Consider the following 144,179-nt stretch of genomic DNA (forward strand, 5'->3'; position numbering starts at 1 on the left):
GCAACAGAATACAAAGAAACTATAAGGGGCTAAAAATACCTGCACGCATGCGCAGTTTACGCAAATTATGAACAAGAGGATACAAAAAGGCCAAAACCCAGCTGCCACTTCTGAGGGGCGGGGAGGAAAAGCAGGGTCCTGCGCATGACCCCTGCACACGCCACCACCAAGGGGGTGGGCAGACCACCTGAGCCACCGCTCCGGCCCAACCCCCCCTCACCCCATTTAAGGGACCAGCTCGCCCCACCTCAGGGAGTGAGCAAGGGTACATGTTGCTTGTTTTGGCTCCCTTCTGCTGCAGCACGAGTCCCAGTAAAGACTCTCCTGAATTCCTCCTCTGGCCTCTCATCAATTTCTATTGATTAAGGAGTTCAAGGACCCTAGTTGGTAACAAAGTGATGGTCCGTTGAGACTGGCTCAGACTCTCTAGTCCTTGAAAGTACATGCCCTCCAGAGAGAGACCTGGGGAGACTTCTATTTCCTTAAAGAACAGCAAATCATTTTAATTAAAAGTACTTAAAATTTTCAGAGACAACTCAATCAATGGCTTTCTGATATCAACAGCAACGAGTTTAGATAACAAACAAGGACCTACTGTATATACAGGGAACTATACTCCGTATTTTGTAGTAACCTATAAGGGGAAAGAATCTGAAAAAGAATATACCTATCTATCTATCCATCTATCTATCATCTATCTATCTGTATAACTGAATCATTGTGCTGTACACCTGAAGCTAACATGACATTGTAAATCAACTATACTTCAATGTTAAAAAGTGGTTAAATGGTAAAAAAAAAAAAGCAATGAGCTAAGTTTATGCAGCAGAAACAAAACAAGATCATTTGTCTAACTTGAATAATTCAGTCATTTGCATGTTTCACAGATGAGCTTTTATTAAAATTGTACATAGATCTCATAGTTAATTTTTTTTAAAAAAGAACTTCCTTTTTTTCCCAGTATCAAAATAGTTATTTTTAAATACCTTGAAAAACTTTAATACAATTATTTTGTTATATATTAAATACTCTCCTAAAATCTCAATCATTTCTCTCCCACCTCATTATCCTAGAATCCTGCTGTAGTGTCACTATCACTTTTTTTTTTTTGGCATCCTTAATGCTTTATCCCAGAGAAGCATCAAGAGGAAAAGAAGATTTTTCCTGTTAAGTCCACTATTTCCCAAAAAAAAAAAAAAAAGTTTAAATAGGAGAAACCAATGACAATATTTGATTTGATACTGAAGATTCTTATTAACGAGGCTTCATCACAGAGTTATGCTCTATGTTTTGCCCACATCCAATCACTCCTTAGTAAAAGTACTCAGGCCCTGAAATTTAAACAAAACAGCAGTTCTTGCCTCGAAATGGTTCTGCTGACCCACCAGCGCCCTCTTGTGGTATGGTGGCATAAAAGCAGCCAACAAGGTATTTTTGGAATTAGGTGTTGGAAATCTAGATGCGGAGACCAAAAAATGTTTATTCTCAGGGGTCACAAGACAACTGTCTTCCCCAAATCCCACTCTCAACACAGGCTGCCTACAGGTGCTCAGTGCAGAGTCACGAGGATGCCAGCTCCACACGTCACTGGAACACACACCATCAGAAGCTGGACTCGGGCAACGTTTTCTTCCGACCTAAGGAGAGCGTGTGGTACTTCACCTTTGGCAAGGTGCCGAAAGACGTCTGCTCCCCGGGGACACTTCTCTGTGACGTGCCAAGGGCAGTGGCCCTCGGGGGCCTGCCGGCCTTGCGAGGGAGGCGCAGAGAGCTGGGCGCTGACCGGACGTCCCTCTCCAGGGGGCTGGCGGGGCCCCTGGCCAGGCTCTCTCGGGTCCTGAGGGACGGAGACGAGCCTTGGGCCTGCTCAGCCACAGCTGGGCTCTGCCTGCCACTCACCGCCTCTGCCCTGTCACTCTTCCTGCTCTCCCTCTTCCAAAACACAGACCTCAGGAAGGTGAGGGTTCCCTGTGGGCATCTGTCTGCCTCGGGGTCCCTTCTCTCCACATCAGCCCTCATCTTGCCAGAGGTATTTGGGCAACTGTCTGTGCTGTTTCTAGACAACGTTGCAGCGCCGGGAGCCTCCTTGGGAGAGGGTGTTTGGCCACGGCTCTCCGCCAGGCCACTTCCCTTACAGCTTGTGGTCCTCTGGCCCTCCGGCCGGGCTCGCTTCCCGCCCTCCACTGAGGACATCACTGTGACGGGCAGGTCAGACTGTTTGGGCAGCGTGATATCCTGACTTGCGTTTTCCTTGAGCTCCCTTGCTGCGTTCGGGCCATCTGAGTTGCCGGGGTGGCCCGAGGGGCAGGGCGCTTCGGCCAGCACTCTGTCGCCGGCTCGCCCGCTATCTTCACCCTTAGCAGAGAGGGTGGCGTCTGCCTTCTCATCCCCACCAGCAGTGCCCGTCAGCAGCGGCACGATGGACTGGCTCGTGGACCGAGGTCTCCGTCTGGACTCCAAGTACTCTACCAGCTCGATGGATGCGCCCAGGGGTCTCTCCCTGGGGCCAAAAGACCACCGGAGGGGCATGGTCTTGAAGGTCCCCTGCTTGGCTCGGGAAGGGGTGGGCACCTTCATGCTGATGCTGCGGCCTCGGACACCCCGTGCCAAAGGCCTGGACTCCAAGCCTCCTGAAAGAGACACCAAGAGCATCAGTGCCCGAGTATCCCTCCGGCTGCAGTAAGAGTAGCTGCAAGGCCAGCCCGTCTAACAGGCACTGACCGTGCACGTCTGATGGATCAGGCACCGTCCTGGGTGCTGGGGACACAGCAGCGAACAAGACGTTATGGTTCCTGCCCTCGGGAGCACCACTGTTTTCACCCACAGTTCCACGGAATCCATTTATATATCCGAAGCCACAGGGCAAGCCAGTGCCAACGAAGGTAGCTGCATGCCAGGCAGTGCAGACTCCCGAGAAAACTCAGTCTCTGAGGCAGCTAGCCTAAGATTCAACATCATTTTCATTCATCTTTATATATGGCCATGAAACAGAACGCTCAGCCAAAGTCCCTGCTTTTTCAGGTCAGATTAGGTGCTTGCACTTTTTCCAATGCACAAGTCTCAGATATTCTACCTTGGGCTAAAAATGAGAAAAAGAAAAGACGAGAAAAAGAAAAGTCTTGTGTGTTTCATTCTATCAGAACTGCCAGCTATACCTCCATTGTGTGTTTTGCAACATCTGTATATAGTTAGAAAGATGTTTTTGATATATATTGCGAAATAGAGTCTAGAAAAACACAGAGTAATCCAACTTGCAAAAATATATACACACGTATATGTGTAGATGTGTGTGTATGTGCATGATGCGTGCATGTGAAAACATACAAAGAAGTATGGAGAAATAAATACTCCACACTTAAATAAATAAAATGAGAAGGTGAAGAGGGAACCATGGGGGTGCTGTGTATTTCTGATTTTCTTCTCAATTCTTTCCTAAATCTCAACATTTCTAAAGGGAACAGACATATACCCAGGTTGTGTATTTTTTTTTAAGACACAGTCAATCAGTTACCCCAAAAAATTCTATTTACAATAGCATCAAAAAGAATAAAATACTTAGGCATCAACTTAACCAAGGAGGTGACTTGTACACTGAAAACTAGAAAACATTGCCAAAAGAAATGAAAGACGACGTAAATAAATGGAAGCACGTCCTGTGTTCGTGGATTGGAAGATTTAATATTGTTAAAATGCCAATGTTACCCAAAGCGATCTATGGATTCGATGCAATCCCTATGAAAACTGCCGTAAGGTTTTGAACAGAAATAGAAAAACCCATCCTAAAATTCATATGGAATCTCAAGGGACCCCGAATAGCCAGTCACCAAAAAGACACATACTATATGATTCCACGCTATGAAGTATTCTGAGTAGCTAAAATCGGAGAGACAGAAAGTATAAAGGTGGTTGGGGAAGGAGGGAATAGGGAGTTGGTGTTTAACAGGTATAATAGAGTTTCAGATTTACAGATGAAAAGAGTTATAGGGATGGTGGTGGTCATAGGCCACACGACAACGTGAATGTACTTCAGACCACTGAACTGTACACTTAAAGATGGTTAAGATGGCAAACAAAGTCTGTGATGTGTTTTTGGTTTTTTTTTTTTCCCCTGGCTTGTGGGATCTTAGTTCCCCGACCAGGCATTGAACCCGGGAACCTCGGCAATGAAAGAGCAGAGTACTAATCACTGGACTGCCAGGGAATTCTCTGTTATGTGTATTTTAACACAATTAAAAAGAAAAGAAAAAGTTAAAAAGTCACTGGCCACCGTACCATTAAGACACTTGATTTATGAGATGCCTGCCACCACAGAGAAAGAAATCTTCAGCTGAAGCCCACGTGGCACAAGGACAGTCAGCCTGGGTCAAGGGCACCAGCCTCTCCACTCTCATCACGGAGCACAAGTCAGCTTCCAAAATGAGCCAGGACCACAACCACCAAAGCCGGCCTCTGAGCTGTATGGAGAGGGACCGGGGTCCTCGGAGGCACAGGCGGGGGGCTCAGGAGGTCAAAGGAGCAGGTACGAGGGGTCCCCAAGGCGCCGGCAGGGAAAGCGCACAGACGTCAGCCAGTAGAGGTGCCAAGAAGGCGAGGGCGCAGAAAGCCCGTCAACTCCACGAGGCGTCTGACAGCATCTCTGAGGTGCCGCGGATCTTGCCTTTCAGGTTTTTCACGGGTAATCTTTGGTATTTTTCTTTTTCTTTAAAGTACTTCTTCAGATTAGCCATCAATAGACACAGTCTCACCCCAAATACTTTGTAATTCCAGTCCCGATTGCTCCATCATTAAATGCCCACACCTCGGAAGGAAAACAAAACAAAACAAAACAAAACTGTTCTGGGGGCTGAGACATGTGGGAAGGTTTTGTTCCTGGTCCACAGCCCTGGGAAGGGCAGAAAGAGGAGCTTTGTATTAGGAGTCACAAAGCAGTGACTTTCAGCCTTTCAAAACGGGAGGACAGGGGTTTCCCTGGTGGCACAGTGGTTGAGAATCTGCCTGCCAATGCAGGGGACACGGGTTCGAGCCCTGGTCTGGGAAGATCCCACATGCCGCGGAGCAACTAGGCCCGTGAGCCACAACTACTGAGCCTGCGCGTCTGGAGCCTGTGCTCCGCAACAAGAGAGGCCGCGACAGTGAGAGGCCCGCGCACCACGATGAAGAGTGGCCCCCACTTGCCTCAACTAGAGAAAGCCCTCGCACAGAAACGAAGACCCAACACAGCCAAAAATAAATAAATAAATAAATAAATAAATAAACCCAAAGTTTAAAAAAAAAAAAAGAAAGGATATCTAGGGAAAGCACCCATATAGTCATTTAAAAAAAAAACAAAAAAAACAAAAAAAAACGGGAGGACCAGCCTGCAGCCCTGGCAGGTGGCAGATGACTTGGCCATGGCCTTAACCCACTCTCCATCCTTCTTCCCGGGGTGGAGGGGCCCAGGGACCCAGCACCGGGCAGCAGCTCATGTCACGGGAAACACAGGTGCCCAGCAGCGCTCGGCTCCTCTTTCTCAAGATGCAGTGAGAAAGCACCTTGGTCATCATGATTTTATTTCATTCTGTTTGTTGGATCTGAGAGGGAGTGAGAGCTCTGGCTAAGAGGAGAAGTGAATGGGAAAGCACCCAAGCAGTTGCAGCACTTACTGTTCACCGAGTATCTTGCTTCTGGGGGAGGGGGAGGGGGAGGGGGAGGGGGGAGGGTGGGGGATGGTAAGCCCCACTGCCCTTCCCCTGGGGAGCCAGACCTCCAGGGATGCTGGGAGCTAGAGGCAGAGGTGGTGTTCAGAGACCCCTGAGCTATGCTTCCTTTCCCACCATGGAATCCGTGGCCTTGCTCACCCCCAGTCTGGCTTGAGAACCAGGAAGGGCCTAGAATCTGAAGCCACATTGAGGACAGGAATGGTTAAGTGCTTCCTGAGGTTGTATAAGCCCCAGGGCATACATGGGAGCTTCCCAGGTCCCCCAGAGCCCTGCTCACACAGATGGCTCCGGGGCAGCCTGGGGGCACAGACCCCACCACACAGGGGCCCTGGAGCCGGTGGATGCTTCGCTGAGAAATGCCACATCTGCTCCCCTGTGACTTTTTCTCCTGGGCTAATGAAATCGGGCACCAACCCGGCCTCACTACGTGTGCTGTGAGAGGGGGTGGGGGCTCTTCTCGCCATCCTCAGCCCATCTGCAACAGGACAAGACTTTTCCTCATCCCGTCAAGGGTGTCCCCGACTTATGCACTCAATAAATATTTAATGAGAGCCTACTGGGTGCCGAGGACTGTTTGCAGTGCTGGGGATACAGATGTAGATAAAGTACAATGTGCCTATTCCTTATTGGGCTTGACAAAAAAGCAAAACTACATCCCATGGGATGTAGAGATAAGAGCTAGGATGAAGAAGAAGGCAGGGTAAGGGGGAAATAGAGGGTCCTCAGTGAAGAGAGACCTGAGAGAAGGGAGGAAGCCGCGTGGAGATCTGGGGATAACAGGTTCCACGCAGAGGGAGCAGCAAGTGCAAAGGCCCTGAGGCACAGGCAAGCTCGGCGGGTCAGGTCCAGGGCTGTAACCACGGGAGAAAAGGGCCCTAACTAGGGGCCTTCATCTTCTAAGCCCCAACCTGTATTTGGAGACACCTCTGTCTCTGGTTGCACAATGCAACCTGGGGCAAGCCTGACCCCTAAACTTTTCTCGGGTCCCCCAGAAAGTAAGGAGAAGCTGCACAGATCAGCTGAGGCTTGTCCACTTCTGTGACTGAGCTGGCAAGACAAGGCTGGCGAGGGGAAAGGTTGCCTCAGGAGCCAAGGCCACGGCCCCGTCCATCATTCCAAGAACCACGGCCACTCAGGAGAGGATGGAAGGAAGCCCCGATAGGCAGAAACAGAAAAATAAAAACACACCTAAGGGGGTCTGGCAGTCAGAGAATAAGAGTAAACAGAACCATCAGAACAGGCCCTTTTGAGCCATTAAAGAAAAACTAACAAAATAAAACGGTCAAGGAGATTCAAGTGTAGAACAACAGGAGACTGAAGAATGTGACTTTCAGGTTTTAAAATTCAGTAAATGAACTGAAGGCATGCAGGGTCACTGTTAAGACTCAAATTAGTGGCCTGAAATGATCTTGAAATTTATGACATTTGGTAAATTTCACAAATTTTATAATTGTGAAAGCAATGTTTCATGCCATAGAGCAAAATGACAAAGCGATAGAATTCACAGGGAAAAGCTAGGAGACTTGGAGAACAGATCTAGGAGACCCAAGAGGCAAATAATAGGAATCTGAAAAGTAGGCAAGACAATAATCAAACAAAAACAGCATTTCCCTAAAGAAAAGTCTGCATCTGTAGAAGGAGAGGCCTCCACAAGTCCCAGGCAGGGTTGATGAAAAAACACAGACCCAGGCATATTCTGGTAGAATTTCTAAACTCCAAGGTCAAAGACAGAATTTTAAAAGCTTCCAGCCAGAAAGAACAAGTGACTCTCATGTGAAAAAGAAGAACTTCTCACCTGCAACCCCGGGGCCTCGTAGACCGTGGGAAAACATCCACAGATGCCTGAGAGAAAAGGATTGCAACCCAAGAGCCCTTCACCAGTCAAGCTGCCATTCACTCCCCAGGAAAAGAAAATATTTCTGGCTCTGCAGAGGAGGAGCATGTTATGCATACCTGAAAAGAATTCTGACCAAACACTAGAAATCAGCACCGAGACCTGAAGACAGAAGGTGAAGAAAAGAAGACAGACAGCGGTGTCCAGTGCAATCATGTACCATCCACCCTCACAGGGGACAGATGGTCTTAGGCTGTGTCACATGAAGTTAAGCTGGTGTGTTTGGGACAGGAAAGGGACAGCAAGAGTAATTCTGATTACAGTCTGGAACAGAGTAGGAAACCATCTCAGCAAAATCTAAGAACTGGGGACTGATGAGGGGGTGCTGTTGAAACAGACCAGGGGGAACCTGGGAAAGCATCTCAAAGCTCTCATTTGGGGGGAATGACACGGAAGCATTAAAAGGTCTCATCAGGGGAAAGAGAGAAGGCAGTGATGAAACAGAATGACTTGCAGGAAATAGCAGGCTTCTCGTATCCATATAATAATAGGAAAATGCCTTTGATTTTAAATAGAGGGAAGCATAAGGTAAGAATTAACAAGATGGAAAAGAACAGCACTTCCCAGTGAACAAGGGGAAAAAAGGGAACACGCAGCAACATGATCAAATCAGTAAAAATAAGAAAAAAGAATCAGTGATAGAAATTTCTTTTTTAATGAAATGAATGTATACACACCACTATATATAAAATAGATAACCAACAAGGCCCTACTGTATAGCACAGGGAACTATATCAATATTTTGTAATAACCTATAAGGGAAAAGAATCTAAAGAAGAATAAATATATAAAGGACTTCCCTGGTGGCGTAGCGGTTAAGAATCCGCCTGCCAATGCAGGGGACACAGGTTCGAGCCCTGGTCCAGGAAGATCCCATATGCTGCGGAGCGACTAAGCCCGTGCATCACAACTACTGAGCCTGGGCTCTAGAGCCCACGAGCCACAACTACTGAGCCCATGTGCCACAACTACTGAAGCCCCTGTGCCTAGAGCTCATGCTCCGCAACAAGAGAAGCCACCGCAATGAGAAGCCCGCGCACCGCAACGAACAGTAGCCCCCGCTCACTGCAACTAGAGAAAACCCACCTGCAGCAACAAAGACCCAACGCAACGAAATAAATAAATAAATTTATTTTTAAAAAGAAGAATATATATATAACTGAATCACTGTGCTGTGTATACCTGAAACTAACATGATACCGTAAATCAACTATACTTCAATAAAAAATATCTCTATGAGAAAATGTACAAAAAAATATAAAATGACATGAAATCAAGTTTGGTAGTTGATTTTAAGTATGAATGGACTGAACTTTCCCTTTGTAGGACAGGCTTTGAATTTTTTACATTTAAAAAACAAAACAAAACAAAACACAGCAACATACTGTTTCTCAGAAACCACTTAAAACTAACTCAAAAAGAGAGGTTTATAAAGTAAAAGAGAAGGGCAAAATGATACCAGACAAATGCAAGCAAGAAAAAAGAAAGAAGGGGTGGAATTATTCATCTCAAACAAAGTAGAATTTATGATTAAAAGCATTAAGCAGGATAAAGAGAAACAGTATAATGCGAAAAGACCCAATTTATAAAGAAGATCTAACAGTCATCAGCTTACAGACACCTATTAACAAAACGGCTAACAATATAAAGCAAATATTATTAACGTTCTGGGAGTACCTGATTTCAAACACAGCTATACAGGAAGGTCTCCATATACCTCCTTCGTAACCAGGCGGCCCTAAATAAAGTCAATTTAAAGACATGGGGGGCACTTCCCTGGTGGCACAGTACTTAGGAGTCTGCCTGCCAGTGCAGGGGACACGGGTTCGAGCCCTGGTCCAGGAGGGATCCCACATGCCGCGGAGTGGCTGAGCCCGTGGGCCACAGCTACTGAACCTGCACTCTGGGGCCCTCGAGCCACAGCTACTGGGCCCACGTGCCGCAACTACTGAAGCCCACGTGCCTGGAGCCCACGCTCTGCAACGAGAGAGGCCACCGCAATGAGAGGTCCGCCGCAACAAAGAGTAGCCCCCACTTGACAAAACTAGAGAAAAGCCCGCGTGCAGCAACGAAGACCCAACGTAGCCAAATATAAATAAATAAATATTTAAAAAAAAAAGATTAAAAAAAAAAAAGACATGGGGAATACAGGTGGCCAAGAGGCACATGAAAAGATGCTCGACATCACTAATAATCAGAGAAATGCAAATCAAAACTACAATGAGGTATCACCTCACGTTGGTCAGAACGGCCATCGTTAAAAAGTTAATAAACGCTGGAGAGGGTGTGGAGAAAAGGGAACCCTCCTTCACTGTTGGCGGGAATGTAAATTGGTGCAGCCACTATGGAGAACAGTATGGAGGTTCCTTTAAAAACTAAAAACAGAACTACCATATGATCCAGCAATTCCACTCCTGGGCATATACCCTGAGAAAAAGCTAATTTGAAAAGATACATGCACCCTTATGTTCACAGCAGCACTATTTACAATAGTCAAGACATGGAAACAACCTAAATGTCCATCAACAGATGAATGGATAAAGAAGACGTGGTACATATATACAATGGAATACTACTCAGTCATAAAAAAGAATGAAATAATGCCATTTGCAGCAACATGGATGAACCTAGAGATTATCATATTAAGTGAAGTAAGTCAGACAAAGACAACTATCATATGATATCACTTACATGTAGAATCTAAAATATGACACAAATGAACTTATTTACAAAACAGAAACAGACTCACAGACATAGAATACAAACTTATGGCTACCAAAGGGAAAGGGGTGGGGATAAATTAGGAGTGTGGGATTAGCAGATACAAACTACTATATATAAAATAAACAACAAGGTCCTACTTTATAGCACAGGGAACTATATTCAGTATCTTATTCTATATTCAATAATGGAAAAGAATATAAAAAAGAACATATATATATGTATATGTAAAACTGAATCACTTTGCTGTACACCAGAAACTAACACAACATTATAAATCAACTATACTTCAATTAAAAAAAAAAGACATAGGGAAATTGAATACAACAATCAACTCACCTAATTTAATAAAGCTCACATTCCTCAAAAGACAATGTACATGGGCTTCCCTGGTGGCGCAGTGGTTGAGAGTCTGCCTGCTAATGCAGGGGACACGGGTTCGAGCCCTGGTCTGGGAGGATCCCACATGCCGCGGAGCGGCTGGGCCCGTGAGCCACGATTGCTGAGCCTGCGCGTCTGGAGCCTGTGCCCCGCAGCGGGAGGGGCCGCGATAGTGAAAGGCCCGCGCACCGCGATGAAGAGCGGTCCCCGCACCGCGATGAAGAGTGGCCCCCACTTGCCGTAACCAGAGAGAAAGCCCTCGCACGAACCGAAGACCCAACACAGCCAAAAATAAATAAATAAATAAATAAAGTAGCTATAAAAAAAAAAAAAAGATGATTCATTAAAAAAAAAAAAAAAAAAAGACAATGTACATTATTTTGTGTATACACAGAACACTGACAAAATAATCATCATGTACTTACTTGATCACAAAAAGGGAATCATTTTTGAAAACCACATTTTTGGATCACAATCCATAAAATTAGACATAAAGACTAAAAGGGTGACCAAAAACTCTTAAATACTTGACACCCAGATAACCTTCAGATCAAAGAGGAAATCAAAACTGAAATAACATACTATTTGGAAAGCACTGAAAAAGAAAAACAGAACCTTTGAGGCTCAGTAAAGCCATAGAGGAAATTTACCATCAGGAGCACCGACACTGAAATGCTTCAGTCCCAGGGCCCCTCCTCTGCAGAGGACTTTAGCAATTTTTTCACACGGTCATGTTTTTATAACAGTTGCAAAAGTAAGGTATTTCTTCGTCCTTGTTCTTATAGAGCCTCTCCCAATACCCATCCCCAATTATTTACGTTGCATACCCCACAAAACTTGGACCTGTTCATTTTCGTTTTAAGATGCCTTCGTTATTATGAGGTCCCATAACCAGAGCTACCAGACGGATGAAGTGGCCAAGCTGTCAGTGTTTCTCTACCGGCGACTGCTGGCATTTGGGAAGGGCAGGTCTGCACCGCATGGTACCAACCCTGGGCACTGCAAGACATTTAGCATCCCTGCCCCCTGGGGACTAAACGCCAGCCGTGCCCTCTACTCATTTTGACAGTAAAAAAAACCGTCTCCCACATACTCGTGGGGAGAGGAGTTAGTACCAATCATTGCTGAAAGCCTATGTGCTTGATTTTGATCTTGCCCCGGGCTTAGTATTAACAGTAAAATAAAGCTGGATTTTCAACCATCTCAGAGCCATCTCAAACAGGTTTCAAATCTATCACCATTATATTCAGACTCCAAGAGGGAATGCTCCCTTTGGAAGGGAGGCTCTGGCAGTGTCCGAAAGGAATAGCCTTAAATTTGGAATTTACATCTAAGAGCCACAGAGCCAGGACTCTGGCAGCCAGAGGGAGCGGGTCTATTTGCAGCCCCGTTACTTCCCAGGCGAGCTTGTGACTGGTTACGTCCGAGGCTCAGCTTTCTCCTTGGTCAAAGGGCTATCATTTCACCTCTCCCAGAGTTCTGAATGAGTAGATGAGATAAGTAACATGCCTGCAAGGGTCTGGAGGACAGTTATTCTGCAATATTACTTCTCCTCCCATCCCAGCCCTCTCTGGCTTTCTGGGGAGTTTTCTGGAGCTATGCCTGACGCCTGTCTGAGTACCCTGTTGAAAAGTTGGCCATCTTTTCAAGTTGCCTCCTTAAGGGGTGTGAAACACATTTCTTCTTGGGAGAACTGAGAAACGGCCCAAGGTCCTACGCTTCTGGACAGAACTGGGATGAATTTATGAGCTTGTCAGTGGCTCATGCTGATGGGGGATGGACAAGCTGGGGAAGGAATGCCTTTTTTTTGTTCACCAGACACTACCCTAAATGTGCAGTCATAAAAATGTGAAGGGAAAAGAAACGCCCAGACAGGGTGAGTCAGAATATAATGCATGAAATAGTATGCCAACACAGAGCGGATTCTAAGGAAATCAGACCACTGTGATTTGCAGGGGGTGGTGGTGCAATCAGCATTCTGTCTAATAGTGAGATATTGGGAGCCAAAATGCTGAACATGGAGGAATAATTCACCAAAATTGGATACATAAAGCGTAATAACCAGAGGGTTGGTGTCCATGACAATCTAAAACCACCTGCCGCTTTAAAATTCTATCATCAGGGGACTTCCCAGGTGGCACAGTGGTTAAGAATCCGCCTGCCAACGCAGGGGACATGGGTTCGAGCCCTGGTCCGGGAAGATTCCACATGCCGTGGAGCAACTAAGCCCATGCGCCACAACTACTAAGCCTGCGCTCTAGAGGCCCGCATGCCACAACTACTGAAGCCCACGCATCTAGAGCCCGTGCTCCGCAACAAGACTAGCCACTGTAGTGAGAAGCCCACGCACCACAACGAAGAGTAGCCCCCGCCTGCCGCAAATAGAGAAAGCCCGCGTGCAGCAACGAAGACCCAACACAGCCAAAAATAAATAAATAAATTTATTTAAAAAACCTCTATCATCATATTTATTCCCTCCCAAATATGTAACAAGAGCCTGGGACACACCAGAAACTGTGTTAGCTACTTTGATAGAACAGTAACTTAAAAGTATAAAGAAATAAGTAGCTGACGAATAAACACACAAACACCCCAGCAATTTCACTCCCAGGTAAATAGCCAACAGAAATGCAGACATATGTACAACATAAAGGCATGAACAAAAATGGTCATAGCCGTACTACTAGTAATAGCCCCAAACGGAAACAACCCCAATATCCAACCACAATGGACTAAATGAGCAAAATGTAATCTATTCCTACAATGTGGGAGGTTTTGATGAGGGAAGTAGAGCATCCCATCAGGGTGCAGAAGGACACCAGCAGACGTTTCCCAAAGACAATCCATCACGTGTCTTCACCACAAAACTTGTGTGGATTTTTGGAGAATCCACAAATAACTCAAGAATCCAGAAATCTGTAACAACTCAAAGTGCTTCCCCTGACGATCAAGCCAAACTTCTCCAGGTCAGCCTCTGAGATCAAATCCAGCCCATCCGTGAACCCCTCGGAAATAAGGTGGCTCTCCCCACCCTACCCATCATGATTTCTTTTCCAGATGCCTGCTTTTGCTTTTTTATTGACAAAGGTCAACAGTCAACAGACAACAATCTCTCTTTCTCTCTCTCATATGTACAATTAAACTTGCGTGCAGAGAACCTGTAACAGAGAACAAACATGATTCCATGTTGGATCTATTTCTTTAGCTGCAACCCTTGTGCTCTGTTGCCTATCTCAGTCATGCTGGCTCTGCACCTTTTGTAAAAAGAATGTTGCCAAGAGCCTGAAATATACGTGATAGCCCATTTTCAAGGCTCTGACCTTTAAAGGTATAACACTTTCCCATTCATGTAGAGATAAAAAGTTGCAGAACAGAAAATAACAATTCTCTTGTTGGAGGTTTATAGGAACATTGTGACCAGACCTACCTGGGCAGCTGCAAGAACAAAGGATTCCTGCCCCAAGAAGTTTGCAAGGACCAGCCAAACACCCTCCCCTTTTAGTATAAGGAAAGCTTGAATTCTACCTTGGGTAGATGGTTCTTTGGGGCACAAACCCACCATCTTCTCAGCCTGCTGGCTTTCCAAATAAAGTTGTTATTCCTTGCGCCAACACTATGTCTCTTGATTTATTGGCCTGTCATGCGGTGAGCAGTACAAGCTTGGACTCGGTAACAAACTTTATGTGTCTGAGTTGTTTTGGGTTGGTTTGTGTTTTTTTGTTTTTTGTTTCTGACAAATGGAATAAAATGAAAAAAGCATTGATACCTACCACAAATATACATCTCACAAATATAATGTTGAACAAAAGAAGTCAAAGAAAAAAGAATGTGTGACTCTATTTATATAAAGTTTCCAAAGAGGCAAAACTAATCAATGTGTTAGAAGTCAGAATAATACTTCCTGCTGGAAAGGAGGGGAACAGTAAAGATTGAGGATATGAGGGCGGGGTGTGGGGAGATAGAGATGACCTAGAACTTTCTACTGATTAATCTCAGTGATAGTTACGTGGGTATGATAATTCATCAGATGTACACTTGTGATCAGTACTTTACTGTATATACGTGGTACTTCAATTAAAAAATTTTTATTTAAAAAACTAAATCAGGAGCTAATAGGAAACATGGAAACTAAAAGTAATTAGAATGTGCTGCCACTTTCTGATGGAAGGAACACAGGCTAAAGATACAAAGACAGACAGACACACACGTGTTTTTATGAAAACGTTTGTTTCCGTAGTTATTGCCTCTCCCTCCTGCATGATCATCACGTTTTCCCTCTAGTTGGGATCATCTGAATGCTAACATGCTCTATTATTTCTTATTTGGCAAAGAAAACCCCAAAGTGCTGTCAGCCCACATTCCTCTGCAGCTACTGCCTCTTTAATCACAGTCTTTGATGGAACCCACATCCACTGTCAATTCTTTAACCCAGTGTCTTTTCCACCTGTTCCTGACAGCTTCCATTCTTTCCAAACCATGATAGATGCTCTTGGCAAGTCACTGGTGACCTTCCAGCCCGATGGTCACTCACCCATCTTCATCCTACTCAGCCTCTCAACAGTATGTGACACAGTTGGCTTCTTCCTCCTTGAAAGATTCCCCTTTTTTTGCATCTGTGACCCATGTTTGCCCAGTTTTCTTCCTATTTCACAGGCCACTCCTTCTCTGTTTCTTTGCTGTTCTCTCTGCCTTTGCTCAACCTCTAGATGCAGGAGAGCTCCAGGGTTGGTCTTAGGTCTTTACTTGTTTCTATCTGTATAATTTCCCTACGAGAGCTCAGCCAGCCCCGTGGCTTTAAAGTCCATCCGTGTGCTGATGTCCCTCAAATATTTTTCTCCACTCCTTAGTTATCATTTTGATTTGGATGTCTTACCGGAGTCTCAAAATGACCATGTCAAACATTTGATTTCCCTCTAAAATTGACCCTGCATCCTAGCCAATCAAGCCCTTCCCATCTCATGAACTGTACTGCTACTGGTCACCTAGTTATGTAGACACCAAGCAAAGAGTCCTCCTTGGTTCCTCTCTCCCTCACACCCCAAACCAGCAAATCCTGTTAGCTCTATCTTCAAATATACCCCGAATCTGGGCTTCCCTGGTGGCGCAGTGGTTGAGAGTCTGCCTGCCAATGCAGGGGACACGGATTCCAGCCCTGGTCTGGGAAGATCCCACATGCCACGGAGCAACTAAGCCCGTGAGCCACAACTACTGAGCCTGCGCGTCTGGAGCCTGTGCTCCGCAACAGGAGAGGCCGCGACAGTGAGAGGCCCGCACACCGCGATGAAGAGTGGCCCCCGCTCGCCGCAGCTGGAGAAAGCCCTCGCACAGAAACGGAGACCCAACACAGCCAAAAAATAAATAAATAAATAAATAAAATTTATTAAAAAAAAAAAAAAATCAAGGACAAATATACCCCGAATCTGACCACCTCGTACCTAACACACTAATCCAAGCCACCACCAGCTCTCGCCTGGAAAACCACAGCCAGACCTCCCAGCTGGCCTTCTGGCTTCTTACCCTTCCTGTGACGCATTCACACAGCAGCCAAAGTAGGCTTTGTAAAAGTATCAGATTGATTACTTGCTGCTCAAATTTCCCAGTAGCTCCCACCCACCCCCGCAATTGGAATACAATGCAAACTTGGTACCATGTGCCAAAGGCACGCTCCCAACTACCTCCTATCACTCTCCTCCTCATTCACTGTGCTCTGGCCACAGCTCTGGTCTCTCCTGCACCCCCCTACCCCCCATCCCACGCTCACTCCCACCTCACAGCCCTCACCCTGATAGTGCGGAGCACATGCCCAGACTTTACATGACTCACTCGCACTCAGGCCTCTGCTCCAAACTCACCTCCTCGGAAAGGCCTTCCCCACCCGCCCTGCCTAACGGGCCCTCTGCATCCTTTCTCCCCCACCCATGGCCTAGATACCGTCTTCCTTTGATGATTTACCTCTTCGCCCTTATCCCTGCTTCACATCCCGTCATGAAATTCATTCACTCGTTGATGTGTTGTCGGCCCCCTTTAGATGGTCAGCTCCAGGGAGCGGAGAAAGAAGGTACCTGCAGCCAGGGGTAGTGGGCAGGGGGCGGGCCAGGTCCTGAGAGCCCCGATTTGGGAAATAAATAAACCTCTCGTACCGAGGGACTCTATACACTCCGAGCCCTGAAGTGCCAGCACCTTCATAAAGTTGAGGAGTGACCGTCGTTACAGAAAATGAAAGTAAGATCAGCAAGTTTAACCAACGTGATCGAACGTACCCTTTTCTTGGCTGGGGAGGCTCTTGGTGCAGAAGGCAGGCCCAGGCAGCTGGGGCCGGGCAGGGCCGGGGGTGGAGCTCCAGGACAGCAGGCTGCCCCTCGTGCTACCATCACTGCTCCCGAGCCGGAGGAGCCAGTGATCGGACAGGGAGGAGCTGGTGGAACCTGCAGACGGAGCACAGAGAGGGCAGGCTGGACCCAACTCCATCCTTCGGGGCCCCCCGGGCGCCTCTCACAGCCAGAGTCCCATCCCCGAGCCCGGAGCTACAGAACCAGAGTAGAATTGCAGAAACGAGAGCGAATCGCTGGAGGAGAACCTGTAACTGACGAACCATGAGACCGAGCTGACACATTTAGGGAGAGGCACTCGGGCACAGAAAGGACAGAATGTTGATGAGAACTGAAAGCCTTTTCATGAAATTACTGGTTGCCAAGTCCAGTTTTCTAAATATGGCGTGTTTTTCACTCTCGCCATGTCTACCTTCTGCGAAAAGAAGGCAGACTTTGCATTACGGTGGGTTTAGACCTGCTGGGGCATCTTGGTTTTACTTGGCCATCTTCCAACAATCTGGGCGCAGGAAATCTGAGTCATTTTTTAAAAAAATGTTTTCGCTCCAAAGTAAGGATGGCTAGTTCGCAGAGTGAAATCTGTCACACAAAAAGGTCCGTTTTGACCCTTCTTTTCCATCTCCAGACTGCCAAGCAAGTTTGAGGTTGTCTAATAAACGTATCTCTGGGGTGTGGTAAAGTAGCTATTTCCTATTAAGGTCCCTCATCCCTTATAACTGCGCTTCCCTTTCTACCAGGACTAATGCAGGGTTATACTGCACAAGCTTAATGAAGATGTGGCTCAATATGGGTGAGAGCGGAAATATGGAATCCCATGCTCCCAAGAGCCACCTGCCACAGATACAAAATATTATTCCTTTTCCCATTCTTGGATTTCAGTATGTCCCTCCCACGTCCTTGCAAATGGGACACTAGTCTGTAGGGCTCTACATGGCTCTGTAGCAGCAAATCTTCCTCTTTCAGATCCCTGCCGACCTCTCCGGGTCCTCGATGTTTGATACAGCATGCTGCCCGTTCCCAGTCCTCCCCTCTCCTGTAAGGAGCAGCAAAACCTACCTCTCATGGAGCTGCTGGCTGACCAGGGAGGGATGCTGTTTGTCTTCTGATAAAACAGGATGTAAGCCCCTCGCGTATTGACCTCATCTTCTAGAAGCGGTTCCACCGTGCTGTCGTCGTAACTGTACCACTGGCCGTCCAGAGAGTTCCGGCAGTAGGCTGCGAAGGTCCAAACCCCAAGTCCCCATTATTGGAGCCCCCTCAAAGCAGGAAGACATTTCCCACGGGCATGGCTGAAAAACGGACGTTTGTAATAGAATGAGAAACGTTGGACCATTTTTAGCCAGAAATGGATCTGGCAGAGTCAGCAAGGATAACCAGTTACACACCCAGATGCTCACTGATCAACTGATCTGTTACCACACAAGCTGAATCCTTACGTTGTAGAGCTTGTTCAGGCAAAATCTCCAATAAGAGGGAGTCCCGATTTATAGTATTTATGGGAGTACCCAGGCAATAAGGCCAATGTTCACCCCCGTTCTTTTGAGGACCTTCAAAATGCATGTCTCTGATTCAGTACGCAAGGAAAATAGGCAGTTGGGATTACGGTACACTTCTTTCCTACCTAAGAACGGCAGTCAAACATTTAAGAAGATGTTCATAAATAAGATTCTCACCACCTTCTAAACAAGTACGAGAAGTAGTCCTCTCCTTTCCCTCCACACCTCAGTAAATGGCTCCATAACCTACTAATTCGGAAGTCAGCCAACTTTTTTCTGTAATGGGCCAAATAGACAATGTTTCAGGCTCTGCAGGTCCCCGATGGCCACATATGGTCTCTGCCATGTATTCTCGTTGTTTTGGTTGGGTTTTTTTAAACCACTTTTTAAAATGTAAAAACCATTTTGGAATCATGGGCTGTACAAATGCGGGTGCCAGACTGGATGTGGCCCACAAGCCACACTTTGCTGGCTCCTGCACCAGCCCAGGGCAGGCACGAAGTTCGTCTCTGCTCCTTCTTTTCTCTCCTACCCCACGCTGAGTCCAAAAGCCAGTCTCACTGATCCCCTTTCCAAAATATGTCTTGAATACCCTGTCATCACCCAAGTCCCAGCCAACACCATCTCTCACTTGAGCCCCAGAAACTTCCTCCTAACTGGAATTCCCATGTCCACTCTTGCTCCGCCCAATTCTCTGCTTGAGCTAAGACCTCAGTTTGTGAACTAGATTATGTCTTTATTCCTCTGCCTAAAACCTTTTAATGGCTTCCCATCACCCTCTGAAAAAAGTGCAAACTCTTGTCCGTGGCCCACAGGACCTTCGGACCCAGCCCCATCTTATGTCACTTTCCCCTTCAGCCACAACAGGCTTTCATCAATTCTTAAACACACGAACTCCGCCTCAGAGCCTTCACACAGGCTAGTAGCTCTGCCCCTGTTTTCCTCCTCTTATTCACACAGCTAGTTCCACCTCATCCTTCAGATCTTGACCTAAAGGTAACATCCTCAGGGAGGTCTTATCTGTATCTCAGACACATCAACCAATCACCTTTTCATGATACCAAGTAGGGAAAGTACTAAAGGGACAAGCACCTTTTTATTGTCTGTCTGAAACTAGTCCCATGAGGGCGGGACTCCTATCTGTCTTGTTCATCACTGAGACCCCAGCACCTAGCCCAGGGTTTGGCATAGAATGGGGACTTCATAAATATTTGTTCAATGAATGAATGAGTGATGATCCTTAATTTTTATACAGTCTGGTGTTTTCCAAATTTCAGGTTCATTAGTACACTAGGAATAGAGCATTTTTCAAAAAAATGAAATATTTTCAAGCATTTTTTCAAAAATGAAATACTTTATATTATTCTAGAAGAGACCAAGGTACACGATTATGAACAACCGAACGAGCTGCCAAGCTCTTTGTTTCTGTCCTTCCAGCCTTCATTCTCTCCAAGTTCCTCCGAGGGATTAACAATTAAAGGTACCCCGTAGAAATAAAAAATACCGAATCTGATAAGTAGGAGTCCCTGCGTTGAATCACAGACGAGGATAAATGGCACTTTCTGGGCTCCAACAGCTACCCTCTGCTTTCCGACACGGTCAAAAACTCGGGCTGTAACTAACTTTCTATTCCAACCCCCCACGGAGCTCCGCTCGACGCTTGGACCAGACGCCACCACCCCACCCCCGGCAGGTGCCCGGTGTGCAGCGGGTCAGGGCTCAGCTGGTGCCGAGTGCCCGAGCGAGCTCGGCAATCCCAGGGGTGCCCCTTCCCTGGGCATCTGGAGGCCCGGGCCGCAGCCACGGGCCGCGAGGCAGGCTCACCTGTGTAATGCCCACCTTGCAAACTGCCGTGGTGGTTGCAGACCGCGTACAGGTCGTACAGGAAGTCTGGTGGGTAGCTGGTGGGCAGGCAGGCCGGCTGCTTCCAGGAAGGAGGCCAGGGGCCCGGGGCGGCCTTGGGGCCCGTGCTTCTCTGGGCCACATGGGGAGCCATGTCGAGGCCGGCGAGCGGGAACTTCACCAGCGTGGAGAGCTTGTTTCTCCTCTCGCCCACCTGGCAGAACCGTTTGAGGTGGATGATAAGGATGTCGGGCAGGGTCCACAGGCTCAGCTTCACCACGCCCTGCTGCAGGGCCCGGCAGTGGGGACACCGCCACGCATCGTCCTGGGCCAGCTGGAAGGGAAGCCACCGGGACCGTAAGCCACACCCCTCCCGAGGTCGTGACCCACCCACTGACAGGCCCCGGATGCGGGGCCGGAAGGGGCGTGGACCCCCAGGGCGGGACCTGCTCCTCCTTGGTGTAGAACTGGAAACACTCGTCCAGGGTGCAGCTCTGCTGCTGGTGGGCTTGCTGCTGCCGCCACACGCTGTCCGCGTCCTGGACCCGCTCCTCCTGGATGCTCCCGAACAGGCTGCGGGGAGCAGACAGAGGCACGCGGGGTCTCACCCCTGAGGGGGCCCTACTCCCAGCTAACGGGGTGCAAAGCATCTGCCCGGGAGGCAAAGGCCCCCTTCCCAGGGCTCCCAGGGCACCCACTCGCTTTTACTGGACTTCTCAGTCCCCTCACGGACCCAGAGAGGGACCGAGCCCCTGGCTTACTCATTTTTGTTTCATGTCGTGGTGCAGGGCCTGGCACCTAGTAGGAGATTAATAAACACTCGCCGGGCTGAACAGTGTCCTTTCCCGAAGTCGGGCAGATGCACTCGGTGTTAGAGAAGCAGCCACGCTGAGTGATTAAGAGCATGGACTTGAGGCGACAGTCTGGGTTCAAAGCCCGGCTCTGCCAGGCAGGGGCTGTGTGACACTGAGCAACCGTTTAACCTCTCTGTGCCTCAGTTTCCACATCTAACGTTGTGGATTCGGGTCGGACCTACCGCACAGGAACTGATGCATGAACTAAACTGCACGGATGTGAAGTGCTCGGAGCAGTGGCTGGCACGGGGTGAGTGGGTAAGTGTCACCTCACCATTTCCAACTGTGACTGTTACCACCACTCACACCACCCACAGCCATCGTTATTACTACTCCTGGCGCTGTTGTTTATATACAGACAATTGCCATGGGGGCTCCTCTGAGGAATGGGCCACACGGCATCCGGGGGGCATCGTACACCCCACTGTCGCATCAGGGGAACTGGCGCAGTAAGGTCCGTGTGCACGGACAGGCCCGTCTCCTCTGCCAGAGCTGGGCTCTGCTGGACTCACTGCTCTTTGGTGCCACTGTCCCACTCCACGGCCAGTTTGATGTGCGGGGGGCCTCCCGGCCTCCTGAGGTGCAGAGCCCTGATGAGAGAACAGGGAGCCCATCAAAGGCATGCAGCCGGCTTCCCACTCTCTCCTCCACCCCCAGGACTGATGTTCCCAACAGAAATGTCCAAAGCTGCATGGAAACCGAGGTCAGGGTCTGGGGAGGTACTGTCTGCAGAAGACTTGGGTCCTCAATCTACCCCTGAAGCCTCTGTCCTTGCTCCCCTAGGAGCTGGCGAGCTCCGAGGATTTGGTGGCTGCAAGGCCACGACCCAGCCCTCCCACTGCAGCCCCAGCCATCTTCTCAGTGTCGAGGGGGCCGTTCTGTTTGAACGTCCTCAGCAAATACCCAGTTCTGACGGTGCCTCAAAGGAGCTGCTAGGTTTTCCTCCACTGCACAGTGAAAAGGAGCACCTGCCAGACCGTCTCCACAACCTAAAAGGTCTTCCCCTTCCAGACCCTCCCATGCCCAGAAAATCTCAGCGTGAATCAGCCCATCGCTCTTTCCAGCTGCTTGGGCTCAGCCCATTTCAGAAGAGGTTGTCTGGCCTTAATGCGGAAGAGACAGGACAAGGAGGGAGTGGAAGATGTGAAATCAACAAGACACGTATGGGGACTTCCCTGGCGGCCCAGTGGTTAGGGCTCCATGCTTCCACTGCATGGGGCATGGGTCCGATCCCTGGTCAGGGAACTAAGATCCTGCAAGCCACGCGGCGTGGCCAAAAACAAAAAACAAAAAACAACCAAGACGCATATATACAAGTGACAGACAGGAGGGTCTGCACCTAAAAGAAGGTTTTGAATGTATTGCAAGAAAAAAGTGGAGATGTCACATGCATCCCTAACTGTCACCAAGATGATTCAAAAACAGGTTTTGAGCTCACAGAAGGTACACGGTCCTTAACCAGCCGCGTGAATGTGCGTAAATTCACTAATCTTTGGGAACCTCAGTGTCTCCCCATCTCTGAAGTGGCCGTCGGTCCTGCTCTAGACATGAGGGTTGAAAGCACAGAATGTGTATAAGGACCTAACCCAGGCGCTGGTGCTGAAGACCAAGGGCAGCTAAGATTGTCGTCAGTCTTAATGATACACAGCCTTGAAGGAGTCTAGTCAGGTGGGAACGAATGCATTCTCTTACCACGTCTGGAGCGCCCCCTTACCTGTCAACTGCCCAGTGATGGAGGGGCTGGCTGTCCTTGGGGGACAAGTAGCTGCAGGCCAGGGACAGCCCCACAACCCGGATGGAGAACAGTGACCCCAGGTTCTGCCAGGCCGAGAACAGAAAGCAGGTCATCACACATGTTGGTGCGAATCAGACGGTTAAGTGCAGAGAAGTTACTCAGAAAATGTAACATTTTGCTTAGAGTGTATTTTGAATATGCCCTTAATAATTATTCCAAATCCAGAGATATAAAGGCTTCAGTTTTTTTTAGAAGATACACCCTATACCTTTTAACATAGTGATCTAATACCGTGTAACACGTTAAATTCTCCAAAACAATGAACACGGTGATTTGAAATAACACAGGTTTAATTGGGGCAAATGTTGGCACAGTTAATGGGGAATTAAACCAATTCTGTTCATTAATTATTAACAGCTAATTTACTTTATTAAGATGATTATTATCGTCACCAGATTACCAAAATGAGGCAATTATCTAAAAGCAAGTTAGTGTACATTTTATGTCTCAAATGCTAAATAAGTATTTATACATGTCGAAATAAGCTGCATAAAAGAAATACCACCTATGTTGTTATTCTAAGATGGACATTTCTTTTCATATTTCAACTTTTCTGAAACTGAACTGAGCCTTAAACAGCCTTATTCACAATAGTCAACAGGTAGAAGCAACCCAAGTATCCATCAACAGATGGATGGATAAACAAAATGTGGTATATACGCACAATGGAATATTACTCAACCTTCAAAAGGAAGAAAATTCAGATGCATGCTACAACATGGATGGACCTTGAAAATATTTTGCTTAGTGAAATAAGCCAGACACAGGAGGGCAAATATTGTATGATTCTGTTTATATGAGGTCCCTAGAGTAGCCAAATTCATAGAGACAGAAAGTAGAACGGAGGTTCTCACGGGCTAGGGGCTGGGGCAACAGGGAGTTGTTATTTAATGGGTATAATTTTTGTGGGTATGGTGAAAAATCTGGGGAGTATAGTGGTGATGGTTATGCAGCATGATGAATATAATTAATGTACATTTGTGAACGGTTACAATACACATTACATACATTTTACCACAATATCTAAAAAAAATAAAATCAATGGTCTCTTCAAGCAATGGAAATACAGTTCTTAAAATTGTCACTGAGGACCTTGGCCACAACTAGAAAAAAATGAAATGTTCTTACAAACTCTGGCAAAGAGAAGTGGCAGAAATCTCTACTTAAAAAACACTGATGAAATGTAGGTTGAATTCAGGCAGGAGAAGAGAGGGAAAACATTATAATTCAAAGAAACAGGAACAGGGCAAAGACAGTGTGACCCAAAACATACTCAGGGAGCTGGGAGCCGACTCCTGGACTGTGGCAGCTGACGGGGAGAGGGGCAATAAGTGTGACATTTGGGGAGTGTGGACGCCTCACTGGACTATACCTATACTCTAGCTGACCTGCCGCTTCAACAAACACAAAACTGATGGCTGGAAGCAAGCTGACTTCAGGGGCTTGGATTCAGGGCTGGCCATGCGAGGGTGTACTTCCCAAGGAGAAGTTAGTTAAATCTGGGGGGGAAAGCTCTTTTGCCTAGCACCCCTAATGGAGTCTTGCTGTTTGGATGGCAACATAATAAGGCACCTATACTGCATGGAAGCAGCTCGCCCTGCCTGCCCACAAAGAAAATTCACAAAGGAACCAGAAAAATTCCTACGCAATGATCAATCTCTTTTTTTCATAATTCATGCAAATTAATCCCGTCCAGCAAATCGGTCATTTTTGTAAGAGACATTTTCCTGTCCTTTATTCTTGGCTAGGGAAATTCACTTTGGAACCTTCAATATATGTTCACTACTTTTAATCTCTTTGGTTCAATGTTGAGAAGGCTGACAGGATTCTTTCCAAATTATTACCAATTCTTTTCAAATTCTTTTCAAATGCTTCAAAATATAAAAGCCTTGGGAATTCCCTGGCGGTCAGGTGGTTAGGACTTGGCGCTTTCACCGCTGGGGCCAGGGTTCGATCCCTGGTCGGGGAACTAAGATGCCGCAAGCCAGGCAGAGCAGCCAAAACAACAACAAAAACCAAAATATAAAAGCCTATGGGTTAGATGGGTGAGCTAGCCTGGGAGCCTCACAACCACTTAGAACACATTATTCTTACATAAAACCATGGGCATCCACACATTTGTCAATGTATCTGTGGACAAGCGTCCATAGCTGAGTTGGAGGTTGCCTGTATTAGAATTTTGCAGGCCCCACCGACTGCTTCATCGGTCTCTAAAATTGAAATGACTGGAGAGATGCAGAGGCAAAAGCACATGGGAGACCAGGGGGAGAATAAGAACAGCTGAGTTCAACGTCTGCATGAAAGCCGTTTCATCCACTCTCAACAGCCAGGAGCACAGGGTTTGGGGAAAGCTAAAGCTATTACTAGATACTCTGACCTACTTGGGGAGAAGTTTGAGTTTCTAATTTGGGCACCATGGCAGATCTGCTGGGCAGTTCATGAAGCAAAAATCCTTTGGAGATAAAGATTTGGTACAAATGTAGAAAAGGTCTTAAACAAACTGGTATTTGGTGTAAATCCCGAATCAAATGTACAGTTTTCCCAAAGCAGGAAGGCACATGAATTACGAAGAACTATGCAGAAATCCCTCTGAAATGTTTGGTACATCCCCCAAATGAAAAGTTCTCACTTAGAGAGTAGTTGGGGGAAAACAAAATTCTGAGGCTACTGATGTGTCCCTAAACATGTCAAAGTCTTCTATGCCAAGCAGCCATCAGAACAGGTTCTGATACTATCAGGGCTGAAAGGAATGGTTTTAGAATGTGTTGTTTTTATTTGGAAACTACCAGTCTGAGAATAAATAAATGAGCAAGGCAAAAAGGTGTTTCCCCTTGAGTTTTTAACCTGTTTTTCGAAAACTGGACAAAATTGTTTTAATACCTAGGTCTTCATATTTGGACATAAACATCGATTTTAATTTTCCACAGAAGTTATACCTCAAGTCCCTTGAAATTTTTGATCCAAATGTATAAGTTACAGTTTATTACAATAAGCTCCCCTCCAGGAAGAACTATGGAAAGCCATAAATATACAAAACTGAGATGAATGATGTAAATCCCACTCTTTCTTCCAAAGATGTTTTGAAAGATTTAACGAGCAAAAGCTCCGTCCATGAAAGGTATTTTGTAATGCCACAAAGAGAGAAACAGCACGGTCCATAAAATGGTTATTTTCTTGCATATAAATCAAAGTTGTTTGATACGACAGTGTGAACACTGTCATTGACAGCAAATGCTTTTCTCTCCTGAGCTACCACTAGATTCCTACACCCCTCTCTCCACACCCCACCCCCCGACAACACACATACACACACACACACACACTGACCTGTACGGGAGCCTCGCTCTTCATGAGATAGCGGACCTTGCTGAGAATGCACTGACGGAGCTGGACCCATGAGATGGCTCTGTCTTCCCTCATCAGGAAAGGTGGCCCAAACCTGGAAATCCAAGGAAATGAGGTTATTTCGGCAAAAGAAAAACCAATACCCAACAGTCAAGAGCATTGGCTCTACTCACTGGCTTCTCTCAACTGGATAAGAGTTGAGCACAAAACACAATACAAAATTGCCCATCTGAGACCCCGTTATGAATGGAGACATGGCAGTGTAAAGAGGTGGCTGGGAAACCCTCTTCCCCAGAGAAAGAGCAGACTAAGAGAACACAGGACCCAGAAGAAAGCCAGGCAGAGATAAGCCCAGTGGACACATCGATGGCTTTGTGTATCAGGAATATTCTCGCAACTGGGAATGCTTTCCATATCCCGATCCCATGAGCACGCAGCAGTGAGCTTGTGGTGTCCAGACTGCCGGCTGTCAATTCCAGCTCTGCCCTGGGTGCCTCTGGACAAACCACTGAACTCTGACTGCTCTCTGGCCCCACCTGCAAGGCTGTGTGAAGATCCAATGGGGTAAGAATGTGCTACTGTTGAATTAACTTTGCTAAAATACAGCATAAATACGAGCTGGTGCACCTGGATGGGCAAGGGCACTGGGCATCAACTGTTGAATAGACAGATGGGTTTATTTACCTTATCCTCTATTACTAGGCATTTGGGTTGTTTCCAATTGTTTATTTAAGCAATGCTTGCTCATGGCAGGAACTATACACGTTCTTTTGCCTACGCCTTTGGGTGCACATGACTAATTGTTTCTTTGGGATAAAGTTCCAGAAGTGGAAATAAGACCAAAGCTATTTATTTCCAACCTGCTCTCTAGAAAAGCCACACCAATTTACCCGTGAAGCACGTGCCCCACTCTCTTGACACTTGCCCAGAATGAGTATTATCAATTTTTTAAAGTTCTTTAATAGTCTGAAAGGTTAAGTATAGCATCTTGCTATTGCCATCAGAATTTCTTCTACTACTAATGAAGCTGAATATTTTAACCTATGCCTGTATCTCTTCTGTGAATTAATGTTCATCTCTGTGGCTCATTTTACTAAAAGAATATTATTTCTCTCCCTAATCTGAGAGCTAGGTTTTATGTGACGGATATGCATCTTTCAGCTGTCACATGATGTAAATATTTTTCTTCGTTTGTGCTTTGCCTTTCAAATTTGCTTTTAGCTTAGCATTTTAAATGTATTTGAAACATTAGACTTTTCCTTGATAGCCTCCTGTCTTAGGTGTTAAAATAGCCCCCAACTCAAAGATATAAATATTCCCCTACATTACCTTCAAGTTATTTTATGGTTTCCTTTTCTGTAATTACCTCTCCAATCAATTTATACATGTGAATTTATGGCGGGAGTAAAAAAATTGATTATTTAAAATAAAAAGAAAGCAAAATATCAGTTAGCCCAGGCTTAGTATTAAATAATTCATTCACTCCTTACTAATATGAAATACACCATTTTTATCATGTAACAAATACTGTAGTACACTTGACCTGTTCTGTGTCATTGATTTAAGTGTATATTCTTCTGCCTATATCACAATATTTTTTTTTTTTTAAAGGATTTTCTTATTTATTTATTTATTTATTTATTTATTTATTTATTTATTTATTTTTGGCTGTGTTGGGTCTTCGGTTCGTGCGAGGGCTTTCTCCAGTTGCGGCAAGCGGGGGCCACTCTTCATCGCGGTGCGGGGACCGCTCTTCATCGCGGTGCGCGGGCCTTTCTCTATCGCGGCCCCTCCCGTCGCGGGGCACAGGCTCCAGACGCGCAGGCTCAGCAATTGTGGCTCACGGGCCCAGCTGCTCCGTGGCATGTGGGATCTTCCCAGACCAGGGCTCGAACCCGTGTCCCCTGCATTAGCAGGCAGATTCTCAACCACTGCGCCACCAGGGAAGCCCCACAATATTCTAATAATTAAAACTTTATTCTGTTTTACTAGAACAATCCCTCTTCCTTCTTTCTCCTGCCCCTAATATTTTCTGGCTACTCTTACGAGTTTGTTCTTCCAGATAAATTTTACAAACATTTTATCCATCTAAAATTTTTTCTTTGGAGTAATATCTTTTAAACATTTTATTTGCATTCTATAAGAAAACTATCTGGTTTTGTATATTTGTTATGCAACCAGTCACTTTCCTGAACTCTTTCATTAGTTCTAATTACTTTCAAGTTCTTGGTTTTCTGGATAGAAAATAATATTATTTGCAAATAGTGGTCATTTTACCTCCTCTTTCCAATAGCCAGTTTCTTTTTCCCTTGTCTTACTGCACTGCCCAGGCCTTACAACACAGTATAAAATAATGGTGAGAGCAAAAATCATTGTTCCTAAAACCAATAGGGAAACCTCCGATACTCAATTGTTAAGGACAATGTTAGCCATCTGCTTAAGGCAGTTATTTCTGATCCTCTTGATCAGGAAGTACGTTACTCCCTACTCCTTGCTGATCAACTTTGAGAATGGATATTTAATTTTTTTCAAATCAGAATTATTCTAGCGCAAATTCCAACTACATGTCGACACAACCCAGACATCATGTAAAAGAAGGATGAAGTTAAACATACCTGCTGGCCTGCTGCCCTGAGCCCACCAAATTACAGAAGAGGATTAGCACCGTGGTCTCACTGTGGACGGGCAGGGATAATCGCTGACCCTCGCGGACTGCCAAGTGTGGGGAGACGGGTAGACCAGATGGACGAGCTGAAGGGCGAGAATTACATTTGCATTCTTAGAGGAGCTGCTGCGCTGGGTCAGAACCCTGGCTTCTAGCCCCTCTTCTCTTTGATCATCTATTAACCACCCTTGGGAGACACTGGAGGGCTTCAGGGGAAGTGATATTAAGGTTCATGGCACTTGTTCCATCAGGCACCTGGCATAGATAATATACATGGTAGTGAATTTGCTGTTGTGGTCAGCCAATTTTAAAGTATAAGCAGGGATTTTAATTAATACTTTTCAAAGCCAATCTGAAAAATACACCAAAATGATTTTGGTTGCTTGTATGCTTTGATCAGAGAGCTGTAGAGTATCTGCTCTCTTAGAACGCCAAAATTAAGGAGTACAGAGAGAAGGTAAGAATCTTTATTGTTGAGGAAGTAGAGGAATTGGACCATCCTCAATTTCCAATCAGCTCTGAAATTTTACTTTTAAGGCACAGATGTGTCCTGTGATTGAATTTGAAATGAGGGCTATTTCACTGAGTTATCACATAATCAGGGCCTGTCAATGTCCTGTTCCAGGCCCAGAGTCTCTCTGTTGACTCAGAGCAACTGCAGACACTTGGTTCCCACAGCCTGCCTGCCACCTAGGCTGGCCGAGGATATGGTCCAGGGCATAGGATTCATCTGGGGTATGAGTGTAACACTGGCACAAGGTCCTCTAAATATGAGCCTTACTGACTGGCTAATTGGACCAAAACGGATACTGACCTACAATGAAAGCCTGTCAGAAACTGACCATCTTTGCCTATCCGAAGTTTAGGAAAAGTTAACATAGGGAAGTGGGACTGTTAACAAAAAGTCATTTAATAATCTCTTTGGCCATCTACTGCTCCAGTTTGTAACAGTTTTACTTCAAGCACTGACCTTGAACCATAGGAGTCCTGAAGACAAAGATTACCCCAGCACCTGTTCTGAACAGTGGTTCTCAAAATGTGGTACCAGGACCAGCAGCATCGGCATCACCTGGGAACTTGCTAGACATGTAATTTCTCAGGCCCCACCCCTGGCCTACAGAGTCAAAAACACTGTGGGTAGGGCTCAGAAATCTGTTTAAACAAGACCTCCAGGTGACTCTGATACTAAGGTTTCAAGAACCCCTGTCTTAGTTGATTAATTTTTATAATCAACCATCTGTACAACAAATATCAAAGAAAATAAGCCTGATATTTCCAAGTACTAAAATTAAGTGTCTTATGCCTTAGCACCCAATGAGTATCCTCTCAAACCTATAACTCATAATATCCAAATAAAATTATGCAAAGCACTCTTGTACCTGAGAGCATCTCCTGGCCAGGTGATGGAGGGGCTTGGAAGGCATACACATTATCTCCCTCTGCAATAGTATTCAAGTCCTCTTCATCAAAGAAAGACCGCTGGAGTCCACTGGGATGAAGTTCAACCAAGATCACCTGGAATGAGGAGGATCATTTTCCCTCTTGTTTCTCAAAGGGAACTTAACAAAGAAGCAGTCTAAAAGTGACTGATAGTCTGAAACCTCTCTTTTACCTTTTCCTTCTTCCTAAATGGTTACTTATTTTTAGTAATAAAACACAGTAGGTGTAAGAATTAGATTGACCACAGACATCTCAACTGCAACAATAGAATATCAAAGTGCTAAAGGAAGAGTAGGGAGAAGAAAACTGAAAATCTAAAGTTTTATACCCAGCTAAACTATCGTGCAAGAATAAGCCTTGGGCTTCCCTGGTGGCGCAGTGGTTGAGAATCTGCCTGCCAATGCAGGGGACACGGGTTCGAGCCCTGGTCTGGGTAGATCCCACATGCCGTGGAGCAACTAGGCCCGTGAGCCACAACTACTGAGCCTGCGCGTCTGGAGCCTGTGCTCCGCAACAAGAGAGGCCGCGATAGTGAGCGGTCTGCGCACCGCGATGAAGAGTGGCCCCCGCTTGCCGCAACTAGAGAAAGCCCTCGCACAGAAATGAAGATCCAACACAGCCAAAAATAAATAAAAGAATAAAATAAATTAAAAAAAAAATAAGCCTAAAATGAAGCCACTTCAGATAAGCAAAGTGAGAGTGCTTATCACTAACAGAACTCCACTCAAAGAACTCTTAAATAGTATTGCCAACTTTTTTCATGCTATATCGTATGTGGAAAATATTTTCATGGAACACTGAGGTGAGCAGGAGAAGCTAGTTTTGTAGTGGATGAGAGGAGTGACTGCCTTGAGGGTCCTGTCTTCCCAAGACTCAACTCTGTCCCCTCAAGGGCTGAAGGAGCCAACAAGTCAGCACACATAACCCATTCAAGGCACACTGGCTGAGAAATTCTCTTGTAAAAGATACAAAAGATACATGTCAGGGTTAAAACAAAGAAACTGACCTCAGAAGGAAAACTTGAATTGCAAGAAGAAATGATGAAGCAAAGAAATGGTAAACATTGGTAAGTGTAAATACATATTGACTATATAAACCTCTAATGATAACAACTATTACTACTACTGTAACCTGTGAGAAAAGGGAGGAGGGATTCAAACACTGGATAACAACATCCATCTACAATAATATCTAAATCAAAAAGGTTTAAGGGAAATTAAAGCATAAATTGTGTTGTTTGGGAAGATTAACATAAGACTTTGTTAATTATGCATGTTGATATTTTAATGATAACCAGTGAGAGTATAGAAATATAATGTATATGTCCCAAACCAGAAGAGATGAAATAAAGAAAAATTGCTTCATCCAAAAGAAGCAGTAAAGGAGAGAAAAAAGAAACAAAGGAAAAGCAGGGTAAATAGAAAGCATAAAATAAGATGATATAAATAAATCCAAACTTGTCCGTGATCACTGATGGAATAAACTTGCCAGTTAAAACAAAATATCACAATAGATTTTTAGTTCCAATCAAAATGCCCACCTGTGGACTTTGGAATCCCAAGTGACTCCTGTCTCCCTGAACAAACACATCATGCCTTTTATTTATTTATTTATTTATTTATAAGTTTTTTTTTTTTTAATTTATTTTTGGCTGTGTTGGGTCTTCATTGCTGTGCGCGGGCTTTCTCTAGTTGCGGCGAGCGGGGGCTACTCTTTGCTGTGGTGTGCGGGCTTTTCATTGTGGTGGCTTCTCTTATTGCGGAGCATGGGCTCTAGACACATGGGCTTCAGTAGTTGTGGCACGCAGGCTCAGCAGTTGTGGCTCGGGGGTTTTGGAGCACAGTCTCAGTAGCTGTGGCACCCAGGCTTAGCTGCTCCATGGCATGTGGGATCTTCCTGGACCAGGGCTCAAACCCATGTCCCGTGCATTGGCAGGCAGACTCTTAACCACTGCACCACCAGGGAAGTCCCCATCATGCCTTTTAAATTCCTGACAGTCCTTTTACTCTCTTAAAGTTTCAAACTCTACCTCTCTTAGACTTCCCCCCATTTTGATCTTTTATTACTGCTGTTTTTTCCTCCAAGACTCTCTCTCACCCACTGTCCTACTGTCTCCCTCACTATAGATTCCCATATAGCACTTTGGGTTTACAAAGCAAGATACACACATTTTTTTCCCCAGTTGAGATCCTCATTAAAATGGTGAGAGAGGTCAGAGGGATTGACTGGGTGGGGGCAGGAAGGAGTCCACTGGGGTTATGGAAAGCCTCAATAATCATGGTGGTTACACGTATGTGCACGCATGTAAAAATTCAACAAGTTATAACCCTAAGACATGGACACTTTCTTGTACCTATGTTATTCCTTAACAAAAAGGGTAAAAATACTCTTTAATTAGAAAACAATCCCACGAGGTCACCAGGGAAGTGTAAAATTTCCATTTTACAGTTAAAGAAACAGAGGACCAATTACTTCATCCAAGGTCAGAAAACTAGAAGGGACTGAATCACAATTAGAACCCCACTTCGAGCCCTCTTCATCATACTGCATTGCTTTTCACCACCATCACTTCTACCCTGTCCTTTCATGGGAGTCCCTGTTAGGAGTCTGCCCTCCAAAGTCAAGTGAATCCAAACTCTTTACCAAGACGTTCAAAAAAAAAAAAAAAAATTGGAGCACGTCCATCCCACTCTACTCCAAACTGCCTCTCTCATGTACACACCACAAGTTCCTTCAGTAGTTCCTTATATTTCATTTATTGTCCCTTCAGTCTCCTGGCTTATATGCTCGGGAGTGAAAGTATAGAATAGTGGTTGTGAAATCAAACCATCTGCGTTTGATTTCAAATCCTGGCGCAGCCACTTACCAGCTGTGTGACCTTGGGCAAGTCACTCAACTTCTCAGTGCCTGCTGCTAACATGAGGATAATTGTAATGTCTACCTCACAGGATGGTGGTGAGGAGTAAATGAGCTATAAAGTTCATAGAACGGTACTCAGCACTTCGTAAGCTCTACTGAGAGTCAGCTATTGTTGAAATGATGATGATCGTAATCATCGTCACTTTCTTGGAAGACAAAGGTGGTATCCTTTTCCGGTGGTTCTGTGAAAATGCAGGGAGAGGTCAAGGCCCCGTCAGCACAGACACCAGGGACTGTTAATCAAACAGAAACTCATGAGTCACTCAGGAGTCACCGGGAGCCAGAAATTAACCTAAACACCCTAGGCAGCCGGCCCAGGTAGCGTTCATCATCCCATCACCAGGCCCCATCACACCTCATCCACAGGGATGCCACCTTCCTCTGCAACCATCTTCCTCAGGGCTCCCACCGTACTGAGGATTGGCACGGCCAGGCCAACCCGCAGGAACCGCTGGCTCTTAGAGGGGAAGACCAAGGTGACGCTCAGGAATCTGGAAAATAGGAAGGAGGCCACATCCTTAAAGGACTGACATGGCTTGTTGCCACCATCACTGATAATGGATCAAGTTCAGCGCTTAGGCAAATCTCTGCTTCCTGGTCGGGTCATTGCCCTTTAGGTATGCTGTCACCAGGTGGCAGTGGAGAGGCAAATCTCCAAGGGTCTCAGCTGAGTGTACTTTTCCAGCAAGTTAAAAATAAAAGATATTTGATTAAGAATCACAATACAGACCTTCCTCAACTTATGATGGGATTACAAACCGATAAACCCATTCATTGTAAATTGAAACTATCTTAAATCGAAAATACATTTGATAAAACTAAACTACCGAACATCACAGCTTAGCCCCGCCTACCTTGAACGTGCTCAGAACACTTACATTCGCCTACAGTTGGGCCAAATCATCTAACACAAAGCTTCCGTGCTAATAAAGCGTTGAATCGCTCATGTAATTTATTGAATACTATTTGGAAAGTGAAAAACAGGGATTTTAAGTGTATCGGTTGTTTACCCTCGTGATCACCAGGCTGGACCGGGAGCTGTGGTGATCCCCTGCCCAGCCTCACAAGAGAGGACCGTGCCTCATACTGCTTATCTGGGAAAAGATCAAAATTCAAAACGTGAAGCACCATTTCTACTGAATGCGCATCACTTTCGTACCATTGTAAAGTCAAAATACTGTATACCAAACCATCGTAAGTCTGGGACCATCTGTACAGATCTATATAGTCTCAAGGTTCTGTTTGTGAAATAGATCATCTTAAGCAAAAAGAAACTTCGAAGTCTGAGAAGTAGAGCAGTCAAGCTTCTTCTTCCAGGACAACTCAGCACTGTTGATGAGGCTCTCCTTTCCTCCTGAAGTTCTCCCTTGGTAATGGGATACAGCCCTTCTGCCCCCCAACCTCTCTGGACTCTCTCTGGTTCTACTTCCTACTACCCCCAGCAGCACACCAGGGCTCAACCCCTCCAGCTCCTGTTTCCCCTGCTCTATACTACAGTAATTATCGAATTCATACAACTAATTAGCAGAACTGGGACTTGAACCCAGGCAGTCTGGCCCCAGAGTCAGTGGTCCTAACCACTGTGCAATGCTGCATCAGGCCAGGTATCACAGCTCATATCTATCGGTAGCCATCATCTGATGATAGGATAAGCCAGTGTTATATTTGTGGCATAGACAATCAGCAGCACAGGAATTCAGAGCAGAAAGGGGGATTAAGTTGCCAGGAAAGGCTTTACAAAGCCGTCATGTCTTCACTGCATCCTAAAGATAGAGGATGTCAACAGACAGAGGGCAAGAGAAATGGTTTTTACAAAGATGAGGAACCCAGGGAAGAAATGCCGCCTTCCGTGACAGTGAAGGCGCCCCATATAGTTCGCTAAAATTCCATGAGACTGACACTGGCCATTGCCTTAACAGTCACTGCTAAGCCCTGGACTTCTGGGACGCTTGCGCTACGTGCTTCTTACTTTTGCAGTGACCACACCTCCTACCTAACCCTGCCTCCTCTTTTCTTTTTTTTCCTCATAGCTCCCAACAACCCTTTTCCTTTTTCTTTGCTCCTGAAATAAACCTTTTCCTACACCCTCACTAAGAGGAAAAAGGATTTGGAAATAAAGCAGGGGAAAGCAGAGGGTGACAGATTTTCTCCAGTTCGCCCCTGTCTGATTGAGTGGTACCAACTGGCCGGTGCCGGCTTCTGAATGGGCCAAAGATATAAGCCTGGCAACAGGGCTGATAAACAAAAGCATGTTTATAATTCCTTCTTCGGCTAAAGAAGGGACTCTGTAACCTTTCACGTTAATTGTCCCATTCAGTCGTTGAATGTCCCCAAGCTGCCAGGCTTGGCAGAGAAGCAAAAGAGAAAATGCAGCTGCAAGCCCAAAAGATTCCCAAGGATGGAAGTCAAGTTCACGGGCATGATGCTCACGTACCTCGTCTGTCGCAATGGGATAGGCAGTGACACACACAGGAAAGGATCGAAGGTGTTGCTCTGTTTCAGGCAGTGGGGACAGGTCAAGGAAGATCTGTGAGGGTGCAGGATACACATTAAAGTTTAATCACACTGAACAGTTTGGCAGTTCCTCAAAAAGTTAATTAGAGAGCCACCATTGCAATTCCACTCCGAGATCTATACCAGAAAGAATTGAAAACAGCTATTCAAATCCTTGTACACAGAGGTTCATGGCAGCATTATTCACAATAGTCAAAGGGTGGATACCACTCAAGTGTCCATCAATGGGTAAAACGGGTAAACAAAATGTGTTATAGACACATAATGATTATTATTCAGCCACGAGGTCCTGACACTTGTTACATGAATGAACCTCGAAAACATCATGTGAGTAAAAGAAGCCAGGCACCAAAGGCCACATATTTATGATTCCAATTATATGAAATATCCAGAATGGGTAAAGCCATAGGGACAGAAAGCAGATTGGCGGTTGCCAGGTGCTAAGAAGAGGGAGGCCTGGGGAGTGACTGCTTCACGGGTACCAGGTTTTCTTTTGGGGGTGATGAAAATGGTTCGGAACGAGAAAAAAGTGGTGGTTGCACACCATGGTGGGTGTACATTCCGCTGAATTGCACACTTAACATGGTTAATTTTATGTTATGTGACTCATCTCAATTTCTTAGAAAGGATAAAGTTTAGTCACACGTATGAGTGCGCTGAGTATGGGAAGGGATGCTGTAACTCCTCCAAATAGAAAGATACTGTGCCAGCTTTCAAGCTCAGAGGTCTCAGCCTCACTGGGCCCCAGAATCACATAGGATGCTGTTTTCAGATGCAGATGCCCAGGCCCCACTCCTCGAGATTCTGTTTCAAGGGAAGCAGGGAGAGGGAGGCACAGTCATCAGAATTTTAAAAGCTCCCCAGGTGACTCTAGTGTTCAGCCAGGCGGAGAACCACTGATGCAATCCACCTGCCTTACTGTACGGCTAAAGGAAACAAAGCTCAGAAAACAGCAGCTAGTAGTAACAGCTAACGGTGAAAGAATTTACTAAAAACTGGGCATTGTGCATGGATTAACCCTTGCCCTAGCCATAGTAACCAGGATGATCCCCATTTTACAGAAGAAAAAACTGAAACACAGAGAGGTTAAGTCACTTGCCCAAGGACACACAGCTCTTTTTTTTTTGATGATTTAACTTTTTTTTTTTAAAGAAAGTACTTGAACTGCGTTTTTTTGTTTTTTTAATTTACTTTTATTTATTTATTTATTTATTTATGGTTGTGTTGGGTCTTCGTTTCTGTGCGAGGGCTTTCTCTAGTTGTGGCAAGTGGGGGCCACTCTTCATTGCGGTGCGCGGGCCTCTCACTATCGCGACCTCTCTTGTTGCGGAGCACAGGCTCCAGACGCGCAGGCTCAGTAATTGTGGCTCACGGGCCCAGTTGCTCCGCGGCATGTGGGATCTTCCCAGACCAGGGCTCGAACCCGTGTCCCCTGCATTAGCAGGCAGATTCTCAACCACTGCGCCACCAGGGAAGCCCCACATAGCTCTTAAGTGGCAGAACTGGCTCAGGTTCCAGAGCCCATGACCATCATCATTTCTTCAGAGTCGTTAGTACAAGTAGATCCACATAGTTTATTTATATTCTTTAAGCTCTTTGAAATTTAACACTCCCATATTTAGCATGTATCTCTGAGAGGGAAAGTCAAGTTTTATATTCCACCCGGGTGCTCTTATTTTATTTCCTTCATCATATAATGCTCCACATTCTTCCAAGATATAAGGGGGTTCTGGATGCTACATTCCTTCTCCTAAAATCTACGTGAATTTCCTTGGGAATAGGGGAAAATACTCCGCCGCAGGCCCTGCTCTCAGCACTGGACAGCCCTAGGGTAAGTCAGCAAGGAAACCGGAGCTGGGATCAGAATCAGGTTTCCTGAATCTCAACAGAAAGCACCAGTCCCGCTGGATTGGTTTTCCATTGAGCAGACAAAATAGAAAAAGCCAGGGCCCAGCAAGAACCCCTGAGGTTTTCAGGGTGTTGTCCCAGGCGACCCTAAGTGCTCTGCTCATAGCAAGAAGGCTTTCCTGGATACACGTTAATAGAATGCCAACCATGATTTTAGAAAACAGACCGGAGTACAGACCGGAGTATTTAATGTTCAATCACTCTCTGGTAAATTTCCCTCTGGGAAAACCATAGCAATATTTTGGTAAAGAGAATGCATCAGACATCAAGCTCCAACTAGCAGGGGGACCCGCCATTTGTGGGGGCCCCTCTGCCACCCCAGCTTCTCTCCCTCCCTTCTCCTCCCCTCACCCATCACGTACCGTGACGTAACACAGGCCTGAAACATGTATCTTTGTCCTTGGGAAATTTCCAAATCCCTGTTTCATATTTAAGCGAACAAATGAGAAGGAATATTTTTCTTTGACTTATTCATTTTTTCTTTAAAGCTACTAAAACTAAGCGAGGCTGCATTTTTCTTGCAGATACATCATAGTCAACTGATTCAGGGATATGGCCTTTAGATTAAGCCATGAATCTCTGGCAGGGAGCAAGAGATGTGTAGTTTGGCGAAATCACAGAACGGCCTAATTTTGTATTTAAAGAATGGGGAAAATATATTGTTTTCATAATAAACCACAGAGAGTACATGAAATGCACCTGTTCCTCAAAGGATGAGAAATGAGGATAGTGAGTGCGACCAACAGATCAGGGGGAAGGGCAGTGTCACTTTCACAGAAAACTCCAGATGTTTCCAGGCTCCAACTACACCTCAGATGTGGCCTGGGGGTCCTTTCGTCCTTGCCATCTCCCCCAGAGTTTCACGGTCCTGTCCTACTATCTCCCAGGTACTCACAGAGGAAAGAGACAGAAAATCAGCCCAATGCCCTCCAGTGTTCACTTGCCCATCTCCCTAAGCTATTCATCCTCCTTGTCAAATTGCTTCTGTTCCAAAGCCAGCCTCTCACCTGCTGCTGAAACTCAGCACTGCTCCTTGCTCTCCACTGGTTACAAATGCCCCGAAATGGCACTGCTCCTTTCACATTCTGGCCTCTCACTGCTGCTGAATATACGTCTGACACCTCCAACCTGGCCAGCTTCACCTGCTCGCTGGCTGGCGAGACCGATGTCCAAGCCGGCAAGGTAATTATGATGACGCACAAGCAAAATGTCACCTCTCCGGGCTTCCCTGGTGGTGCAGTGGTTGAGAATCCGCCTGCCAATGCAGGGGACACGGGTTCGAGCCCTGGTCTGGGAAGATCCCACATGCCGCGGAGCAACTGGGCCCGTGAGCCACAACTACTGAGCCTGCGCGTCTGGAGCCTGTGCTCCGCAACAAGAGAGGCCGCGATAGTGAGAGGCCCGCGCACCGCGATGAAGAATGGCCCCCGCTTGCCACAACTAGAGAAAGCCCTCGCACAGAAACGAAGACCCAACACAGCCAAAAATAAATAAATAAATATATTAAAAAAAAAAAAAAAAGTCACCTCTCCAAGATCTGTTCTGAGGAAGCCTTCCAAAACATACTCTGCCTAAAAGGGAATGCTGCCAGTAACGGGGACCAGATTAGGCTTTCTGTAAATAAAAGCTATGAATGCTGTGAAGAGATGAACACACACACACACACACACACACACACACACAAACACACAATCCCACCTCTAGCCCAAACTCCAACGTTGCAACAATCCTTGGCTATTAAACTTGCAGATGTTTTCAGGCTGTGGTAATAATCATATAGAATAACGAATTATTTGTCCTCTAGTTTATAACCTCCAGCACCCCAGTACTATTCTTCCTTCTCTCTTCCAGCCAAAGGCAAAAACTCAGCCCCCTAAAAAGGAGGACAAGGGAGATGGAGGGAGAATGTCAGTGAACAGGGATCTCTGAATTAACCCATAATAACATTTCCAGCTTTCAATTTCATAAAGGCCGATGCCAGGGCGGCCCTCCATCCCAGGCAACCTTCCCGCCAGGAAAAGAGGCTGAAGAGGGTCCAGAACAGCAAGTACCACCCTCAGGGGCCCCAGTGTGGAGCTGGTGCCCACCGACAGCTACAGAAAATCACTTTTCAGACCTCAAAATTCCTAGCCTAGATGGACGTCTCTAACTATATTTTTTCTTAACTCTGGACCAGCAGGCAGAAAGCAGCTATTTTTAGCTGTCACCAGCCTTTTTTTCCAGCATGAATATCTTGCTTCTTACTCATCATTCTATAGTAATCGACAAAGGGTCCTTGCGGTCCTCAGTCTCGGATCAGCTCAAATGTCACTTCTTCATGAATCCTCCCCTGACTCACCTTACGCCTTATGATACTGTGATTTATAATAAGAAATATATATTTGGTCTCCAACAGTTGTTCCAGGCACAGAGCTCCTACAGCTTTTGGAATTTCCTAAGTGATAAGAGCAAGAATGAAGGTAAAAGGAGCATCTTTTGCTATTCATAACAAACCCCACCCCACCACACCTGAGTTTATGTTAATGAGGTGATATCTGGAAAGCCCCCAGAGAAAACCACAGGAGGGGGGCTGGTTGCCAGAGGGACCAAGCATGGGATTAGAGGGCTAGGACTTTGGGCTCCACCCCTACCTCCTGGGAAAAAAAGAAGGGGGTCAGAGGTTGAGTTAACCACGTATGGCCAATAATGGGATCAATCATGCCTACATAATGTTGCTTCCATAAAAACCCCAGCAGAAGGGGCTGGGAGAGCTTCCAGGTTGGTGACCGTGGGGAGGTGCTCGGAGGGTGGTGCACCCAGGGAGGGGTGCGGAGCCTCGCCCCTCCCCCAGCACCTTGCTCTATGAATCTCCCATCTGGCTGTTCCTGAGTTATAGCCTTTTCAAATCAACTGGTAATCTGGTAAGTAAACGGTTTTCCTGAGTTCTGTGAGCCACTCTAGCAAATCACTGAACCTGAGGAGGGGGCCGGGGAAACCTCCAATATACAGCCAGTCGGTCAGCAGCACAGGTGACGACCCGGGACTTGCAATTGGTGTCCGGTGGGGAGGCAGTCCGGTGGGACTGAGCCCTTACCCTGCGGGGTCCGTGCCCGCTCTAAGTAGGTAGTGCCAGAATTGAGTTAAATTGTAGGACACTCAGTTGGCATCCAGAGAGAATCGCAGAATTGCTTGGTGTGGGAAAAACACCCACACATCTGGGGTCAGAAGGATTGTGAGTGTGGAAGTAGTCAAGAGTAACGCAAAGGGAAACAAGAGTTTTTTTCCTCTTTCGCATCCATAACATGCACTTCAAAGCTCCCTCCATTTTTCCTTCAAAGCACGTGCCAGTTATATAACTATGTAAAAACCCAGGAGTTGGGGCTTTCCTGGTGGCGCAGTGGTTGAGAACCTGCCTGCCAATGCAGGGGACACGGGTTCGAGTCCTGGTCTGGGAGGATCCCACATGCCGCGGAGCAACTAGGCCCGTGAGCCACAGCTACTGAGCCTGCGCGTCTGGAGCCTGTGCTCCGCAACAAGAGAGGCCGCGATAGTGAGAGGCCCGCGCACCGCGCACCGCGCACCGCGATGAAGAGTGACCCCTGCTTGCCGCAACTGGAGAAAGCCCTCGCACAGAAACGGAGACCCAACACAGCCAAAAATAAATAAATAAATAAATTAAAAAAAAAAAAAAAGACAGTGATCACATCCAAATTATATTATGGACGATCAATGAATATAACATAAATCCTAAATTAGCACAGTTTCTGGGCAATTTTAAGTCATCTTCTCCTTTCTAAATACAAAGAATACAAATCTCCCAAAAGTATGGAAGTAAATGGCTGTAAGTGAATTCTAGAAGGCTGAATAATCGTTACTTTGTTTGAAGTAAATAAGAGAGAAAAAACCAACAGGAGGCTTATGAAAAAGACAACAGGGCAAAGGAAAGAGAAGAGCATCCAGAAGACTCAGAGAAAAGCCCACCTTTGAAAGTGATTTAATGCAACACCCAAAAGAAAAATACAAAAAAATGTTTTGGTATCCATAATGGAGAACAGGAAGGCAAAGCTTTTGTGCGTGAAGTAACAGCAGAACCTCACAGGGAAAGAACAAGGTCAGATGGAAGAGCCACCCAGGAGGAAGAATTACAAAGAAGGAGAAACAGGACTCGTGCTTCAGAGATTTATCAAAGGTCAAATCCTGGTTCTGCCATTTACTATGTGTCCTCACAAAATGCCCGACCCCAGATTGTACCTCATCTCCTTGGGCTCTTGTAAGTTAAATCACAAAATATCTGGGCAAACATATATGTAACCAGTGGCTTCCCTTCAATCTTCATCACTGTGCCCATTCCCACCTCGAAGCGGGTGTCACTCTTATGGAATATGTTCCCACCCTTTCAACCCTATTCATCCTGCAGGGCCCGTGGAAAGGCATACCTCCTCCGAGAAGCTCCAGGGGTTAGTGCTTTCACTACAACATTGTCATTCTTGAAAATATTCTGCCTTATGTGAATCTCTGAACTGTCATATATAAAAGCCCAAAGAGAACATATACTTTCTGAAGTCAGAGTCTATATAATTATATATCTTTTATATCCTCCATTATGCTGGGAAATCTTGAACTCGAAATAATGTGTGAAACTCGGCTCTCTGGCAATAAAGAACAAACCAGAAAGATCTCATCCACTTCTCAATGATGGCCTGCTGGGGAGATCCCGGCCTCCACATTCATACTCTGGAGAACCAGGCTTGCATCACCCCTCCTTCAAGGGGGGGATGGAAGGCCCAGGAGACAGCAAGAAAGAAAAGAAATACTGAGGGGGTTTCCCTGGTGGCGCAGTGGTTAAGAATCTGCCTGCCAATGCAGGGGGCACGGGTTCGAGCCCTGGTCCGGGAAGATCCCACATGCCGCGGAGCAACTAAGCCCGTGCGTCACAACTACTGAGCCTGCGTGCCACAACTACTGAAGCCCACGCACCTAGGGCCTGTGCTCTGCAACAAGAGAAGCCACTGCAATGAAAAGCCCGCGCACCGCAACGAAGAGTTGCCCCTGCTCGCCACAACTAGAGAAAGCCCGTGTGCAGCAACGAAGACCCAACGCAGCCAAAAATAAAATAAAAAACACAAAAAAATGAAATACTGAGGGTCAGAGACAATAGAAGTTAGTGGTTAATTGGGATTTATAATGGGAGAGAGAAGGGTGTTTATGGTTTCTGTTGTTTTGTAATCTCGGGGTAAACCTGGCAAAGGGAGGTTAGTTACCAGCATAGGAGTTTGCTGAGCCCTTAAGGACAGATTCTAAACACACCCCATTCTTACCTGTACTGTGCTTGAAAGTGGCTTTGCACAAAGCTTTGGCCTAGAGGAAGCTGAGCTGGTGGCGACAGGAGGTTCTCGGAGGTCTTGCCGGCTTCAGGCTGAAGCTGCAAAGAAATGAGGAGAGGAAGCAAGATCAGATGTGCCTCTCATCACTCCGCTGCGTTCAGACCCGCGAAGCTACACCTCCTCCTGCGTCCTCAGCACCATTCTGTGGACCTAGACCTGCAGAGCCAGGACCTTCCATGTTGACTTACCGTAATCCGCCTCTCCTTCAATCCCTGGACCTCCGCAATTCCAAGAGAGACAGAGACAGAGAGAGAGGAGACAGAGACAGTGGGAGAGAGAGTGTGTGTGTGCGTGTGTGCGTGTGTGTGCTGAAAGAGCATGAACCTTGGCGAACACTCACACATGCTCACCCAGCCCCAACCATTACCTCTGGATTGACTACCCCCTTCTTTACCTCCATCCTTCTAGGCCCCCTGTGTCTAGAGGCCTCCTGTACATTTCACTTGGGTGAGCCGCCATCACTTCAAACACATCCACACCAAATCTGCCCATCTCCCACCTGCTAAGCTGTGTCTGTCCACATTTTCCAGGGAGCCGGTCTTCACCGAGCATTGTCTTTCTCAGACCAGGTTTGCACCTTAGAATAATGAATGCATGAGGCTCCTCCCTCCACAATCTGTCCTATCGTATCCTTCTCTACATCCCCTTCCGTATAAGTGTCCTGTTGCTGCTGTAACAAACGACCACAAACTAGTGGCTTGAAACAACAGAAATGTGTCCCCTCACAGGTCTCGAGACTGGACATCCAAAATCAGCATCACGGAGCCTAAACCAAGGTGTCAGCAAGGCCGCACTCCCTCTGGAGGTTCTGGGGGAAAATACGTTTCTTGCCTCTTCCACCTTCTGGTAGCTGTGGGAATTCCATGGCTTATGGCCACATCACTCCCGTCTTTAAGCCCGGCATCCTCAAAGAGCCAGGAGGAAGGACCACAGGGGAAGTGTTTGGGGAGAAATGTACTGATGTCTGAAATTTAATTTAAAATGCATCCAAGGGCTTCCCTGGTGGCGCAGTGGTTGAGAATCTGCCTGCCAATGCAGGGGACACGGGTTCGAGCCCCCGTCTGGGAAGATCCCACATGCCACGGAGCAACTGGGCCCGTGAGCCACAATTACTGAGCCTGCGCGTCTGGAGCCTGTGCTCCGCAACAAGAGAGGCCGCGATGGTGAGAGGCCCGCGCACCGCGATGAAGAGTGGTCCCCACTTGCCGCAACTAGAGAAAGCCCTCGCACAGAAACGAAGACTCAACGCAGTCATAAATAAATAAATAAATAAATAAATAAATAAAAGAACGTGAATTTCTAAAAAAAAAAAAAAAAAAGCATCCAAAAAAAAGAGATGAGAAAAAGATGGAGTGATGAGTGGACAGACGGATGGATAGGTAGATAAATACATGATGAAGCAATTTTAGTAAAATGTAAATGATAGAATCTAGGTGGTGAGTAGGAGATATTCGCTGTATAAGGAATTCAACTTTTCCATGTTTGAAATTTTTCATAATAAAATTTTGGTACAAATAAGAGTGACAAATACTAAGAACAATCAGTCCCACTATTTCATTAAGCCAAATTTGACCAGAATACAGGATGTACAAAGGGGAGTAGAAAACAGAGCTAGAGAGGGAGACTGGTACCATGTTGGATGGGGCCTTAAATGTCCTAAAGAAGATTCCTGGTTCAGTAAACAGCATAGTACCAGGGTTAAGGGTTAGACTCTGGAGTCAGACTGCTGGGGTTCAAATCCCTGCACGGGCACTTAGCTGAGAGAGTTTCTCAACCACTGATGCAGCTAAATCAATTACTTAAGCTCTTTGTTCCATGGTTTCCCAATTTAATAAAGGGGTAATGAACGATAGTAATGAACGATAGTACCAACGTGCTAGAGATATTTTGAGATAAAAGAGTTAATATATATAAAACACTTAGAATAGTGCCTGGCACACAGCAAGCGCTGTACAAGTGTTTGCTGTTGTTACATGATGGGGAGTATCTAATGGGTTTTGAACCTAAGCAGTGGCTACAGGTACAGAGACACGCTATAACCTGACAGGCATGCGCACGATGAAGGAGGGGGCGTCTGGAGTTAGGACACAAATTATGAGGCTCAAGAGTCCGGGTGCCAACAGGGTGAACTAGAGTAGGAGCCATGAAAATAAAAAGGAGGGAGGAACTCAATCAAGACACCCTGTGTGCACAGCTCATAACTGAGCACCTGATGGGAAAGGACACGGAGACAGAGGGAGGGATACACAGGGCCAGCTCCAAGCTTCCAGTCTGATGCCTGGAGAGCCATTTTGCATTAACAGAAGAGGGAAAGGCAAAAGGAGAAGTGTGTCAGGGGAGGAGGGGCAGGCAAGCCAAGTTCGAGGCAGAGACACTTACAGCAGGTAAATGAAGGGCTCGGAGGAGAGAGAGAACTTGGATACAGAGCGGACTCTGGCACCTGGGCCTGCTCAGGATTGACCCTTCTTTGGGAGTAGGCTCAGTCCATGGGGAGGTGGGGAAGGCTCTTTCCTCGGGGGTCCTGTCCTCCCTTACCAAGAGACAGGCAGGCACATGACCCAAGCTAGACGGATGAAATGTTCCTGCCCTGCGTGTCAATCATGGGCAGAGTGACCCAAAGGCTGCAAACAGCAACTCTAGCAGAAGTGTCCAGGCTGGAGGATTGAGCTGCTCCTGCCACTGAGACACCCTCACCCCGGAGCTGTCTGGTTCTTGATGGTTCCAAGCCTGGTCTTCAGCCTTCCTTTCGATTCTGCACACTCCCCCTTGGCCTTCCAACTAATCCCCTTCTTATTTGAGTCATCTGTTTGGCTGCTGTTCCTCGGAGCTGCTTCTGCATCCAGATGATAAGGCAGCACGCGTTGAGAGAGGCTGTGGATGGGACCATCCAAGGATGGGTATGGAAAGTGAAAATCCCAAACAAGCCTGGGGTAAGAGGCAGCAGAGGGTCACTCACAAAGCATGGTCTATCAGGTGAGACCCAGCTGGCACTACCCTGCTAACCAAGTGACCCTAAAACCCTCCCTGAGCCTCATTCCACATCTAAACGGAATAGGAGTATTACATCCACCTCATGGAGCCGTCATTTAAACCAAAAAAGATGTGGGTATCCGGCCTGGCACATAGTAGGTGCTTAATAAATGTTAGCTTCCTGGTCCTCTCCCCAGCCTCATCCCTTTCTTAATTCTGCAAGAGTGGCGTTTTCTATAAGATAAACTACCCAAAAGGTTGCTAGTGTCACAGTGTCTACAGGATAGTAAAAAGATGCCCTATTCACCAGACAAAAACATTTATCTTTGCATTAACAGAGAAGAAAGGGGTCCTTATGTTTTCTATTCTAGTTTCAAATAAATCGAACTACATGGCTTTCATATGTTTTGAAACAGAAATAACCCTAGAAACAAAAATTGTTCAGAGTTACACAGGGGACAGTCCCTTTCCTTCTTGGAAACAGAAAATGAAGTTTGTGCCAAATAGTCCAATAGCTCTGCTCTTTTACCTTCAAGCGTTCACAGCCAGGCCTCCGCAGGCAGCCCGATTTTCTAAGAGTGAATTTCAGGAGAGGTTTTGACCCCAGACAGAGAAAAAGACCTTTTCTGGTTTCAATCAGATCAAATGAAGAGTGGGGCAAGCTCCTCTCTCTGACCAACAACCACGCCTGGTCTTGCTGGGTTGTGGTGCCCTCCTGACACCCTTAGCCATTAAAGGAACAGAAAGCAGCCAGAGTGGCTGAGAACGATGAGCAAGGGGCAGAGGGGCCTGAAACCAGGTGGAGTGATTGGTGGGCCAGTCAGGTAGGGCCCCGTCAGCCGTGTAGGAGTCCGGATTCTGTTGTAAGTGCAACAGGAAGCCACCAGGGGAATTTAAGCAGGAGAGTGACGTGATCTTACTTCCTTTCTGAAAAGATCCCTCTGGCTGTAGCGTGGAGAACATATACATATAGTAGCGGGGCACACTGGAACTTGGAAGACCAGTTAGGGCTGCTTTTATGTGGGTTTTGAAGTTGTTATGGATTATTGGCTTAAATAAACTCAAAGGCATCTTAAAGAAAGGTTTGGGGGTGGTGAACTGTGGTTGGGAGCAAAGGCTCCAGAGCAGAGGTTCTCAATGGGGAAACGCTTTTCCCTCCCCCCACCAGGGGACATTTGGCCATGTCTAGAGACATTTTTGGTTATCAATCACAGTTAGGGGTACCACCGGCATCTGGTAGGTAGAGGGGCACTACAAATGCTACAACGCACAGGACAACCCTCCTCCCAGCAAAGAATTACCCAGCCCCAGTGTCAAACGTGCTGAGGCTAAGAAGCCCTGTTCTAGAGTTGAATTTTCTAGATTTGGATCCTGGCTCTCCCACTGACTTGCTGTGTGACTTAGGGCAAGTTACTTAACCTCTCTGTGCTCTTCCTCATCCTTAAGTCCAAAGCCTTTTCCTGCCACAAAGGCACAAAAGAGAAAGACTGAAAGGTAATTGGGAAGGCTGTTTATCCCTCCTACTTTCCAGGAGCACTGCCTGGCACAGCCAGGGAGTGGAAAATGGGACAAAAAGTTTTTTTTTTTTTTTTTTTTTGGCCGTGCCACATGGCTTACGGGATCTCAGTTCCCTGACCAGGGACTGAACCCAGGCCATGGCAGTGAAAGCCCGGAATGCTAACCACTAGGTCACCAGGAAACTCCCAAGAAGCCTTTTCTAGATGCAGCCAGAAGGAAGAGGCACCCGGGTCTCCTCCCTCCCTCTGGTGGGAAACAGAAAGCACAAGAGACTCAGGATAAGGAAAGGGATCCAGCACACTGGCTTTGAAATAGACAGACTGAGGTTTGATTCTCTTTCCACAGGTAGAAGTTGAATGACCTTGGACAACTTAACCTAAATTTCCATTAACTGTAATATATGAATTAACCTTATTATGAGTTACTTATTATTATCCTTATTATGAGTTATCAAATATTAAAGCATGATAACTACTTAATTTATTCAACCATTCAGGGGTTTATTGAGTGTCTCCTGTGCGTCAGCAAAATAAGTCATGAAAAGCATCATATGAAATGCCTGGCACGTAACACACTTCAATAAACAGTATCTCTCTCTTTTTAATACATCATTCTGATTTCAAAATGTGTTCATGCTAAGATTATGGAATACAGTGTAGTGACACGTTTGTCATCTCAGCATGCCTTTCCAACGTGCCCCAGCTCTACAGAAACCTTCCTTACCCATGTGATTTGGGTGGAGTTCACCCCACAGGCATGGGACCCATGTGCCCAATCAGAATATTCCATCCTGCTGGCCACCTGCCCAGGAATGGACATGTGAGCCACGCTAAGACAACTGGACTCTTGCCTGGGCTTTTTCTGGAATCCCAAGTGAAAAAGGCTCTATGAGCATTGCAGGGGCCCCTCCTGCCACTAGATGGGCAGAGTCAGTCTGAGAATGAAGAGAAAGACAAGAGATAAGGAGACCTTGGATCCAGCCCTACCTGAAGCTGGATCAACCCTTGGACTCACAAGTTCTAAAAGCCAATAAACGCCCTCTCCTTAAGTTGGACCAAGTTGCAACTAAAAGGGTCTGAATTAGATAAACAGAAAATCATTGTACATATAAGAAAAATCAACCACAATCCCACAACCCAGAGAAACCACCATAACCTTTAAATGTCTGGTCCTCCCAGGTTCTGTTTGGTGAAGTTTTTGCTTTGTTTCGTTTGCGTGTTTTGGGGGTGAATGGAGTGGTTCTTTTTATTTTTCTATCTTTTTGGCATGCGGGATCTTAGTTCCCCAACCAGGGACCGAACCTGTGCCCCTTGCAGTGGAAGGTGAAGTCTTAACCATTGGACTACTAGGGAAGTCCTGGGATGGTTCTTTTTAAGATAAGAAAACAGGCTTTCAAGCCAGACCTCCCTTGGATTTGAATCCTGACTCTACCTCTTCTTAAGCTGTGCTGCTTCAGGAAGGTTACACAGCCTCTCTGATTCTTGGTTTACCCATATATAAGATGGGGATAATAGCTCTAACAACACCCCGCAAATGATAGTAGCTACTCATACTGTGTATAACACTCCAAGATGTGCTCTGAGGAGTACAGAATACTGTACAATCATCTTCCCTGTTCCATGCACCTGGCAACCTGCTGTCTCAGACATGAGTACTCTTTCTGCAGCTCTGTCAAGCTCTTAGCTTCTACATTATATTGTTGTTTAAAAGAGGTCTATTCTTTATTCAAGACATATATGGTTATGCCCTCCTTTTCTTAAAGTTGCCGCTTGTCATTTTTTTTTTTTTTAATAAATTTATTTATTTATTTATTTTTGGCTGTGTTGGGTCTTCGTTTCTGTGCGAGGGCTTTCTCTAGTTGCGGCAAGCGGGGGCCACTCTTCATCGTGGTGCGCGGGCCTCTCACTATCGCGGCCTCTCTTGTTGCGGAGCACAGGCTCCAGACGCGCAGGCTCAGTAGTCGTGGCTCACGGGCCTAGTTGCTCCGCGGCATGTGGGATCTTCCCAGACCAGGGCTCGAACCCGTGTCCCCTGCATTGGCAGGCAGATTCTCAACCACTGCGCCACCAGGGAAGCCCCCGCTTGTCATTTTTAAAAGGGAAAGAAACACAGACAACAGCTGGCTGTGTGGACAAGTTGAGAAAAAAAAATGACTCAGCTTCTTGAGCCATTTTATTTCTAAATAAACATTGTATGTATTTAAGGAGTGCAACATGATGATTTGATACACATCTACATGGTGAAATGATTACTTTAGTCAAACCAATCAACATATCCATCTCCTCATGTAGTTACCTTTTTTGTGTGTGGTGAGAGGACCTGAAATCTACTCTCTTAGCAAATCTCCAGCACTCAGTATGGTATTATTAACTACAGTCATCATGCTGCACATTACGTATCTCGATTCATTCATCCTACAAACTGTGACTGCCGTTCAATCTCCCGCCCCATTTATTTATTTATTTATTCTCTTTTATTTTTTAAATTTATTTTATTGAATATAGTTGATTTACAATGTTGTGTTAATTTCTGCTGCACAGCAAAGTGATTCAGTTATACATATATGTCCATTCTTTTTCATATTCTTTTCCATTACGATTTTTCTCAGGATATTGAATATAGTTCCCTGTGCTATACAGTAGGACCTTGTTGTTTATCCATCCTGTATAAACTAGTTTGCATCTGCTAATCCCAAACTCCCAATACTTCCCTCCCCCAATCCCCTACCCCTTGGCAACCACAAGTCTGTTCTCTATGTCTGGGAGTCTGTTTCTGTTTCGTAGATAGGTCCATTTGTGTCACATTTTGCCATTCAATCTTTATTACTCTAGAATAATGGTCTCTGAGTAGATAATGTAAGGATGGGAAGGTAACGGGTGAAAGATTGAAACACTTCCAAAGGACTTTTTAATTGATTTACGAGGGGGATGGGAATAAAATGTCTAGAATTAAAACAAACAAACAAACAAACAAAAAACAAGTAAAGCAGTTCTTGTAGCTGCATCTGGATCAGTTTTGAGACACATCAAAAGTAATATGCGACTGATTAATTACCAAAGCTTGTGAAACATTTTTTAAATTATAGCAGATTATTCATGGATATTGTTATAATAATTTTGCTCACTCATAGAATAATAACTTCACTCGTTTTTACTTTCTTAAGAGAGAGATAAAAGGATAGGATTAGAGCAGAACCCATCACTGATCTTTATTTAGCAAAGCCCATAGAGAACACAGCTGATTTATCAATTAGCGGTGGCTACTACAAATGATTGTAGGGCTTTCTTACACCCAAAGGTTTGAGGTTTCATCCAAATCTGGGACTGCTGAGTGCACACATGTGAAGATCATCCATCCTGCGTCTTGAGAAAAAAGATTGGGAATCGCTGGCTCTGTAGGATAAGTAACTGAGAAAGCAAGGGTGGAGTTAAAATGGAAGCATCTAAAAATAATAAGCAACGGCACTCATGGCCTCAGATGACCATACTAAGGCATGGGATATCGATAAAAAGGAGATTTTTTTTTTCAAACTTTAAACCAAACAGAAACCCTATTCACCATATCACTGGGATTAAAGAGGATGAGGAACAGCAATGGGACGAAACGTCTGGTCTAAAACAAACGGGGCAAAGAGGCAGGAGCAGGGAAGGGCACCGTGTGAACAGCAGGCAGAATACACAAAAATCTACGGATCTGAATTTCAAGATTTAGTTTTGAAGAGCTGAGTAAATGTGCAAGGCGAAAAAAGAAAATCAAACACAACGTGTTGTTTCGAGGGCGACTGACCTTGTCGGACCCCAGCCCCGGGGCTGCGCCCTCCAAGTCCTCGTGCACACGATCCAGCAACCAGAGCAGGAACTCCAGGGCGTCGTGCTGGGAATTGCCTTGGAACTGAGAGCCGTACTTGGAGACCGCATTCTGAAAGGAACGGAAGAATGTTTACATTAGCCAAGACATGGAAGCAAACTAAGTGCCCATCAACAGACAATTAGGGGCTTCCCTGGTGGCGCAGTGGTTAAGAATCCGCCTGCCAATGCAAGGGACACGGGTTCGATCCCTGGTCAGGGAAGATCCCACATGCGGCAGAGCAACTGGGCCCGTGCACCACAACTGCTGAGCCTGAGCTCTAGAGCCCGCAAGCCACAACTACTGAAGCCCGCGCACCTAGAGCCCGTGCTCCGCAGCAAGAGAAGCCACTGCAGTGAGAAGCCCGTGCTTTGAGGGGCAATTTGGCCCTTCAAACATCCAAATAAGGGCCTGGAAGCACCAAGCCTACCCATGGTCGCACTTCAGCCTTGACCAGGATGACAAGTCAGAAACAACGTGGGGCGAGAAATGTTCTTTCCTGCTAAAGCCTGTCATTTGGGGAGCAGTGTCCCCAAATGCTGTGAGGGTTCTCTGTATAGGAGGAGGCATCGTTTTTTCCAGAAAGACTACCATTGTGTATCCTGTCCTTTGAAAACCGACATGCTTGTCTGTTGAATATATGTGTATATATATATATATTTTTTTTTTTAATTAAAGTATAGTTGATTTACAATATTGTGTTAGTCTCAGGTGTACAGCGTAGTGATTCAGTAATTTTGCAGATTCTATTCCATTATAGGTTGTTACAATATAATGGGTATAATCCCCCGTGCTATACAGTAAATCATTGTTGCTTAACTATTTTATGTATAGTAGTTTGTATCTGTTAATCCCATACCCCTAATTTGTCCCTTTCCCCTTTGGTAACCACAAGTTTGTTTTCTATGTCTGTGAGTCTGTTTCCGTTTTGTTTTGTTTCTTTTTTATTTTATTTTAATTTTTATTGAAGTATAGTTGATTTACAATGTTGTTAGTTTCTGCTGTACGGCTAAGTAAATCAGTTATACATATATATATCTCCACTCTTTTTTAGAGTCTTTTGAGTAGAGTTCCGTGTGCTATATGTTTCTGTTTGAATATAGATTCATTTGTATTATTTTTTAGATTCCACATGTAAGTGACATCATATAGTATTTGTCTTTGACTTACTTCACTAAGCATAATATTCTCCAGGTCCATCCATGTTGCTGCAAATGGCAGTATTTCATTCTTTTTTATGGCTGAGAAATGTTCCATTGTATGTTTATACCACATCTTCTTAATCCAATTGTTTTTTTTTAATGATTAAGATTTTTTTTTTTAATTTTATTTATTTATTTATTTATTTAATTTATGGCTGTGTTGGGTCTTCGTTTCTGTGTGAGGGCTTTCTCTAGTTGTGGCAAGTGGGGGCCACTCCTCATTGCGGTGCACAGGCCTCTCACTGTCGCGGCCTCTCCCGTTGTGGAGCACAGGCTCCAAACGCGCAGGCTCAGTAATTGTGGCTCACGGGCCTAGCCGCTCTGCGGCATGTGGGATCCTCCCAGACCAGGGCTCGTAAGATTTTTTTTTTTAAGATTTAATTTTATTTATTTTTGGCTGTGTTGGGTCTTTGTTGCTGCGCGCCGGCTTTCTCTAGTTGCGGTGTGCGGGCTTCTCATTGCGGTGGCGTCTCTTGTTGCAGAGCACAGGCTCTAGGTGTGCGGGCTTCAGTAGTTGCGGCACACGGGCTCAGCAGTTGTGGTTTGCAGGCTCTAGAGCGCAGGCTCAGTAGTTGTGGCTCACGGGCTTAGTTGCTCCACAGCATGTGGGATCTTCCCTGACCAGGGCTCGAACCCGTGTCCCCTGCATTGGCAGGCGGATTCTTAACCACTGCGCCACCAGGGAAGCCCCCAATTGTCTGTTAGTTTGCTTAGTTTGCTTCCATGTCTTGGCTAATGTAAATAGTGCTGCCATGAACATTGGGGTGCATGTATCTTTTCGAACTAGTGTTTTCATTTTTTTCTAGAAGTATACCCAGGAGTGGAATTGCTGGATCACGTGGTAGAATGTTTTGATAGAGGTGACCATGTCTCCTTCCTGAAGCTCTGGTCCTTGGATTGCTGGGGGGCATGCTCGCCTGGCCCCCCACCCACGCCCTCATTTCCATGCTGTCTCTCTCTGTTCACCCCAAAGGTGGACAGCTTCTTGTCCTTCTCTGTCCACGGTGGTTTCCTTCATTCCCACGGCGTCAACTCCCCTCTTTGAGAATGACCACATGGCCCAGTGAAGTGGGCTTCCTTAAATACCACGCATGTGGTTCCTTCACTGCCTCTTCCTAAAATGAATGAAACTTGAGAAGTACAGACATCTCCTTCTGTGGTTAGATCACAAAATGTTTGGGCCAGTCCTTAATCCTTTTAATAAATATTTATTTGTTGAGTGCCTACTAGGGGCCAGGCACTAGTCTAGGGCCTGGGGCTACAACACCTAACGGAGGACATGATTCCCCGCCCTGTGGCACTCACATTTCTGTGCCCTTCACGCTGTCCTGTTAGACGAGGTGACAGCTTTGTCATTTTCTGGGTAAATGCATGTTCCAGCTTTCAAAAAGTTTATTTCAAAGGATAATATATGCACCTACTTAAAAAAAATAATTCAAAATATAAAAAGAACAGTAACGAAAAGTCTTCCCAGGCCTGGGTGCCCCTCCCCTCCCCAGAGGGAGGACACTTTGAACATTTTCTTACTTAGCATCCTTCCAGGGTCTTTTTTGTGCAAGCACGAGCATCTGAGTGTAAGCAAACCCCCTTTTCTGTGTGAGTGCACAGGGCAGGCCTTGTCCCCTGTAGGTCTGTCCTCTGCTCATGCCCACCCAAGGCAGCTGTGTGAGCAAAGCTGTGAACCCAGCGGATCTCACCAAGGCCAATCTAATCAAAGGCCCTGGGCTTTTTTTCTTTTCCTTTTTTTTTCATCTTTCCTTGGGACTTAAAGGAAACTTTAGGATGAGCCGAAGCGAAATTCAAGATTTAATTAACTGAAATGCTGGTTCTGAGTCTTTATTTGAAACACACTAGCTTGGGCGCAATGAAGGATCTAGGCTTCTCTGCACTTTGACCCCCAAGCAGGGCTGCCCAATGAGCCAATAAAATGAACCTTGAATAAGCAGTAAATAATGGTGATGTCTGTGGTATAAGTATGTCCCAGGCAATATTGGGAATATATTTCTACTAACAAGTTATTGTTCATCTGAAATTCAAATGCAGCTGGGCATCATGTATTTTACCTGGCAACCCTACCTCCCAGCCTTCCTCAAACCTACATCCTTAGTACCAACATTCCCTTCCAGGGGATCAGCCAGCCCCTCCAGCTCGAAATCTCTAAACTCAGCTCTTTCTCTTAATGTCAGGGTCCTCTTGCAGGTTCCATCTCACACCCGCATCAGTCAAGCATTCTGAGTCTGCCTTCCCAACTGTTTCCATCCCACCCCTTCACCAGAGTCCCATTCCCACTGTTGAGTCCTAACTCCTGTTGATCTAGACCGCAATGCCTACCTCCAGCGGAGCCCGGCCCCCAGCACCTCCCCCTGACCGCCCACTGCCTGCAGGACAGGACAGACCCTTCTTCCCACAGCCCAGCTGGTAACGTTGTGTCCCCACCCAAACCCTTCCCGACTCGATGACTCACCACCTAATAATCCAGATTCCTCCAGTCTGGCCCCATCCATCACTCACCACTCGGTCTCATGTTTCAAAGCTCCAGGTAAATGAGCCACTTGGGTGCCCCAAACATACTTTCCCACTTCTATGGGCTACACCTTTACTTATTCTTTCTTCCATGTGAGATCCATTCCTCTCCTGCTAATCAGGCTAATCCTGTAAGACTGACACTCTTGTCCTCTTAGTCTGGCCATAAAGCCACACAACCTTTCCAGAAAGAATTTGACAACTTCAAGAAGACAGACAAGATAAGGCCTTAATAATGTTCCTCTTTATAAGCATAGTGATTCCACTTTAAGGGGTTTAGCCTAAGGAAATGAGAGATCCAAGCAAAGATATCTCAAAGTTATCTGGGGAGAACTTACTGCACACTTATATCAGATGGCCTTAAAAATTACGCTTGAGGAAATACTAATGAGAAAAGAAGATAAATAATCTTGTTGTTTAAAAAAAAAAACAGCAAAAATATATATTTGAGATTTTTAAAATATATTTATAGGTAGAAAGGTAAAAGACCAGAAAATATATGGCAAAATATTAACAAATGGTTATAGAAAGATGGGACCATAGGTAATTTTCTTTTTCATTTTAATTTGTACATTGCAAATAGTTTTTACAGTGAACACTATTCTTTATTGGTCTTTTCCCAATTATAACAGTATCTGGCAGGTATTTTACAGAATTTTTTAAGATAACTTTACTTATTGATTCTACAGAAAACATTCCCATAGAAAGTCTACTGAAATGTAACTAGAACTGCATTAAAGCTAAATCCTTGGGATTTAACTTGGGAGAGATGAATGGCAATATTTGGTATTTCTACCCTGCAATATGGCATAGCTCTATCCGTGTGTGGGTGGGTGTGTGTGTGTGTGTGTGTGTGTGTGTGTGTGTGTGTGTATTTCTTCCTCTCACCACTGATAATTTATAACATATTTGTTTTAAGAAGTATTCCTACTTATTTCATACATTGGGTTGTTTTTAGGTATGAAATCTCATTTTTTTATGTTTCTAAATGGGTCTTGCTTTTGACTGTCTATGTTGTACCTGAACCCATTAGCGACAGCAATTATTCTAAAATACGGATTTCTAGAACGATTTAGTAATTTTCCTTCTGTTCAATTTTTTTTTTCCATTTCCACTTCATGTCTTACTGGTTTTGTCCAGAACTTCCAAAACATACAAGTGATGAAGGTATCCTTGTTTTTAAAAAGCAATGCCTCCGCCGTATCATTTGAGGCATACTGTATGTCTAAAATTGTTAGTCTAAAATTGATCCTCAAGCACGTGAGCTATGATAAATTCCAGATGGCTGAAATCCTTAATATAGCCATAGAAAAACTAGAAGTACATAACATAGAATGTTTATCAAAAGGTATGATATAAATACATCTAAAACTTTCCGTAGGGAGAAGGAGAGAGTTGGGAGAAAATATCTGCAGCAAATATGACTAGAGTTAAGGAACTTACAGAAACAAGAAAAAAGAACATTAAGACCGAGGCAGAATGGATAGACAAACCACATGAAAAGACAATTCCAAGAGCAGTCTTACAACTATTAAAAAAGCACAGGGCTTCCCTGGTGGCGCAGTGGTTGAGAATCTGCCTGCCAATGCAGGGGACACGGGTTCGAGCCCTGGTCTGGGAAGATCCCACATGCCGCGGAGCAACTGGGCCCGTGAGCCACAACTACTGAGCCTGAGCGTCTGGAGCCTCTGCTACGCAACAAGAGAAGGCCGCGATAGTGACAGGCCCGCGCACCGCGATGAAGAGTGGCCCCCACTCGCCGCAACTGGAGAAAGCCCTCGCACAGAAATGAAGACCCAACACAGCCAAAAATAAACATAATAAATAAATAATAAATAAAAAATTAAAAAAAAAAAAAAAGCACAGAAAAATCCAACACGTCACTCCTAATCAAAAAAAAACAAATGTAAAAACAAGATGCTATTTCTTTTTGTTCAATAAATTAATAAGAGAGAATAACCAATACTTAGGAAAATATGCATTGCTGGTGTATCTACAACTTGATATAATTATTTGGAAAGAAATTTGTCAATGTGGGTACTAAAAATAATCAAGCCCAACAAAATTGATCTAAAAACTAAAAAACAATAAATACTTAAAATTGAGATGGTGATTATACAGGTACATACATGTCAAAACTCATCAGATTCTACACTTAAAATTTTTACTCAGCCCTGAGAAAAGAAATTCTGCCATTTGCAACAATGTGGATGGACCATGAGGACATTATGCTGAGTGAAATAAGTCAGACAGAGAAAGACAGACAGTGTATAATACCTCTTACATGTGGAATCTAAAAAAAATTGAAACTGGAAAAGCAGAAAATAAAACAGTGGTTATCAGGGGCTGAGGGTGGAGGGACGGGACCGATGGTATGTAAGGGTACATAGTTGTAACTAGTAGATAAATAAGTCCTGGAGACTAATACATGGTACAGGCAGACCTCAGAGTTATTGTAGGTTCAGTTCCAGACCACCATAATAAAGCAAATATCTCAATAAAGCGAGTCACGTGAATTTTTTGGTTTCCCAGGGCATATAAAATTATATTCACACTCTTCTGTAGTCTCTTAATACTACACTATTACAATGTACAATAGCACTGTGTCTAAAAACACAACCTACAGACCTTAATTAAAAAACAATTTATTATAAAATAAAATTCAAAAAAAAAGGCAAAAATGAATAAGTAAATAAACAAATAAAACAATTTATTGCTAAAAAAAAATGCTAACCATCATCTGAGCCTTCAGCGAGTCTAATCTGTTGCTGGTGGAGGGTCTGGCCTCGATGTTGGTGGCTGTTGACTGGTCAGGGTAACTGCGGCAATTTCTGAAAATAAGACCACGATGACATTTGCTGCATGGATTGACTTCTCCTTTCACTTGAACACTTACGAGGCCATTGTGGGGTTATTAATTGGCCTAATTTCAATATTGTGTGTCTCAGGGAAGAGGGAGGCCCAAGGAGAGGAGGGAGAGAGGTGGGGGAACAGCCGGTTGGTGGAGCAGTCAGAACACACACATTTATTAAGTTCACCATCTTATATGGGCGTAGTTCACGGCAGCCCAAAACAATTACAATAGTAACATCAAAGATCACTGATCACAGATCGCCATAACAAATATAATAACAATGAAAAAGTTGTAGATACTGTGAGAATTACCAAAATGTGACAGAGACACAAAGTGAGCAAATGCTCTTGGAAAAAGGGCGCTGATAGACTTGACCGATGCAGGGTTGTCACAAACCTTCAATATGTAAAGCACGCAATATCTGCAAAGTACAGTGAAATGAAGTGTACCTGTACAGTGATTATAGACAACAAAACTGTACTGTAAACAATAAACTTGCTAAGACACTAGATCTTAATTGTTCCCAGCACTAAAACATGACGAGAAAGGGGTGTTAACCAATGCTACTATTGGCAATCATACTGCAATACAAATGTATCAAACCAATGTATTATATACCCTACACAGTGTTATATCTCACATATAACTCAATTTTTTAAAATGGGTGCCTTTCACTGTACATAATTTATACCTCATAAAAGTTGAGTTAAAAAGCAACAAACATAAAAAGAACAAAACAGTCATCTTTGCTTTGACCATGTCGTTTCACTTCAAGGAATTAAGCTTATGGAAATGATCAGAGCTGAGGACAATGATTTAAATACAAGAATTTTCAACATAGCATGACAGCTGGAAAATTGTACAGTACATAAACATCTCCCTAGGGATTGGTTCGTTTAATGAAATATTACACAATCATTAAAAATTAAGTTTTATAAAAGATTTTAATGACCAGGAGAAAGTCTTACGATAATACTTAACTGAAAACAGCAAGATACAAAACTAGAATTTCCAATTGTTTGCACATGATTTGAAGCACATCAACACACTAATGATGGTTATCTCTAGAGGGTGGAGTTCCAGATCTTTTTTTTTTTTTTTTTTACATTTTGGCATTTTCCAATTTTTTATAGTTATATACATTTAATTACATCATTAGAAATCAAAGTATTATGAATAATACCATGGACAGGATTTTTAAAATGTATTTATTCATTTGCTCTTAAAACAAAGAGCGGTCCTACTACCACTGGGACACTGGGTGACTCAGGGCGCAGGGAGGGGGAACGCCACAGACCCATGCCTTTTGCGTGGCTGGGCTGCGGTAACTCACTCCAGCCTGCTGGCTGCTTCTCAGCTTCCTGCCTTCCTCCATGTGAAGCTAATAATCCCTCTTAAAGGCCAAACTCCTTTACACAACCCTCTGTGGCTTCTCCCAAACCCATTCTCCGGCCCCTCCCCCCAGCCACATAGGCTTTCATTAATTCCTTTTATCAGGCACTTATCCTGCCCAGCCCCACCCACCTCAGTGACTGGCAGTTTCAGTCTCAGGAACTATAATGCACTTTCCCGCCCTCTCATGTCCTTAGTTGGCCCTTCATCCTTCAAAATTCAACTCAGTGGTTCCCTCTCCTGGGAAGCCTTCCTAGCCCACCTCCTCACACCACCTTCCCCCAAACAATCACATCCTCCTGCCAGAATTGCCATAGAGCATCTTTATTTTTTATTTTTTTAACATCTTTATTGGAGTATAATTGCTTTACAGTGCTGTGTTAGTTTCTGCTGTATAACAAAGTGAATCAGCTATATGCATACATACATCCCCATATCCCCTCCCCCTTGCGTCTCCCTCCCACCCTCCTTATCCCACCCCTCTAGATGGTCACAAAGCACCGAGCTGATCTCCCTGTGCTATGTGGCTGCTTCCCACTAGCGTCTATATTACATTTGGTGGTGTATATATGTCCATGCTACTCTCTTACTTGCTCTCTTACTTCGTCCCAGCTTACCCTTCCCCCTCCCCGTGTCCTCAAGTCCATTCTCTACGTGTGTCTTTATTCCTGCCCCTAGGTTCATCAGAACCATTTTTTTTTTTAGATTCCATATATATGTGTTAGCGTACGGTATTTGTTTTTCTCTTTCTTACTTCACTCTGTATGACAGACTCTAGGTCCATCCACCTCACTACAAATAACTCAATTTCGTTTCTTTTTATGGCTGAGTAATATTCCATTGTATATATGTGCCACGTCGTCTTTATCCGTTCATCTGTCGATGGACACTTAGGTTGCTTCCATGTCCTGGCTATTGTAAACAGAGCATCTTTATTTTGTAGCACTTGTCAGCAGTTCTCATCGTGGGCCCGTGGTATTACTTCACTCACATCCATCTCTCTCACTGGACCGTAAGCTCCAGGAGAGGAGCCCCAGGGTCAGGTTTTGCACTCATCACCCCACATGTGTTCCATGCTCCCTCTATAGTATCTAGACACTCAATATTTGTTGAATGAATAAATGTTTCCTCATCTGTAAAATAAGAGGAGCCCACCTAGACTTCAATCCCCAAGGTTTAAAAGCACAGATTCTGGAATCCTTCCCCACTCTCTCCAAGGCTGCCTACCAGGAAAGTTCCAGGAACCCCTGGCTTATAACACCCTTACTAACATATTAACAGTTTGATTATCCTTCAGCTCCCCGAGGCTCACAGGGAGCTTCTTGGCTCTAGGGATTTGAGAGCAGGCGAGAGAGACAGGAAACGCTGGTGAGTCATAGAGGGTGATTACTAATTTGGAAGACTTTTCAAGCTACTCCCGTCTCTCCCATTGCTGCAGTTAACTGGATGAGAATGCAAGGAGCAATAGAAAAGGTACACAGGATTACCTCTCTCCCTCCAGGTCTCTGCAGGTGAGGAGTTATAATTAGCTCATTTTACCCTCACAACAACCCTATAAGAAGATAGGTACCACTAGAGTCCCATTTTACAGATAAGGAAAGCTGAGGCACAGTTGAGATTTTAGTAACTTGCTCAAGGTAACCAAGACCTTGCTCTGAACCACTAAAGGATACTGCCTCTCACATTTAAAAAGCAAATGATGCCAAAAGGAGATATTACTGACACCCATTTGACCCACTGACGCCTGCAGAACAGTGCTTCACTAGTGGAAGCAGGAGAGAGGACGGTGGGGGTTGGCATCCTCGTGGGTCACATAGCAAGGATTGCTTTCTCAGGCTGAAACTCAAGAGCAGTGATGCTTGTGGAATGAACACTGACAAGTTCCCTCTCCCCCAAGAACAACGATCCCTAGTCTTTGGGGAGCTTCAGCTCTCTGCCCAGAACTGTGGTTTTTTAGCAGGAAGCCAGCCATGCGCATCAATTATCAGCACTCTTTAATCCAACTGGGACCCCAGACAAATGCCCCGCTTTAATCCTGGGTGAAGTGATACACATAACTTCCAAAGCCTCATGACCCTGCAGCATACCCAGTAAGTAGACCGTGACCCCAGGAACAAAGGATACAAACCCACGCTAACGCATCCTAGGGGATTTCATTCACACTAAGCAAAAGGATGCCACCTCCAGTATAGCACACCCACTGCCTCTCCCAGGCCCTCAGCGCAGTACCTGGCACACAGGTTCTCAGATTTCGATGGGCTTAGAATAAAAGCCAAACTCCTTACCGTTGCCTCCAAAAACTTTCATGATCTGGCCGACCTCATCTCCTCCGCACTCTACTCTACTGGGCAAGTGCCACCCGAGTTTTCCTTCATGCCTCCAGTTCTCAGCTCCTTCAGGCCTCTGGTCTTTGCACCTGCTGCTCCCTCCCCCTGTGGGGATTATTCCTAGATCTTGGCCTGGCTTCGTCCTTCTCATCATTCACCTCCTTCCTCCTAGACCTTGGCCTTCGAAGTCCGACTCCCCGCACCGCACTAGAAACTAGAGTGAAAACTATCCCTGGCGTTAGAACAGTCCTCCGATACTTCAACTAGTGTTTGCTGAGCGCAGAAATGCTGAATACGCTCAAATCTACCAGCTCCCTGCACTCACCCGCCTCAAGCGCTGACACATTAATCAACTCAAAACAAAGGCGATGGGCTTCACTGGTGGCGCAGTGGTTAAGAATCCGCCTGCCAATGCAGGGGACGCGGGCCCGAGCCCTGGTCCGGGAAGATCCCACATGCCGAGAAGCAGCTAAGCCCTGCACCACAACTACTGAGCCTGCGCTCTAGAGCCCGCGTGCCACAACTGCTGAAGCCCGCACGCCTAGAGCCCGTGCTCCGCAACAAGAAAAGCCACCACCGCAATGAGAAGCCCGCGCACCGCAACGAAGACCCAACGCAGACAAAAATAAATAAAAATGTAAAAATAAATTTAATTTTTCTTAAAAAAGCGATAATCCGAGGCTTAACTGGCAAATGCCATCTAGAGAAGTCCCCAAGAAACCCCTTTCCTGATGGAGCACCCAACGGTCCAGAAGGGAAACCCGAAAGGCAGGAACGTGGCTGCCGCCGAGCGGTCAAGGCTGGAGGCAGCCCAGCGCTGCCTACCTTGAACTCGGCGGAAAGTTGGGGCGTGTATTCGCGCGTCCAGAGCGCGCGCACCAGCGCCGCCAGCTGCTCGGTGACCTCGGCGCGGCCCGGCGCCGCCCGGTAGCGCCCCAGCGCCAGGAACTCGGCCAGCAGGTCGGTGTTGCTGAGACACTGCACCACGGCGTTCATGAAACAGGTGTTGCCGTGGTTCTTCAAGCCCTGAGCTCCCGGGGTCCGCGCCCCGTCGCCGGCGGCGAGCTGGGGCTGGGGTCGGGGCGGGCGCTCCTCCTCGGGGCTTCCGGGCGCAGCTGGATCCGGGCCCGCGGGGCCAGCAAAGCCTCCCTCCCCGTCGCCATAGCCGTGTCCCGGCTGGGGCTGGGGCCGGGGCGGCGAGTCCCCGGGGCGGGAGCGGCTGCCCAGCGCCAGCAGGAAGCGGCCAAACAGGCGGCGCAGGGAGCGGCGGCGGCGAGGCCGGGGCGCGGGCGGCCCCTCTCCGGTCGCGGCCCCCGCGCCCGGGTCCATGGCTCCCGCCGGCGCCCCTCCCGGAGCGGAGCCCCCAGCCTCCGGGCGCCGGACGGACGAGCAGCCAACAGGCCCTTCCAGGCTCGGAAAGGCGCCCGGGCGCCGGCTACCTGCGGGCCAGGTGTGCCGGGACCGGGCGGAGGCGGAGCCAAGGGCGGGGCCGCCCCGCCCCACGCGGGAATCAGGCCGCAGGGCCCGCCCCGGGCAGCGCCCAGCCGCCCCCACCCCCGCCTGCTCCCGCCCCGGCCGTTCGGACCAGGAATAAAAGCACTGGAGCACAGAGTTCTGGTTCCTTCCCCCTGCCTTACCTCTCTTAAACCTACCGACCTGAATTTAACCTCTGCTCCTAGTCCCCTCCCAGCCTTCAAGCTGTGAAAATAATAGAGGAATGATAAATGGGAACGCCCTAGTAAATTGCAAAGCCCTGGATATTGCTAAATTTCTTGTAATTACGTCCAGGCGAAGGTGAAGAGGAGGGAAAGGAAGACTCCCCAAAGGGCAGCCTCCGGCGTAGCGAGAGACGCGCACTGGGAGCGGCGAAGGGGTGGAGAGCACCTTGGTGCCGCTGGTTCCGCCGCAGGCTCAGGTGTGTGCGGACAGGTGGCGCCACCTCCTTCCAGACCGTCTGCCCCGCAGGGGAGGCACAGCCTTTGCGGGACCCGCCATCCTGGGACCCGAACTGGGAACCGCGTGTAGAAACACCCGGGATGGTTGTGGTTTGCTTGTTTAAATTACAGACTAGTTTAGAGAGTTTATCAAAACTTGCAAGCGAGACTTGACCGTCCTCGGTCTATTTGGTGGAGAAACGGGCTCAGAGAGGTTAACGCAATGGACTGAGGCCACACGACCCGTAAGCAGAGAAGCCGGAACTCGAGCAGGGTCTGTGGACTGCCAACCCCGCAGCTTAGCTCTTTCCAGCCTCAGTATTTGCTCACCAGGAAGTTTTCCGGCTCCCGGGCGCGCCCCCTAGGAGGTCTCACGTTCACTCCGTACCGCAAAATCCCAGCTGAATTGTTTCCCAGTGAGAATTGACTTGGCATTGCCTTGCCCTTGATTCCCTGGAGACTTCGCTCACTTTATCCTGTAACTGTCACGTTTATAATTAATCCGGCAAAGTCTCGCAAAGTGAATTTCTCATCAATTTCTAGCTCAACAAGAGATTAGCAGGATGCATTATTACATGAATGCCCTGAAATGTTACTTATTATTTGATGAATAAGTGGTCATCATTTATTAAATATCCACCTTGATATGTCAAATAGGGCAGCAGCAGGTTACCTGATGCAGGGGGAAAAAAAAGCATTAAGTAAAGGATAAAGAATATGTGCAGAACAAAAGACTGTCCTGTGAATTAGAGACTTGAAGTGTTTCTGGGAAATACCGTTATTTACCCTCCCTGGAAAAGGACACCGTCCCTGGTTGGAAGGTCAGTACACAAGGTCCATTCCATCGCCCTTCTAATGGTAAGCAGAGGAGAAAGATTTTACGGTTAACTCCAGAAAAGCAACTATGAGATTTCACCTTTGATAATTACCCCCCAAGATCCCCGACACACATTTTCTTTGAGAAAGCACCATAATTCATATTGAAGTTTCTACTCTGTGTCATGAACTCTGCCGATGCTTTAATACATTATTTCACTTAATTCTCACAATCACTTTTTGAGCAGGTATTCTTTACAAAAAGGTAACGGTATACTTTACAAAACGGAGTATCAGAGTTCAAACAAAACAAAAACCCTACCCAAGATCTGGATCCAAACCCACGTCTTGCCCCAGGCAGCTTGACGAATGAAATGCTGATTAAGAAGGTAAATTCACATTCCTTATTTTTAGAGACTCACAGCAATGGTTATCTGTGGACAAATTATGAGGAAGGGCTGTGGGTTTTGCAGAGTCATAGAAGGGAGATTATGACAGGAAACCAACAACTGGGAACTTACTCATAAGAAAAAAACTTTACAGTCTGGACGAATTATTCTTCAACACATCTCAGTTTTAATATACAATTCGAGAATGTTAAATGCATTCTATAAAGGAAAGGAGAAACTTGTAGATAAAATATTTTGACCAAAGCACGGAAACACAGATGTGAGAAAGCAAGTCTAGTCGTGGAGTTATCTAAGCTCAGCCTCCAACAGGACGGTATTCAATGCTGTGAATCCAGGAGGTCTCCAATGCTTCATGAGGGAAATGGGTACTTCCATCTCAAAATGGCCCCATCGGCACTCACGCTAACGATGTACTGATTTCCTGGACTTATCCGGATGCGGGTGATGTTGCCACTGTGTCCCACCCCAACATGAGTCACTTCACCCTCATTGTAATCCCAAACTTTGACAAGATGGTCATTTCCACCTGAAAATGACAAACAGTTATATGGCATTGCTGCAACAGAACAGAGAGAAACAGTCCTGATTTTACATTACTGGATCGTTTTCAATACATTCCCCATGTGCTGATTTAAAGGAAGAAAAACCTATCTTTATAAACACTCTTTTCCTTGATTATAAAAATCTAGATCTGTTGTAGTTAATTTGGGGGGAAAAAATGTAAACAGGTGACATCACCCTTGATCCCACCATCCAGAGAGAACCACTAGTAACATCTTGGTTTAGTTCCTTCTGGTCTTTTCTCTGTAAGTTACACAGATATACATCTGAATATGTGATTGGGATCATACCGTGTCTAATTTTATATGATGCTTTACGTAAATGTGTTTGTGAAACTTTTATTGATTTGGAACATTAACTGGTTACTGTCTGGAAGAATCAAAGAGGCTGCAAGAAATGAGACTGATGCTGTTTCAACGGGCACATTGTGTGGCGAATGCCTCCTGGAAATGCTGACTGAAAAGCCTGGCATTGAAGACTTAGTAGGAAATAGCAGAGCAAGGCAGACCGGACAGCCCAGCCCATGTAAAGGCCCATTTCTTTCTTTCTTTTTTTTTTTAATTTTTATTTATTTATTTATTTATTTTTGGCTGTGTTGGGTCTTCGTTTCTGTGCGAGGGCTTTCTCTAGTTGCGGCGAGCGGGGGCCACTCTTCATCGCGGTGCGCGGGCCTCTCACTGTCGCGGCCTCTCTTGTTGCGGAGCACAGGCTCCTGACGCGCAGGCTCAGTAGTTTTGGCTCACGGGCCTAGTTGCTCCGCGGCATGTGGGATCTTCCCAGACCAGGGCTCGAACCCGTGTCCCCTGCATTGGCAGGCAGATTCTCAACCACTGCGCCACCAGGGAAGCCCTCTTTCTTTTTTTTAAATTAATTAATTTGTTTAAATTGAAGTATAATTGGTTTACAATGTTGTGTAAAGGCCCGTTTCTTTCATCGGCTGCCCACCACAAAAAAAAAGCACGCAGTGGAAGCTTAGGTTTTATTTGTGCCCCTAAGGCTCGTGAGCAAATGTTTCCTCTCGTTGAAATGTGACTTCTGGATTTTTCTTTCCCAGCCACACCGGCTGCAGTGTTCAGGCCTGAATCTAACCACGTTGCCCTTTAGACCCTTTTGTGGTCACTTCCAGTTGCCTCCCGCCTGGGAGTTCCACATTCCCATTTAAATAAGCTGGGCTTGGCTTTCTTCTCTTATCCTAGGACTGACCTGTGACAAAGTGCACTCCTTCCACGGTGATATCCATGCCATTTATGGCCCCGGACAAGGAGCCATCCAACTCTCTGATTACTGACCCATCAAACACTTCCCAGTAAGCAATCTGGAATTCAAGAACGAAGCATGAGGCAGGGTTCAGCTCAGTGAAATCATCCACACGCATGCTAACAAAAGAAGGTTCTACTTTATATAGCAGATAGCAAAAATACACCCTGGGATGATATACCAGCTGAAATTATAAATAGGCTAAAGCAGGGGGTGGAGAAATCATTTTCATATTTTTAGTAGTGGCTTTTAAATTTGCATTCAATTTAAAGAGGTGTTGATATGCTGGTAAACTGGATTGAGGCAGAGAGTACTTTTGGTCAGATGGAGCAGATTGAGCCTGAAGGAAGCTGTAAAGGAGAGAAGAAAGCGGCCACTGCATCCACTTTCCCAATTCTGCTCTTAAGAGGAGGAAAGTGAAGCTTTCTTTAGACCTGGCGGGAGGGGAAAGCATTTCCTTCCTCCAGCTTGGGGAATGAGCAGTCCTGGAAAGTTCTGGAGACTGGGCCTTACAAAGTGAGCTCTCACTGTGGCTGGCCCTCCCTCTTCCTCACCCCACCCTTATTCCAAACCTTCTCTTCTGCCTCAAAGCAACAGAACATTCCGCAGGGCTGGGTTTAAACAGAGACTGATCTTATTCCCCCCCCCCCACTGCCCCCTCCTGGGCCAAGGAACTAGGTTAGCGGTGGAAAGGAGACAGGGGCTCAAGGAAGGAAGATTTTTCTCTGAATATACTGCTTTTATACTTTTTGAACTTTGAACTTTGTAAATGTACAACCAATTCACAAATAAAATTTCTTTCTAAACATAGAGCCCTTGACCAGGAATCAGGAGTGGGAACTTGGGTATTTCACCCAGAACTTTCTCTCTGTTTCATGTTGATGGCAACTTGGCTGTGTTCCCATCATTACGCCAGGAATCTGTATTCCTCTGAATTTAGCTAGAAATGGTGTATGCTATTTAAAATTTTTCTTTTCTTTTTATTTATTTATTTATTTTGCTTTATCATTTCTATCGATGCTCGGTCACTTTAACAATAAAGTTCTGATTTCATAGTAAAAACATAAAGGAGTATGAAAGCATGCCAAAATCCTAGTTTCTCAGGAATCACATCCATGTAAGTCATTGGTGCTTGACTACCAGCTTCCTTGACCAGGGAAGTCAAAGTGAGCCTCTCCTGGGCTTTCCCAAGTGTCCTCTGCCAGGAATGGTCTTCCCTGAGATCAAAGCATGGCTAGGTCCTCGTGGCACTCAGGCCTCAGCTCAAGTGCCACCTCCTTAAGGAGGCCTCGCTGACCATCCTTGCTAAAACAGCTTCCTTCTCCCAGCCATTATCCTATAGCCTGTTCTATATTTTTTTTAGCTCTTTCACCATCTCGTATCATCTTGTTCACTTATTACTCATTGCTCTTTCATGGACTCATTTACATGTGTACTATCCAATTCCATCCCCTCCCACCCAAAATTAATACAGACGGTAGGTAAGCTCCATGACAGCATGGACACTGTCATGTCCCCAGCACTTACAGCAGTTTGACAGATTTATGATTTATGGTTGGAATATTCTGGTCAAAATTCAAATAAGAGGGAAATAGATTGTTTCAAGTCTCAAAAGCTGAAACCTAGAATACGGCAGATATCACACTAATTTAGAAACAATATGAACCATCCATCAAAGCATTTATAGTGACGTGGTGATTAACTCCCTAATATCCATCCCACCCCAGTGCCAAGAGGAAGCCCACTTAGACCACAAGTCAAGCACAGGTTGGGGGATGGGCAGGCATAGGCCAGTTTGGGCGGATGAGACACAAAGAAACTTAAAGACCTACGGAGACTGGAACACAGAGGCAGTTCTTCATGCCCTCCCAGAACATTCTGTCTGTGTCGGGCAGATCCTGGTTGGACCAGGCAGCATTCCTTGGGTTTTTATGACAAAGTGTCTCAGGCAGTCGTTCCCAATCATGTGGGAAGCTTAAACAGGAAAAAGCCCCACTCCTAGATTCTAATTTGGGGGGTGGAGGTGGGGAGGGAAGGTACCTTTTGTATTTTTCCCTCAATACTTTTATACTTTTAACTCCATTAACTTAGCCTGTATCTGGCAAAACAATAAATATGCAAACTCTTCTTCAGTTATCTCAAAGTCATCTCAAAGTCTACATTAGGGGTATTCAAACCCAGTAATTGGATGTGCAGGTAATCAGGCCAAGATCTGGCTGATCTGATGTGGCTGGCAGGGCGGAAGACACCCCAGCTTCCTTGCCCTTCCATGTGCCTCTCTCCTGAAGCCTCTTGCTTGCTCCAAGGGGGAAATATTCCCCCCCAAATAATGGCCAATTTTCACTGAAGGACATGGACTCCTTAGCTAAAGAGATTTTTAATATATTGATGAAGTAGGGTGATGAGAGATGAGCTCTATTGTCATTCCATTTGAATTTAATCAAAGTGACAGCTCCTTTGGGCACAACACTTCCAGCCTTAGGAATGTCCTCATAATCAAAACCAGTCCTTACTGAGTGCCAGCTATGCACCAGGCCCCCCGCTTTTAGCATCATATTCAATCACGACTTTAATCCCCACAGCAGCTGCATGAGGCCAGTGGTGTCATCACTTCCACGTTGCAGACAAGGAAGCAAAGGCACCCAAAAACGTTAGGGAGCATTTCCAAAGTGACACGGCGGATCACCAGCAAACCCGTGGTTTGAACGGGCGTGGCCTGACTCCACAGCCTGTACCCTCAGCCACAGGGCTTCACTGCTCTTCTCTTGTACCAGAAAGATCTTGACTCTCACCTTTCTGTCTGTCCCGCTGGTGATGATCTGGAACTCTTCGGGGTGGTAACAAACACACTGGAATAAGGTGTTAGCCAGAATCATCTGATTCCTCCTAAGACGCCTGAAAAACAGATTCCAGAGCTGTGAAACATGAATTTCTCTTCCTAAGAAACCTTATTGACTATTTTTTTTAATTAATTAATTATTTATTTATTTATGGCTGTGTTGGGTCTTCGTTGCTGCACGCGGGCTTTCTCTAGTTGCGGTGAGTGGGGTCTACTCTTCGTTGCGGTGTGTGGGCTTCTCATTGCGGTGGCTTCTCTTGTTACGGAGCATGGGTTCTAGGCGCACAGGCTCCAGTAGTTGTGGCTTGGCTCACGGGCTCTAGAGCGCAGGCTCAGTAGTTGTGGCTCATGGGCTTAGTTGCTCTGCGGCATGTGGGATCTTCCCGGGCCAGGGCTCGAACCCGTGTCCCCTGCATTGGCAGGCGGATTCTTAACCGCTGCGCCACCAGGAAAGCCCCCCTTATTTACAATTCAAACTGGATTTGGTAAAGCGTGGATATGGGTTGGTTGATTTATCCCCAGTAGACTTCCTGTGAGTCTGCCCACTCCACTCAGCAACCTCCCCTTGCACCTGTTGGGAGCAGTCAGAAGACACTGGCAGGGGCCCTTTTCTAAAGACGAAGCACAGAACTCAACAGGAAGCCTCAAGTTCCAGTGAGAAGGAAGTAGGAGAAGCTGAACTCAGTAGCAACCTTCTGTCTTCCACATTCGGGACTTTATTCCTGAGGCCGCTGTCCTGAAGTGAAGGTCCCTACAAGCTGAGTAGCAAAGTGTGGGGGAGGGCTTTTTAAAAGTGAGTATTCTTGGGCCTTACCTCTCCCTAGATTTGGATCAGTTGGGGGGATGAGGCCAGCAGATCTGCATTTTTAATCAGCATCCCAGTTGATTCTGCTGTGCACAGTGGGTTGAGAGCCACTGCTTCAGATACGATACCAAGACATACGTAAATATCCCTTCTCCTTCCACAGCCCAGGAGGCTGGGTGACCATGTCACAGGCCAGGAAGTTTTCAAACATGGAAGCTGAGCTGAGCAATTTTAAAGATTTTGGCACAAATGAACCAGATATTCCTGCTACACACAGGGAGGATTTAAGGATTTGAGCTGGTCACAAACCATCCACAGAAACAAGTTCCGACCTACCCTTCTAGTTATATATTTTCCCAATGGGAAGTTCAAGTGCAGGCTAACATCTTCTGCAAGTGTGACCCTGGGACTAGCACCAGGGGCATCACTTGGGAGCTTGTTAGAAATGCAGAGACTTCAGGACTTCCCTGGTGGCGCAGTGGTTAAGAATACGCCTGCCAATGCAGGGGACAGGTTCGAGCCCTGGTCCTCGAAGATCCCACATGCCGCGGAGCAACTAAGCCCGTGCGCCACAACTACTGAGCCTGCGCTCTAGAGCCAACGAGCCACAACTACGGATGCCTGCGTGCCTGGAGCCCGGGCTCCGCAACAACAGAAGCCACAGCAAGGAGAAGCCCGTGCACCACAACGAAGAGTAGCCCCCGCTCTCTAACGCAGCCATAAATAAATAAATAAGTAAATAAATAAATAAATGTATTTATTAAAAAAGAAAAAAGGAAAAAGAAATGCAGGGACTTCCCTGGCGGTCCAGTGGTTGAGACTCTGCGCTTCCCCCGCAGGGGCCGCGGGTTTGATTCCTGGCTGGAGAACTAAGATCTTACACGCCGTGCAGTGCAACAGAAAATAAATAAATAAATAAATTTTTTTTAAAAGAGAAAAAGAAAGAAATGCAGAATCTCAGGCACCGCTCTAGACCTACTGAATCAAAATCTACATTTAAACAATATCCCCAGGTGATTCGTATGCATAGCAAAATTAGAGACACACTGAGCCAGAAGACAGAGCCTTACTTTGGTTTTTGTTTTTTAATGTATTAAATAAAAAGTGTCCTGGCTGCAAAAAAAAAAAAAAAAAAAAAGTGTCCTGGGAATTCCCTGGCAGCCCAGTGGTTAGGACTCCACACGCTCACTGCCAAGGGCCTGGGTTCGATCCCTGGTCGGGGAACTAAGATCCTGCATGCCGAGTGGTGCAGTCAAAAAACTAAAAAATTAAAAAATAAAAAGTGTTCTGTCTTTGCCTTTTTTTAATTTAACTTTTTAAAAATTTTATTGAAGCATAGTTGATTTACAATGTTGTGTTAATTTCTGCTCTACAGCACAGTGACTCAGTTATACGTATATATTCTTTATCATATTCTTTTCCATGATGGTTTATCATAGGATAGTGAATATAGTTCCCTGTGCTACACAGTAGGACCTTGTTGTTTATCCATTCTGTATATACTAGTTTGTATTTGCTAACCCCAAACTCCCAATCCTTCCCTCCTCCACTCCCTTTGCCTTTGCCTTTAGTTCCATTGTTTTCTCCCCAATCTAGAACATTTCATATCCTTTTGCAATATCTCTATATAGACATCTATCTATCTATCTACCTATCTCTTTCCTCCCATCTCTGTACTTATTCAAGTCTCTCTAATGCAGTTACATACAGGAGTGAGGCATCTTAGTAGTAGAGGGGTGGTCGGCTGGGAGAGGGGTTGGAGGAATAGGGTATAATTCTAAATAAAAGACACAGAGCAAACATGCTTATAGTCAAAAAAAAGCGTCCTTGGAAATCCTGTGAATTACTCCAACAGTCACGTTCACATGCTTTGGTCCAGTTAGCTTAGAGTCAGGCAGTCTACGGGGGGTACCATACACTCACAGAATAAGAGGTCCCTGAGAACGTGGCAAATTGACGGCACCGCCCCACTCCCACCCCCATGGCAAGCTCACTCTGGGCTCGACTGGACAGTGCGGAAGGACCAGAGGAAATGCTTGCGTTATTTACATGATTGCCTTTCTCCCCCTTCTAGAAAATTCTTACAGTTGCATTAGTGTAAGTTAAACCATGTCTCACCCTGTATATCCGGAAAGCTACTTCCCTATCTGTCCAGAAACTTCTAACATCCAGCTCTTCCTGGAAACTCTACCCTTTCCACCAGTATCTGTGAACTCTGAACAGCCATGGGGATGAATGGCTTCTGACGAACATCCCTTTCCTGTTGCCCAAAGTAAGATTTCTACCCTTTGTTTGAGTCTTCCCTTGAGTTCAATAAGATGCTGGAATTGGGTTCTGCATCACTCGGCCCTCCCCATCACTGGTACCTACACGAGGTCCCAGATGATGCAGGTGCCGTCCGTGCTGGCCGTGACGCACTGCTCGTTGCTCTTCGTCACCCTGATGCAGGACACGGAGGACTTGTGCTCCTTCAGCGCCTCCTCCAGCTTCCGGGTCTGGTGGCCTATCTGCCACACCCTCACCTGGAAGCCACAAAGCACAGGCTCTCGATTCCAACTTGGGAATTCTTGAAGGGGGTTAAAAGAAATAAAAATAAAAAAATAAAAAGATTCCCAGAGCTTTCTCACCCCCTGGGCTGACCTGTTTTTCTAATTCCCTGTTCTCATCTCAGTTGAGGGAGGTAGAGATGCCAAGTTGCAGGGCGAGAATATTCTTCCATGGAGCCGGGGAGATGCCTACCAGGGAGCCTACACCTGTTTTTACTTTAGGGCTGAGAAATATATCAGACACCCGCTGCTAAAACCAGTAATGCAGGGGCTGCTGCTAAACCGAGTGAAATAACATGTCTGCTCATTTCTGCTGAGCATTGCTTTCAAATTTCTGCTGCCATCAGGGAATCTCTTGGGTACCCAGAGCCATATTTAAACTTTCACAACAGCTGCTCAGTCTCAATCATTTAAAATCAGTGGTTCTCAACTCCACTGAAGCCAACACCCACTTTCAGTAACGAATATTGTCTAATACCCCTTTGCTATCTTGAAATGAAATGCAGAGGTGATACAACTACCTACACACAAAATTTCAAAACTGTCAGTATGATGCCCTAACTGTAATAAAAAGGGTAAGTAAAAAAGGAAAGTTATTTGGTTATAACAGTAGGTCCTGTAATGGATAAACGCTCTGTCACAACTATACCAGAGAACATAATAATGTAGTCAGATGCTTCTTATAATGAATGTGTTGGACTTCTAAAAAATAAGAAGAGCAGAAATTATTTTGTGTAAGTGATATAAGACAACAAAGGAGCCATAGTCTAGTTGAACACTAAACTGAAAACTAGTGTTGGGATCAGTAATAACAGACTAACTTATTCGCACCTGACAAGAGGAAAATAACCTTAAATGAAGTAAGAAGAACATTCAAAGACACTTTTCTTAGTCAAGAAGATGAGGAAGCATGAGGTTATTCCAAATGAGCCGGGCCGTCTTCCTTGCTATGGTGTTCAAATAACTCAGTATGTCTTGACATGGGACAGGGTGATGACTATTGCCAGAGAAAACGAATCCACAATCTTGAATGTATGGAGGCAGGGAGTGGCTCTCTAGCAAGGGTGAGACGCAGATGCTCTAGCCAGCGTGGCGTGGGCACCAGCCAAACAGCGCAGGACTGGAGCCTTGGATGTGCTGGCCATTAGCTGTGGGATGGCAGGGAGGTTTGGGTATAAAGTGGTGGGATTAGGGTCTTCGCAACTCAGGTAACGGCCATTTACCAATGAAAATGGAAATAAAATACTTAAGAGTACCTTAGCAACCCCAGTATTCAGACCAGCACACCCCTGCAGACCAGCAGCAGCCCTGGTCTCTAGTACTTACAGAGACCTTGAAGACTATGTCTCTTGGAAGAAAAGGTCTGGAGTAGCTGTGGGGAATGGGAGCGGGCATTGTGAAAAGACTGCTGATCAGGGCTGGGGGCGACGAATCTGTTTTGTGCGATTCCCTCCTGTAACCCTCCCCAGCAAGGTCGATGCCCCCAAAGGCTGAGGGAGCAAGCAAGGATGCTGTGGGCGTTAGCAACAGCGTGGCTGAAGGGATGAGGGAAGGGAACAGAGCCGCGAGGGTGGTAATGGGCAGAGAGCAGGGCGATGGTCTAGGACGAGGTGTGTCTGTGGAGCATCTGCAGGGTTTTGTCCTCATGGAGATGTGCTCTGAACGTGAAATGCACACCAGGTTCTGAAGACTTCGTACAAAATAAAGAGTGTAAAAAAAATCTCACTAATTAGAGTACTGCTATCTTCACTTTATACTTCACTTTTACAGGAAACTGAAGCACAGAGAGGTTAAAGCACGCACCCTAGGTCACACAGCTGGAAAGTGGCAGAAGTGAAATCTGAGCCCAGGCAGTGTGGCCCCGAAACCCAAACATTCAGCCACTAACAGGTTTGATCCAAACTCTGCCAAAGGCTACGTGAAGATGCTGTATCTTTCTTCTCCCTGGGTTATTCCTATGATAGCATGGGGAAAGGAAAGGAAAAGGGAAACGTCCTACGTTGAGAGAGGGAAGGCTTTGGGATAGGAAGAAAGCTGGAGAGTAGGGGAGGGGAGACACTGAGATGAATTTGTGAAAGATGTTTTAGGCTCCTTGAAATGATGGAACGAAAAGGTCGAGTGTAATAATTTTGAAATGATGGTCGAAGCATCTGGGTAGATTAAAGAATCGATTCTAAAAATAGCATCTCCTTTAAAAGATGAGATAAAGACAATTGATATAACTGGTTTTTGAAGGAGAAAAAAAAAGTATTCTAAAACTCTGGCAAAACACCAACTTGGATTCCTAGCTCAATTCCCTGTAGAATGATTTCACGTCTGTATCCTAAATGTCCTTTCTGGGAACAAAAATATTGATATGTGTATTTATATTATTAGAACTTTAATTTATGATGTATTTCAGAGTTTCATCAAAAATCTTAATTTGGTCCCGCCTGATTCCTAGTACAGGTGAAAAAATCAAATTAGTGGCCTGCTATGAGGCAGTTGCTCTAAACCAAGGGCTATTTTAAAAGGATTCTGCCTTCGAGAATAATACCTCCCCTTCCCCACCGCCGCTGATGACCCTTTTACAGTCACTGGTGGTGGCGATGGCCGTCACTCCAATCCTGTGGGCGTTGTTAATGACGTACATCAGCCGGCCTGTCTCTGGGGCGAAGGCTCGGATTTTACCGTCGTCCCACGCTGGCAGGAAAGGGAAACAAAGGCAGGCAGGATGAGTATAGTCACGCTCTCTGCAGACTGCGGCTCTTTTAAGTCATAAGTGAGAGACAGGACTGGGGGCAGTGGTGGTGATGGAGGGAAGAGGCCAATCTCCCACCAGCTGCCAGGAATCATAGCCCCCTTCTCCCTGATTCCCCAAACTGGCCACACCTCCTGAGGGAAATGAGCGACTTGCCTTAGTTGAACCTGCCTCCAGGTGAGCCCCATCCCAGGAGAGAGAAGCGGGAGGCCAGCTCCCACCTCTCCCATGAGCCACAAAACTTGCACATTCAAGCAGCTGGTTGATCATGCCTCTGGGATGTAGAACTTAACACCTGCAAATAAATGTTGGCTTCCCACCCCTCGCCCCCACTTTAAACCCGTTGCTCCTTCTCCCACTCCCATCATCTTCCCCATCTCAATAAAAGTCGCCACCATCCATCCAGCTGCTCAAGCCAAGAACTTCAGAGCCATCCTTGATTCCTCTCTATTCCATCCACCCAACCCAACCCAACCTCCGATCCGTCACAAGTCCCATCAGCATTACAATTTGAAAACAGTAAATCTGGCCACGGCTCAACCCTTCCCCCCTGGGACCACCTTTGTCCAAGCCACCAGCATCTCTCTCCCGGATTATTATAATAGCTTTCTCCCTAGCCTGAGCCTCTTGCTCTCCTGCAATCAATTATTTATGCAGGGGCCAGGGTGAACTTCTTAAAATCATGTCACCTCCTTGATCAAGAACTTTCAAAAAGCTTTTCCCACTGCACTTGCAATGAAAACCAGCTCCTTAATTCTCTACAGTAACTAGTCTCTGCTCCCTTCCTACCTCTTCAACTTCCTCTAATACCACTCTCCCTCAACCCTGACCCCAACCTTACCCTCTAAGCTTCAGACACACTGGTCCTCTTTCTATCCCTCAAACACACCAAGTAATTTCCCATCTCAGGGCCTTTGCACTTGCTGTTCCCGCTTCCTGTTACACTCTTCACCTGGCTGGCTCCTTCTCCTCACCTTTAGCATCAGCTCTGCACCTTAGCAATTTTAAATAGGATGCTCAAGGTGGATCGCATTTCAGCCAAGACTCGAGGCAGTGAGGTGGTGAGGGAGTGAGTCATGGGGCTCTCTGGGGAAAGAACATTCCAGGCAGACTGAACAGCTATAGCAAAGGCCCTATGTGTAGCATAGGAAGAGCAAAGAAGCACGTATGGGGCTTCCCTGGTGGCGCAGTGGTTGAGAATCTGCCTGCCAATGCAGGGGACACGGGTTCGAGCCCTGGTCTGGGAAGATCCCACATGCCGCGGAGCAACTGGGTCCGTGAGCCACAACTACTGAGCCTGCGCGTCTGGAGCCTGTGCTCCACAACAAGAGAGGCCGCGACAGTGAGAGGCCCGCGCACTGCGATGAAGAGTGGCCCCCGCTCGCCGCAACTAGAGAAAGCCCTCGCACAGAAACGAAGACCCAACACAGCCAAAAATAAATAAATTAATTAATTAATAATAATAAAAAAAGAAGCACGTATGGCTCGAGGGGCTGAGCAGTAAGAGACAAAGTCAGAGGTGAGAAGGTGGGGCTGGGGGAGAGAAGTCAGGGGGGGACCTTGCAGGCAGTTGCAGGGACTGTCTTTTTTTTTTTTTTTTTTAATTTTTTATTTATTTTTTTTAATGCTATTCTTGTCTGCTTACATTCTTTTTATGTATGTATGTATGTATGTATGGCTGTGTTGGGTCTTCGTTTCTGTGCAAGGGCTTTCTCTAGTTGTGGCAAGCGGGGGCCACTCTTCATCGCGGTGCGCGGGCCTCTCACTATCGTGGCCTCTCTTGTTGCGGAGCACAGGCTCCAGGCGCGCAGGCTCAGTAATTGTGGCTCACGGGCCCAGTTGCTCCGTGGCATGTGGGATCTTCCCAGACCAGGGCTCGAACCCGTGTCCCCTGCATTGGCAGGCAGATTCTCAACCACTGCACCACCAGGGAAGCCCCAGGGACTGTCTTTTATTTTTAAGAAGGAAAAGACCGTTGAGCCCTAGAAATGGCACGATCTGACTTACACTTTAAAGAGTTTTCTGGCATCTGTGTTGAGAGCAGATCGGGGGAGAAGAGTAATGGGCAAGAGTAGAAGCAGGGAGTCCTGGCAGGAAGCTACTAGAATAATCCAGGAGAGAGAGGGTGGTGGCTGAGAGGAGGGTGGAGATGATGAGATGGATGGGGTCTGGGACATACTCTGAAGGGGGAGCCATCGGGGGGAAGCGGGGGTGCGGTATTAGAGGAAAAGAGCAGGTGATGGTGACTCCAAGATTCTTGACCCCAGGGTTTGTTAGTTCTAAGTGTAATGTAAGCCAAGAGCTCCTGGTGACCACTATGTGGAGAAGACACACCCCAGGGGAGAATCCAACATGAGGAGACAGAGCCAAGAAAAGAGGGTATGAGATGGGTTTTATTTTATTTTATTTATTATTATTATTATTATTATTATTTTGGCTGTGTCGCAGCATGTGGGATCTTAGTTCCCCAGCCAGGGATCAAACCCATGCCCCCTGCAGTGCAAGCGCAGACTCCTAACCACTGGACTGCCAGGGAAGTCTCCTGATATCACTGTTTAAATAGCTGTCCCTAAAGACCCACTTGACTTTTCATTCATGTGAACCAGTGAATTCACTTTTGACCACTGCGGAAATCTGTATATGGATTGAACATAAACAATATTAAGAAATTAGGATTTTATAGGAAAATGTTTTTAGAGATGCATACTGAAGTATTTAGAGGTAGAATATCATGGTGTCTATAATTTATGTTAAAATATTTTGGCATAACATAATCAATTGAATTAAAAATAAATCCCCTTGGAGCTGTAACTTAGTTTAAGTAGTTTTTAATCTCTTGAACAACTAAAAGGGTTCTCACTCAAGTGCCCGGGACTCGCTAAGGCCTCAAATCCACTTTGTAAATGAATCACCGAATTTCCTTGCTAGAGAGAAAGCAACATGCTCTCTGCAGCAATGTGGGGGAAGAGAGATTGCTGCTTGGTAACTCCTAGCTCAGAAGGAATCCCAGCTGGACGGGAATTCCAAAGAGAGGCTAGATGAGAAGCAAGTGGACGTTGGGAGGCTGTTCCAGCTCATCCCCATGTCGAGCCTGGCAGGATAAGAATGGCGAGAACCAAAGCCACAGCCGGAACCCGAAGCCAAACCCTGGCACAGCGACCTTACCGGAAATGATGCTCTTGCCGTCCCTCATGAAATCGATGCCACGGCAGGTCATGTTGGGTACAGTGATCCGCAGCAGCTCCCTGTTGGACAGCGTGTGCCACACCCGGATGTCCTTCTTGGCACAGGTGGCAAAGAGCTCAGCGGTGCCACTGCAAAGAAGCCACCAAGAGGATAAGGGATGCAGCCATACGAGATGCACATGTTTCTCAGGTGCCGGTTTGACACTAAAATGGCCTTCACGAGGATGTAGGGAAGGATGCCTTTAGACACCTATTATCTCAGGCTTGATGGCCTTACAGACTTTTTGTGTAAAATGGCATGTGATGCCCTCAAAGCATCTGTGGACAGTCTTTCATAGTCTTGGGACTTCCCTGGCAGTCCAGCAGTTAGGACTCTGCAATTCCATTGCAGGGGGCACGGGTTCAACCCCTGGTCGGGGAATTAAGATCCTGCAAACCTCGCGGTGTGGCCAAAAAAAAGAAAAATCTTTCGTAGTCTTTTCTCTTACGAAGGGTTGGGACAAAGTTGCTCAAAAGGAAAATGCCAATTTAAAAGTCTTTCAGTGTCCTGTTGATAGCAATTAACACATGAGAAGAAATACATCTGTGGAATATTTATATTAAAAGAGACTAAACAAACCTTTTCCTGTAAAGGAGACAATCTTGTTAAAATTTCAAAGAAGAAAATGACAAGGGCTCTAGAATTCATGTTTGCAGACAACCCAAAATACTTCTTTGCTTAGTTATGAGAAAATATGAGATTGTGAACAAGGAAGAGAAACCTAAAGTAATTGGTCTCTTGGGGTTGTTTTTCCCTCAATGGACAACTCGTAAATATAATGAAAAATGTCCAAAAAATTACAGATTATTCCAATTTGAGAAAAAGGAGTCATACCAGGGTACAATAAAGACCATCTGCTTTATAAGTATGCATTTCTAGGGACTTCGCTGGTGGTCTAGTAGTTATGACTCCCTGCTTCCACTGCAAGGGTCACGGTTCCATCCCTGGTTGGGGGAACTAAATTCCCACATGCCACAGGGCGTGTCCAGAAAAATAAAGTATGCATTTCTAGCTACAGTCCTTGTGGAGACTGGGCTTTTAGATTTAGATATCTCTCAAGAAATTCCTACCTATCAGCATAAGCACATCCATAAAAAGAGAGTCCCTCTCTCTTAGGTTAAGATCTACTCACTTTGGAATGAATGGAAAAATAAGTGGATCTTTTCCACATATTTAGCTTTGGGGCTCAGAGGTAAAATTATGATGCTGGACTACTACCTAGAAACAGCAAGTTCTGGGACTTTCCTGGTGGTCCAGAGGTTAAGACTCCACGCTCCCAATGCAGGGGTCCCGGCTGGGTTCGATCTTTGGTCAGGGAACTTGATCCTGCATGCATGCCACAACTAAGACCCGTAGCAGCCAAATAAAATAAATAAATATTTTTTAAAAAAAAGAAACAGCAAGTGCTGGAACAGGAAAGCAGGAGCTCCTTGCCAGGCACTTCTGATGAACAGAGATCAAATCAAGCCAACGTTAGAGTGTTAATATTTATTGAAATAAGAAATGTTTTATGTCAGACACTGCCTTCAGTTAATGAGCTCCTCCTTGGGGGAACATGAGCTCTTTTTTTTTTTAATTCATTTATTTATTTTTGGCTGTGTTGGGTCTTCATTGCTGCTCGTGGGTTTTCTCTAGTTGTGGCGAGCGGGGGCTACTCTTCGTTGCGGTGCGCGGGCTTCTCATTGCGGTGGCTTCTCTTGTTGCGGAGCACGGGCTCTAGGCCTGCGGGCTCAGTAGTTGTGGCTTGCAGGCTCTAGAGTGCAGCCTCGGTAGTTGTGGCGCACAGGCTTAGTTGCTCTGCAGCATGTGGGATCTTTCCGGACCAGGGCTCGAACCTGTGTCCCCTGCATTGGCAGGCGGATTCTTAACCACTGCACCACCAGGGAAGTCCCAACATGAGCTCTTAAAGAAGCACATGGACTCCTATGAAAATCAAATATCATGGAATGAATCCACCTAGAGAACTTTCCAAATTCTCCCTCCCCGAGATGGACAGTCCACTTCCTCAGGAATTAAGCCTCGTCCAAAAACGTCCTCAGTTTAGGATCTGAGAGATTAAGTTCCAAATTGATTGGATCGAGATGGTGCACTAAGTATGTGTGCTCCTTCCCACCCAGCTAAAATCCCACTCCTGGGGAGTTCCCTGGCGGCCCAGTGGTTAGGACTCAGAGCTTTCACTGCCGTGGCCCGGGTTCAGTCCCTGGTCAGGGAACTAAGATCCCACAAGCTGTGTGGCGCAGTCAAAAAAAAATAAAAAAATAAAATCCTACTCCCGGGCACATATCCAGAGACATACGCTTGTAATGTTGGAGCAGTGAAGTGGTCACACAAACTTCCCACAGATAACATTTATAAAAGCCAGATAAAATGAACAACAATAAGAACCAAAAATTCTGAAGACAGGGCTTTCCTGGTGGCACAGTGGTTAAGAATCCGCCTGCCAATGCAGGGGACAGGGGTTCGAGTCCTGGTCCAGGAAGATCCCACATGCCACGGAGTGACTAAGCCCGTGTGCCACAACTACGGAGCCTGCGCTCTAGAGCCCACGAGCCACAACTACTGAAACCCGCGAACCTAGAGCCCGTGCTCTGCAACAACAGAAACCACTGCAAGAGAAGCCCATGCAGCGCAACGAAGAGTAGCTCTCCGCAACTAGAGAAAGCCCGCATGCAGCAACGAAGACCCAACGCAGCCATAAATCTATAAATAAATAAATAAATAAATGTATTTATTAAAAAAGAAAAAAGAAATGCAGGGACTTCCCTGGCGGTCCAGTGGTTGAGACCCTGCGCTTCCACTGCAGAGGGTGTGGGTTCGATTCATGGCTGGGGAACTAAGATCTTACACACCGTGTGGTGCAACAAAAAATTAATTAATTAAAAAAAAAAAAACTGTCCAAATTACTGTATGCCAGCTGAATTCTACATGTAGGGGGGAAACCTCAAAAGGAAGAAAAAGCAGGCAGAGACCAGAGAGGATACTATTTTTCTTTTTAAAAATTTTATTGTTTTTTTTTCTTTCTTTTTTTAATTTTAAGATTCTATTTTTGAGGACAGAACTCATGGGATCAATTTGAGAGTTTTTTACCTTTTTAAGAGAGTTTTTTACCTTTTTACCTTTAGCTGAGCACAGTACATTCACCAACTGTGCTCAGTTTGGGTGGCTGAAAGCTGAACTTTATAGGCTTAAAGTGACTGCTAGCATGTTTCTTTTGGGGATATAAAATGTTCTAAAATTAGATTATGGTGATGGTTGCACAACTCTGTAAATACGCCCCTAGGAAAACCATTGAATTGTACACTCTAATGGGTGAACTTTATGATACGTAAATTATATTTCAATAGAGCTGTTAAAAAAAAAAAGAAAAGAAAGAAGTACAAAACCTAAATAAAGACTACATAAGAAATTGAAAAGGTATTTAAAAACTTACCCTTACAAAAGGCACCAGGACCAAATAATTTTACAGATTGATTCTACCAAGCTCCTTAGAAAAAGAGAGGAAAAGTGATACAGAAAGGAAATGACCAATTTTCAAATAAAGATTCACCTAATGGGAGGTACCAGCTATTTTCACTATTAGAAATATTCGGAAGAACCTAATCACAAAGACTCACGGAACCAAAACTACATTTTGTGATCTTAAGGATCAAGTTTTCAAAGAGAGTCTTGCTACCTATGGAACAATGACTTTGAGTTTTGTAAATTCAAGTGAAACACTGAGGAAGTTGAGAGCAAAAACTGTGACCAACGTCATGGAACAAATCTCACCAAAGACAAAATAGGTTTCAAATTCAAATAATGGCAAACTATGACTGTAGCTCTTTTTGATATTAAAACTGCTGATGGTTATTTGTTTCACTGGGTTTGTGAGGGATTTACCAAGATACACAGCAACGAGATCCAGAAGAACTCAATCTGATGACCACTGCCATCAGGCATGCCAAATCTGGAAGACCCAAGAGGTGCAAACAAATGACTTGAAAGATGTTTGAAAAAAGGCACTACTAAGCTTTTCTCCAGACAGCAGTGGGAAAACATAGAAAAGTTTTGCCAGTCTGTTCACCATTTCCATGATGGATTTATTAGAAAAGCCAACATTCTAAAGAGGCCCAAATTTGAATTCTGAAACGAATATAGCTGCTTGGTAAAGACAATAGAAAGCCTATTAAAATAATTCGCTACAATAGAAAAATTTCAGGAGAAAAAAATAATTTATTATGACTTATCATGATCAATTATGTTAGTTGGTATTGAAAGTATATTAATAAAATTACATTTCCTTGCACCCAGCACCAAATCTCCACGTTCTTATCATTTTTACCGTCTTCTACTTACAATGGAAAGACAATGTCCTCAACAGCTTCAAAGTGACAAGTTGTAATGAGAGTCTCTTTGAAATCTGTGAAGTTGACACGATAAATGTGTGACTCTTCTGTTCCTACAAAGAACTGGTGTCCTTCCCCTCGAAGTGTGATAGAAGTGATGCCACCTTGTAACTGGATTTTCCTTTAAGGAGAAGCAAAAGGAGAAGCAGATTTCCTCAGTCGATGAGTATTTATTAACTGTCCGAAGCATTACAGAGGACACATATCAGGCGTGTGACCTGGGACATGCCTTTGAGGGGGTGGCAGAGTTGGAAAGGCAGGGGTTACAATATTAAGTGCCCATGGTCAGCAAAGGGAGAGGCCGACATGGTTTACTATAGTCAGGGGACCTTATCTGTGAAATGTGGTCTGAAATGGGTCATGTAACACAGGTAGGATTTAGATAGAGGGGACATTCCAGGCAAGCAAATGGGCACAAATGACCCTGCCAATTAATTAAACACTTTATTCATTCCATTTCTGGGAAATAATCCTAAAATCAGGGGAAAAACCCTTCATGTCAAAGAATGTTATTATAACCTTATTTAAAAGAGTAAAAAGTTGGAAACAACCTAAGTATCCAACTGTATTGGAATGGTTAAATGATCTATGGAGCAGTGACTTCAAAAAGTATTTGCCTGGCCACTAAAACCATGTTTAAACGGTTATGGAGTGTACATATTTTACCACCATAAAAGATTATGTAGTAATATTGAAACTATTTATGATGTTTGTATTAAGTAAAAAACCAGAATACAAAAGTTTATATCTTAAAAAAGTACAATTCTTTTAAAATGTATATGAATAACACGGGCAAGAAGAAATAACAAAATGTTAATAGTCACTATGTTTGCCAGAACTTTCAGGGGTTATTTTTTCTTCTTCCACCTTTCAGATATTTCAGATCCCTCTGTTCCCCAAATGTTTACTGAGTATGAGCTTTCTTAAAAAAAGAATATATAAATGAACGAGGCCCTCGAAACCCACCCTTGCTCTGCAACTAACTTAGTTTTTTTTTTTTTTTTTTTATAGCTACTTTATTTATTTATTTATTATTTATTTTTGGCTGTGTTGGGTCTTCGGTTCGTGCGAGGGCTTTCTCTAGTTGCGGCAAGTGGGGGCCACTCTTCATCGCGGCGCGGGGACCGCTCTTCATCGCGGTGCCCGGGCCTTTCACTACCGCGGCCCCTCCCGTTGCGGGGCACAGGCTCCAGACGCGCAGGCTCAGTAATTGTGGCTCACGGGCCCAGCTGCTCCGTGGCATGTGGGATCTTCCCAGACCAGGGCTCGAACCCGTGTCCCCTGCATTAGCAGGCAGACTCTCAACCGCTGCGCCACCAGGGAAGCCCCTAACTTAGTTTTGACATTGAAAATCCAGTGAGGGTTCTTGTGCAGGGAACGAGCATGGGAAATGCAGTATTTTACAAAGAGTCATTTGTTGGTGGGACACAGAACAGTTAAGGGGGAAAGGACAGACCCCAAGTCATATCCCAGCTCCTTCACTAACCAGAGCTCTGTGACTCTTGGATAAGTTAGAAACCTCTGGGCCTCAGTTTACTCAACCACAGAATAATACCTCCTTTACAGGGTTGCAGCTGGAGATGACGGAGGTAACCCTACATGAGCCCATAGAGGGTAGCTGAGAAACACTGGCCCTTGGCATCTGGGCTGCAAAGAATACAAGGTGCTAGGGTTCCCAGGGCTACAGGGGCAAGGACCTCTGACCCCCAGCCATCTGTACAAGCATCCGAGTTCCCTTTCTAACCTCCATGACCTCTCCTGGGAGCTGCTTCCTCAATCTACAAACCCAAGGAGAAGGAAATCACAGTATCCAGTGTGAGCCTTGCTGGCACACAGGGTTATTCTGGAGACATTTATAGCACCGACCTTGTAATAATTACTTTGAGTCTAATTATCTTCATTACAATGGGACCATTTGTGTATTAAAAACAAGGGGTTAAAAAAATGAAAGGGTTAATTTCCTATACTCACTTCATGGGTCCAGAGTCTACCCAACACTGCTCTGAAGTTGCCTCCCCCTTTTTTTATTCCCCTTCATACAAACACAAAACTGGTCCCAATATATTCTCCATAAGACCTACACTGAGCACTGAATTTAAAGTTGCAACCTGTCCCGTCTGCTTCAAAACCTAACGCCCCTCCTCCACAAGGTACTCATTTATCCCCATTGTACTCATCACTCTCTAATGCCATGTACTTTACTTGTTTATTTTGTTTATTATTTATTGTCGTCTCCCTCCTGCTGGAATGTAAACTCCATGAGGGTAGGGATGGTTTTTTTCCTTCTTTTTGCTTTGCTTTATCCATTGATTTCCCCAGCACCTAAAATAGTGCCTGATACATAGCAAGCGCTCAATACAGATTCATCTGCATGAAAACAGGTGATGCTCGTTTCTCCAATGTATATCCATATACACAGAGCTCAGAGGCCATGTGGAGCATGTCTAAGGGTATCTGGCCTCTGTTGAAGCTAAGTTCAAGGGCTGCCTCTGCTCCTCTGGGAAGTGTCTTTCCATCCCAACAAGATCACTCCCTTCTCTGATCTTCTCTGCAACATTCATTATATATTTTACTTTATCTGGACCATGAGATTGTGTTTATATATCATCTTGTATTATAGTGACTTTTTCATGTGTGTCTACCTTAACCCCAAACCAGACTGTAAGTTCTGGGAGGGCAAAGACATATCTTATTTTTTATTTATTTTCTTTCTTTCTTTCTTTTTTTTTAACATCTTTATTGGAGTATAATTGCTTTACAATGGTGTGTTAGTTTCTGCTTTATAACAAGGTGAATCAGCTGTACATATACATATATCCCCATCTCTCCTCCCTCTAAGATGAGATTCTTTAACCAAATATCACTTTGCCAATATCACTTAGTTGCCGGCTTTAAGCAAACCTCCCTCTAGAGGGTCTCTCCTCATCCAAACCCTGTGGAGTCTGGAACTTACTTGATGGGTTTGTAGCTGGGGCTTTTACAGAAGACCAGCAATCCGGCTCCAGAGCCCACCAATAAACCCCCCATCTTCAGGCACCTGATAGCTGACACTCCCTAGGGGGAGAAAGAGCATTAAGAAAAAGGCCAAACGGGGCTTCCCTGGTGGCGCAGCAGTTAAGAATCCGCCTGCCAATGCAGGGGACATGGGTTCGAGCCCTGGTCCGGGAAGATCCCACATGCCGTGGAGCAACTAAGCCCAGGCGCCGCAACTACTGAGCCTGCGCTCTAGAGCCCGCGAGCCACAACTACTGAGCCCGAGTGCCACAGCTACTGAAGCCCACGTGCCTAGAGCCCGTGCTCCGCAACAAGAGAAGCCACCGCAATGAGAAGCCCACGCACCGCAACGAACACCCAACACAGCCTAAAATAAAAATAAATAAATTTTTAAAAAAAGGAAAAAGGCCAAACGGTTTCATCGTTAAGAATCTATGCGTGACCTGACACAATGGGCATGGCCAGGGCCATGCTGGTGCTGCCTGGATGAAGCTAAGGAAGGTGTTGCCTGTGATGTACCCCCGGGGTTGGCTAAGAGGCCTCGGTGCCAACAACAAGCTCGTGTGCCGGGAAGTAGCCCTCCTGGTCCTGCACGGAGCAAACGTGCTGCACCAAGCTCCTTGCCTTGAAAACCACCTGTGCATTTTGAATATATTAAAAATTAACACTTTATATCCACCCAAATGCAGTTAGCGCGGAGACCTAAGCACGGCCACAGCAACATCAGTTCCTCAGTTGCCACTGTTTTCACCAGAACTTAATCCTTAGAATGCAAAGAGACTGTATTTGAAATCCAAAGAAAGCACAGGAGACTCCTTATTGTTTGGTGACTATATTTTCTGAACTAAAACATTCAGTCTGTAATCTTACCAGTATAGGAAACATATTTAAAGTCAAAGCCATCTTCAAAGTCTGGGGATGTAAGATGGTCATTTTTTATCACCCTCTATGAAGTTCTAATCTGAAAATGTGCACAACCAATATCTTCTTTTTTTTAATTTTTTTTTTTTTTTTTTTTTGGCCAAGCCACGCAGCATGCAGGATCTTAGTTCCCCGACCAGGGATCGAACCCATGCCCCCTGCAGTGGAAGCGTGGAGTCCTAACCACTGGACCACCAGGGAAGTCCCCCAATATTTTATTTTAAAACACTCAATATACTCAATAATATAACAATATTATTGTTATAACAATATATAATATAACAATATAACAATATACTCAATAATACTACTACTACTACTACTACTACTAATAATAATACTAATATAATAATACTCAATAATAATATTGGGTGTTTAAAACACTCAGTAATATACCTAGTGACTTGATAGGTTTGTGTCTTAATGAAGTTTGGATATTATAAAACAAATATTATGTCCCTTCAAGTTACTTTAAATTGAATTTTGCCTGTTCTGGCTCAAAAGGCATTCCATGACTTTTGAGAAGAGAAACCAAGGCTCAGGAATATGAAGGCATGAAGCAGAATTGCATGCTGCCCTCTCCTGCATCCCACCCCCAGCTCCAAAAGTGCTGGAGCAGGACCACGGGATGAATGCCTGGCCCATGAGGAGACAACCCTGAATGCTAAATATTTTTAGCATTTGTTCAGGGACTTCGGGAAGCAAGGGATAAAGAGTTTCACAGAGCTTCGAAGTTACATACGTGTAATTTCTAAATAAACATTTTTGAAACTATAGATGATATTTTTCAAGTGCACAGGTTCTGGAGCCAGTCTGCCTAGGTTCCAATAGCAGTTCTACTACTTGTTAGCCATGAGATCTTAAATGGCATGTGCTTTAGTTTTCCTCATCTGTAAAGCAGGGATGCAGTGGTACCTATATCTCATCAGATTGCAGTGAGGATCCAATGAGAGTACAAGAAATGTGCTATGCTCCATGTCTGACCCCTCAACATTTACTGAGTATGTACTGTTGTTTAAATTATTATTATGATCACCATCACCTTCTTCATTTTAGTGCTGTATGCCTAAGAGTGCTGTATGTCCATTTGAAACCATTCCAATTCTTTATCTTTCTAACCATAGAGCAAACATTTGTTTGTTTGTGTTTAGTTTTTTGTTTTTTATTGAAGTATAATTGACTTAACAACACATAGAGCAAACATTTCAGTAGAGTTTCAAAATGGGTAACTGCCCGAGATTACTTGATATTCGAACCAAATGTCTTCAGTAATACCTCCTATCCCTTTGTCCTAAAAGAATTATTTTCTTTCCACTTGTGTAAAAGGCATCTTGGAAACATTGCTTTATGGAATATACCATTGGACCTGAATTAGGTATTAAAGCATCCATAGGAGACTTAAGTGCCACAGGTTTGAGGAACACTAAGAAAGTCAGCATCTTTCCTGGAGAGGCACTTACATCCCAAGTGGTGGGGAGGCAAAAATACCCAGATCAGAATTTTCACATAGTGTTTTATGGAGCCCTTTGGAGGTATCTCAGGAGTCAGAACGGGCAGGGCTCTCAGCCTTTCCCTCCTTTAACCTGATCTGCTTTGCTTTCATCTGTTGAATATATTGGAATCCCTCTCCTAAAAATAATTTGAAAAACACTGGCTTGGACTATACCTTGATCTCCTGTGGGGTTATTTCTAGACTCTTCTCTACCTATACTAGAGCTTTCTCTCATTCTTATGCATGTCCTTAAAAGCTGGAATAGTAAACGGTTATGTGATTAAGAAAACTCTAACGTCTTCCCAGGAACATGGTGCAATATTTCAAAGCTTCTTGGGACTATTGGCTAAGTGGAAATGTATCTAAGCTTAGTTAGAACCATCTGTTCTATTACCAGACATGAGATAGGCAGGTGCAGAACCTGGCAGCTTTCAAATTCAAAGTTTAGTAGAAACAGCCCTTGTAACTTTCTGGGGCACTGGAGATAACAGCACTTATTCTGTCCAATTACCCTTTGATTGTAGGCTTTTTATTTTGGTTTAAATATCAAAATCTCTCACTGGACTTTTAACCTGAATTGTTAGGAATTCTGCAAATATAAACAATGAACAATTTCTACGTCTTGCTCATGACTTAAAATGTCATCTGAGGCTAAAATCTAAGATCTGGTGATTAGATTAGAAAAAAAAATGATATATAGTCTTGTAAATGAAAGAGCACATGTCTCTTACACATGGCAACTAGGCTGCCCAAATGCTGGAACCAACGTGGTTACAAATCACAAAGCCACAGGCCCTGAGCTTTGAAGATGAGGGAAAAAAAGGTGTGATTCTGATCCCTAATTGAGGACACGTAGGAATACCTCTGCCCTGAATATAAACCAGGGAGGAGGGCTTGAGGGAACTAATCAACTTAACCTTGCAAATTTAGGTGTGGCCTTGGGTCCATCACAGACTTGTCATTTTTTTCTCCACAGACACTTAACGGAAGTCTGTGCTCACAGTGGCAGGAAAAAATCACTAGAAAATGTCAGGGCAGAGCAGACTTTGATGGTCTCTACTCACCAGACTGAATCTGTCCTTGGCAGGCCCAGTGTCTGCCAGCAGCTTGGTCCTAGGGCTCATCTTTAGAATATCTCCAGTGGTGGTGCCGACGTAGAAAAAGCTATCATCATCGGCCATCTGGGGATCAGAGGGAAAACGAAATCTGAAGACCTGGTTTTCCCCAGTGATGTGCATGAGCCCCTGATCAGGGAGGGGATGAGCTTTCTCTGAACCCCACTGTGACCTACAAAGGGCACAGGGAACTCTGCTCAATATTATGTAACAACCTAAATGGGAAAATGTATAACTGAATCACTTTGCTGTACACGTGAAGCTATCACAACATTGTTAATCAACTATACTCCAATATAAAATAGAAAGTTTAAAAAAAAAAAAAAGACCTTCAGAGGTCCTTATGGCGACTCCTGTTTCCTCAAAGATGGGTAAGAACAGCTTCGAGGCAAGCACAATAGGGCCAAACTCAGAACTGGAGGAAACATTAGACTCCAAGCAGCCTGTGCATTTCACCGGAAGTTGACCTGTGTCTGTTGTTAACCTGCACGTCCCAAGACACCTCCGAAGGGCTCCTAGGGAGAAGGTGTGCTCCTCCAGAGAGAATGTGCATTTGCTTTATCTCCTATTTCAAAGTCTACATTCATAAAATGAGTACGCATTAAACAACAGGAACAAGTCAGTGGAGAATGGGGTTATATGCCTGAATATTTGAATCCACCTTAAAAACATATGAATAATTCCTCCTTATGGAGGAAACTGCATTTCAACAAGGAGTTTCATTGTCAGTAACTTTATTTCCGGTGCAGAAATAACGTAAGTGGCGAAGGGAGGTGCTGGGGGCTCTGAGTACCTCCTGGCTACGTTGCTTCCCTCCAGGTGAGGCAGGTTCCCGGGGTCTGATGGCAATTCAGGTCCCACTGAAACAGATTTCCCCAGAGCTGCATCTAGGCAGCCTCTCCAGCTTCTCACGGGAGCTCCCTCACCTGTGCCTCCTCAGTCAATGTCCCCCATGTCCAGACCTCACCTCCCCACCCCTAGCCCTAGGTACGTGTACCTACACACACGTACACACACATGCGTACACGCACAGACACCTATCTTGGTCAGTGCTGTTAACAGGAACTTCTACTAACAGCTACCTAAAATAACACTTAGAGTAATACTCACTGAGATACTCATGACTATTCTTTTCATTTGTCCTGTTTGGCACTCGGTTGGCCAGATCTTTCTATTTGGGAGATCCAGTTCCCAGACTCGAATTGTCCCACTGGAGAAAAGAAACCCACAATCAAATGGATACCCATTTAATAGACACTTCATCTCTTCTCTGTTTTCTGCAGTGCCTTGAAGGAGAAGCTGAAAGGAAGAGAACGAGGTATTTCGGGGGATTTGTTACAGCCTGGTGATATACCCAAGATACAGTTGTCCCTTCGTATCCACGGGGGATTGGTTCCAGGACCCGCCAGCGGACACCAAAATCCACGCATGCTCATAGCCCATACATAGGTGGTCCTCCTCGGTATCCACTGGTTCTGCATCTGCTATTCCGCACTCGCAGATTCTACCAACTGCAGATCTAAACATAGTACGTGATCCACAGTTGGTTGAATCTGCGGATGCATAACCCAGGGATACCGAGGGATGATTGTATTCCATTCAATGCTCACAACCACCCTGTGAAGTAGGTTTTATCTCCAAATGAGGAAACGCAGAGCCTACACACAGCAGAGCAAGGATTCACATCCAGCTCTCTCACTTTGAAGCGAATATTCTATCCACTGGTGAAAACAGAGACATACGAATAAACAAGTAAGTAAAGCAAACCAAAATTCATCAAGTTGTGTTTCTTTCAAGGTATGGAGTTGTGAGGAAAAATTTTAAAGGGAAGGACTACCTTACGGAGAGTCCTGTCTACAAGGAAGGAGAAATGAGACGGGCAACTAAATGTCAACGTCAGCACCTCAGGTGAGACTTGGCACATGGTTGCTATTTAATCATTGTAGGTTAAGTTACTCTGAATACCTGTATAAAAATATCATGGTTAACATCACAAAGACTTCAGCTAATATCTTAAGGCAGAAAAGATTAATGCTAAAATATAGTTCATCAAGTTTAGTTTTCCTTTTTTTTTTTAGCACCCAGAGTCGCGCACATATTAGTAAGTGCTCAATAGTATTGATATTTTGAATGTACTTTCCAAACTAAGAAAAAAAATCAGCTTTTCCATGGCCTCTCTGGTAGATGTCATTTGGATGCTTAAATACTGGAATTTGCAGGACATCTCATGGGGGTCAGTATAATGGAATACCTGAAATTGGGACCATCACGGAGAATCCAGTGTATATGGGTACATACCAGAAATATTATTTAAGAGTGCTAACTTATTCTCAGTTGCCAATGTCACGAGAAATTAAAGCAGACCTATAATAAAGATTGTCCTAAAAAAAAATTTTTTTTTTTTGTTTAAATTCAAGTTTTGACTCCTGGAGGAACATTATCAGCAGACATCAGAACTGGCTGATGTCTGCTGCTCAATCACCTGTGGAAGAGCAGCTAGACCCCCATAAAAGTTTTAGGCAAACGACTCTGCAAACCTGAAGGGAGTTGAAGAGCTTCACGGCCACCAGTGACCCCCTGAAGTCAGGGTAGGATGTGGTCAGCTGCTTTAGGATCAGAGAACTGTCCTGATAAGATTCTCTCCTTAGGGGCTGGCTTTCATGCCAGCCAGTTAGTTTCACAGCCTCTGAATAAATCCTTCCTCGTAATTAGCCACGGAACAGATGCATGCCGGATGTCACAAGGTGGGGACAGGAAATAGCACAGAGGGAGAGGAGCACAAATTCTTTACTCTGGCTGGAAAAGTAACGAATGACATGTGCCTTTCACAGATGGGAGACCACAGGTGGGCTGAAAAGGATCGTTCCAACCAACATATGCTTCAACCCTACCTTCAGATTTCTGACCTGCGAATTGGTATGTGACATGAAAGAGGATGCTTTTATATAGGTTTAACCTTCATGTCAAACTCCAAACAGGGCTCTGAGAGGTGACCCTATAAATTAATTTCTTCTGTTAGACAGATGCAGGCCTCTGTTCAGACCTTCAGCTTGGTACCCCACCCGCTTAGCTGCTCGATGCTGACCCTGCCAGAAATGATCGCATATGGCTGATAGTCAAATGTCTGAAACTTGCTGGTGCAGTTCATTCGCAAACTCCCATTTCACGAGATCTAAATTAAGCGCAGGTGGTAAAAAACATCAACCAGTAAGTGGATCCGTGCAACTGGGCAAATGACCCTGTGAGCACTGATTGGGGGCAATGTGTTATCTGTAACAAACAGACCGGAGCCTGAAATGGGTTTAGCAGATCAGCAGAACCTTTTCAGTAGGAAACACAGAATGGTCAAACAACCATATTTATAAAGACTTTCAGCTAAAAGGATTTTTAATGATTCCCAAATCATGAAAATTAAGATGGAAGTTCTTTCTCCAGGATGAAAACCACGTTCACCCTAATTGGAATGACCATGTTTTCTGTGCAAGCAAATCGAGTGATTTACAAATTCTGGACACCTTGACAGCAGATGCGTACTTTCCAGCAGTGACAAACATCTCATCGCAGCATTTGGAGAAGATGACCGTGGTGGCATTCCCGACGTTGAGGCCGGCAGCAGGGCTGCCACAGATGGCGTCTCTCTTGGCTATGCTCCACACCACCACACTGCCCAGACGAAAGGACAAAGAGAGTCAGGGGAAAACAGGCTTTCAAAATAAGAAACGGCTCTTTTAGCGGTTCTAGAAGGAAAAAAAATAAAAAGGTTACTTACAGAGGAACAAAAGAATTACACTGCCCCCCTGCCCCCCAGACGTCTCCTCAATCGCACTGGGTTAGAAGATAAACGGGTGACATTTTAAAAGTTTTGAAAGAAAATGATTATGAGGCTGGAAAACCATCAGCCTATCAATCAAGTTTGATGCTAAATCTAAAGAGATTTTCAGACAGGCAGGGCATAAAAGTTTACCACTCATTTATCTCTTGTAAAAAAATTTCCTTCGGGAAGTACTCCAGAAAAAAAAAAAATTCATTAATTAGAAGCAGTAAAGGGGATGACATAGGCGTGTTTTCAAACTTGAACATGTAGCTGATTCACTTGGAGGGCTTATTAAAACAGAGAGTGCTAGGACCTACCCCCAGACTTTCTGATTCAGTAGATCTGGGGTGGGGCTTGAGAGTCTGCTTTGCTAAAAAGTCTCAGGTGACACTGATGCTGGTGGTCCGGGGACCACACTTTGAGAAGTGCGGTTGTAGGTTACCTTTCCATCTTTCTGAGTACAGTCATACAATTTAGTCCTAAACTGAATAGTGTTTGCTTAATGATATCAAAAATGTTGGGGGGGGGGGTGGTCTTACGTTAAACACTGGGATCAGAGTATTAAAGAGAAAGAATGCAGATGGTACAAACCTGTTTAATGTAAAAACATGCCTACCTATGTTCCCCAAATTTTCTACATGTGGAATGAATTATCACAGGTGGTCTAAATCAAGGTATAACCAAGATTGCCAGGAAGGGGGAAGGAGGAGATAGTGTAAGAGCTATGAATTCTTTTTCTTAGTAGGAAGTTGATAGATGCCACCTAAGGTGGAAAAATTGAGAGGCATGTCACTTAAAAGTTGTAAAAAACTAGATGAACCAATATCAAAAAAGACTGTTAAAACCTCATACCCAAGAGAAATTAAAATGTACATCCACACAAAATCTTGTACGCAAGGGTTCCTAACAGCATTATTAACAGTAGCCTAAAAGTGGAAATGACCCAAAAGTCTATACATTAATGAATGGATAAGGAAAATGTGGTATATCCATACAATGTGAAAACAGTCACAAAAGGCCGCATATTGTATTACTTCATTTATGTGAAACATACAGAGCAGGCAGATCTATACACACAGAAAGTAGGTTAGTGGTTGCCTGAAGCTGGGGTGGGGGCAGTGGCGGAGCAGGAATTGGGAGTGACGGCTGATGGGCACTGGGTTTCTTTTTGAGGTGCTGAAAATGGTCTAAAATTGATTGTGGCAAAGGTTGCACAATATAACACGTAAAAAATGTCCTTGGGGAAGTATTCTGGCAAAAAAAAAAAAAAACCCACTCAACTAACCACTATACTAAAAACCACCCGACTGTACATCTTAAATGGGTGGATTTCATGGTATGTGAAATGTATCTCAATAGGGCTGTAAAAAAAAAAAGAATCCAAGTGCCTCTGGAGAGTAGAACTCTTCATGGTAGAGGGGATACAAATTTTGAATCCTTCTGCATAGTAGGACAACACACTTGCTTTATAAACCACGAACAGGTATAGCTTTAATTTTTCAAAAACAAGTTTAAGATTTAAAAATAAATAAAAGGCACCAACATAGATAGTTGGCCAAATAAACTCCAGCATATCCATACAATTGAATAGCATACAGTTGTTGCAAAGAGTGATATGTATGTCTACATATATACACATAGAAGATATCCTTGGTATAAAGTTAGTCAAAAGCAGGTTGTAGTACAGCACTGATAGTATGATAACATTAATGCAAACACTTCACAGATAGGTTACAAAATATTCAAAATGTATGCATATGCAAATTCTAGAGTGTCCACTCTAGTTCCCAGCATTCCTTCTGTTTGTCTCCCTCCGTGGAGACGCCAGGTGGTTTGGGTAGAATGGACCCTCCCACACGGTCAGGGTTGACCCATGACTATCCAAAAGCAGTCAACAGGACCCCATGCTCCTCACCACCGTGACTATTCAGGGGTGGACATGTTGCATTTTCCTAGTACCGCAAAATTTGTTTTTCTTTCGAGAAGAAACTTTCTTGAGAATGTTTTTCTCAACATCTCCAGTTTTCTGTAAGCAAATCTTCGACAGCCTAAAATCAAGCTTAAAATTACAGAGGAAATGACAGTTTTGCAGATTAATCTTGGTTAAGGAGCCGTTTTTTTCTCCCCCCCCAAGGCCTAGCCTTGGCAACTCTTCGGCAGGGTCTGGGGGTGGGGGTGATAATTGCCAAGCTTGAAAAACCTCTGGGGCTGGGACCCAGGCATCAGAGGTCTTATTTCCTCAGGTGATTTCAATGTGCACGCAAGATTGAGAACAACTGCCTTAAGTTGAGCTAGGAATGTTAGTAGCTGATTTCTGGATGCATTTCTTACAAAAAAAAAAAAAAACAGTCCAATGGGGATAAGCCAGGGAAGTCTGATTATTTACATGGCAAGGGAATGACCGTGAAAGGAGGAAATCTCGTGACAATTTTGTTGATTTGCTATATATTAAGAGAACTGTCAATATACAACTACACACAAATGTAAATTTCCATTGTAATTAACCTGTGGATCTCAAACAAGAAAATATCTGTGAAAGTGCACCAAAGTATTAAATCCTACACAAACCTCAGGTGTTATTTTTCTTCTATGGATGATGTTCCTTTAGCATTAACACAGGAATATGTACTACATTGATTTTTATTCCTAATATAATGCTTTGAAATACTTCCCCCCCCCCCCCCAATTTCATTTGTATGTATTCTCTCCCTACTAAACTTGACTGTGAGATCCTTGAGGGCCAAGATCATGTCTTGGTGAGGCAAGTTAAAAAATTAAAAATGCCACCTCTGGAGTCACACTGCCAGGGTTTGTCCCCCAGCTCTACTTAGCAGCTGGTGAGTTTAGTTCCTCATCAGTCATATGGTCCCAATAGCTCCCACCTCATGGAGCTGTCATGAGGCTTAAATGAGATAATGCAGTTAAGATACTCAGCACACACCTGTCCCATAGTAAGTGCTCAAAAAAAAAAAATTAGCTGTTGTCTATGACGAGAATGATGGTGACAAGATGATGTCATCTTTTACAGCAATGGTTCTCGATTTAGTTGCACATTAGAATCACCTGGGAAGACTTTCTAACTCTTAAAGCCAAGGCCAAGTGATCAAAGTCTCTGAAGGTGGAGCCAACCATCAGTAATATTCTAAAGCTCCCAGTTGATTTCAATGCACTGCCAGGCTTGAGAATCAGCATCCCATGGTATTTTCGTCATAGCTTTTTCACACCACACACGCTCTACAGATGGGCAAACAGAGAATGTTAGAAAGGAGAGGGTACTTAACACATCTAGAAATATGCATGGCGGAAAATAGGTAAATATGCTTAGTTCATTACCTTCCATCATCTGGGCCTCCTAGTGATACCAAGTACAAATCATTTGGTGAAAAGGCCAGAGCTTCAATTTTGCCCTTGTGAAGTGATAGCCGAGCAATCAGCTCCCTTTTCTTATAATGCCACAAAATGATATCCGCCTGGGAGCAAGAATACACTGTCAGATCATAGACAGGCTTTGAAAGAACTGGAGGAGATAGCTACCCCTCTCGGTGAGAGATAATCATTCGTCACTTTTCTAGAAATTAGAGCAGGGCTTATAAACATGACAGCAACAAGATGCAAACAGTTGTAAGCAGGGACGTTTGTTTCTGAGCATTACCGGTCACAAGTTGCAACACCTCCACTCTCAGCCTGAGAGAATGAAGATGAGTTCCAAGAGAGGTCAAAGGAAGAGGAGGAAGGGTATAAACAGGGTAGCACAGAGCTATTCTGAAGTGGGGCAGTTTTTCTTGGGAGGCATCGCTAAATCTATTCAGAATGAATGATTTTGTAGTTTATTCACCTTGAAGCCCATGAATGTGACTTGTCCGGAAGCAATGTAAACTCCACTCTTGGAGATGGTCACACAGGAGACATTGTTGCCATGACCATGTAGGAAATTCTGTTGCTGAGTATTTAGTGCCTGAATGAGGATGGTGCAACCCAGAGGGTAAACCAGATGCTCCTGGTCGGGATGGCATTTTAGACCAGTGGGGACATGTCCTAAAAGAGAGATTAAAAATAAGAGTAAAAAATAAAAAAATAAGTCAGGGGCAGAAGTGACTGGTGGTTTTTATTTAAATTGAGCACAAAAGAACGCTTTTGAAATAAGCCTTAGTCAACTAAAATAAGTGTGTGTGTGTGTGTGTGTGTGTCAGGGAGGGGTAATAGGTAATTTTATTCCACTGAGAAGAAGGTTGGTCTAATATATAAGCTTCTCAAACTTTAAGGTGCATAAAAGTCCCCAGGGGCTCCGGTTAAAATGCAGATTCTGATTTTAGGTCTGGGGAGGGGCCGAGAGTCTGCATTTCTGACAGGCTGAAGAATCCCAGGACTTCTCATAGTGAGACCCCAATCCTCCAGATATTTGCCAAGAAGCATCTCAACAATTATAAATCTTTGTAATATGTTCTAATATGAAATAGACATGAGTCCTCCCTTATTACTCACCTTTGGTCAGAATTGTTTCGGTTATTCTTCATATGTATTTTACAATATACAGTTTAAAGTCAGCTTAAGTACTTGAACAACTCATGTTTGTATTTAGGGGAGTGGCATTAAATGTATAGATTAAGGAAAAATAATTTTTATAATAATACATTATATTTCCTTTCTAAAAGCAGGGTATGTTTTTCCATGAAGTCTCCTTTTATCCTCCCTGGCAGCATTTCTAGTATTTCTTCATAAAAATCTCACACATTTATTTTGTTTACTTCTTGGTATTTTAACATCTTTTTTTATTGCTATTTCCTTCCCCATCAAAAGAGTCACAGATATTTATTAATATAGTTTTCTGGTCCTTAATGAACTCAGCTTTTATATTTAACTCCCTCTGGAATTTAGTTTGATGCATAATGTGATTCCAGTAGCTAAATAGATTTTTTTTCTTCAAACGGCCAAATATATTAATTGAATAAATGATTTCTTTCACTTTAATTGTGATCATCATTCCTTTTTTATGCAGTAAGTTCTCATAATACTAAGGTTTGTGTCTGGGGGTGATCTTGTCCTTGTGAAATGTATACTTAGTTTTTCTCATTGCAGGCTCCTTATAAACAATCATATGGCTATCCATATGGTAAAAGTAAAATTAGATCCCTACTTCACACCATCCACAAACAATACATTCCAGATAGATCATGGATCTAAATGTGAAAAACAAGACAATGTACATACAAGTTATAGGAAATGACTTGAACATGACGCAAAAGAGCAAATCCTAACAGAGAAGGCCAATATGTGCATCCAGTTATGTTAAAAATCACAAACTTCCTGGGAGTTCCCAGGTGGCCTAGTGGTTAGAATTCCGGGCTTTCACTGCCGTGGCCCGGGTTCAATCCCTGGTCAGGGAACTGAGATCCCGAAAGCCGCGCAGCACAGCCAAAAAAAAAAATTAAAAACTAATGACAAAAGACAAAATGAAAAGAAAACCCAAACCAGGAGAAGATATTTGCAATGTCCGTAATAACAGACAGAGAATCATACCCAGCAGAATATACAAAGAACTACCATGAAGCAATAAGAAAAACACAAACTGCCCGACAGAAAAATGAGCAAAGGCTACGAAGAGGCAATTTATGATGGAGGAAATTCAAAAGCCAGAAAACACATAGAAAGATATGCAGGTGCACAAGTAACCAGGGAAATGCAAATTATATCCAAAACGAGATACCACTTCATTTCCATCCTAATGGCTAAAATTAAGAAGGAGGACAATACCAAGCATTAGTGATGTGCAGCAAAGGGAACATTCACAGACTGCTTAATGGGAGGGTAAATTGGTAGAACTGCTTTGGAAAATGTGTATTGGTTAAATAAATTGGGGCATATCTATGCAACAGAATATTACATTAAAATATATTAAAATTATGGCATAGAGTATATTTACTGCTAAGGAAATATTTGCATGGCATCCTAGGTGGAAAAAAAGTCTGATTATAAGAGAATATATCAGCATGAGACCACTTTTGTTAAAAAAATTTATATGCCAATGTATATTTGAAAGGATCATACCAAAAGTTTAACACTGCTATCTTTAGGAAATGCAATGATGGCTGATTTTTTTTTCAGTTTCACTGTATTTTTCCAATTTTCTAAATTCTTGTTCTTAAGTATGGCTATGGATTTACCCCTGTATTACACTGTATTCTCAGTGCACAGCATACTATTTGGCATACAGTAGTTCTAGATAAACGCATATTTGACTCTATGAAAAAATCTAAATTGCCACAAAATCAAGAAGGTAAAAACAATTCAATTAATTTTATTCAATTTTAAAAGGCCGAGATAATTGCCATGGGAGACACTGAGGTATAATTGACCATATATTTAGTCTTTGAGTGCCACAAAACAGCACGAATTCAGTAGTAGGGCTCTCTGCTGGTCACCAGTGTGACCCTTTGCCCTCATAGCAGGTCACCCACATCCTTTACCAATGACCTGGTGATCAGCTCTAAAGATGGCCAGTATCTCGGATGCACTAAATGCCCACTTTCTATCAGAGACTGTTAACCTAAAACGAAGACTCAAGAGCCAAGTCCTAGAATGTGCTAACACTTTAGCCATTGATTGTTCTCTGTCTACGTTGCCGCAATTTTAAAGATTTCAGGCATCACAATGCACTTTTTTAAAAGTTTGCTTTTTTAAAAAAATAGATCTTTATTGGAGTGTAATTGCTTCACAATACTGCGTTAGTTTCTGTTGTACAACAAAGTCAATCAGCCGTATGCATACATATATCCTCTCCCTCTTGAGCCTCCCTCCCACCCTCCCTATCCCACGACTCTAAGTCATTGCAAAGCACCTAGCTGATCTCCCTGTGCTATGCTGCTGCTTCCCACTAGCTAACTATTTTACATTCGGTAGTGTATATATGTCGATGCTACTCTCACTTCGCCCCAGCTTCCCCTACCCACCGTGTCCTCAAATCCATTCTCTATGTCTACTTCTTTGTTCCTGCCCTGCCACTAGGTTAATCAGTGCCATTTTTTTTTTAGATTCCATATATGTGCATTAGCATACGGTATTTGTTTTTCTCTTTCTGACTTACTTCACTCTGTATGACAGACTCTAGGTCCATCCACCTCACTACAAATAACTCAATTTCGTTTCTTTTTATGGCTGAGTAATAGTCCATCGACAGATGAATGGATAAAGAAGATGTGGCACATATATACAATGGAATATTACTCAGCCATAAAAAGTTTGCTTTTTAAAAAATGCAATCCATTGCTTGTTTTCATCCTTCTCAGAAAACCAAACAGCATTTCCCCCCTTCATGTTGCAAATAGGAGGGGGTCATAAATCAGATTTAGGCAGACCAGGCCTCCTCTGACCAAAGCATCTCTCCTCTCCAGCTCCCCCTGGCGTCCTCTTCGCCTTCTGTCGTGGACTGAAATCCTCACCATTAGAATCCCCCCTACCCCCCAGCCCCTTCTCATTAGTAGATCGGCTGGGATTTTAGAAGGTAGTTGGTCCCAGGGGCCTACACGGATTCTGTAGGTGGTTACTGAGGGGCAGGCAGTATTGCGGGTTGTGTGGGGCTTAGAGCCAGGGGAGAGCTGACTAGTGGGAGAAGGCTTTCAAGTCACACTTACTTATCCTTAAGGAGGAGGAGGCATTTCGTTCCTTTTAGGTGCTGGCAAAACCCATCCCATTCTTTGAGGCTTGGAGTGAGGATGTGACTCTCTAAGACTTTTGGGGAGGAGGGGCTCTCTGGGTCCCCAGTGCTTCGCTCATGCCAGCGTCCCAAGCTGCCTTCCAGGTGCTACCTGGGGTCTCACTCTCCCTGTTTGCACTACGCGTCCCTGGGGTTCCTAAACCACCCAACCCAGACGTGCTCGAGGTCTCACCATTGAATCCGATCACGGCCTCAAGCTCCAGCTCGGCCACCTCAGCCACCTCATCCTTGGGCGAAGTTTGGGTCTCCATCATCCGGAGACTCCGCTCACGTTCCTCTCAGCCGCCAGAGATGCAGCGTCTTCCGGTCGTTATGGTAACGGACGTGCGCATGCGCGCCAGATCAACGCCTGCGCAGAAACCCAGCCGAAGGAGTTCGAGTCCTTCTGCCCTCTTGCAAATGGAAAGAGCGGTTCTTTTTACCTTCTAGTATTTCTCCGGAAATTTAAGGGGCAGTAAATGCACAGAACTAATTCCCTCCTCTCCCATGTAAAGAGTCTGTGACCTTTGGGGTAACTATATAATCGAGCACCTAATGGCATTTAAAAATTAAACATAAAGGATTGCCTCTGATGGAAAGGCTGCTATAAGACAATATATAATTGATACTTCTTTGGGTCCCTTGTCTGAAGCAGGACAAAAAGTTTTTTTAACTATATTGAGGTATAAATTATATATAGAATTTACTTAAAGTGAGCTTTAGTAAATTTATATTGTTGTGCAACTATCACCACAATCCATTTTTTGTTTGTTTGTTTTTGTTTTAAGCAGGATAAAATGTTAAGTGACTGCTAGAGGTCTTGATGGGCTCCCACCTACCTGGGAAAATGCTTAGATTTTGTTCAAAAACAATTTTATTTTAATTGCACCCAACTGTTCGCGTCTCTTAGTGGTAGCCGATTGCTCCAACCTACAGTTCCCCGGGGGAGCGCTTTCCTTTCTTCATCACAGTTTGGAGCCCTTGGGGTATGTATATTCACTTTGCAAACTCCAGGTTCCGGTCGCGCACGGGTCGAGCCGCGGGGTATGAGCCGCGCGGGCCACCGTAGTCAGCTGTTGCGAGCAGGAAGTGTCCGAGGAGTGGGTGGAGACTGCACCATGGCCCCGGACCCCTGGTGAGCCCGGGGTGAGGGAGGCTGCACGCGGACGGTCCCGGGGGAGGCCGTGCTGCTGGGGAGCGGGCGGTCGCTAGGCATTAGGGCTGGAGGCCTTTCGGGATGAGGGGAGGGGGAGCAAGGCCCCTTCCCCTGCTGCCGGGGGCGGGGGTTGAGGGGCTGGGCTCTGCCGCATCCCGACACCCTCGGTCCTGACAGGGGTGGCCGGGGCGGGAGACCCGGTGGACCCCTGGGGAGCTGAGTTCCAGTGCGGAATCTCTGAGCATTCCTTTAGCCCATCGCGGCTGCATCTCCCGGATTCCCGCCCATCGTGGTTGTGGAGGTGGCTGATGCAGGCTTCCCTGGACTCCTGCGAAAGTGAAGTCGGAGTGACCTTTTTGTGGAACGCCAGTGTATCTGGTGAACCTCCTTATTTCGCAGGTGGAGAAACCGAGGTTCAGAATTCATGGTCATCATCGAGTTAGTAACCAGTTGGCGCTAGCATCTAGATCCTGTGGGCCCTTCAAAAAACTTATAGGAATCTGGGAGGGAAATTATGCCGTTGATAAGGTATTTTAGAAGACTTTCTACTGCAGCAACTTCTGCAGTAAAACAATAGCTGTTAAGGGTCTTTTATTCAACTGTTAAGTCCCAAGGACTGAATGATGAAAGACACAAGCTCTGATCCGAGGAACCTATTCCAATAGCGTATTGGACTTGAGCTTTTTGTTTACTAATTAAAAATGCTATAGCTCAGCAAAGTTCTTTTGGAGAATATGTCATATTAGTACTTCTAACATAGTTTATTGTTTAAGTTGCAGATAGTCTGGATATTAAGAGATTAACTTTGCAATATCAAAGTTAATCTACCTGGGATCTAGATTATCTGGGCCAATGGCTTAATTGATTCAACACTAATTTTTTTTTTCACCTAATTTTAACACCCCGATAGAAAATTTAGAAAATATTGAATATTTGCAGAGGAAAAAAAACCCATCTTTAATTCTTATCATTTGGAATAATTGCCACTGTTGATTTTTTAAAATTAATTAATTTATTTTTGGCTGCGCTGTGTCTTTGTTGCTTCGCGTGGGCTTTTCTTTGGTTGTGGCGAGCGGGGGGCTACTCACAGGCTTCTCACTGCGGTGGCTTCTCTTGTTGTGGAGCACGGGCTCTAGGCACGCGGGCTTCAGTAGTTGTGGCTCGTGGGCTCTAGAGCACAGGCTCAGTAGTTGTGGTGCACGGGCTTAGTTGCTCCGCGGCGTGTGGGATCTTTGCGGACCAGGGCTCGAACCCGTGTCCCCTGCATTGACAGGCAGATTCTCAACCACTGCGCCACCAGGGAAGCCTGCCACTATTGACTTTTAAAATGAATTTATTAATTTGTATAATATATGTGTGTGTGTGTGTATATATATATATGTGTGTGTGTATACATATACACACACCCCTATATATTTTACAAAACAGGGAACATTCCTCCATATCATTAAATATTCACTGAAAACACAATTTTAATGGTGCTTAATAGTGCGTCATATGAATGACCATGATGCACTATGATTTAATCATTCCCCTCTTTGTACCCTTTAAAAAATATTAGGGATTTTTTGGGTTTTATTTTTTTTTAATTACAAAGACTGCCCTTTTGTTCCATCTCTTATTTCCTTGGCTCACTCCCTAGAAGTGGAACTACTGGGTCCAAGGGCTAAGTTGCCCTCCACCTCCTGGAAGCTAACTCCCTCATTTTACACATAAGGTAGGAAATAAAGCTTAGAAATAAGGTAGAGGCCCCAGGGTATCCATTTAGGTTGGTAGAAGCTATCACTGAACCCTAGGCCTCTTCCACAGTTAATGTTGAAAAAGCACTGATAATTTTTCCTGTTCCTCTCAAGGAGTTTGACTCAGCAGCTTTCTCATTTGTTGAAAGTGAAACAATGAGGGACTGTGCTATGCTAGGTCAGCTTCCTTGCGAAGTAGGTTGCTGATCACGAGAGCAGAAAGGAGTACGGAATAGGACTTTGAAAAACGTATAAAACAGACTTGACTACAGCTTTGCTCTCCTACTGTTGAAATAGCGTAGCTCAGTGACGCTTTACTCCTGAGTAGTGTGCTCCTGTTTAGAAATGGAATATGGCTGTTACTATTTTAATGGCATATCAAAGCCAGTGGTAAGCTCACCGTGTAATAGAAATAGCCAGTGGTGACTGTCTCTGAATGGGTCCTTTGCTAAAGTTAATCAGCTTTACCACTTTTTTCTCTCTGTTCCAGTTCCACAGCCTCTGTCATGGCATCACCATCCTCTTAGTCACTTAGGCCTAAAAACTCTAATCATCTACTTTTTCCTCACTCTTCCTATCAGATTATTCACTAATCTCCACTATTTTTTGTTTTCTTCTTTTCTGCCATAGTCCAATCCTTTATAGCCTTATGGCTTCCGGAGAGTAAATATTGGTGGCTGGTTACTGAGTTGAATAGCTGGAGAAGTCTTCTACTGGTCTCTTGCCACTCTTCTCTCATCCCCCAGTGATTTATGTGTGTGGAGTTTAGGTTACTTTTCCTAAACTAGTATTTTAGGTACCTGTGTGGTTGATTCCATCATGAGGTTGCCCATTACCACTAGGCCAGTGGTTCTCAAGCTTTGCTACAGATTGAAATCACCTGGGGAGCTTTACAACTCCTCACGTCCAGGTCAGACCCCGTGCCAATTCAATCAGAATGATGCCTGGGTTAGGAGCCAGGATTTTTTTTTTTTTTAAGTCTTCTCTGGTGATTCAACTGTGTAGCAAAGTTTCAGAAATGCTCTTTAGAGCTCAAATGAGAACGTGAGGATTAGGAGCAAGACATCTGGGGTTTTGGCCATCAGCATTTCATGTAACCTCTTCCAGGCCTCACTCTATGTGTAAAAGTATCCCCTACACCTCTCAAATTCTCTGCCAAATGTCGAACCTTGTTCTGCTGTTCAAGGCTCTGCAGAAACTAGCTTCAACTCATCTCTACCATTTTATACTTTACCCTCCTACCCAGGACCACCACTCAGCCGACTGTGCCAGGCTCTTTCCCTCCCTTTCATCTTTGCTTGCTCCCTGTGCCTCTCACCTAGTCTAGGATGTGCTCCTCCCTCTTGTTGGAGTGAGAGGCCTGCTTTGACGTTGTGGTTCAGCCCAAGGTGTAACCTCTTGGCCCAGCCTTATCAGATCTGTCTCAGCCAACAGTAATTTCTCTCATTTCTGAACTCCGGAAATATGCACTTGCCATTTATACTCCGCGTTTGGCAGGAGGTGTGTTGTACCTTGTTATTGATTTTCATACGTGTGGTCTGGGACCACAGAGCCAGACCTCAGAACCTCTTTTCATAGATGACAGTATGGAGGGAAAAAGGGGAAAATGTGGCAAAGCTGGGACCAGGACCCAATTTTTCTTATCAGCCTCCCTCCTACTTTCTTTTTCTTTTTCTTTTTTGTTTAATATTTATGTATTTATTTTTGGCTGCGTCAGGTCTTAGTTGTGACCCACGGGCTTAGTTTCCCTGCGGCATGTGGGATCTTAGTTCCCTGACCAGGGGTTGCACCCGCGTCCCCTGCGTTGGAAGGCGGATTCTCAACCACTGGACCACCAGGGAAGTCTCCCCTCCTACTTTCTTAATTGTGTATTGTCTTATATCACCTGCTCTCTTTTGGTATGCATGAATATATGTATATGAATGATGCTACTTTAGATTATAGTGGTGAGTTGCCAAGGATCCTACTGTTAGCGAACCAAACTTGGGTTGACTCGCCCGCATGCAGTAAAGCCAATCTACTGATACCAGGTTGTGGTGAAGGAAAGTGCAGCATTTATCGCAGAGTACCAAGCAAGGAGTCTAGTGCTCAAAACATCTGAGTTCCCCGACGGCCTTCAGGGAAAGGATTTTAAAGACAGGGTGAGGGAGGGGCGTGGTGGGGTGCGTGATCAGCTCGTGGACACTCTTCTGATTGGTTGGTGGAGGGGTAATTGGGAGTCACTTTCTGGTTCCAGTTGGTCTGGGGTCTGGGGTCTACGTGCTTTTGGGCAGCAGACAGTTAACTTCTCCCACCCGGCGGGGGTTTCGGTATCTGCAAAGCAGCTCAAAGGACATGGCTCAGAATATTATCTACAGCCCTTGAGGAGGAACCAAAGGTCCTTGACTTTAATGGCTAAACTATTATTATTTTGTTTTGCTTGACTGTTTTCCTGCTTCTCGCTTTTCTGATTAAATTTACTCTTTGGAACTCAGGGAAGCCCTAGGAGACTAAAGCTTTTCTATAGACAAGAGGCAGGAGGAGGACAAGGGGATGGGGGTCTGTTCCAGGAAGGCCCCATAGGGTCATGCTCGGTTACACTACCTCATTGGATCCTTATTAAATTTAAAATGTACAGCTCTTAGCATAGGACCTGGCCCGGATCAGGTACTCAGTTGTTAGCCATAGCTATAATTACTGTAGTGAGACTCGTAAGGGAAACGACTGGAGATTGTTTATTTTTCCTTCATTCAAAGACATTTGCCAGGTCCCCTCATTGTTTAAGTGATACGTGGGAAATCAGAGATTTTAAGAAATGGATTGCTTATTTTTTCAGACAAAAATTGGAACATTAGGTTAAACAGCAGATTTTAATTTTTTTTTGAAACTTAAAAATATTTATTAATTCATTTATAATAACAATAATCAACCTATTACATGTCAGCATAAATCACGTTTTTAACAGAAAATATCTATATTTTCCAAAACAAGAGAAAATATGTGAGAAGAGTGGCATTGTTTTACATTAAGTTCTTTTTTACATAAATTTACATCACATTTTTTTTTATTCAAACAGAAAGTCACAAAAATTATAATCATCCTCATCAGTTCACTCAGTCCCATGTAATTAATTTTTTTTTCATCTTGATCTTTTGTTAGCACTTTTATGAGTTCATCAGTTTTCCATTAGAGTTCTGAAAATGCTTATTCATTCAGTTCAGCAGTACAGTCAGTTACCAGAAACCTGTACTTGTCAGAGTCTTTTCCATGAATTCTTTGAAGATGAAACCCTTTAATAGGAACATTTTTGCAAAAGCATCAGAGTACACCCAGAACTCTCTGTAAATGACAAAAGACTTAAAAATGACCACAGTTAAAGATTTGATGAAAGTTCATAATAATGCAATTGACAAGGAAATTTAGTTATTTCTGAGATATACATTTTAAAGTAATAACTAGAATTATGACTTATAACATTATACCAGAACATACAAGATTTTTAGGAATTTTATGTAATGTCTGAAACATTTATGTTAACATATTTCCATACAAATAACCCAAAGAAAGTTTAGTATTAGTTGTTTTTTTTTAATTTTTGAATTTTATTTAATTTTTTATACAGCAGGTTCTTATTAGTCATCAGTTTTATACACATCAGTGTATACATGTCAATCCCAATCTCCCAGTTCAGCACACCACCATCCCCACTGCCCCCGCTCCCCCGCTCCCGGTGGCTTTCCCCCCTTGGTGTTTAACATTAGGTTAAACAGCAGATTTTAATATTTTTTACTGGGCACTCCTGGAAAATATGTTTGTCGTATATTCATGGTCCATGCCCTGTAGGAGAGATGAAATGTGTGTACGCACTTAAGTATTTTCTGTAAAACAGATAAAAAGTGAAAAGGCTGTAAGCGAAGGAAAAAATAAGGGACTATTGGGGATTGATTGTGAGTCCTTCAAAACCCCCGACACTGTTGAATAACAAATAGAAGCTCAGGACCTGCTTTGAGAGAATTCTGGTAAACTTAGGTGTCAGGTGGGTGTGTGTCCTTTGACCCCAGAGCATTGTGTTACCTGCTGATCTGTGTAGCTCTTCCCCAAATAGCTGCTCACCTGGCCTGTCACCCTCCATCCCTTTATCCTGCTTTATTTTCCTTCTTAGCCCATAGCAACACCTGACATACTATGTTTTGGTTTGTTTGATGCCTTTCTCCCTTCACTAAACTCCTTGAAAGCAGGGACTTTGTCCATTTTGTTCCCTGCTCTATTCTCCAGTGCCTGGGGCAGTGCTCAGCACAGAGGCGGCCCTCCAGGAATGTTTGCTGAATGTTTTGTGAATGAACGAATCTGTATGCTTTCTCAGCGGCCAGATAGCACAGTGGCTAGGAGCACAGGCTCAGGGCCAGGCAGCCTTGGTTTGCAGCTGGTGGTACCCATAGGGCAAGTCGCTCTACCTCTTTGTGCCTGATTTTCTCACATGTGTGATGGGGATGGTGACCCACCTCCCAGTGTTCTTGTGTGGATTAAGTGAGTTATTACAAAGGAAGTTGTGAGAATTGAGCCCAGCCTGTACTAAGTACCGTTCAACCCCTGTTGCCATCACTGTTAGGATTATCATTCTCCCTTCCTGTTTGTATTTGTGACTAGAATTACAGACTTAGATTATGCAGGAATTTCCTTTAAAGAACCTTCAACATTTTTCTCCCTTTATGACTTTGATGCAGGTTCTCCACCTATGATTCTACCTGCCAAACTGCACAAGAGATTGCTGAGAAAATTCAACAACGAAATCAGTATGAAAGAAATGGTGAAAATACAACCAAGGTAAGACCAGGAATGAGTACTTCAAATGATTTGTTGGAGCTCTGAGGTCTGAAAACCCTCCCCTTTCTGACTCTGTGTGTATGTATAACGACCTTTATGCTTAACACATGTCGAATTGACATTACAACCTATCAGTTTATAGTTATTTAATCACTAGGATTAAATGAAGCATGGCATCTCTGTAATTTCTCCCACTTTACCTTAAAAAGTTTCTAACAATTTCATAGTGTAGTTCCAAGGTTGGTACACTTTCCTCCAGATGGTAAATCTGTCAGGCTTTGCAGGACAAGAGGCCAAGTGCTCACCTCTTTGAGTACCCATTCTCGACAAAAGGATAATAGACTTTTTTGTTTTTTACATTTTACATTTAAAAATGTAAAAAATCATCCCTCGCTTATGGGCTGTAAAAAACAATGGTGGGATTTGGCGAGGAAATATGGTTTTTAGAAAACCATGAGTCCATGCCAATACTATTGATTCTAATCCAACATTCACAGGTTTCTTTGTAACTTCCCCATTCCAAATTAGTATTTTCCTTCCTTCTCCCGCAGTGAGAACCCAGGTTTCCAGAAGCATTGATATGTTTTTGCTCATTTGGTCTCTCTTAGAGTTTCTAGAAAATAGTTTCAGAATCATGACACAAGGGCCACTACAAACAATAAGTAAAGTTTGAGTTTGTGTCTTTATTATTATTTTTTTTAATTTAGAATATCCCACTAAGGATACTGAGGTTACTCTGTTCTAAAGCTATTAGAATTGTTTCTTTTTTTTCCTGTGTCTTATGCTCTCCTTTGTATCTATTGATATTCATTTTCAGGGTTTGCTTTTCTTCCCTACCCTTACTGATACAATTTTTAATATGTAAAACATTTACATAGTTCAAAAGTCAATATTATATACAAAGGTATACTCAAAGTCTTTTCCCCATCCCACTCTTTTCCATGCCTTCTTCATCTGCTTCTTAGAGGTAACCTTTTTTTAAAATTAATTTCTCATGTATTCTTCCTGTGTGACTTCTTGCAGAAATAGGCATTCAGGTGTGTGTGGGTGTGTGTGTGTGTGTGTGTGTGTGTGTGTGTGTATTCTCATTTCTCTTCCTTTGATACAAAAGTTACTCTTTTGTATCTTGCTCTTTTCACTTGATAATATATCATAGATATATTAATTCACTGAGATCTTCTCAGTTTTTCTTAGGGCCTTATAGTCCTCTATTGTGTGTACTCTAGTTCATTCACCGGTCTCCTAAGAATGGGCATTTAGAGTGTTTCCAGTCTTTTGCTGTTATGAATAATGCTGCAATAAATAGCTTTGTGATTTTTTTTTTTTTTTTTTTGTATTTGTGGAGGTTCTTTTAAGGGTGAATTCTCAGAACCAGGACATATGTGATTTTTTTTTACCTGTTGCCAAATTCCCCTCCACAGGAGTTGTCACCTTTGGCTTCACAGCCTGGCCAGCAGAGGGCGTTGTCAATTTTCCGAATTTTTGCCAACCTGATAAGTGAGATAAAATATTTTAGTGTAGTTTTATTTTCTTCATTTTTTTAATTGAAGCATAATTGACTTACAATATTATATTAGTTTTGGGTATACAGCATAGTGATTTGATATTTCTGTACATTACAGAATGATCATCAGATAAGTCTAGTTACCATCTGTTACCATATGAAGTTATTACAATATTATTGACTATATTCCCTATGCTGTACATTACATCACCTTGACTTACTTTATAACTGGAAGTTTGTACCTCTCCCTCACCTTCCAGTATAGTTTTAAATTTGCGTTTTTCATACTCTGAATCAAGTGAAGTATGTTTTCACATTCTTAAACACTATGTATATATTCTGTAAACTAACTTCTTATCTTTTGCCCATTTTTTCTGTTGGATTGTTGGTCTTTTTAATACTTAAGAGCTCCTCATATATTAGGGAGATTAGCTCTTTGTGATATATTGTAATTATTTCCTCTCCTTTATCATTTGTTGCTTGACTTTGCTTATGGTAGCTTCTGTCATGTGAAAGTTTTAGTTCTTTTTAAATGAAGTTGACTATCAAGTTTTAATTGCTTCTGTATTTTCACTCATAGCTTTTGCTAGTTGTAGGTTACAAAGGAATTTATTTATGTTTTCTTCTAGCAAATGTATGGTTTCATTTTTGTACATTTAGATCCCTGATCCATTTAACCAGTATCATCTTGGACTGTTAGATTGTTTCTAATTATAAAAATGAGTTTTCAGTATGGCTGAATTATTGCCTAGGTTAGAATAAATTTCTCAATGTAGGATTTATGGATTTAGGTTGTATAAAATTTAAGCATTTTGAAAATGTCTCAGAGTCACATTTCTATACCAATTCTGATTCACTTTAAAAAAAAACTTTCTCTGTTAGGTGAAAGTATACAAGAGTTTAATATGCATTCTTAAAATCACTTATGCCATTGAACATCTTTTCATATATTTATTGGATGTTTGTATTTCTTCCTTTATGAATTGCCTGTTATATACATGTCCTTAACCTAGCTTATTATTTCTTAATTTCCAGGTGTTCCTTATATATATGTTAACTAAGCTTTGATTAAGCTTTGATCTGGCATATTTGGTACAAATATTTTTTCTATTAATTTGAATTTTGATTTTATAAATGACTTTAAAATATATATACACTTTTTAAAAATTTTATTTGAAATTATAACTATATTTATGGCCTTTTCTTATAGGAGAAGGGGAGGTAATGCTTAGAAAGGCCTTTCACATCCAGGGATTATAGAAATACTTTGCCTAATTATCTAAATTTTCGTTAAGCTTTTCTCCTCTTTTTTATCTTGTTTAAAACACATAAATCTTTATAATATTTGAAATTTATTTCGTGTATTGTAGGCATCTAATTTTTTTCCCATTTGCTAAATTATTAATCCCCCCCAAATATGAAATAGTCCATATTTCATTCACTAAGTTTTTACACAACTGCACTGTTTCTGGACCTTCTGTTCTATTGCACTAACGAAGCCATTGGTAACTGCCAGCATCATACTCTTGTAGTTTTTTGTAAAGATTTAATATCTAATTGTTTAAGGCCCCCTTGGTTACACATATCCGTGATCTTTCTATATTTCCCTTCATTTATCCTCCTTTTAGAGCAATTTTTTTTTAATTTTTATTTTTTATTTATCCCCACCCCGACCCCACCCCCTTTTTTATTTTATTTATTTTATTTTTTATTTTTTTATTTTAGAGCAATTTTGCATAGCTTTATTAAAAAGAATTTTGTGCTGTGCCTCAGTTACCACCTCCTCTCCAATAAAAGGACTCCAAATAGGATTTTGGGTAGATGTGTAGTATATTTATAGACTAAACTGGGGAGCATTTACATTTGTGCAGTATTGAGTGTTTCCTTTCACTCATTCCATCAGCAGTGTTTCCTGCAGTTACTATACACCAGGCACTGTTCTAGATATTTTTTAGATTTTGTTGATATTGTTAATGATGTTTTAAAATAATTTTTAAAAGTTCTCCCTATTACTTGAATTTAGGAATGCCCTAGATTTTTTCGTTTTGTGATTGATCACCATCCTGAATTCTTTATCTGTTTCTAGTCATCTTTTAGGTGATGCTCTTAACTTTCCCAAACAGACTATTATCAATCTGCAAATAATGATAATTTCATTTCCTTCTTTCCAGCCCTTATGTATTTCTTTAACTTGTCTTATCATGTTGGTTAGAACTTCTAGACTAAAGTTAAATAATATTGTAGTTAAGGCAGCACTGACTGATTTTTAGTTTTCTTTGTTTTTGTTTTGTTTTTAATTAATTTCTGCAATGCTGTATTAATCATATGTTTAGTCTGTTTTTAGTAATTAACACTGTTAGCTTTATTATTAGATTTTCTAACATCAAACTATTTTTAAATTACTCAGATAAATTCTACTTGGTGATGGTATATTGTCATTTTTAATGTAATTCTGAATTTGCTTTGCTAAACTTTTTTAAAGACTTTTACATTTATAATCCTTAAGGGAGATTGGCAAGTAGTTTCTTTTTTTCTGTTATCTCTGTCAGCGCTTGTTACCAGGGTTGTGTTAGCTTAAAATATGAATTAGGCTTTCCATCCTTTTCTATGCTTTGGAAAGCTTCTGTTAAATTATCATAATGGGAAATTTCTTCTGATTATGAAAGTAATAGTTTTCTTGTAAAATATTAAGAAATCCCACTACTTAGAGATAACTACCCTTGATGTTTTGATGTCTTTAGGTCCTGGGTTGTTTTTTCTCTATGTGGATGACACTTCTTTTTATGACTTGATTTCTTTTTCTTTTAATAAATTATGATGGGTATCTTTCTATGTTAACAAATATAGATTTCAGTCATACTTTTTTTTTGGCCGTGCTGTGCCGCATGTGGGATCTTAGTTCCCCGACCAAGGATTGAACCCGCGCCTCCTGCATTGGAGGCATGGAGTGTCAACCGCTGGACCGCCAGGGAGGTCCCCAGTCATACTTTTCAATGGCTACATATTCTTTCATCTGTTGAATGCTTTTGATCTTTAATTTCAGTAGATTCTTCTTAGACCTGCTGTGTGTGTGTGTGTGTGTTTGTTGTTCTTTTGTTCATTTGTTTGTTTTGCTCTTTGCTTCTTGAATGAGGAGGGATCTGCTTTCCTTGGCGTTTCCCCATAAACGTTGTGGGTGGTTCTTCTGTGGTTCCCAGAGGTATTAGAATAGTTAAGGTGAGATTTTTCTTGGCTGCTGATACCTTTGAGGGTTGCTTGATGTGTGTAGCCCTTGGCCAGCCTCTGCTGTTGCGCTGTATTTTCCTTATGTGACCCTGCTAATCTAAGGAGAGAGCCCCTGCTTCCACTGCAGTTGTATAATTGCTTCTTTTAACAAGGTAGCAAACTTGTGAGAGTGCCTTTTTAAACATATCTCCGATTATATCCGTGGTTGACTATGTTTACTTTACGTGGGCGATTCTATTTTTCATATTTTTAAATTCCTAAGAGGCTTCCTCCCCACCTCTCCACCATCCTTTAAGGCAGCACTTAGAGTCACAAACAAAACTTTACTCTGGGTTTGTAAATTGGAGAAAATTCACACCTCCTGGAAAAAGAGTCCTATGTGGTCAACATTCCTCTTGTATGAAAAGGACACCCTGCTGTAAAACTTTTAATGGGTTGTAAGTATACCAGTGTGTTTAGGGAGGCCTGGCCGGGATGGCAGTGGGACTTGACGTCTTGTTCTTTGCAGCATGGTTGAGGGAACCGTGGGGCTTTTGCTGGTGAACAAAGACTGGGGACATGCAATTTCCTGCGTGGCTCCGAGGTAGACAAATAGGATCCGAGGGTAGATGCTCAAGGGACACAATTGAGCTGACTGTGAGAGCAAAGTGACAGTTTCCAGTCAATGTCAGGGTTCAGGTATGGACCGGCTTACCAGCTGGTCAGGTCATAGGGCTGGGTATGAGCCTTAGGTGGGTGGCTGGCCCACGTGACTGTTAAGATCCCGTACAACCCTGAGGTTGTCGTTGCAGCCCTTCCTTGATTGAATCATAGTTTGTAAAGCAGCGTTTACATGATATTTTTAGGAGACCTCACACCTCTGGACTAGCATACTCAGGCTGTGTTCTTTTCTTTTCAGCTTACCGTGACAATCAGAGCTTTGTTGCAGAAACTGAAGGAAAAGATCGCCCTTTTGAAGGACTTATTGCTAAGAGCTGTGTCAACACATCAGATGTATCCATGTAAACATTTCCACCTCTTGCTAGAGTGGGAGGACAAGCAGTCTTATATTAAGAAAGGAAGGAATCTGGGCCACCCAGATTTTTCCACAGCTTGAGGAAGACCTGGTTTCCAAAATATTGCCTATAATCTCAATTTCTATTTTAAGCGTCTGTTACATGTTTTACAGTGAATATGCTGGCGAAGCAAGACACACGGCAGGAATTAACTTAGTTGGGTGTAACCTTAATAGTGCAGGAAGCTCATGCTTTCTGTCAGTGCTGTATTTACACCGAGCCCCATGTTGCTACCTGTCTAGACTGCCTTGAAGGTGGTCCAGCAGGAGAACTTCCATGACACCCTTGAGTTGTGATTCTGCTTCTGTAGTTCCCAGAGTTTTGAACAATTCGTTTTCTTTTCTGAGAAGCTAGTACCAGTAGAAACGATGCATTTTTTCCCCCCGATTATGTAGATTATTGAGATGTGACTTCTTTGCCTTATTGTTCTAGAGGTCCAGACAGTACCCCTGTTTTGGGAGTTTTGGGGGGTGGGAGACACTTGTCTGAAGCAAGTTATGTCATCACTTCAGCCTCCCACCAACAATATGAAGAATTAAAATATTTCTTTCTTTTTTTTTTGGCCGCACCATGCAGTGGCTTGTGGGATCTTAGTTCCCTAACCAGGGATCCAACCCGGGCCCCGGCAGTGAAAGTGCGGAGTCCTAACCACTGGACCGCCAGGGAACTCCCCAAAATATTTTCTTTCTTTCTTTCTTTTTTTTTTTTAGAAATTCATAATCTGATCAATTTAGGAAAATACACTTGACCTGTTACATAAACTAATCCTTTAAATCCGAGTTTAAAACTGACCTCAAACTGGTCCTCTCTTACCAGTCCTTTCCATTGTCTTTAGTTTGTACCAGACTTTGGTACCTTGGGAAATGGTTGTTATTGCCCAATTTTAAACGTGGGAAAATGTAGGAATATAGCTTTTTAGATAAAACAATAGAAGATGTTTTAAAAAATATTTTTCTCCAAGTATCACCACTGTATGTCATCAGGGAGGCTGGTTTAGATAGTTGCATGATTTCCAGTGTGCACTTATTAAAACACTAAGGTTTTAAATATAAGTTTTATTTCAGTAAACAATCGGGCCCTTATTTTTAACACAGTTGGAATACTCTGATACATTTAGTTTGTAACTTTACCCTCCATCTGGCATCATTTGTTACTGCACAGTCTATTATATAAGGAATTTTTATTTTATCAAAATGCACAAGTCTTAATATATAGACCTCAAGTTGGCAGAGCTGTGTTCTCCACTTTCAGTACTAAGTACTTGGAATTCTGCACATGGGATCAAGGTGTGCAAACTCATTTTAATATTACCTAAATCGCATGTATTAGAAACGTAGTTAAATATTGTTTCCCAGTATAATATTAATAACTTTATTTGCTAACAGGTAACTGATTATTATTCATCTTATAATATTTATGTGCTAAACCTATAGGGCAAGAAGATATAAATTAATAACTTTTACTTTTTTCTATTAATAATTTCTGCTAGTTATTAATTATGGGGGGTACCAAGCACGCTACAGTAATAATTGACTTTGTTCTTCTAAATGCTTGCAGTCTGACCATATTTTGAAGTCTCATAGACTCTGGTTTTGTGGTGATCTCAGAATTTGCTGAATGAAACACCAGGCATTTGAAAACACCAGAGTTATTAAATACTCTGAAAATATGAAATATTTATGAAAATATTTAAGGACCATCATGTGAATAATTTAGAATTTCCCAGGAGAAATCAAAAACTCGTCTGGAATATAACAGCTTTCTTTAAAATCTAATTATTTTTTTCAAATAATTGGGTCTATTTCTACTGGAACAGCAACCAAGACTAGGGGTGGAATTCAGATAATCCACCCCATGGGGGCGCTCATAAACCTCTGTATTTTCAGGGAGACCATTTCTTAGATAGAATGGAAAGGAGGTAGCTTCTACGTTACGAAGGCCTCTATTTAATTCCCCTCTTCTTCCTCACATCTTCCCTTTCCCTGACCTTCCTCTTCCCAAACATATAGGATAATTCTGTGGCAGCTGTCATCCAGATTTAAGATGCATCAGATAGCAACTTGTCAGGCCTAGTAACCTCATATTATGAAGTTGTTTGGGCGGTTCATTCCCTTCTTTACAAAAGAGGTATTGAGGCCAAGGCAAACTTGCACCTCAAGTCACTGATGAAGTTGGAAAGAAAGGACAGCATTCCAGCAGAGGAATTTTTTCACACCGAGAAGAATATTTAAGAGCTTAAGTAACTTGCCCAGACCCCACTGCTAAGAAATGGAAAGCTAGGATTCCAATGCAGGGCTGTCTGAACCCAAAGCCACTTGTTAAAAAGCTGAATTCTACTTTAGTGATAGAATACAGTCCACTGTCACGTGGCCTGTCTTCAACTAGAGTTCCCTATGACTTGTCATGTTGCTGTAATGCCAAGACAAATCTTGTTTATAATGCAAATCCTCAAGACCCTTCTTAATCATCAGAAAGATTAAACAGTCTTCACTGTGGTTTATTAGGTATACTTTATGATGTTGTAATTCTTAGAAAAATTTGTGTCCATAAATCGCCAGGAGAGTGACTTTTTAATCCTTTTCCTTGAGGCATAATTAATGTTGGGTGACTTTTTTAACGTGAATATTTGAAAACCACATTTCCTTACTGTGTTGGGTAGTTGAGTTTATGGTACCTTACTTAATAAATTTATGCCTTTCTGCATTCGTGAAGTTTTCCAGAGAACACTAGGAGTTGCCAGAAAGATAAGTCCTATGAAAATGCCTTCCACACAGTTAAATTCTGGGAGGTTAGGCCTAAGATGTTACTGCTCTTTCCTGAAAAAGTACTTTTCTCTGGCAAGAATAAATGTGAAATTAAAATGAAAGTGGCATGCTTTCGAATTGGTTAACTTGCAATTCATAATTGGAAGTCCTGCAGCCAGAGGGTTGAAAATTGCTGGAAAACATTAACTTCTGTTCACAGTACTTCTTGGAGATGGGGATTATAATGGCCTCACCAGCTGAGAAAAGGTGTGTTTACAGGAGGGCGCATAGGAAATTTCAGGTAATACTAAAATTATTCTTAGAATTAGCTTTAAGTGAAGCTTGTCTTTTTGTTGGGTTTTTCAAAGGCAGCACTTTTAGTACTTTAAAAAGAATTCTAAAAAATCACTTTACAGAGGGGTTCAGTATCAAAAGGTATTTTGGTTTCTTGGGAGAAGTCCTGTAGAAATAGTAATAATTATTATTTTTTGGTCGTGCTGTACATCTTGTGGCATCTTAGTTTCCTGACCAGGGATTGAACCCAGGCCCCCAGCAGTGAAAGCACCGAGTCCTAACCACTGGACCACCAGGGAATTCCCTAGAAATACTTTTTTAAAATCCATAAATAACTCTGTTCCACTTTGTATTTATTTGGGGAAAAAAAGATGCGTAGACAGATAGGTAGATGGCAGGATAGATGCCCCAGTCACCGTGTAACAAACCTGGATACATGTAGGTGTGGAGAGGCTCACTGGATAGATTTTAGGGATAGCCCCTCGGGGCTCCAGTGGAGGTGAAGTGGTTCTAAAACACTGCACCTGGCCATGACAGTTTTCACTGGTGTCTGCTATTGTGAGAAAAATAAGGACAAGATAATTTTTATTTCAGTAGAAATTTTCTGATTTATAGTCTGTTTACATGGTTCTCCCTAGTTTTGGGTATTAACATCTGCTTGCTTTTTCACCATGATAGTAAAAGTAGATGAGAGTTTTGTCTGTTGTGGGTTTTGGAATGTCCATAGATGGCAAAATGTATAATTGGTCTATGTAAATCCCCCCATCACCATCCCCGCAGTTTGTTTGGAAATATTTCTGCTCCATGAAATCCAAAAGTCTGGACACCGTTGGAATACTGGGAACAACACTGGCTTTGGCGCCAGACAGAACTGAGGTGGAAGACCAGCTCCACCACTTCCCCAAGGCCAGAGAGCAATGTAGCCTTACTTGACCTTTGTTTCATTAACCTGTAGAGTAGGAACAATCATGCTTGTTTTGCAGGTTGTTGTGAAAGTTGAAGAAAATATATTTAAAGCATCTCACAGGACAAGCCACCCCCATAATTGTGGGTGTTAAATAAAAGATAGTTATTAACCCTTTGTGGGCAAGTTACTTCTTTGTGCCTGTTTTCTCATTTGTGAAATAGGGATAATCAAAGTACACCCGGCTTATGGGATTGTTGGGAGGATTAAATTACATGCATAGAAGGTGTTTCACATAAAGTAAGCCCTCCTCGAGGATTAGCTGCTACTTAGTATTTTATCATTGTTAAAATTACAGCCATCTTGGAGAATTTACAGGTAGTCCTTTTATGGAGTTTATAATCAAGTAAGAAGGGTATATCAAAGCACACAGATAGTGATAGTATTAAGATACTACTTGCAAAATATGATCAGTGCTTTGAGGAAGATAAGGACCTGGCCAGGTACATAATGGATATTCAGCAGAGTTTGTTAACTTAAAAAAAATAGTAAAATGAAAGGGATGAAGTACTATGTGAGCCAGAAAAATCTTCTAGCCTCTGAGACCTTAAACTGTCTCTGTGCAGTCCTTCTTGCGGCAGTGGGAAGTAATTATGCTTCTCCAGAGCAATTAATTTGCACGTAAGACATGCCTAAATTCTTAAGCCTTCTACCAAACAAGGAGAAACTCCAGGAGCTAGAGTCGGGGTGAGGTGTCCCCTGGGTCCAGCACCATCTTCAGCCCACTCCATCGTAGGTTAGAAGTGCTTCCCAGGTTATAGCAGAGAAGCTGGGCTGAAGCACGTTGGTCATGGGTATTGGTGATACGAAATCAGGACCCAGTTTCATTTTCAGCGTTGCATTGCCATAAACCGGTTATAATTACGTGTAAAATCAGCCTAGCCGATGAAAAAGTACTATGGTAGCTAGCTCTTCTGTTTCCTTATTCGTCTGTTCTCTGACCTTCTTCCTTGGTTATTCACCACGTTGGTGGAAGAGGAGGTCCCTGCTCTGGCCACTGACTGTGCCCTGTGTTCTACTTGTCCTTCCTTACCCTGTCCTCGCGTCCCCCAACTCCCATGAGACCACATCTGTGCAGTGTCACCACTGCCTAGACGATTCTTTGACCTCTCGTGAACAACAACTTCTGTACAGTAAGCGTGCTATGCAGAAGGGCTGTGCATCCGTTTATTCTCTTCAACCTCCTCTACCCTCCCCCCTATCTCCTTATGCTGTGTTCTCTCAATAGATTAAAATAAAAACAGAACAAAGAGGTAGAGTGAGTGTTCCTAACTGGACAGTTTTCCAGTTGTCCCGGATTTACAGGGAGTCTCTGGGAATGTTCTGAATTAATATTACCGGTATTGTTATTAACAGGGTGCTAAGAAGTGGCAGTTAAGTGAGCAGCACTGGGGGCCTCAGGGTGGAGGAGCCCCTGGAACGTTTGGTGGTCAGGCCCCACGCGAGGTGGTAGGAAAGCCCTGACTTAGACTGGAAAGAGCTGGGCTCTAGCCCACTATTGCCGTTACCAGCTGCACGGGGCCCTGGTTTCCTGGTCAGAAGAACAAGAGACTCGGATAGGCCTCTCCTAGCATCAGCTGTCTGTGATTCTCTTCTTCACTTACTAATCTTCAAAACATAATCACCAAGTTTTATTGCCCCTAAAATTGATGTTCTTTGATTGTTAATTTATTCTCAACTAGTTTATATCTAATATCTGCTAAATTTAAAACTTGCCTATATTGTTTTTATTAAAAAAGTACTTTCTACCTGTATAGTTCTTATTTTTAACCAATGACTCCTCTCTCTTCCCCATCCCCATCCTATTCCAGCTCATTCTTTCACAGTTAATGGGTTGGTGGTTGGTACCTGTCATCACAGACTTTTCTAGGCATGAACAAATATATACACATGTAAATATAAAATGCTTTTGACTACAGAGGGATCATATTATACGTTTGGTTCTGAAATTTTTTGTTAATGAGCATTTGATAGAGTCAAACGGTCCAAAACAATATTGGATGGAAAGTAAGTCTCCCTTATACCCTGAATCCCCAGTTCCCTTTCCTTAGAGGCAACTCTGTGTATCCTTCCATAAATTTTAAGTGTATACACAAACATATATGTTTCTCTGATTTTTTTTTTAATGTATGCAGTGGGAGCATACTATTCACTGTTTAGCTCTTTGCTGCTGCTTTTTGTTTTTGTTTAACACTATTTTGGAGATTACTCCATACCAAATAACTTATGTAGCACTTAGTAAGTGCTCAGAAATGTTAACTATCATTATCATCGATACATAAAGAGCTTTCCTCTTCTCTCTCTCTCTCTTTTTCTGGGGCTGCAAAACATACCATTGTAGAGGTGTGCTAGTTCCTTATTGACAGACCTTAGAATGTTTCCAATATTTGGCTATTATAAATAATGCTGCAGTGAACATCTTTGTTCCTACATCTTTGTATAGACATGTGAAGATATCTGTAGGAGAAATTCCTGTTGAAAGAATGTGCCTTTTAAATTTTGTTATGTATATGGAAGGCAGTGTGGCAATTGGTTGAACCCATTTCCATTCCCACCAAGGATGTCTGAGAGTGCTTGGTTCCTTGCCCCTTTCCAGAACCGTCCTGTCGTAGTTTCTTACCTGATGGGTGAAAGTGATAGCGTGGTTCAATTTGCATTTCTTTTACTAATGTGAAACTGCATTTTTTTTCATTTGATTAGCATTATTGTTGTTTCTTTTTTCTATGCCCTGTTATATCCTTTGCTGTTTTAAAATTTGCCACTATTAATTTGTCACTTGTAATTTTATTTTGCAGATATTTAAAATTTTTATAGAGCCAGATTTAGTGTTTCCTTCATGGCCTCTGGGTTTTCATTCTTGACTAGAAAGATCTTTCTTACTCTAAGAGTATTAGAAAGTTCTCCAAAGTCGTCTTCTAACGATATGTGATTTTACTTTTTATGTTTAAACCCCTGAGCCAGTCAGATCTGTGCTTAATTGTAATATTGGATTATCGTTCAGCTTATGCTTGCTTGGATAGGTGGATAACTAAAATCCCAACAAAACCACAGATTGCCGGAGTAGGCTGAGCGTAGAACAGAAGACAAAGCTAATCAGCATTGTGATATAGTTAATAGTTTTCCATGATTAAAATTCAGTTTTGTCCTGTATGATTCATGACATAGGTTCTGTCTCTCCCCACCCCCAGGAGCGTTTTTTTAGATAGAAGAGCCTTCTGCTTTATTGGCAATTTGCCACTGATTTGAAACACATTTATTCTTGGCGTTGCATTGATCAGAAGGCTAATATTTGGCCCTTTTATTAGTACAGAGGAAGGACTTAGGCTCACTGTTTCTTAGTTACAGTTGCTACTTCACGGTTTCCAAGATGGGCTCTTAATGACTGTAGTCAAGCAGGAAACGGAAAAGCGATGGTAGTCATTTTTCTCAGGAAAGCATGGCATTCTGGAATGTTGAGAGAATGTATCCATTATTATTTTTTAAGTATTCAAAGTCACTAACACTCCTTAGTTACATTGGTTTGGGGGGGACTTACGATTTTTCTAACTAATATCTGTTACTGGGGAACATTTTTGATGGGTTTATTTGCTTTTTTTGCTAGCTGGCCAGCTTTTTCTATTCAAAATGATCAACAAAAGTAGATTCACTGGGCCGTGGTTTTCCCACCCAGGGAAACTTAACTTGATTCTGCCAAGTTCTCAAACTTCTGGGGCCTAAATGCAGGGTTTAATATCCCCTCTTGAAAGGACAAGGATCTATAAATCCAGAAATCCAAAGCAGTAGTCTCCCTCTTTTACTGGAACCAGGAAAACTGTGGCCATGGATTGTGCCGGAAGAGGTGTGAGAGATTATCTAGGTGCCATATAAAGAAACAGATTCAAAAAGGTGAAGTAATTGGTTCAGGATCATAGGAAATGATCAAAATAGCACTAGCAGGCCTTTGGACTCCTAGTCGAGCATGCTTAGTAGATCAACACATTAAAATACGATTATTTCTTTGTAATTTTGTTTAGAATTAAAGCTCACGCAATGTGTTTAATGAGCTGATGGTAACAGCTTTTTAGAGCAAATCTGTTGCATAAAGTAGCCCTTTACAAAATATATTCCAGGTGTGTTAACAGGTGTTCATTAACATGGAAGAAAGGGGGCAACATAGAAAACTTTTCTTTCCCTTTTTCCTTTTTTAGCAGAGTATCTTAGGGTATTAGTGTCTAGGAAAAACCCTTGACCACTGTGACCTAAAACTCAAAGCCTGATGACTCCCTGAGTCACATTGCCCCGTTGAGAGGAAGGACATTTCAGGGTTGGCCGCTGGGAGGAAAATCGTGTTTACCAACTATATTTCTCCGTGAAGTATCTCGTGTGGCGGAACTGTGTCAGTGTTTGTAAGTTCCTCTGCGATGGTTCTGTCCAGGTCCTTTACTGGAAGGATCAGTGAAGTCTGAGGTTAGAGCAGGAGGAGAAGGTTGGTTCAGGCCTCTTCTGGGTAGGGTTGATCAGAGTCTGTAACAGTCCTTTCTGACTTGGAGAGCTCACTTACTAACATAATAGGTCAAATGAGGTAATTCACCTGCTCTTGGACCTTAACGAGATGCCTGCAGAACACAGCTGGAAGGAGACCGAAGACAAAACCTTTTGGATGGTCTTGTAACTCGAGAGAGACTACTTCTGACATCCTTTAAGAACGAGGGTGCAGAACCAGATCTCATCAGGTACGATGTTTTCCTTTACAGGGATTATGTGGTGGGTGAAATTTATTTGCAGAGGTTACAGCTGTTTCCTGAATGCCTTAATTTCTTTAACTAGTAAAATATAGTCTGTTCATTTATAGGGTTTGACTGTCATTTTCTATGCAATGTAGTTTTCATTAAATTTCTAGATTGAGTAAACCAGATATGTTTAGCTGAATCCCATCTTGGAGAAAGGCTATTTAGGTATAATACAGACAAGTCAGAAAATGTCTTTTCATTCTTTAGGTTGAGCTTTCTCCTATGTTAGCAGCCTTTTAAACTCTGGAAGTCATGTTCTTATCTGTGTTGGAAAATGAGTTTTTAAAGATTTTTTTGATGTGGACCATTTTTAAAGTCTTTAATGAATTTGTTACAATATTGCTTCTGTTTTATGTTTTGGTTTTTTGGCCACGGGGCACGTGGGATCTTAGCTCCCCGAGCAGGGATCGAACGAACCGGCACCCCCTGCTTTGGAAGGCGAAGTCCTAACCACTGGGCCGCCAGGGAAGTCCCTGAAAATGATTTTTTTTACTTGACTTGTTATAAAAATGTGTCCAAAGGTTGTAGTCTGTGGCTCATAGAATTAGAGGCGTGGGTCCATTGGATTCTTCTCTCTGTCCTTTGCCGGAGAGTAATTCACACTCTCCAGCGTTGTCGGCTGCTCTGTACCCGGCTCTGCTGGAAGAACCCAGAGAAGCGGTCCGGCCTTCCCAGCTGAGGTTAATGAAGTATAAATTGTAACATCTTTAGAACTGGCCTCCCCCCCCTGCTTCTAGAACTCTCTTAACGTCATTGTGGGAACCATCACAGGTGAGATGAGGATAAAACCCGCCTCTCCCCGCCTTCCCCACGAGGGGCGATGATGCCCTTCATTGTGGGGCGGCAGCTTGTTCCTGGTAAGGAGTCATACTGCTTCCCAGGGGCGGTGTTTTTTTTTTTTTTTAACAAGGCTCAGCCTCAGACAATTAAATCTGGGGGCGTGGAGGGCGTGGTCATAGAGGGGCCCCAGGTGATTCTGATCTGCAGCCAGGCTTGAAAAACCACGGCCCAAGGGCGAGCCGAAGAGGATGCAGCGGCTGCGTGTCGGACCTGGCCTTTCTCAGGAGCGTGGGATCCAAGGTTTGTAGAAAGAAACGATGAAATTCGGGAAGGTAGATGAAGCCTTGGAGCTGTTCGTTTGGAGAAATAAAAGCCGGGAGTCAGGGAAGGAGGAGTTGTGTCCTGGGCACGGTTTGTAAGTGGACGCGGAGGCCTTCGGTGAGCTGGCTGGTCCTTCGTGGTGCCTGACACTGCTCTGGCGGATGCAGGAGTGAAGTGGGAGGGGGAAGGTGGTGATTCAGGGCTGGTGAAAAAGAACCCCTGAGCAAGGAGATCTGAGGCGAGGAGAGAGTACCCTCTGTCAGGGCGGGTCTTCACATTGAAGTGCAGAAATGTAGTAAAGGTATTGTGGGGTGGGAGAAGCAAATTTCATAGGGGAGGAGGGTCCAAGTAGAGGTGACGGTTGGAGGAGGAGAAGACACGGAAAGCCTCCTCTGTCGTGGAGGTGGCCGTTCTGACAACTAGTGACGATGACTGTTGGGTGAGAGCCTCCTGTGTGTCAGGCTCTGCTTCATTGTCGTTTAATGATATTGAGGGGCCAACTTGGGCCCTAGGTCTTTTTTCCCCAGGTTTTAAAACTGACTTGCATCTTAAAAAATTGTGTATTCCAATAATTAAAATCATTTGAACAACAACAAAAAATGGGACTCATTAAACTGCATTTTACAGCCCGCAGGACACCGTGGACCAGTTTACTCTTTAGATTTCATTGTCCTCCCACCCAGCCTCCTCCTTCACCAACATGCAAGTTCTTTTCTTTCCCTGCCAGCCAGACAGGTTGGATGGGAGAGGCAGGTGCGGCTTTCGTTGTCAGTAGTTTTCCATTCTTTGATGTGAAAAGGGGCACCACAGTCATTTAAACTTGATCCAACCTCTTTGCATCTTACAAAGTTAAACAGCTAAAAGAAGTAAAATAAGAAGGCAATGCTTGTGGAATGTACAGTGCATATTGGCGGCGCACGCCTCATTACGGCTCGCCTGCTTGCTTCTCCTATTCAGTCGTTTCTTTTGAAGGCAGTGGTTTTTTTTCTCTTTCGTTTTTGTTTTTTAATTTCGACTTACCGAATTTCTCAATCTCGGCCATATCGGGTTTGTCAGACATGGCTGCAGAGGAAGAGGAGCGACTTACCAGCGGGCGAGGTCCGGCCTGCGTGGGGGTCGCCGCCGAGTCTGGGCCTTAGGCCTTCCTGGGGGGTATGGCTGATTTTTGGTCCCCCCCCCTCACATGGGTCGACGAAAAATAATAATAAGAATAGAAAAGAGTCTTATTTGAGCCAAACTGAGGACTAGCCCCAGATCACTCTGAGAAATAGCTCCAGAGAAGCAGGGTTTTTAGCACAGTTTTATATCTTGTCAGAACAGAGAACATTAAATAAGTCAGGGATACATTTCTTCAAGGTTTCAAAAAAACAGACCAGGATGTATATGTACAGCAGGTACAGGATGGACTTGGCACCTGGGAAGGGAATCTTATTATCAAAGGAGGACTAACGTCGGCGTCCCAGGAAGGAGGGGCCTTTAATCTTTATTTTTTAACATGGACGGTCTTCTGCTCAGTGCGCCCTTTTCTTTAGTAATTAAAAACAGGTGTACAATGTATGTTTGATAGGCCCCAAACAGGCTGTTTTAGGTAGCGTAAAATTCAAGTTAACTCATGTATAAGCCAGAATGACTTCTCTAGATCTCAGTATGTCAAAATTACTTGTACTGCTTGTCACCCCCATCTTTTTGGTCACCCCTCTTCTCTCCTGTGATAACCTGTTTCTTTGCTGTTTAAAGCACGCCGTGTTCAGTAGGTTCAGCGTCACCTGGGTTTGTGTTTAGAAATTAGTCTCAGATCCCACCCCCACCCTACTGAATCGAACCTGCATGTGAACAAGATCCTCAGGTGGTTTGACATGCCCCTTCCAGCTTGAAATACTGCTTTATATCACTTGTTCTTAATTGTGGCACTCAGCATCAGAATCACCCACGAGGCTTTTAAAAAAAAAAAAAAAAAGGTACAAGCGTCCAGACCATATACTTGCAGAGTCTGAACGAGTAGTCTGGTGGGCGGCCTGGGTAGCAGTAACATGGGGGGGCGGGGTGGGGGGCTCCTCGGGGGTGGGTGGCAGGGTGAGAACCACTGCTTTCTCCCACGGGGTCCGAGACGTGAGCGCTAACGGCTTACATCTGCGTGTTTTCTGTGTGCCGGGCACTATGCTAAGCTGTACGGGCCTGCGCTCAGATCTTTCTAACATCCCACTTTACAGGAGAGAAGCTGCGGCTTGGAGGGGTCGGGTAACTTGCACATGATTCTAAGACTAATCAGTCTCAGAGTTTGGATTTCCTCTAGATCTGTGTGTCTTCAGGTGGGAACTCTTAACCGTTGCACCGTAAGAAGAGCTGGACCAGGAATTAGAAGGACTCGGCTCTGTTGCTTCCTAGCCAGTCATCCGGGCTTCAGAATCATTGACTTGAAAAGGGGTGGGGGGGGTGGTGTGTGTTCTGCCTCTCTCATTGTTTGGACCAGGTGAGGTGATTGGAATGTGAAGGGCTTTGTAAACTCTCAAGCCTTTACAACTACAAGATGTTATTCAGGCGGGGAGCGAGCTCCTGTCTCTTCCTCTGTTTCCCGGAGACCCCGTGTCCCTCCTGTCCCAGCCCTGAGTGCTTGAGGGGGACCTGGCCTCCCTGACCAGTCTCGTTTCGTGTTCTGCACCTGGCTCTCCTCCCTCCCATTCTCACCTCCCACGGCTCCTCCTGTGTCCGTTTCCTCAGTGCCCGGCTTGCTGGCTGTGGTCTTGATGGTAAACAGTCGCACATTCATTCTAGCAATGCAATCCATGCTGGCAGCGACTTACCTTCCTGGACGTATTTTAGCTGAAGCCTCCTTGAGCCCAAAGTAAATGAAGCAGTAGGAAGATTCTAGGGAATTTAGCAGGTCAGTAGCAGAGGTGTTTTGGTTGGAGGCCCACCAAGGCCTCTGAAGTCCTATCACCAGGACGCCCCCTGCTCCCCCTCTGTTTAAGGCTGATCCACCTGGTGGGCCTGCAGGTGTTGCTTATTGGTGAATGGTTGGGCTGCCCAGGGACAGAAAGACCAGCCTGAGGGGAAACTGAAGCAGGGGTAACTAATTCCTGAGGGTTTGAAATAATGAAGGTAACAGGCCAGGCTGATTTCCATGCTCTCAAGATGAAACTTTGAGGGAACCATATATGTTTTATTCAGACACAGAAATCTAGAGTAATTCAGAATAAGCGTCCAGAAGAGTTTAAAAGTGTGTGAGCCCTGTGGAGGAGACATGACGTCTGAGGATTGGCTTGATGAGGTAAAATGGATAGAACAGACCGTGATGGTCCATTCCAGGCACCATGGAATATGCCCAAGGATGAGAAACCAGTGCGGCAATTAGATATTGCTCACTGTGAAGAGTGCATAAGTCGTTGAGGTAAAAAGAGGAAAGAGAATGGTAGGTGGCCTGGAAGGTGAATTACTGGTGAATCCTTGTCGGGCTAGGATTGCTTTAGACCTACTGGACCCATGTCTGTGTATACCTGTCTGTATTAGTTTGCTAGGGCTACTGTAATGAAGTACCACAGACCGGGTGGCTCAAACAACAGAAATGTATTTTCTTACAGTTCTGGTGGCTGGAAGTCCAAGGTTAAGGTGTCACCGTCAGAGCTGGTTCCTTCTGAGGGCCATGACAGCAGGATCTGTTCCAGCCCTCTCTCCTCGGCTTGTAGATGGTCGTTTTCCCTCTCTGTCTTCTCCTCTGTCATACCTGCGTGTGTGTCCGTATCCAAATTTCCTTTTCTTACTGGATTAGGGCCCACCCTCATGACCTCACTTTAACTGCCTCTTTAAAGAACTTATCTCCAAATATTGCTCCATTCTGGATTACTGGGGGTTAAGACTTCAACGAATGAGTTTTGCCGGGGGGTGGGGGGTGGGTGGGGGGGACGGACACAGTTCAGCCCATAACTGTCCAAAAAAGTGCAAGTCCTACAGACATTCTAGGGGAATCTGATCAGTAAGGAAATGCATACAAGGTAAAACCATTCTCAAATTCTTATGTAGAGGAAGCCCTGGGAAATCTACTCAAGGGCTGTGAAATGAACACCAGATAGCACTGCCCAACCCCAGCTCATCAGGGAGGATGGCGGCAGTGCAGACTTGATCGAGGCAGGCAGTACGTGTATGGATGAGTGTGTGCACGAGCACAGGTTAAAGTCAAGGAAATTGCTAGAAGCAGACTGTCTTAGATTTGAGGACAGAGTTTCCAGTCTTTGATTTCACCCACCTGCCCATGTCAGAGTTATTTTTGCCCCCCCCCCCTTTTTTTAACCCCAAATCCCCACCTTTGAGGCCTCCTCTTCCTTCCCCAACCTCCCATACCCAAATAACTCTTGCTTGGACCTAGCCTTCTGAGGATCTGAATTCAGTTGTAGACATGAATTGGAAATGGGTTCCCAGTTGGACCTTGCCCTCCCACCTCCTGACTGTCAGGCTGCCCGCTCATTTCTGAGACCTTGTCGGGGACCTTTCAGCTCTGTCCCTGGAGAAACCTCATTCCTTCCCCTGCCCGTCGGTTGCTCTGATGGTCTCCGGTGACTCGCAAAGATTTCTTCAGTCCTGCAGATTCCTAGTTCTGGGCTCCTCCATCGTTTTTGTTTGCTTCCCTAATCTCTGGATTCCTCCAGTATTTTTGATGGCTTCTGTCATTCTTGATATCATTGTGGGTTGCCTTGTCACTGGGGGAGGGGGTGGGGGTGGCTCATGTCTTGCTTTTAGGTCACAACCTACAGAAACATTGGTCAGGAAGCCTTATCGGAACTTAAATGTTATAGACCTGCTCTCTCTGGCACGTATTGTCGTTCATGCTAGACCGTCACCACACGTACTGTTGGAGAACGGGGTGTTCTGCTCATCGGTAGTTCATAAGCCCCGTGATAACTGGCGGCAACACCGCAAGATCAGTTGACCCAACCAGGACTCCCTGAAAACTGTCGACCCTCTCTGTCCTCCTGAGCCCTCTCCTCTTCTCTGGTTTCCTCTGTGTCCTCCTCCTCCTCTCTCACCCCAAGTCTTTGCTTTCTCTCTCTTCCCCATCCCTCATTCTCAGGAGTCCTTCTGCTACCCACCCCCCCACCCCCCCCACCCCCGCAAAACTTTCCTCTTCCTCGTCATATGTGGACTTATTAAGGCGAGGAGAGTACTGTCAAACTTCAGTTTGGATTAGCATTTTCTTTAAACACACGAGTGTAGGAATCCCATAATTGAATGCGTAGCTGTCATGTGACGGAATCTGAGTTTTACCTTACGGATTACTGATCCTTATTCTAAAGCAGTAAGCCTTGATGTGAGACTTGGTCTCAGTAAGCAATGGTTGACTAATTGAGGGCATTTGGAAACTTGTTAAAGAAGTCTCTGTGTAACAATGTCTCTTGGAAGAAGATAAGCCCTAATTTATAAAGCAGTGACACAGCTTTGATTGAAACCCTCCTGCCCTTTATATTTGAGAGCATTGCCAATTCTCACAATTAGTTAAATCTTTGTAAAGAGAGAAGAAAAATCATTGCATACTCCACTGCTCTGTGACCATCTCAGAGATTATGTGATTAACTCGGCTGTAGTGGGTGGCTAATTGGGTAAGCTTTAATCTTCACACCACCAAGTATATTGAGGATTATAGGAAATAGGAAGTTATTTAGAGGTTGAGATGGTAGTTATGTGTCAGGAATGCAATATTAACAAGCAGACCAACTGCTACCATCAAAAGAATAGAAGATAATGTTCACATTTTCTTAGAGTGTGAGCTTTACATTTAATTTCAGATATTTACTTTTCCTTGGAGCTGCTAAAAAAAAAAAAAATATATATATATATATATATACACTTCCAATTTATATTTCATTTCACTGTATTGGCAGCCAAGGGAGGCAAAAGAAAAATTTACATTGAATATTCCATTAAAAGTATTGCCCCTCTACCATTTTAGATGATTGAATGTTTTCTTTCAATTTAAAGTGTGATTTATAAGAGGGATGATTTCCATCTGATAGTACTGAGATTTCCTAAAAAATTATTCGTTTATACTTTATGTTGCTTGAAGTTATGAACACAGGACGAACTGACTCTTCCAGGAGTAGGAACTCTCTGAGGAATATACCCCTGCATCATTAGCTGTGAGACAACGGATAAGCCATAATTATTTATCCTTTTTACTTATGCCCCAGAAATACACTAACTTTCTGAGTCATCTGGCATGTAAAGGATATGCTGAAATCAGTAAAGATGTGCTTCTCTCTGTCAGTGATCCCAAGGATAGTTGAACTAAGGTGGTATTAAGTGTGGTCAAGAATATTAATATTTCTCTGATAATTTAATGAAAACTAGTTAAGGAATCAAAAATGTGGTAAATGGAAGCTTTTCTTTTGAGTGCCTATTATGAGTGGTGGCAAAAAACCCTAAACAGTTAAAAAGAACAAAAACAAAAAACTAGTTTTTGCATTTGAGCTCTTTACAGTTCAGCAAGAAAGACAGACATGAATTAAAGATTCATACAAATAAGTAAAATCAGTTCAGCAGAAAAACATATTGTGCTTTGAGGGAGTATTAGTGGGGAGTTGATTTAGCTAGGGAAGCCATGTGGTTTTTAATATTTTCTTGCAAGCGTATATTTTGTTTCTCTATCTAAATTTTAAATACCGTGAGGATGGGGACCAAAACCTAACACAATGGTTATTAACTGGTTGCTCACTGAATGAAAATCTTTTGTTTTTCCAGTATCTTAATACCTAGTGGGAGTTTGGTATATAGCAGGCGCTCAGCAGATTTCTGTTGATTGAAAGGTAGACTGAGTCAGGATGTGATTGGCTGGGCTCTGTAAACAAACCTGGGACCCTCGGGAATACCAGATGAAAGCATTTTTTGCCTGCCTCATATAAAGTCTGGTGGTTCTCTGGGACAGTTCCCTTCAAAGGGTGATTCAGGGTTTCCCACCATGTGGCTGTGCTGTCTTGACAGGAGACCTCCATGCTCACTATGAGAGGAGGAGAGAGAGGGTGTGGAGGTCTCACCCCCTCTCCTAGGCCGTCGCCTGGAAGTTGCATATGTAGCAGCCCGTTGGCCGTAACCAGTCACATGGCTCCAACCTGCCTGCGGGGGAGGCTGGGAAATGTAGTCTTTGCCTATGCTCACAGAGGGGAACATGAAATGGGACTTGGGGCCACCCCTCGCTTTTTGTCTCTGCCTCACTGATTATTTGGGGTGGTTTGATGGAAAGATAAGTAACTTTGGTACATAGTCTACCTACTCTCTTAATTAGCGGAGATTAGAATCAGAAGTTAATAGAGGCACATGAGGTGGGCTGAGAGGCGACCCTGGTGGGGTTTGTTCACCTTTTATAATGCTCATTCTGAAAGAGTTCAGTCAGGCAGGGGAAACATAAACACAGGACAGAAATTCAGTGCAAATGGGTATATACAATGCAGACTAGAAAGGGAGGTTGTGTCTGCAGCAGTCAGAGGAGGAGAAGGACCAAGGAAAGCACCTAAAAGGTCTAGAAAAAAAGACGGTGTTTATTCTTACCCTCACCAAGGGGGTGCCTGGTTTGGCTCACGCACTAGTATTATTGGCTCACGCGCTAGTATTACAGTCACGATGCCCTCAGCTGCAGGGAACAGATAACCCTACGCAAAACCACTTACATAAGGAAAAATACCTCCATATAATAAATTCCAAGTTAGAGGATTGAGAGGGGTGGTTAATTCTACAGTCGGTGATGATCCAGGTTCTGGCCATGTCTTTGTTTTGCCTTTGTCTTTAGACCGATTCCTCTTGGTCGAGAATACATATAGAAAGTTCCCAGCTACACTCCAAACTTCAGTAGGAGAGGAAGGAGGGTATGTCTTGCATAAGTAATGTATTCACGAGGCTGAGACATTTTAAAAGCACTTAACAGTGTTCAGTGGAAAGCCTCCCTCCCTTCTGTGTGCCCCCCTCCTCAACAAATATCAGTGTTAATGATTTTTGGTATATATTTCCAAGGTTCTCTTGAATATATACCAGCAAATAGGAATATTTTATTTCCCTCCATCTTTTACACAAACGGTAGCATACTACACAAATTATTCTACAGCATTCTTTTGTCATCTAAATTTCCTGGAGGTCTTCCCAAACCAGCACATGAGGTTTTGTCATTAGTTATGGGTTTTTTTTGTTTTTTGTTTGTTTTGAAATATGAGGGTTGATGTTGTAATTGAATCCTCTGGCATTAGTTTTTATAGCCTTATATTTCATTGTGTGCACTACTGTAATTTAACTAGTCTCCTATTGATATGTGTTTTGTTTCTACTCTATTACATTTGTGTATATATATTACATAGTTTTTTTTCTATTACAAAAATATAGTGGTGAATAACCTTGTACATAAGGGATTTCATATGTGTGAAAGTCTATCTCTAGATAAGTTCTTAGAAGAAGGATGGCTGGGCCAAAGGATATATGCATTTATAATTTTCATAGAACTAATTTAGATCTGTGCTAGCAACTTATGTGAGTGCCTATTTCCATACAGTCTTCTCCAAAGAGTGTTATTAAATTTTGTATCCTATTCCAATCTAGTATATGAAGATAGTTCTGATGTTAAATTTTTGTTAAATTTGTTTACTCTGTTAAATATTTGATCCATTTGGAATTTGAAGAGTATGAATCGCACTTTTTTCCTATTTTTGTGACTGACTACATTTTTTTATGGAGTCATCCATATTTTCACAAATTCTGAGATATTTATTGTATAATACATTCCCATATATTTGGATCTATTTCTGGACTTTGTAAGGTATTTCATTGATCTCTGCGCTAACACCATTAATTTTGTGGCTTTATTCTAAGTTTTAGTACATGATAGGGCTAGTCTTCTGTCATTGTACTATTTTTAAACAATTTTCATTAAAAAAAAAACTCAGCTAATCTAATTCCAAAAAAGAGAAATAACTGTTGGTTTTTTAAAAATTGGGGTTACATGAAATCTTTTTTTTTTTTTCACACACACACACACACACTGTATTTTATTTTTACAAGAGATAGACTGACACCAAGCATTGTACATGGATGACCACAACAAAAGCAACAATGATTGCAATTACCAAACATGAAACACACTCATACTATGTCATAATATTGACATTCAGTCCAGTAATCCTCCACTGTAACAGCTCTTTACTTTGCAGTGAAAATTGATTTGTATATTCTTTGCCTCTGAGTCCTTGTGGGATTTTTTTTTTTTTAAATTCAGACAGAAAGTCACAAAAATTATACTCATCCTCATCAGTTCACTCAGTCCCATGTAATTAATTTTTTTTTATCTTGATCTTTTGTTAGCAGTTTTATGAGTTCATCAGTTTTTCATTAGAGTTCTGAAAATGCTTATTCATTCAGTTCAGCAGTACAGTCAGTTACCAGAAACCTGTACTTGTCAGAGTCTTTTCCATGAATTTCTTGAAGATGAAACCCTTTTATAGGAACATATTTGCAAAATCATCAGAGTACACCCAGAACTGTCTGTAAATGACAGAAGACTTAAAAATGACCATGGTTAAAGATTTGATGAAAGTTCATAATAATGCAGTTGACAAGAAAATTAGTTATTTCTGAGATATACATTTTAAAGTAGTAACTAGGATTATTACTTATAACCTTATACCAGAACATATAAGATTTTTAGAAGTTTCCTGTAATGTCTGAAACATTTATATTAACATATTTCCATACATATTTCCATACAAATACAAATATAAGATTTTTAGAAATTTCATGTAATGTCTGAAACATTTATATTAACATATTTCCATACAAATAACCCAATGAAAGTTTAGTATTAGTTGTTTTGTTTGTTTTTTTATACTGCAGGTTCTTATTAGGCATCAGTTTTATACACATCAGTGTATACATGTCAATCCCAATCACCCAATTCAGCACACCACCATCCCCACCTCACTGCAGTTTTCCCCCCTTGGTGTCCATATGTCCATTCTCTACATCTGTGTCTCAACTTCTGCCCTGCAAACTGGCTCATCTGTACCATTTTTCTAGGTTCCACATACATGCATTAATATACGATATTTGTTTTTCTCTTTCTGACTTACTTCACTCTGTATGACAGTCTCTAGATCCATCCACGTCTCAACAAATGACTCAATTTCGTTCCTTTTTATGGCTGAGTAATATTCCATTGTATATATGTACCACAACTTCTTTATCCATTCGTCTGTTGATGGGCATTTAGGTTGCTTCCATGACCTGGCTATTGTAAATAGTGCTGCAATGAACATTCGGGTGCATGTGTCCTTTTGAATTACGGTTTTCTCTGGGTATATGCCCAGTAGTGGGATTGCTGGGTCATATGGTAATTCTATTTTTAGTTTTTTAAGGAACCTCCATATTGTTCTCCATAGTGGCTGTATCAATTTACATTCCCACCAACAGTGCAAGAGGGTTCCCTTTTCTCCACACCCTCTCCAGCATTTGTTGTTTGTAGATTTTCTGATGATGCCCATTCTAACTGGTGTGAGGTGATACCTCATTGTAGTTTTGATTTGCATTTCTCTAATAATTAGTGATGTTGAGCATCTTTTCATGTGCTTCGTGGCCGTCTGTATGTCTTCTTTGGAGAAATGTCTATTTAGGTCTTCTGCCCATTTTTGGATTGGGGTGTTTGTTTCTTTGATATTGAGCTGAATGAGCTGTTTATATATTTTGGAGATTAATCCTTTGTCAGTTGATTCATTTGCAAATATTTTCTCCCATTCTGAGGGTTGTCTTTTTGTCTTGTTTATGGTTTCCTTTGCTGTGCAAAAGCTTTGAAGTTTCATTAGGTCCCACTTGTTTATTTTTGTTTTTATTTCCATTACTCTAGGAGGTGGATCAAAAAAGATCTTGCTGTGATTTATGTCAAAGAGTGTTCTTCCTATGTTTTCCTCTAAGAGTTTTATAGTGTCCAGTCTTATATTTAGGTCTCTAATCCATTTTGAGTTTGTTTTTGTGTATGGTGTTAGGGAGTGTTCTAATTTCATTCTTTTACATGTAGCTGTCCAGTTTTCCCAGCACCACTTATTGAAGAGACTGTCTTTTCTCCATTGTATATCTTTGCCTCCTTTGTCATAGATTAGTTGACCATAGGTGCGTGGGTTAATCTCTGGGCTTTCTATCTTGTTCCATTGATCTATGTTTCTGTTTTTGTGCCAGTACCATATTGTCTTGATTACTGTAGCTTTGTAGTATAGTCTGAAGTCAGGAAGTCTGATTCCTCCAGCTCCATTTTTTTGCCTCAAGACTGCTTTGGCTATTCGGGGTCTTTTGTGTCTCCATACAAATTTTAAGATGACTTGTTCTAGCTCCGTAAAAAATGCCATTGGTAATTTGATAGGGATTGCATTGAATCTGTAGATTGCTTTGGGTAGTATACTCATTTTCACAATGTTGATTCTTCCAATCCAAGAACATGGTATATCTCTCCATCTATTTGTATCATCTTTAATTTCTTTCATCAGTGTCTTATAGTTTTCTGCATACAGGTCTTTTGTCTCCCTACGTAGGTTTATTTCTAGGTATTTTATTCTTTTTGTTGCAATGGTAAATGGGAGTGTTTCCATAATTTCTCTTTCAGATTTTTCATCATTAGTGTATAGGAATGCAAGAGATTTCTGTGCATTAATTTTGTAACCTGCAACTTTACCATATTCATTAATTAGCTCTAGCAGTTTTCTGGTGGCAGTTTTAGGATTCTCTATGTATAGTATCATGTCATCTGCAAACAGTGACAGTTTTACTTCTTCTTTTCCAATTTGTATTCCTTTTATTTCTTTTTCTTCTCTGATTGCCGTGGCTAGGACTTCCAGAACTATGTTGAATAATAGTGGTGAGAGTGGACATCCTTGTCTCGTTCCTGATCTTAGAGGAAATGCTTTCAGTTTTTCACCACTGAGAATGATGTTTGCTGTGGGTTTGTCATATATGGCCTTTATTATGTTGAGGTAGGTTCCCTCTATGCCCACTTTCTGGAGAGTTTTTATCAGAAATGGGTGTTGAATTTTGTCAAAAGCTTTTTCTGCATCTATTGAGATGATCATATGGTTTTTATTCTTCAATTTGTTAATATGGTGTATCACATTGATTGATTTGTGTATATTGAAGAATCCTTGCATCCCTGGGATAAATCCCACTTGATCGTGGTGTATGATCCTTTTAATGTGTTGTTGGATTCTGTTTGCTAGTATTTTGTTGAGGATTTTTGCATCTATATTCATCAGTGATATTGGTCTGTAATTTTCTTTTTTTGTAGTGTCTTTGTCTGGTTTTGGTATCAGGGTGATGGTGGCCTCATAGAATGAGTTTGGGAGTGTTCCTTCTGCAATTTTTTTGGAAGAGTTTGAGAAGGATGGGTGTTAGCTCTTCTCTAAATGTTTGATAGAATTCACCTGTGAAGCCATCTGGTCCTGGACTTTTGTTTGTTGGAAGATTTTTAATCACAGTTTCAATTTCATTACTTGTGATTGGTCTGTTCATATTTTCTGTTTCTTCCTGATTCAGTCTTGGAAGGTTATACCTTTCTAAGAATTTGTCCATTTCTTCCAGGTTGTCCATTTTATTGGCATAAAGTTGCTTGTAGTAGTCTCTTAGGATGTTTTGTATTTCTGCGGTGTCTGTTGTAACTTCTCCTTTTTCGTTTCTGATTTTATTGATTTGAGTCCTCTCCCTCTTTTTCTTGATGAGTCTGGCTAATGGCTTATCAATTTTGTTTATCTTCTCAAAGAACCAACTTTTAGTTTTATTGATCTTTGCTATTGTTTTCTTTGTTTCTATTTCATTTATTTCTGCTCTGATCTTTATGATTTCTTTCCTTCTGCTAACTTTGGGTTTTGTTTGTTCTTCTCTCTAGTTTCTTTAGGTGTAAGGTTAGATTGTTTACTTGAGATTGTTCTTGTTTCTTGAGGTAGGCTTGTATAGCTATAAACTTCCCTCTTAGAACCGCTTTTGCTGCATCCCATAGGTTTTGGGTCGTCGTGTTTTCATTGTCATTTGTCTCTAGGTATTTTTTGATTTCCTGTTTGATTTCTTCAGTGATCTCTTGGTTATTTAGTAACGTATTGTTTAGCCTCCATGTGTTTGTCTTTTTTACGTTTTTTTCCCTGTAATTCATTTCTAATCTCATAGCGTTGTGGTCAGAAAAGATGCTTGATATGATTTCAATTTTCTTAAATTTACTGAGGCTTGATTTGTGACCCAAGATGTGATCTATCCTGGAGAATGTTCCGTGCGCACTTGAGAAGAACGTGTAATCTGCCGTTTTTGGATGGAATGTCCTATATATATCAATTAAATCTATCTGGTCTATTGTGTCATTTAAAGCTTCTGTTTCCTTATTTATTTTCATTTTGGATGATCTGTCCATTGGTGTAAGTGAGGTGTTAAAGTCCCCCACTATTATTGTGTTACTGTCGATTTCCTCTTTTATAGCTGTTAGCAGTTGCCTTATGTATTGAGGTGCTCCTATGTTGGGTGCATATATATTTATAATTGTTATATCTTCTTGGATTGATCCCTGGATCATTATGTAGTGTCCTTCCTTGTCTCTTGTAACATTCTTTATTTTAAAGTCTATTTTATCTGATATGAGTATAGCTACTCCAGCTTTCTTTTGATTTCCATTTGCATGGAATATCTTTTTCAATCCCCTCACTTTCAGTCTGTATGTGTCCCTAGGTCTGAAGTGGGTCTCTTGTAGACAGCATATATATGGGTCTTGTTTTTGTATCCATTCAGCCAGTCTATGTCTTTTGGTTGGGGCATTTAATCCATTCACATTTAAGGTAATTATTGATATGTATGTTCCTATGACCATTTTCTTAATTGTTTTGGGTTTGTTTTTGTAGGTCCTTTTCTTCTCTTGTGTTTCCCACTTAGAAGTTCCTTTAGCATTTGTTGTAGAGCTGGTTTGGTGGTGCTGAATTCTCTTAGCTTTTGCTTGTCTGTAAAGCTTTTGATTTCTCCATCGAATCTGAATGAGATCCTTGCCGGGTAGAGTAATCTTGGTTGTAGGTTCTTCCCTTTCATCACTTTAAGTATATCATGCCACTCCCTTCTGGCTTGCAGAGTTTCTGCTGAGAAATCAGCTGTTAACCTTATGGGAGTTCCCTTGTATGTTATTTGTCGTTTTTCCCTTGCTGCTTTCAGTAATTTTTCTTTGTCTTTAATTTTTGCCACTTTGATTACTATGTGTCTCGGCGTGTTTCTCCTTGGGTTTATTCTGTATGGGACTCTCTGCGCTTCCTGGACTTGGGTGGCTATTTCCTTTCCCATGTTAGGGAAGTTTTCGACTATAATCTCTTCAAATATTTTCTCTGGTCCTTTCTCTCTCTCTTCTCCTTCTGGGACCCCTATAATGCGAATGTTGTTGCGTTTAATGTTGTCCCAGAGGTCTCTTAGGCTGTCTTCATTTCTTTTCATTCTTTTTTCTTTAGTCTGTTCTGCAGCAGTGAATTTCCACCATTCTGTCTTCCAGGTCACTTATCCGTTCTTCTGCCTCAGTTATTCTGCTATTGATTCCTTCTAGTGTAGTTTTCATTTCAGTTATTGTATTGGTCATCTCTGTTTGTTTGTTCTTTAATTCTTCTAGGTCTTTGTTAATCATTTCTTGCATCTTCTCAATCTTTGCCTCCATTCTTATTCTGAGGTCCTGGATCATCTTCACTATCATTATTCTGAATTCTTTTTCTGGAAGGTTGCCTATCTCCACTTCATTTAGTTGTTTTTCTGGGGTTTTTTCTTGTTCCTTCATCTGGTACATAGCCCTCTGCCTTTTCATCTTCTCTGTCTTTCTGTAACTGTGGTTTTTGGACCACAGGCTGCAGGATTGTAGTTTTTCTTGCTTCTGTTGTCTGCCCTCTGGTGGTTGAGGCTATCTAAGAGGCTTGATGGGAGGCTCTGGTGGTGGGTAGAAATCTTAATCCTTTATAATGTTGAATTTTCCTACCCAAGAATATGGGGTTTTTTTCTGTTTGTTCAAGCCATCTTTCAGGCCTTTCAGAATGTTTTCTTCAAATACACATTTCTGGTTTAATTTATTTTGAGGTATTTTATAGTTTTGGTGGTAGTTTTAAATTCAGTTTTTCATTTCGTCATGCTTTTTGATGTTTATTTGAAAACTGGATATCTGGATGCTATTATATGTAAACAGTCTAATTCTGATTGTTTTCAGTAGTTTTTCTGTTGATTCTCTTGTATTTTCCAGTTATTTTCTAAGAGGGGAAAAAAACACCTCCTGGAAGCTTCACAGTGGACTTTGGCTCAAAACAGAAATAGGCTAGGATTGTATCACATGCTATGTTATACCAAGAACCATGGTGGAATGGAGTTGCCATGATTGGCTTGGTTTATTCAGGATAGATACATCCCTGAACTGAAACTGAGGACAGGCTTATGTTCCCTGAGCAGTGGAGCCTTGAACAAAATCGAATTCTGATAACAAGGGAGAAAGGACATAGAGATGTTGGGTAGGACTGGTGTACCAACCCTCCTCTGTGTTCCCTTAGCAACAGTGATTCTCTTCATCTTGAAGTTTCTTCTGACAGCAGAGACTCCAGGTTCCTCACTACTGTGACCTCAGCAAATTCTTGAAATCCCAGAGAAGTGGTAGCTCACTGGCCTTCTGGGTTATTTTATTTAGGTTCAAGTGGAACTTGGATAATTGCTTTAAATCTCTAGTTCACTGTTTAAAGAAGCTGGGCTATTTACTCTTACCTGTATTCCTGCAGAGGTTTAGGAGAAGTGCTTTTGAAGTAGAACCCAGTTTCAATAGCAACACATTTATACAGGTTCATAGAACTGGCTTCTGCTGTAGACAGATGATCTTGTGCATTTTATGTTAATTATTGTTTAATTCCATTTGAGAGGTAATAGCTTCTGACTTTGTCCTCATGTTCTGGAGAAACATAGGTTAAATAGGTTAATTTGATGCAGGGACTGATACTTAGGGACAAGAAGGGAGTGTTCGAAACATGGACCGACCTGAAAAATCTGGAATATATGTTGCCTTAGCACTTTTTTTTTTTTTCTGTATTAACTACTGGTCTGATACTAGCTATGCAAAGTGTACGGTGACCATGTTTTCTTGGGGAGAAAAACTGGATATGTCATATGACCAAGTATTTTTTTGACTTCTTTTCTGGAAGAGGCAGTTTGATAGTGTCAGGCTAGAATGTTGATGCTTTGGGATATTCCAGTGGTTAATGGGAATGAATAGAATACTTTTGAAGAAATTTAAAACATACATTTACTTTTAAAGATGTTTATCGCATTGTAAACACCCAACTGTACAAAAAGGTTATCAATGAAAACTCGAGTGCCCTCCCACTTCTGGCATGCATTTTTCCCTTTTCCTCCCTGGAGGCAGCAACTTCTAACAGTTTTTTGTGTATCCTTTTAGAAAGGTAATACACGTGTATAAGGATACACATACATCTCCAATCACTCTCTCACCCTTTCAGTTTTTAATGTGAATTATCGTGTAAAATGTCCTCTTTACTGTGTGTTATCTTTTTTGTCTAGCAGTATGTCTTGGAGCTTATGAAGTAGAATGTTTAAATAGTGCTCTTAAATATCTTGAAATTGTCTCAAACTTGACAGAGTAGCTCTTTTGAAGTGTTTCAGTTATGTGTGTACTAACGAGACTATCACTTGAAGGTCATTTAGCCCAGATTTTTTTTTTTTTTTCTTTGTGGGCTAGGAAAGGAAGCTCTGTTAGCAGCCTGACTTACAAATAGATACTGATGGTAAAGGATTATCCGTTTGGATGACTGATCAAGGGAGTGAACCCAGAGACGTTGAGGCCTAGGTAAATATCAGTGGTTGCAATCCCACATTGTTGCTCAAGTCACTGAAGGTGGCCAGTTGTCACCGTGTGGATGTGATAAAGCGTAGTCTGGCCATGAGCTCGCAGCAGCAACCTGCTGGTTCCTCTCCTAGGAAGGCCTCGAAAGCTGGACCACAAAGACGTACCAAATGAAAACAAACTTAAAAGATGCTATTGATAATAAATAGTATTTTAAAAACAGGAGATATGTAGGAATAAGTCAAATGAAAGAAGTATGAAACCTCTACACTCAAAACTATAAAGCATTTAGAGAAAGGAAGGAAAACCTAATGGAGGGATAACCATGTTCACAGATTGGGAAGACTCAGTACTGTAAAGATGTTAGTTCTTTTAAAATTGATCTGTAGATTGAGAGCAAACCCGTTTAGATTCCCCAGCCAGTTTTTTCTGTTTGTTTTTTGTCCGTCACTTAAGCTGATTCTAAGGTGTATATGGCAATTTTGAAGAACAAAAGTTTTGAACACTCACGTGATCATTTATCAAGACTTAACCATAAAGCTGCAGTGTGGTGTTGGCACAAGGACAGGCCAATAAACCAGTGGATCAAAATAGAGTCCAGAAACAGCCCTCCATACACATGTTGTCACTTGATTTATGACCGAGGTGACACTGCAGTGCAGGGGAGAAAAGAGGATCTTGTCAATAAATAGTGTTAGGTCAGCTGAATGTCCACATGGAAAAAAAAAAAAAATCTTAGCCTCTACAGTCAACCCTCCATGAAAATCAATTCCAGAACTATTGTAGACCTAAATGTGAAAGGTAAAATAAAACTTTAAGAAAACGTTGGAAGATATCTTTTTTTTTTAAAGTTTTTTTGGTAATGCTTATGTTATTATTTATTTATTTATTTATTTATGGCTGTGTTGGGTCTTCATTTCTGTGCGAGGGCCTTCTCCAGCTGTGGCGAGCGGGGGCCACTCTTCATCACGATGCGCGGGCCTCTCACTGTCGCGGCCTCTCTTGCTGCGGAGCACAGGCTCCAGACGCGCAGGCTCAGTAATTGTGGCTCACGGGCCCAGTTGCTCCGCGGCATGTGGGATCTTCCCAGACCAGGGCTCGAACCCGTGTCCCCTGCATTGGCAGGCAGATTCTCAACCACTGCGCCACCAGGGAAGCCCGGAAGATATCTTCATGACCTTGGGAATAGGTAAAGATTTCTTAAACAGGACACAAAGACTGAACGTGAAAGAAACGCAGGGTAAGTTGGATTTCATTGAAATAAGAAATTCTGTGTATCAAAAGATACCACAGAGAGAGTGAAAGCCAAGCCATAGTATGGGAATCTAGATTTGCAGTGAATATATCTGTTACATAAGTCATATCTGGAATATATAAAGAGCCCCCCATAAATCAAGAAAAAGACAACTCCTTAGGGAAAAAATAGGCAGACGACTTGACGTTGTACTTGACAAAAGAGGGTGTCCAGTGGCTGAACACCTTTTCATGTGTTCAGCCTCTCCAGTCATCAGGAAATTGCAAACTAAAACCATGCTGTCATACCATTACGCCTGCCAGATTGGCTAGAATTAAAATTACAGGCGTCTCGGGTTACGAAGATGTGCAGCCACTGGAGTTCTCATGTCCTGCTGGGGGGACCGTCATTGTACAACCACTCTGGAAAACTGTCTGAGAACTGAACTGTATGTACTAAGGACATGTACGTGTTTATAGCATCCTTCTAAAATAGTCCCACCTGGAAACAACCACTGAACACCAACACTAGTGGATAAATACATGAGGGCGTGTTTATACAATGATCCTAATGAGAGGAAACGATCTACAGCCACACACCACACACTGGGTGCATCTCACAAACACAACACTCAGTGAAATAAGCCAGGCAGAAGCGTGTGCAAACACAGCACTGAGTGAAATAAGCCAGGCGGAAGCTTGCGTACTATATGGATTCCATTCCTATAAAGGCAGACCTTGTATATGGTGTTATCAGTAATGAAAGTGGTTCCCTTTGGGGGAAGTAGTGACCGGAAGGGGGCATGGGAGGTCCTGGGGTTCTGCCTATGCTCCGTTTCTTATCCTGGGTAGTGATTAACTGGAGGTGTTCACTTTGTGAATTATCTTTGAGCTGTACGCTTTGGTTTCTTTGTCTATATGTTCTATTTGAATTTTAAAATTCGTAAATACACATGTATACACACTTTTATATAATACATATGTATACATACTTATACACACATACTTACAATATATAACAATGTATACTTTTACATATATGCTTAGTGTATATATTACATATGTATGTGTATATATGTATATAGCCATGTATACTTATGTATAAGTATACATGCACATATACACTGAGACGCATATGTATCTGTACGTGTGTGTGTGTGTATGTATGTATGCACACACACACACACACAGCTATGTCTTGAACAGGTCACAAGGTGGAGATGTAAGTCAGTAGAAGGGGAGACAGACTCAGACCTTCCCAGTTTCTAGATTTTTAAAAGTTAGGGTTCTCCTGCCTTGAGAGTGAGGAGAGAAGGGTTGATTGCTTGGACTTTCCAGCTTTGGAGGAGGAATCGCTTACCTTTCAGTTCTCTTTCATCTTTTCCCCCTTCCTCTGTGTCACCGCAAACCCGTTTGTCAT

The 144,179-nt window shown here is 43.5% G+C and overlaps 4 protein-coding genes across 7 annotated transcripts in view; 1 reads left to right on the forward strand and 3 right to left on the reverse strand.

Annotated features, from left to right (window-relative positions):
• Positions 1–919: 919 nt before the first annotated feature.
• Positions 920–63,225, reverse strand: USP43 (ubiquitin specific peptidase 43). 2 transcript variants are annotated; one of them, XM_007166331.3, is made up of 15 exons: positions 62,623–63,225; positions 51,440–51,571; positions 43,100–43,203; positions 35,815–35,907; positions 33,736–33,871; positions 30,401–30,536; positions 28,972–29,107; positions 26,339–26,450; positions 22,931–23,034; positions 21,729–21,806; positions 20,809–20,935; positions 20,360–20,696; positions 18,081–18,239; positions 16,956–17,120; positions 920–2,630 (listed from the first exon to the last, which is right to left on the reverse strand). In XM_007166331.3, the coding sequence occupies exons 1-15, from the start codon at positions 63,124–63,126 to the stop codon at positions 1,603–1,605; spliced, it is 3,351 nt and encodes a 1,116-aa protein (XP_007166393.3). In that variant the 5' UTR covers positions 63,127–63,225; the 3' UTR covers positions 920–1,602. The 2 variants fall into 2 exon arrangements, with proteins under 2 accessions (XP_007166393.3, XP_057392620.1); XM_057536637.1 differs by having other exon boundaries at positions 20,345–20,696.
• A 1,971-nt stretch (positions 63,226–65,196) lies between these two features.
• On the reverse strand, positions 65,197–101,674 carry CFAP52 (cilia and flagella associated protein 52). Its single transcript, XM_007166335.2, has 14 exons — positions 101,535–101,674; positions 97,487–97,686; positions 96,985–97,121; positions 93,372–93,500; positions 90,948–91,047; positions 89,787–89,903; positions 86,269–86,369; positions 83,266–83,436; positions 78,871–79,019; positions 75,502–75,647; positions 72,790–72,941; positions 69,568–69,670; positions 66,722–66,833; positions 65,197–65,483 (listed from the first exon to the last, which is right to left on the reverse strand). Exons 1-14 carry the CDS (start codon positions 101,614–101,616, stop codon positions 65,308–65,310), a joined length of 1,875 nt encoding a protein of 624 aa, XP_007166397.1. The 5' UTR covers positions 101,617–101,674; the 3' UTR covers positions 65,197–65,307.
• A 687-nt stretch (positions 101,675–102,361) lies between these two features.
• The window catches only part of STX8 (syntaxin 8), a 262,491-nt gene continuing 220,673 nt past the window's right edge, over positions 102,362–144,179 (forward strand). The window contains exons 1-4 of one of the 3 annotated variants that reach the window (XM_057536811.1): positions 102,362–102,476; positions 108,940–109,039; positions 114,667–114,761; positions 123,427–123,537. In XM_057536811.1, coding sequence (XP_057392794.1) covers positions 102,388–102,476; positions 108,940–109,039; positions 114,667–114,761; positions 123,427–123,537 — 395 coding nt within the window. In that variant the 5' untranslated portion in view covers positions 102,362–102,387. The remainder of the gene's footprint in view (positions 102,477–108,939; positions 109,040–114,666; positions 114,762–123,426; positions 123,538–144,179) is intronic. The other 2 variants (XM_057536812.1, XM_007166336.2) reach the window with 2 other exon arrangements.
• On the reverse strand, positions 125,645–125,755 carry LOC103013570 (thymosin beta-4-like). Its single transcript, XM_057536813.1, has one exon. It carries the CDS (start codon positions 125,753–125,755, stop codon positions 125,645–125,647), a length of 111 nt encoding a protein of 36 aa, XP_057392796.1.

The sequence above is a fragment of the Balaenoptera acutorostrata genome, chromosome 20 (genome assembly GCF_949987535.1).
Source record: "Balaenoptera acutorostrata chromosome 20, mBalAcu1.1, whole genome shotgun sequence".
NCBI classification, from domain to species: Eukaryota; Metazoa; Chordata; class Mammalia; order Artiodactyla; family Balaenopteridae; genus Balaenoptera; species Balaenoptera acutorostrata.

Coding starts and splice junctions, on each gene's coding strand:
- LOC103013570 (XM_057536813.1), bottom strand. CDS start 125,755: ATGTCTGACAAACCCGATATGGCCGAGATTGAGAAATTCGGTAAGTCG.
- CFAP52 (XM_007166335.2), bottom strand. CDS start 101,616: ATGATGGAGACCCAAACTTCGCCCAAGGATGAGGTGGCTGAGGTGGCC. Junction 89,904..90,947: donor GAATAGTCATGAGTATCTCA/GTGAGTATTACT, acceptor TCTGATCCCCAG/ATGGCCGATGATGATAGCTT. Junction 69,671..72,789: donor TGCATCATCTGGGACCTCGT/GTAGGTACCAGT, acceptor TCTGTTTTTCAG/GCGTCTTAGGAGGAATCAGA.
- USP43 (XM_057536637.1), bottom strand. CDS start 63,126: ATGGACCCGGGCGCGGGGGCCGCGACCGGAGAGGGGCCGCCCGCGCCC. Junction 33,872..35,814: donor ATCCCATTGCGACAGACGAG/GTACGTGAGCAT, acceptor CCTATTTTCCAG/ATTCCTGAGCGTCACCTTGG. Junction 20,697..20,808: donor TCTACACCAAGGAGGAGCAG/GTCCCGCCCTGG, acceptor CTTCCCTTCCAG/CTGGCCCAGGACGATGCGTG.